This window comes from Peromyscus leucopus, chromosome 19 (genome assembly GCF_004664715.2).
Source record: "Peromyscus leucopus breed LL Stock chromosome 19, UCI_PerLeu_2.1, whole genome shotgun sequence".
Lineage (NCBI taxonomy): Eukaryota > Metazoa > Chordata > Mammalia > Rodentia > Cricetidae > Peromyscus > Peromyscus leucopus.
In genome coordinates this window covers 2,344,854-2,489,032 of record NC_051079.1, presented here as the reverse complement: position 1 = coordinate 2,489,032, position 144,179 = coordinate 2,344,854, and the positions used below count along the sequence as shown (strand labels likewise).

Here is a 144,179-nt window from a genome sequence, read left to right as displayed (position 1 = left end):
AACTGGTTGAGACAAGTTCAAACTAGAAACAGAGGTTAAAATTTATGGACTTATTTGAAACTTTTAGGCCCATAATAATTAGTAATTGGACAGGTGAGGAAAACTCAAACTGCATTTTTATTTCATAAAAGGACATAAAAGATTTAGATATATTAGTATTACCAATCAACATTGAAATCCAAATCATAGGAAAGCAGGTAATAGGTATCTAGGCTCATACCTTTGGATTAAAAGGTATGTTCAAACATTTTAAATAATTTTAAATAATTTTTGTTTAGAGAGAACCAGGTACAGAAAAACTGTTCTTAAAAAGAAGCCCCGGAGGGGTGGCTTGAGTGGCAGAGCCAGGAAGGCAGGTCCTCTAGGGCTGGTGGGAGCCACAGCATCAGGCTGTCCCGCCCACAGGGAACTGAAATCTGGCTCCGGGAACACCTTTCTGGAGTATGTGCTGTCGCTGTTTATCACAGCACAGGTGTGTGGGTTCATGCAGCTCCATGGTGGAAAGAAGATTCAAAGGCACCTTAAGAATGAATTTAGCCTCATAGGACTTAAGCACTTTCCCTTTGCCCAGGGCATTTTTATTTACTCTCTATTTACAGTTTAGCCAGTTAATTTCCATCTCTTCAAAGCAACCTGAAAGGAGCTACCAAAGATAAAATGCCAAGTGCAAATTCCTTGATTTCTCAGGTACCATGGTTTTCTGCGTTTCCTGAACCAAGTTTTGCATAGGCCTTTAATCCTTGGGAGACTCTCAGACAAGATTCACTAGGGCAATAGGAGAAACAACAGGTATAAGAGAAACAAAAGGTGTCGATTAAACAAAGGAAGGATTAGGGCGAGGTACTACTCTCTGGAGCCCCAGGCCAAGAGTAGCTCAGTAGGAATGCAGCCACAATGCAGTGCTGCTGATGCCAGAGAGCCCAGGAGTGAGGGAGGAAGAGGATAGGTCTCTAGGGGCCCATATGAGCACACTCTGCCCCCACCCATGTTTGAGCCAGGAAGTGACTTCCTGATGCCCTTAGTAAAGATGGTGCTGGAACATGTGATCACTCTCTGGAGCCTGACCATGTAGTCGTTTCTCCCATTCCTGGCAAAGATGGTTGGCAGACATGTGTTGTTATGCCCAGATCATGGGGACCTCCAAAAGACCACCATGGAGACCAGAACCCGTATGTAAAAGCAAAAAGCCTTTATTCAAGCTTGAGCTTGGTCTCTCTGTCTGTCTGATGTAGCAGTAAGAGCAGAGAGCCCTGAGCTCAGGTGGTGTGGGGTTTTTTCATAGCAGAGGTTGGGGTGAGAGGATTTCCAAGGTCCAGGACCCTGATTGGCTGACATTTGTCTAGGGATATCTTGGGAAAAGGGGAAATAGGTGTATGCTAGGCTCAGGGACATCTGGCTATCTTAGTTAATCTTATCTAATGGTTGGAATTATTTGGGATGTCAGGTACTTCCCCTTAGATGCTGATCCATCCCTGGGTAGATCCCTGGGTGGTGTCAGCTTATGGCTTTTCCTGGATCTGGGTGTTGCCTCTCAGTAAGCCTGTCACGGCAGCTGTGTGGTCAAGCTGTTTTGGGCCTCCCCGAAGCGGCTGATTAAAAATGGTGGCAGTCCAAAATGGAATAATGTTATATCTACCACCCCTTCCTCTCAGCAGCAGGCAGGGCCAGGGATCCCTAAGCACCAGAGGGTTCCCAACCCCTATCATATCATCGCTCAGCCTGCCTGTTGGCCTGGGGCTGGGCTCAGGGCTGCATGCCAGCAGCTGCCCAGAGAGGAGGGAGGAGAAAACTGGGGAACAGTGGTATTGAAGCCGGGCAGGAAAGAGGGAATCTCCGGGCTGTGGCATGGTAGAGCCTAAACCATGGATCGCCCGAGCCTTGGTAGCAGCGTCAGTGGCCAAGGGAGAAGAGTGGGAAACGGAGCAGACAGAGACAGAACAGTATGAGACACTGAGCGAAAGCACGAGGGAGTGGGTGGTAAGGGAGGGACTCAGCAGGCTACAGCTGGGACAGGAGAGCAAACAGGATGCGGATCGCTGGCAGAAGTTGTAAGGGGCGTTAGAGGTTTGGGGGCAGGCCCATTCTCCATGAGTGAGGTAGAAGGTCCAACAGACTGAACTCCAGCATCCCAGGGGGTCAGCGAGGACTGATGAGGGCACAGATGAGTCCGTGGGTCGTCATCCAAAGATCTAGGGGCCGTGGAATGAGTGGAGGCAAGCTGTTCCACACATGGTCGCGTGGGAGCAGATGCCTGAGGGCAGAGCCCGAGACACGTGTTCGTCCAGTACCAGGACTTTTGAATAGGCTGAAAGGTGAGAAACCACAGTTGAGGTGGGAAATGGCCGGAGGGAGGGCTTACTATCCTCCGATGGGAAGGCACAGGGTCCCAGCGTTTCTCAGGCTACAGGCAGGAGGAGAAAGTGCCAGGAATGCCTGCCAAGTCTCCTGGTGCCAGCGTTATGGAAGAACATGCAGGAGTGTTGTGAGATGGCGTGCGAGGCCTTGGCGGGTCTGAGTGGGGGAGACACACCATGCGGATGCGGCCGGTGGGGCACGGCGGACAGTTACACCATGCAGGCACCGCATCCACGGGGAACGTTTTATTAAAGGCGGAGGGAAGAGGGAATAGAGAGAAGAGGGAGGGAGGGAAAGAGAGAAAAAGAATAGAAAGGAAAGCAGAGGTTCACACAGCCTCGAGAAGAGCGAGCGAGAGAGAGGAAGAGAAGGGGCAGGTTTTTCCCCCTTAAAGGGGGCTTTACGTAAGATGACATCAGGATGCTGGGCGGGTCCCAACAGCAGGGACATCTCGGGGAGTCCAGAATGGACATGACCAGACTGACTGAGCTGGGCCATGTGGGGAGGGGAAGAGAGAAGGAAGAGAGAGGGACCAGGTCCAGTATTCAGGAGGCACAAAAGTGGAGGGTAATCAAAATGGTTGGATTATTCAGCAAGAGCCTCTGGGGGAAGGGCAGCCCAGTCCCTGGGCTGGAGAGTTCAGTAAGGGACATGGCATGCTGGTCCTACCCTGCAGCAGGGAGGGACTGAGAGATGCTGGGAGAACCCGGAGCCCAGGTCCACTTAGACATATTTTTTTGTTTTCCCGTGACAGGGTTTCTCTGTGTAACAGCTCTGGCTGTCCTGGAACTCGATATGTATATTTACATCCCTGCCTAAGTTTCCCCTCGCTCTTCTCCTCCCAGCCCCTCCCCCAGCCCCTCTGTTCCCACTCCTCAATCCACTCCTCTTCTGTTTCTGTTCAGGAAAGGGCAGGTCTTCCATGAGTATCAACAAGCATGGCATATCAAATTGCAGCAAGACTAAGCAGCTCCCCACGTATTAAGGCTGGCAAGGTGACCCAGGATGAGGAGTAGGTCCCAAAAGCCAGTTAAAGAATCAGAGACAGCCCCTGTTCCAATGTTAGGAGTCCCACTAGAGGACCAAGCTACACAGCTGTCACATATGTGCAGAGGGCCTCAGTCAGTCCACACAGGCTCCCTGGTTGTCGGTTCAGTCTCGGTGAGCTCCTGGGAGCCAGGCTAGTTATTATGTGAGTTTTCTTGTGGTGCTGGAATTTGCTCAATTTGCAGACCAGCTTGGCCTTGAACTCACAGATACCTGGCTGCCTCTGCCTCCAGACAAAGGCATATGCCACCACTGCCTGCTTGCTTTAATATGTTGAATCGACACCTCAGTTGTTTGTCTCAGGTTGGGAACTCAACTATGGTAAATGGCCTTTTTGATGTAAAACTGAAAATTCAATTTTCAAGTATTTTATTGAAAAACTCTGGGAGATTTGTTGTTGTGTCCTTATCTGACTTTGCTATCAGGGTGACCGGCTCTGTAAAAACAGTTTGGTAGCATTCCTTCTCTTTCTGTTTTATGGAATAGTATAGGGAGCATTGCTATTAGTTCTTTAATGATCTGGTAAAATTTAGCAGTGAATCCATCCAGATGTGAACTTTGGATTACTGTTTTAACTTCATCGCTTGTTACAGATCTATTTATATATTCACTTAGTTTAATTTCTGTAGGTTACATGTGTTAGCACTTAGACATTCACACAGCCTTCCCTCAGGGACTGGCCTCTTCAGCTGCCGAGATGCGACACTGTCCCTGCTGCTGCTGGAGTGGCGTGCCCAAAGCAAGTGCCTCTCTCCTCGCTCTCCTTCCCTCTGCTCTTGCTCTGTCATCTCTGACCTCCTAAGAAAAAACCTCTTTGCCCCACATTTTCTCCCTTTAAAATCCCTGTACTTGCAGTTAAAAAGCCCAATGGGCCTGTGGTGATTTGAAAGAAGATGGCCCCCAAAGGAGTGGCACCAATGGGAGGTGTGGCCCTGTGGGAGAAGGTGTGGTCTTGTTGGAGGAAGTGTGTCACTGTGGAGGCGGGCTTTGAGGTCTCATATGCTCAAGCCATGCCCAGTGAGACAGACCACTTCCTGTTGCCTTTGGGCCAGATCTCAGCTCCTTCTCCAGCACCATGTCTGCCTACATGCCACCATGTCATGCTATGATGATAATGGAATAAATCTCTGAAACTGTGAGCCACCCCAATTAAATGTTTTCTTCATACGAGTTGCTGTGGTCATGGTGTCTCTTCACAGCAATAGAAACCCTAACTAGAACAGGGACCTACTGCCTGGTCCAAGATCTCCAGTTCTGCAATGGTCTGCTCTCTCCTGTTGTGGATGGATGACCCTCCTTTCCACTGTCCTCCCAGGAGCCTCTCACTTCTCAGTCCTGGCCCTCAAGGATGCCTTCTTCTCCATCTCCCCCAACACCCAGCCACAAAAACATCTTTGCTTTCACCTAGATTGACCCTGACACCCACCTCTCTACCCAGCTCACCTAGACTGTCCTACTCCGTGGGTTCTGGGACATCCACACTTATTTGGCCAGGCTCCGGCCTCTCTGATCTGCTCTCTTTATCTCTCCCCAAATCTAAACTTATACAGTATGTAATGTAAATGACCTTTTCCTCTGCAGTCTGTCCACAAGTCAGCCAAATGGACACCTCTGCTCTTCTAAATTTCTTGTCCAGTCAGGGCTGCAGAGTCTCTTAAGGTCCACCTGTCCACCTCTCACATCATCTACTTGGAACTAACCTTTACCCCAACCCACACCTAATCCAGTGTCTTTAAGTCCCCTCTACCAAAGAGGAGATTTTATCTTTCCTAGGAATAGCTGGCTTCTTACGTTCCTGGATCCCCTATTTTCCCTTCCTTACCTGCCCCCTATATAAGGCGGCCCTTAGCCCCCCACATGAACCCCTTCTCACTCCCATTCCCTTTCAGAAGCTAGGCCTCCCCCAAGCCCCAACACTACACCTGCCATACCTAACCCACCCCTTCTCCCTCTGAGTAACAGGAAAAGAGAGATATGCCCTTGGGGTCCCAGGCTGCCAACGGGGACCTTCCTTTTACCTGAGGCATGCCTGTCAAAAACCACTTAGACTCACCACCCAGGGGTGGGCACCCTGCCTATGCACTTCAGCAGCTGCCAGGCTCCTCACTCGAGAATCCCAAACACCAACTTTTGGGCCACCTGCCACTGTCTTCTCCTCCCACAACTTGACCCACCTCTTAGCATATGAAGGCTTCCAAACTCTACCTTCCTCCGCGGCCCTTTCTCTCCAGGTGGCATTAGTGGAAGACACCACACTTACTTTCCAATCGTGTCCACCTCTCAATGTCTCAAATCTTCTTCCCTGACCAGACACTGACCATTCTTCCTCTCATGCTGGCATTGAAACCCTAGAGGAACTACTGCCCCATCCCTCACACATTCAAGAGGACACATTGTCTCAGGCCATCTATACCTAGTACACAGACCGCAGCTCCTCTTTACATGAGAAGGCCCAAAAATCAGGCTATGCCATAGTCAGATACTGAAGTGGCTGAGGCACAGGCCCTCCCTGCCCCCACCACCAACCAACAGGCTGAACTAATAGCTCTCACCTGTGCATTCCAATTGGCACAGGGCAACCCCTAACCATCTATACAGACTCAAAATATGCGTTTCCTATCCTGCCCCACGCTGCCAACTCAGACAAAATTATGATCATGCTAAAAGCCTCCCATCACCCCACGGTTATAAGTGTTGCTCACTGCTGGTCCCACCAGACTGACAATTCATCATCCCTAAGGGAAATAACTGAGGTGAAGAGGTGGCTAGAGCTGCAGCCCTCAGAAGTCCAGACCCATCTCACCCTCTTCAGGGCATCCTGCCACTGTAACCCCCACCCAACACATTCTGTCCCATCTGCACCAGCTCAGCCCCTGACACCCAACACATTCTGTCCCATCTGCACCAGCTCAGCCCCCCGACACCCAACACATTCTGTCCCATCTGCACCAGCTCAGCCCCCGACACCCAACACATTCTGTCCCATCTGCACCAGCTCAGCCCCTGACACCCAACACATTCTGTCCCATTTGCACCAGCTCTTTCATCCCAATAGCCAAGCCTTGTCTCACTTAGTCAAGGCCTACCTGCAGCCCACCTGAGGATTTGCATTTCTTAAGGGATATTACTGCCTCTTGTAAAACCCATCAAATGTCAGACTCCAACTCCAGTTATGGCAGCCCCCCATCCCTACCCACTAAGCCAGAGGCTCTCTCCCCAGAACTGACTGGCAACTTGACTTTACCCACGTGCCCATAGTCAAATGTGTTAGGTGCCTCCTGGTCTTGGTGGACACCTTCTGAGGATGGATAGAGACATTCCCTACTACCAACAAAAGGGCTCAGACAGTCTCTGACCTCCTCCTCTGGGAGATCATTTCCCACTTTGGAGTCCTCCCCTCCCTCCAGTCAAAGAACGGCCCTGAATTCACCTCCTATGTTTCCCAAACCCTATCTACAGCCCTCAACATCCTTTGGCATTTCCAGGTCCCATACCATCTCCAGACCTCGGGAAAGACAGAATGAACTAGTCAATCCTTAAACAACAGCCTTGTCAAACGGTCATAGAACTCCACCTCAGCTGGGCAAAGCTCCTCAGGCTGGGGCTCTCCCCAAGCGGCTTCTTTCCATCTTGCTGTTTGAGCTCGTGCACGGACGCCTCTTCTGACACATCTTTCACACAGACCTCCCCTCTCCCTCATCACCTACCCAGCCCCTTACTCTGTCGCCTCCGCTCCCTCCTACGGAACTTTGCTGACCACTGCCTACCCCAGCCCTGTGCCAACTCCTGCCTGTCTCCAGTCAACATCAGGGATCAGATCCTTCTCTTGCCTCCTGACCAATGTCCCTCATCCCTTCCTCTAAATGGCAGGGCCCCCTCAAGGTAATTCCTGTAACCCCCACAGCCACTGAGCTTGAGGGCCTCCCTCACTGGATTCACCCATCCCTCCTCAAGCCCTTTCCTCCCTGACTCAAGATAACTTCCCTTCCTACACACCAACCCGACAGCACTCTGCTCCCCCGAGTTTCAGAGGACACTGAGATCAACTGCCTTGTCCCCGGTTCCAGAAGAAGGAGGCTTCACCCTGGCAGCCATGCTGGACTCTACTGGATTGGACATAGACTTTTCTCCTTTCCCTCCATCTGCTTCTGTCCAGGGTAACTCTCACATACGGAGATTCGAGGTTCAAGAAACCCTCACTTATAATAAACAGTCCCTCCATATAGAGTCGGGAAATCGTTCCATTGCAGGCTGTCAGGAGCCAATTAGAAATACCATCACCCCTCTACCCACCCCTCCCGGATTCATTTTCTGACCTTCTTGTCTGCTTCCTCTATAACCAGACAAAAGGTTATTGTAGCAATTGGCCAGACAGATATGATGGCTGCTCATATTGGTCTTGCCAATATCACCACCCACTCTATTTATATCCTCACTCTGATTCCCCCTTCTATCGACAAAATGGAGCCCTTTTTCTATATCCAGGACCTATAGAATCCCAGGTGGGAGATGGGCAATGTCGGTTAACCCTACCATCTCTTCAACCCCCAACACACAGTGAGCACAATTAAAATCCAGAGAAAATATATCCCAATTACTCAACCCCTGGAGACTGAGGAAGTAGAAGAGGCTTCTCTATCAATCAACTGAGTATAGGAAAAAATAAATCCAACAGCTTCAAACAGACCCCCCAAAATGTAAGGAACAGCATGATGCTTCCAGCCCCTGGGCCCCTAAGAACCCCATATGGAAGTGGACACTTCCCTTCCTGACCCTTCTCGCTCTCCTGTTTCTACTAATCACACCCTGCTTTATCAATTTATTCTCTACATTCCCCTAAGGACAAATTAAAAAAGAATTGCTAATCAAACAATCAGCTATTGTTACAGGACTACCAATGGCTAGCCACAGCGCTCGAGGCTCATGACTACCAAATAATGCCCCGATGGCGACAACCAATAGCATCCTGAGGAAGTCTAGCCCCCAGACAGTAGGAAGCAGTCTAAAAGAACATGATGCCCCTACCTCCACCTCACTATCCCTCTTCCTATTTTTTTAATCTCTTATAATAAAGCAAAGAGAGGAATGCTAGCATTCAGGCATTACACTGGCCTGCCCTCGGGGACCCAGCTACAGTCATTGTCAGCCATCAAGATGTGACACTGTTCCTACTGTGCCACAAGGCATCACACACGCTCCTCTGCGCATGCACTGTGTCCCATCATAAAAAGCCACTGCCTTCTCTACCTGCTCTTTTTCCTTCCGCTCTCACTCAGAGACTGCCTCTGCAACCCCCCCACAAAAAACCTTTCACATAAGATCTATTGCACGGTGTGACTTTGTGGAACCCCTTGGCTCCAACCAGCCAAAATACTTTTCTGTCATTAAATCATTACAATATGTCTAGAAATCCAATCAGATTTTAACAAATTTTTTGGAATATAGGCTTTCAAAAGTATACCCTAATTGTGGTTGAAAGTTTTCCTGTGTCCTGGCCTGCCGGTGGTCAGGACAAATCTCTCCTACTCTTGTCCCGCAAGTAAACATACAGAGGTGTCTATTAACTAAAACTGCTCAGCCATTAGCTCAGACCTACTATTGACTAGCTCTTACACTTAAACTCAGTCCATTTCTGTTAATCTGTATGTCGCCATGTGTTCCCGTGGCTTTACCTCTGTGCTGTTACATGATGCTCCCTGGATGGCGGGCTGGCGTCTCCTGACTCAGCCTTCCTCTTCCCAAAATTCTCCTTGTCTGCTTATCCTGCCTATACTTCTTGCTTAGCTACTGGCCAATTAGCATTTTATTAAACCAGTGTACAAAAGCATTATTCCACAGCACCTAATGATTGTCTGAATTCACTGCTGTCTACTGTAATGTTTTTTCTTTTCTTTTTTTGAGACAGGGTTTCTCTGTGTAGCCCTGGCTGTCCTGGAACTCACTCTGTAGATCAGATTGACCTCAAATTCAGAGATCCACCTGCCTCTGCTTACTAAGTGCTGGGATTGAAGGTGTATGCCACTATCACTCAAGCACTACTGTTTGTGTGTGTGTGTGTGTGTGTGTGTGTGTGTGTGTGTGTGTGTGTGTGTGTGTGTGTGTGTTTTGAGATAGGATTTCTCTATGTAGCCCTGAGTGTCCTGAAATTTGCTTTGTAGACCAAGCTGGCCTCAAACGCATAGAAATCTGCTTTCTCCTGGGCCACTATGCCTAGCTCTGACTGTGTGTTTTAATTGGGGAACTGAAACCTTTTTCAGACTTACTACGAAAGCGATTTTCTGTTGTTTTTGTTGATGCTTGGAACTTTGCTAATTTCATGTATTTACCATTAGGGTGATTTATTTTTCCTGTGGTCTCATGGATATGTTTCTCTTTAGTTTGTAAGATTCCTTCAGGTATCTTCTGTAGTGCTGGTTTGAATTTCTGTGTTTAGTGTAAGGGTTTTCTTCAGTTATGAAGGACAGCCATGCAGGTACAGCAGTCTGGGTTAGCAGACACTGTCATAGAGAGGCTGGAATACATTGCTTCACTCTCTCTTTATAATTTCTTAGTACTTATAATTTATAAGTGTCTACAATACTTTGCTTTTCATTTCTGCTGCTTGGGGTTTGAAGAACTTCTTGAATTTTCAGGTTGATTCCTTTTGTTTTGAAAACATTTCCAAATAGCATCTACTACTGCTTCTGTCCATTCTCTAAGACCCCAATTATATGTAGTAGACTTTTCCAGGGTGCACTGTATTTCCTATTTCCTCCTCCAAACTCTTCACCTCACTCTAGGTGTTTCCTATTGACTGATGTTTCAATTCACTAGTTTTATCCTTCACGCATGGAATCAGTTGTTAAAGATATCATTCAGGACTCCTTGGTAGTCCTTCATCTTTGCCTAGGTCTCTCATTCTAGAAGATATTTATTTTCCTGCCATTCCTTGTTGTCATAGAAATATTTCTAAGCTTGAATCATACTAATCACTTGGGAACTTATCAAAAATATAAGTGCTCAGGTTACCCCTGAATCAGAATTCTCATGGGAGGGGCCTGAGAATCTGTACTTACCAAGCACCTTGGTGATTAGGCGATTAGACTTGTGGCCTCCATGCTAGCACCACCAGCTGGAAGTGTAAATAATGTAACGTTAGGGTCAAACCCAGACCTATTTAATCAGAAACTCTGAGGTGGGGATATAGCAATGTTTAATTCAACACATCTTTTAGGTGATCCTAGGCTAATGCCTGAATACCACTGTGCTAGTGTGTAATAACATCTTAGGACTGTTTTCATATTTGGCTGCACACTAGGACCATCTACAAACTTAAAACAATACAGCTGTCTGTTGGGGAATACTATTTTATGATGTGTTACTTCTGCTTATGTTGCATTTGTTTAACTCTGTGAAGCTGTGTTACTGTGCTTGTATAAAACACCTAATGGTCTAATAAAGAACTGGCCAATAGCAAGGTAAGGAGAAAGGATCGGTGGGGCTGGCAGGCAGAGAGAATATATAGAGGGAGACATCTGGGAGGGAAAGATCTAGGAGTTAGAGAAGGAGGACCCAGGGTCCAGCCACCCAGCTACAGAGAAGCCACAGAGCAAGAGTAAGATTTAAAGAAGAGAACGGGAAAAGCCTAGAGGTAAAAGGTAGATGGGATAATTCAAGTTAAGGAAAGCTGGAAAGAAACAAGCCAAGCTAAGGCCAAGCATTCATAATTAAGAATAAGCCTCCATGTGTGATTTATTTGGGAACTGGGTGGTGGGTCCCCCAAAAGAGCCAAAACCAACCAAGAAAAAACAACAATAGTTGTCTGGATCTTTCTCTTAAAATATTCTGATGTAAATGGTTTGGAGCAGCAAACATTTGACTGGAATGTCAAGGATGATGAAGGGAGGAGACACTGGAGAGCTGGCTCAGCAGTTAAGAGCACTGGTTGCTCTTCAGAGGACCCGGGTTTGATTTCCAGAACCAGCATGGTGGTTTCACAACCATTTATAAGTCTAATTCCAGAGGATCTGACACTTTCCTCTAGCCTCCAAGGGCAATGTATGCATATGGTGCACTTACATACAGGAGACAAAACACAATAAAAAAAAAAAAAAAAAGCCGGGCAGTGGTGGCACACGCCTTTAATCCCAGCACTCAGGAGGCAGAGACAGGCGGATCTCTGTGAGTTCGAGGCCAGCCTGGTCTACCAAGTGAGTTCCAGGAAAGGCGCAAAGCTACACAGAGAAACCCTGTCTTGAAAAACCAAAAAAAAAAAAAAAAAAAAAAAAAAAAGATGAAGCCAATGTAAGACATGACCTGCCATCTTACTAATTGGGCTTAGTAGGTGACAAGGTTGAGTGAATGAAATAAGTTTCTGCCATTAAAGTACCATTGTGTAAAATGCGTGTGTTGGTGAACGCCTTTGATCCTAGCACTTTGGAGGCGGAAGAAGGAGGATGAGGAATTCCAGGCCAGTTTCGGCCATGTAGTGCTCAAGGCCAAAACTCTGCACATTGAGGCTCCACAGAAGATTTGGTGTGAATAACGGAACTCAGAGACTTGAAAGACTCCTGATAAACTCCACTTACGTTCCAAACCCACGTCAAGGGCTTCTCTTACTCTCCCGCCCTAGGAGTTCTCTCCTAGTGCTCACACACACACCTAATGGGACAGAACAGATGGAGGCCCTGGACATACCACATTCTAACGTTAGCTTTTTAGGACCATGATGTCACTGTTATATCATTATGAAGTGAGAGGCTTGAACTAAAGTCTGACGTTCATCTCCTGACAGAGTGTCCTGTCTTTCCTCTGGCTCTCTAGGCTTCCTTAAGGTACAGCCTTAGTTCTAATTGTTTTTTTAAATATCTTAGGCAGTCAATCTGAATTTCTCTGGACTCTTAGGTGTCTTCTCTCACTGGGTACTTGGACCCAGTATTTCTTTTTATCTCTAAACATCAAGCATACATTTGATGACCTATTCGTCTCTGGACCATAACTTCTTGTTTTTGTCATTTGCTTCATTATAACAGTAGGTATACTGAAATCTCTTTTGACTCAATGAGTTTTCATGGCTGTATCAAAGACACCGCAGCGTTCTATTTTCCCTAGACATTTTCTTTTGTGGTTATCCATCTCATTTCCAGTGTAATTCTCTAGTAACAGCTCTCTTCTGACCTCTGCTGGCATGCCAGCAGACAACCATGTCATGAATTCTGTTAAACTTCGTGTTCATGTTTACTCAGGAATCACTCTAAGGAGTTAGCATACCAATGCTGAGATGTCTTATACATTGGTAGGTATGTTGAAAAGACACAGCCAAATGGAAGAATTTAGTTCACATGTTTAGTTTGGAAGTGACATTTTTCCACATTAAATTCATACTTATAAGGTGTCAGGAACAGTGAAATAGGATGTTTAGACATATGTTTCTTAAAATTATGCTCTTTTGGTGGTGGTGGTGGTGGTGGTGGTGGTGGTGGTGGTGGTCAGGAAGTTTTATATTCTTTTGTTTGTTTCTTCAAGACAGAGTTTCTCTGAGTAGTCCTGATTGCCCTAGAGCTCACTCTGTAGACCACACTGGCCTAGAACTCAGAGATCCACCTGCCTCTGTCTCCTTGGCCCCTTGGCAAATGTTAAATGAATGAAGTGGTTGTTAGTATTCTGACCTGCCCCTTGGGGCCGCCCTGCATCCTGATGTTGTGAGACCAAAATGAGCCATCTTAGAAATAAGACCAAAATGCTTTCACCCTAAAATTAAGGCCTAAGATTTCTCCTTTTGAGAACAGGCCAGAAGTTACTGAGACCAGTCAGTTCAGATTCCAGAAACCAGGAAGTGTAAAAATACAGAGTCACAAGGTAGTCAGGAGGTAATGGTTGCCGGACTATGGAATGTCCTCTCCCTGGCCCCCTAGGCAACTGCTTGACCATAGAATGTCCCAACCCTAGTTTCCATAGTGACTGTGTAATCACCAGATGCCCCCATCTGGGGGCAGCCAATGAAAAATGGTGGCGGGCTTCCACTCCCTTAGAAGTAATTTCTAGAAGTCCCTAGAAGCGAGCCAATCAGAATTGTACCCGTACTAGCACCCCTAAATGATGTAACCTTGTGACTTTTCCCTTTAAAAACTGAGCTTGCAGACAGGTGGGCGCTTCCTCCAGCCTCCACTGCATTGGATGTATTGGATGAAGTCCCTGCCTAGGCTTGTATTGCTTTTGGATATCCCAATATTAAACCTTGCTTTTGCATTCCGGCATGCTCGTCTTTGGTGGTCTCTCTGGGGGTCACGATCTGGGCACAACATTTGGGGGCTCGTCCGGGATCCCCAGAGACCCCCCGCCGGGACACCTAAGAGCTCCGGAGGTCCATCTGCACCGATCGGTAAGAGCGCTCCATTTTCTTGTCTTTGCTTTCCTTTTACTTTCATTTTCTTATCCGAAGCCGGCGGTTGAATCTGAAAGGCTCACCTTGGCGGACGCGCCTGTAAGGTGACGCTGGAGGAGTTGGAAGACGTTCCAACCCCTCATCAGGACGCGGGGGTCCTTACAGGTCCCCCCGTCATAGGAATTGTCCCTGTCCCATCTGTAGGTCTTTGGCATTATCGAGGCTCCCTCTCCGGACTCTCGTCTGCCTGGACCATCTGTAGGGCCCTTGTTCTTCCTTTTTGTCTGCCTATCTTGTTCGTCAGTGTTATTTGTTATACCTTCATAAATGTATAAATGTGTGAGAACTGTGGCCACATGTGTGAGTGTTTTATGCCTGAGCTTGTGTGTGCATTGGGACTTGTGGGCCGATTGCCAGCCGAAGGGATGGAGATCCCTTCGGTGGTTGAACTGGCACAGACTAACCTAACATTGCTTCCTTGCTCTCTCTGACCAGAGCACAGGCAGCAGGCAGCAGAAAGCTTGCAATGAGTGCAGGCAGCGGCTGCACAGCTGCTACTTCGGGGACCCAGGGCGCCGCTGAGAGGGCTAGGCGGCCCGTGAGCATCACGGAGCCTAGATGCAGCGGGTTCGGGCCCCAGCTCGCTCAAAAAGCTGTGGAGTAGAGGCTTGGCTGCATGGGAACTAGGCATGGCTTTGTGCTAGAGCGGGCTGTGAGCACTGTGGGGCCCAGATATGGCCGGCAGGTTCTGGAAGGGCTCCTGTGTGGAGCTCAGTGTGGGGGCTGGTGGAGAACTACCTGCCCCTCCAGGGTCACAGCTGAGGAGTGGCCTACCAGTCTGTGGGCCCAGCCAGGGCATGGAGTCACTTTCAGTCTGCCGTTATCCTGTACTTGAGGGTCTGAGGTTAACAGCAATCTTTTGTCTCCATGGTGCATGCTTTCCCCGCTTTCCCCGTCCTCCTCCTCCAAGCTGTTGGGTGGGGCTCCCAAGACCTGCCCTGGGGCTAAAACTCGATCAAGGTCTGGCTCCAAGAATGGAATGTCACCAACAGTTTCTTGTCTGTGGTACAGTGCTGATGCAAATTGAGAGTTATTCTTGTTATGGTGTATGCATGTATTTCTGTTCTTGTTTAAAATATTCTAACTTTACAATATATTCTAGAGTACTGAGGGAAATCACAAGAAAGACTTTGGTAAGAGTTTCTGTTTTAAAGGAAAAGAAAAAGCGCAATTTGTCTGGAGTAAATGTCTGAGGGATCAAAGGAACGGACTGAGGGTACATGGAAGGTTGTAGAAGGTCAGAGGGGATGTGATGTAAACTGTTTGTTAAGGTTTCTTATACCTGCAAATACTGAATTTAAAAGTTGATTCCGGTTGGTTTTCATCTTAAGAATGGCTAATGATTCTGCAAACTGCTTATGTGTGTATGTATACAGGTATGTGACTTGAAAATGTAAGCAAGCTTTAACTGTATGTATGTATGTGTGTAACTTGGATCCAACTGTGTGTATGTGTGCAAGTAATTATTGTTTAGAAAAACGAGCTTTAAACAGCAACCACGTGGCTCCCTCCATCTTGGCTGGTGATCTCATGGGCAGCCATGTGGCTGGCAGCCATCTTTTACTAAGGTTATAAAGATCTACTCGGGTTAACACCTAATACTTATATGTCTTTACCAAGTGTTCAACAGCAAGTTTCTAGAGAATTTAAATAGATGGCAACATATGTTTAATAAATAAGGTATGTGATTAATATTAAAGCTGCACATCAATGCTTTTATTCATAGGAATATACCTTGCTCTGGTAGCCAAACTTTACAACATAAAGGAATCATAGGAAACAGCTGAGGTTTGCAAATGTATGGCAGGACTAGAGTTCCAAAAAGAGTCTAGTTGCAGTGGTGGAAGACATTTGAGAGATATCAGTCTTTTAAGAACAGTTTTTATAGTTAAAAACCAATGGCTTAAAAAATGTTTCTTCTTACCCAAGGTACGTTCAGGCTTAAGAATGTTGTATAATGATATTTTGTTTTGGTTTCTTTACTGAACCTGTATTTGATGCTAGAAGAGCTTCAACTTAAAAGCATTGTTTTTAGGCTACTTTTGTAGACTGTTAGAGAACATAAATAGTCAGTCATAAGTAATCAAGTTTTTTAATTGTAGTCAGGGTAAGTAAGTACTGATGTAAGTTTACTCATTTACTCAGTCCCTTGCATATGTTTTTAGGGTTGAGCTTGAAACAAGTAATTAGAAACAAAGTTTGTCTATTCAGATATACCTGGACAGCCCTCATACTTCAGAGATCTGAAGAATATGGCATTTAAATGTTGATCTAAAAGCTTACTATATCAGACAGGCTTCCAGATCCTAGCAGTGACCCAAGGTCTCCAAAGAAGATTACGTACGAGGCACCACAATGTCTCTGCCTGAAATATGACAACGCTGACCACAGGGCAAGATGCCCCAAAGCAACGCCTGCCGCCAGGACCCAGCCCAGACTGTGGACAAGCAGTAGGACACTGGAATTGATTGCACCCTTTTGCGTGATCAAGGTCAGTCTTCCATGTCCCTATTCCACAGGAAAAATACTCTGCCTTATGGACCTGATGGCGGAAGAAGATTGATGCTGTTCTGACTGGTGCCTCCAACGCTGTAGAGACCTGGGTAGGGATTGGTCCCTGTAATTTATAGGATTGGAAGCTTCTTGGTCTGTACTCAGATATAGTTTATCCTTCTCAGATCTCTGACAGTACTGATGGCCAGGCTAGCTCTAACTTTGTCAGCATGGCAGCATCAACCAGATCCTTCTGCAAGGCCATAGCTAGCTTGTTAGCTCACTTTTAGGAAAATGTTCTAAGATATAAAAGTTTAAGTCATAAAGGTTCAGATATGAGTCTAAAAATGAGATAAGTTTCAGATTACTCTCCTGTTCTATGGTTCAGAGCTTAACATTTAGGAGTCCTGATGAGCTGGTAGAGCAATGACTACTTACTATTCAGTCACAAGCTCAACATTTTGGATTTGTTTTAGATGTCATATTTAAATGTAACTTGTTGGGACTCAAAGGTATGAGTCCACTTCTGCTGTTTTACAGATACCCATTACCTGCTTTGTTTATAATATGGATTTCAGTACAGATTGGTAATACTAATGTATCTAAAACTTTTATGTCATTTTGTAAGTAGGCCTCAAAGGATCAAAAGAGTCATAAAAACCTAGACCCACTTCACAGAGGTCAAAAGGACCCCAGATAAGTATTCCCAAAGATGGTATTTTTCCTCTCTCCTGGTCTTGGGACTACTGCTTTTCCCATTACTAAGGGTATGGACCTAAGGGTTCCAAATAAGTTCATAAATTTTAACTTCTGTTCCTAGTTTAAATTTGTCTCAACAGATTTCTACTCAGCTGGCAGTCACCTCCAGGTTTCAGTCGCTGACTCCACTTCTCCAGACGACCGACTGTGAGCTCCAGACTTGCTAAAAGCTGACGTGGACCAGCCCAGCTAATATGGTTCTTCCCTGTCCCTATGGAGTCAGGCAGCTACATGCTTCTGACAAATGCCCCCTTGCCCAGTCTTTGACTAGCTTTTCAGCCTTTTGGGGCCCCCGACATCGGCGCCCCAATGCCAGCTCGAAGCAGTTCCAGAAGAGAATACATCACCCATATTCCCTGTTCAGAAAAGGCTGAAATGCTGAGTCAAAAAGAAAACTCCCTGGCATAGAGACAAGATGGCTAACTATACATGGCCATTATTAGAGAGGGATACTTAGGAGCTAACTGTCCAAAACCCATGATTGGGTTCCATTAGGCACATGAGAAGGGGAAATGTGAGACTAAAATGAGCCATCTTAGAAATAAGACCAAAATGCTTTCACCCTAAAATTAAGGCCTAAGATTTCTCCTTTTGAGAACAGGCCAGAAGTTACTGAGACCAGTCAGTTCAGATTCCAGAAACCAGGAAGTGTAAAAATACAGAGTCACAAGGTAGTCAGGAGGTAATGGTTGCCGGACTATGGAATGTCCTCTCCCTGGCCCCCTAGGCAACTGCTTGACCATAGAATGTCCCAACCCTAGTTTCCATAGTGACTGTGTAATCACCAGATGCCCCCATCTGGGGGCAGCCAATGAGAAATGGTGGCGGGCTTCCACTCCCTTAGAAGTAATTTCTAGAAGTCCCTAGAAGCGAGCCAATCAGAATTGTACCCGTACTAGCACCCCTAAATGATGTAACCTTGTGACTTTTCCCTTTAAAAACTGAGCTTGCAGACAGGTGGGCGCTTCCTCCAGCCTCCACTGCATTGGATGTATTGGATGAAGTCCCTGCCTAGGCTTGTATTGCTTTTGGATATCCCAATATTAAACCTTGCTTTTGCATTCCGGCATGCTCGTCTTTGGTGGTCTCTCTGGGGGTCACGATCTGGGCACAACAATGTAAAAGCCTCCTTTTTAAAGGAAAAATCCCTCCCGTCTCTCTCCTCTGCCCTTCCTCCCGTCCAGCCATGAGGTGAGCACCCTCGCCCTCTCTCCTCCCCCATCTCTTTCTTTCTTTCTATCTGTCTATCTAAATAAACTCATTTCCATGTGCATGCAGTGCACGGGGTGTGAGTGCGGGCCACCACATCTGCCCAACATGTTTCTGTCACCCTCGGGACACCTTGGCCTGGCCAACCAGGGCCTCCCATGTGCTGTATCATTATATTAGTGCGGTGATGTCAGGAGGCTCTCCCACCGCTTTCTCCTGCCCACCAGCAGTCTGAGAAACTCTGGGACCCCTTACCGTCCACCACTCTCCCAACTGGAGGACTGCTGAGAGTCTTCACCCTATCAGGAAGATTCCTCCCTTCCCTTCTTGCCATTTCCCACAAGGGAGGGTTTGATCGCCCCTGACCGTGGTCTCCAGAAGCTCTGGTACCGGCGTCTCGGATGGCGACAGCTGTGCCCACTCACTCCCAGGCCACAGCCTTTGGTTGGATGGTCCACTGGCTATCTCGAGCTGTTATTGGTCCTCGCGGATCCTCCGGGGTGCTGGGGGTCAGTCACTGGACCCTGTACCTCACTGCGGGAAGATGCCCCTACGCTCTCCTGTCCCGTGCTCCTCCAGTCCCTGCTAATGCAGTCCAGCGTCACCTGTCACCAGGTTCCTTCCCGCAGCATGTGCACCCTTTAAAGTCGCCCCCCATCCCTCGGCTCTGCCGCTGCCCAGTCCCCTCACCCTTACTCCTCGCTCTGTTCTGTTCCGTTTCCTGCCCTCCTCTCTCCAGCGGCTGCAGCCAAGGCTGCATCACCATCTTTGATGTGGCCGGGGCCTGCCTCTCCCAAGACCCTGCCCCAACACAGTCTTCCGCTCTTTCATTTCAAACCTCTCGTGCTGACTCTGTCGCCGTGGAGTGTTTGGTAGCCCGTCGGGGTTGCCCACTTCATGCCAGGGTCTCACTCACCTGCGGCAGATCTGTCCCCCACACCCGTACAGGTTTGCTTTCTGATTCGCTCTCACACATTTGCCTTCCTGGTCACCAACAGCTTTACAGTTTGCTACCACGTGCCAGTCAGAGATGAGGCCAGCTTCATCCTAACAGCACACACTGGTTCTCCCTTTAAGATTTTAAAATTCCAGATTTTAATGCTAAATAGAATTCTGATACTTTTGGGTCACAAGCTCAGGATTTTAAATTTTCCTTGGTTGTCTTCTAAACTTAAACTTCTCATCAGGCCAAAGACATCTCTGTCCAAGCTGTACCTGGCTGGCTCTCTCTAAATAAAAATTGTATATACTTTTTAACGCAAATCTGTAATTTTGCTAGGACTCAAAGGTATGAGCCTAGATACTCATTACCTGTTTTTCTATGATTTGGATTTTCAGTACTAATTGATAATACTAATTTATGTAACACTTTTATGTCCTTTTATAAAATAAAAATTCATAGAAGCCTCAGAGGATCAAAAGAAGCCACTGGATCCACTTCACAGGGGTCAACCAAGGTCCAGACAAATGAGTTTCCTCACATGTCTGTTCCTGAGGATGAAATTTCTCTCCCTTCTGGTCTCCCTTTCCCAGTCACTAAGACCATGGGTCCAAAGGTTCCAAATAAATTGATGCATTTTAACTCTGGTCTCTGTATTTCAGCAGGCGGCAGACACACTGAATCGGCAGTTGTGGACACAGCCTGCAGCACTTTCCCTGCTACGGATGCCAGCAGAGACTCTTGTCTGTGATGTGGACCAGTCCAGCCACACATAATTGTTCCATCTCTACAGCTAGGTCAGATGACCACATATATCTCATAATACCCCACTGCCTGGGCTCCCCCCTTACCTTTGACCAGCCTTTTGACCTTCCTGGGCCCTCTGACCGACCATCTACACCCATTTCAGCTTGAAGCAGTTGTGGAGAAAAGTATGTCCTCCTGCACTCCCTGTTCTCAGGACGGGCTAGAGGGTTAAGTTAAAGGTGGAGCCCCGGCACAGGGGACCAAATGGCTACCTAATGCCCATTGATATACTGGACCTAATATTGCAGGAAGACGCTTGACCTTCTTTATGCAGAACAAGAGATATTATATAGCCCTGAGAAATTATTTCTATATAAATCATTCAGGATTATAATCTGGCTGTAACTAAAGATCAGTACTACAACTATAGGGCCTTAAAAATGGTAATAGATCCAGATATTACTGCCAATGGCTTAAAAAAATGTCTCTCCTTACTCAAGGTCTGTTCAGCCTTAAGAATGTGAGCCTCCTTGTCCTTGCTAACTTCATTAAGTAACTAACTGGGAAACCTGTATACCCAGATTTAATTTATATATGCTTGCAAAGTCAATTCAAATACATCTAACAGATTTTGTTCCCCTAGTCCTCAAACACCTTTAGAGATCTGAGAATATTGCATTTAATATAAAAGCTTGTTTATGACAGAGACATGTCAGCTCCTGGCAGCATCCTGTATCTTCTCCAAGAAGATAGATGGCCACAGAACTTCCATCTGGAAGTTTATGGCAAGGTCGGCCACACAGCAAAAAGCTGAGATCCTGTCCAGACTGAGTAAGTGGAACAACAGAGGATCAATTGCCCTGTACTGCAAAGTCAAGGTGGGTCAGTCTCCCCAAATTCCTACTCCACCCCCCAAAAAAATCTGTCAGATCTTCTGGGCTTAGCAGCTGAACAAGTGCTGCCTTTGGGGCTTCTGTCCCACAATAACCATGGAGAGACTTGGGATTGCTGCCTAGGTAGCCAGAAAGCTGTCTCACTTCTTAAATTTATCCTTCTCAGATCTGACGGTGTTTGATGACTAGGAGACTATGAGCACCTTGATAGCTCATTAACAAGTTTCCTGTTAAAATTACGGACAGCTCTCTTCTCCTCTCCCTCTTCTCCACGCACGTGTCTCTCCCACAGGCCTGCGCACTCTCTGTCCCTTTATCTCTAATAAACTCTTATAAGTGGATTCTGTCGTGTTTCGTGACACTTCCTTGCAGGGTAAGAACACAACACAGCTAAATAACTAACATTTTGGTGCCGAAACCGAGCAGGTGCTTCTGGGCGCCCTGCGCCTGGAAGCCGCGAACCGGGTAATCTGCTCCGTACGCGACAGACCGCTCTCCATTCGCCTGAACGCATCTAAATTGCATCCAACACCACTTTCTTCGATTGGTGAGTTCCCCCATTTTCCGGCCAGCATAAATGGTTTCCTGAATCTGTGAGAACAACCATTGATCGTCCAGCGCCTCACACATATTCTTGAGACGGGAGAACCTCCGACCACGGTCTTCATTGGCTACGGTCGGCCCCTATCGCAGGCCTAACTTTTCTAGCCGTCTCCCACGTCTGCAGCCTGAGATATTTCTTGCGTTGGGGCCACCGCCGTTGGTGCGTCCTGGGAGCCACGTGAGGTCGACGGGTTCATCCTCTCGACAGGGAGGCAAACGCCGTCCGGATTCTCAGAGATTCTTTTCCCTCACCGTGGAAGGGGACACTGCTTCTGGCTGATGAGTGGAGAAGCAGGCTGCACCCGGTATCTGCTCTTGACCCTGGGGACGCCTGAGGTCTTGGCTCCGGATCACGTTTATTTTTTTATTTATTTTTATTATTTTTCTGCCTCTCCGCTGCAGACATGGGAAACAAGGCTTCCAACCCTGTTAGTCCTTCCTCTCCGTTAGGCTGTCTTGTTGAAGCTTTAAAACCTCTCAGTTTAATGCCTTACATAAAGATTTCTAAGCTAACTCGTCTATGTTCAAAAAAGTGGCCAAAGTATGCTTTAGAAAATAACAAAAAATGGCCGCCTAGCGGCTCCTTGGATCCCGATATTTTACGGGAGCTATCCAATCACTGTCAGCGTTCAGGCAAATGGAAAGAGTTGCTTTCTTCTTTCTCAATGCTAAACCGTCTCTTCTCATTTCCTTCTCTCCTGCTCATATGCTCCTAGCTATACGTAAACCAGAGGATTCTTTGACTCCGGAATCTCTGACTCTAGATCTTGCTAAGGAACCAATAATTAAAATTCATGTTCCATCCTCTCTCTAACAGAACTCTCTCAGATAGAAAGTAAGCTGGGTTCTTATACGTCTAATTCTGCTTCCTTTATTAAACAGTTTCAATATATAACTCAATCTTATAGTCTCACCTTTCATGACTTCCTGAGGAGCTCAGGTGTGTATGAAACAGGCTAGGACTCATACAGACGAAATTCATCAAACTAACCTTTCACACCCCCCAGGAGCTGAAGCAGTTCCTGACCGAGAACCACATTGGGACTATTAACACCCAGGGTGGCTGTCTAGCCAGAAATAGGCTTATGACCTGTCTCCTGACAAGTCTCCGTAAGGCTGCCCTAAAACCAGTAAATGTTTCAGGATAAGGACGAAAATCAGTCTCTTGTTCCCCAGACCTCCGACTAAAACTTAAGCATCTGGAGAGCCCGAAAACAAAATTGCCAAGTGCTGGCACTCGCTGACTTCCAAAAGCTGCTGGGTCCCTGTTTTAAGTGAGAAAAAGGCCATGGGCTAGTGAATGCCCTGCCAGGCCATCAACAGCCTTGTTAAAAGTGCCGCCTAGAAAGACAAAGAGTCAGCTGACTGCCCCCAGGCACCAAGATGCATGGGTACACCAAGCTAAGATCTCCAACAGACCTAGGCTTGGCTACAGACATGGCAGGGAACCCAGAACGCAGCAGGGAAGCGATCCATTTCTTTCCTTCTGGACACCAGAGCCATTGACTCAGTCCTAGGAGTTTTGGGATGCCACCTCCTTTCTTGTCGGGTACAGAGGACAGCCTTACCTGCCTCATCAGACACCACCACTCAATTGTATTTTCAGAGGCATCCCTCTAACACACACATTCTTAGTGGTGCCAAGTTGCCCTGTACCTCTAATGGGGAGGGATCTCCTAGCTAAGGTGGAGCATACCAACCGGTCTTTAAAAACTATTCTTACCAAGATGTCACAGGAACTTCATCTCGACTGGGTAAGATTATTGCCTCTAGTTCTCAGGCTCAGGGCTCTTCCTAAAAAGCCTCTTTCAATCTCTCCGTTTGAACTAATGTATGGAAGGCCAGTTCTAACACCAGGTCTTTTTTCCAAGCCTCCAACTGTTCCAGATAGCCTGTTAACTCCTCTTTTATGTCACCTAAGGTCTATTCTATGGAGCTATGCAGACTGTTCACTGCCTCATTCGTGTGACAATCCTTGCCCATCTCCAATACACAATGGGGATCAGGTTCTTCTCTTTCCTCCAGGCCAGCGCCCTTTACCCCTTTCCCCTAAGTGGCAGGGACCCTTCAAAGTAATTCTTGTAACCCCCACAGCTGCTAAACTCGAGGGCTTTCCTCACTGGGTCCACCTGTCTCACCTAAAACCTTTTATCTCACCTCCATCCCAGAAAAATCTCTCTTCATATACAGTGAAACAAACAGGGCCTCTCACTCTCAAGCTCCAGAGGACATCAGGATCCACTGCCTTGTCACCAATTCCAGAGGAATAAGGTATCACCCCTTCCTTTCCCAACCAGGGCCACACAGAGCCGGAGGCAAAAAGGACCATCAAAAATACCCAGGCGGTAAGGAATAATGTAATACAACAATTTATCATTGTTCAATACTGAGCAACTGATCACCTCTGTTTCCTAAGTGCTAACCTAATAAGGGAAACAGGTGCCTTAAATAAACCACCTCTAATGAGGCTTGTCTCAGATAGAAATTAAGCAGAGTACTAAGACCAGATCTACCTCAGGTAAATGTCACATGCCTCTATCTGGGCAGGCCAGATCTACCTCAGGCAAATGCCAACTCCAAAATAAAATAATAACGATTCTTTCTCTCTAAGCTCTTTCTATGTCAACAGTATCTTGTCAAACAGAAGGTCCCCAGCAGCAGCACGGGAGGTCCCCAACCACAGCACGGATGGACAGCTGCAGAACGAGGAGACGACAGAACGTCATTCCAGGACCTCCACCATCATCTCCGGACTTCACAAGATACCCCTCATCCCCCCAAGAGCCAACCAACGCCCACTATTCAGCTGGAAGCAGTCTTTGAGAGAAACGTCACCCCCGTACCCAGTCAACCACAATTTTTTTCTTTTTTTAAAAGGAAAGAGTCGGGAATGAAGGGTTCACAACACGCCCTCACGGTTGCATATACCAGGCGGACACGTCTGCCTAGCCAGTTCCAGGTCAAGATAGCCATTTCCGGGTCAAGGCATCTCGCGTAACCAGGATCCATGACGTTACATGGCCACGTAAGCGCGCAACGTGACCATGTGATCTACGCACACGTGTGGAGTAGTGATGTGACCTGGCCACGCCCCCAGCTGGTTTTAAAGCAGAGCGCCATATTCCCGGTTCTCTCTCTTCTCTCCCTCTTCTCCACGCACGTGTCTCTCCCACAGGCCTGCGCACTCTCTATCCCTTTATCTCTAATAAACTCTTATAAGCGGGGGGGGGGGTGGGGGGGGGGGAATACGGACAGCTATGCCTCATTCACAGACTTCATGGTACAGGATAGACTGGTTTCAGATACAACTCAGGAGATTCAAAGTTTTAATAGTGATGAATGCAGTTTTGATAGAGCATTGACTACAAATAGTTCTTAAGAGTCCTTAAATTTCTATGGATCTTTTCCAGCTGTCTTACAGATACCTGCATGTTCCTGGGAGAAGTTCTGCTACTGTATCAAGAAATCTGGTCTGATAAAAATTTAACAGTCTCCAGAGCCCATTTGACCTCACCCATTTCCAAGGATATTTTGCAGTTTCCCTTCTCCTGCCTGGGCCAAGGGGTCCTTCAGGTATGCCAGCCTCTGCACCAGCACTGAGGATGCCAACTGGGATGGATGCACCCCCACCTCCAGAGAAACGGCAGATGTGATGGTTCCTGCACTCCTACTGAACACATCCTCCCTCAATTCACTGCTGGTACCACCTCTCCAGGCTCAGGCGGGCACCTGCCCAGCAACTTCGTTTTCCAAGACATCCCAATGAAGGGCATGTTCGCCCTCATGTCTCACTCATCCACACTGCCTCTTCTGTACAACCAGGGCACTTCTCCATCCCATCCTTCCAACAGTTATCACTCTTTCCCATGGCTAGCCCTGCTCATGAGCCAATGAGAACAATCTATTCTTTTCTCCTAGCAACTCACGGAACAGACACCTGAGATCTCCACGATGACAGCCAACCATGCTTCTTCACTTGTACCCCTGCCACGTGTGTGGCCCCAGACTCCCAACTCCCCTCCCAGCTTCTCAAGTGTGAAGCAGTTCCGAGAATTCGGCACCCTCATCCCCCCTCCACTTGCTGTCAATAACTCACCTTTTTGTATTAATCAAAACAGAGGTATGTTAGTGTTCTGACCTGCCCCTTGGGGCCACCCTGCATCCCGACGTAAAAGCCTCTTAAGGAAAACCTCCTCCCTTCTTCCTCCCTTTCCCGCCATGTGTGCGCCCTCATCCCCCCCCTTTCTTTCTTTCTATCCTATCTAAACTCATTTCCACGTGGATGCAGTGTCTAGGGTCTGAGTGACTGTCCTTGTGCCACAATCCGCTACCGCATCTTCCTGACATGTTTCCATCACCTGCAGGACACCTTGGCCCGGCCAGCCAGGGCCTCCCGTGCGGTATCATTACCGTGGTGTCCTTTGGTTTATGTAATATTATTTTTATAACTGAATGTCCTACATTATTAGGCATTCTTAAGAGCCATCTTTGCAGTCTTTGAGTTGAGTATCTAAGGATGCCCTGTGTGCTGACTGTGGTTTAGACTGAGTTCTGAGTTGAGTATCTAAGGATGCCCTGTGTGCTATGGTTTAGACTGAGTTCTGAGTTGAATATCTAAGGATGCCCTGTGTGCTGACTGTGGTTTAGACTGAGTTACTGGTAGATCTCCGAGCAGCAACCTTCCCAGATGGACTTTGAAAAAGTTTCTTCACTGCCTAAGTGGTTTAGAGAAACGTTTTTGTTTCACACACTGCCCTCATAACATTCTGTTCTACATACATTGAGGTACTCCTAATTAACTCATTTAAATAGCTGCTATAGAAAATCTTATGTTTCAAAAGGTTTAATCAGAAGACCTGTTTATCAAAGGCAGGAGTCACTCAAATGTTAAGTGATGGTCTATAGTTCTGCATATTCCCAGCATCTGAGTTAGTTCTTCAACTTTATAAAACTTCTATGCAACTGAAATACACAGAACTATATATAGTCAGTTGAGTGACATATTTATAAATACCACCTAACATTTATGTTAGACATAAATTATTTACAAATATATGAAGCCCAGTTCTATAAATTATCTTTAAAAAGAAAGTGTACAGGTGCTTGCATGTATGATGTCTGTGAACTGTGTGAGTGCTTGGTACCCACAGAGGCCAGGATTCAGATCCCCTGGAACTAGTTACAGATGGTTGTGGACTGTCATCTGGGTGCTGGGAACTGAGCCTAGGTCCTCTGGAAGAGCACTGTTAACTGATGAGCTCTCCCTCCAGTCCTCCATATGTTACCTTATTATATGTATACGAGTGTATTGACTGTGCTTATGTGCACCACGTGCCCGCCTGGTGCCCAAGCAGGCCAGCGGAGAGTGTCAAATCCCCTGGAACTGGAGTTATGGATGCTAGAGTGCTGGAACCAAACCCGAGTCCTCTGCAAGAGCAGGAAGTGCTCTTAAACTTCTAAAAGTCAGAGTGTGCTGTGTCATAAACTTCCACTTGCATTAAAATGCCTTTTAGCTCAAGTGATTTTAAAAGTGTTTATTGCATTACTTCAGGATAGGGATGGCTAACAGACACATTAGCATAGTGGCATCAGCTCATCCAACCTTACACAGGGTGATAAAATTTACACAACTTAATTACTAATGGGTTAGACAACTGCCACACTATCATTACACAGGCAACTGCCCTTAAAAAGCTGAATCTACTGGAGGCGGCCACCACACTTCTGTGGCACCCTGTCTAAATCCAGGTCTCTCAGACTCCTAGCCGGCGGACATGAGCTCTGCTGCTGGAAGGAGGCAGCCGTGGACTCTCACATATATGTGAGTTCTGGCCACTGAAAACCAATAGGGCTTTCTGTAAAACATTTTTGATTGATTTACCTGTGGTTCTTTGAGACAGAGTCTCCCTGTGTAGTCCTAGCTGTTCTGGAACTTGCTGTGTAGACCAGGCTCGTCTGCCTCTTCATGCCTCTAACTCCTTGCTGGGATTAAAAGTATGGATAACCACACCCAGCTCTGTAAAACTTTTTAAAGGGGACAAAACAAATAGCATGTGCTTTTTTTCTTTTCAGACAGAACATAAACATGATTCTAGATACTGTATGGTTTTTACAGCCACAAAGATAAGTATAACAGAGAGTTTGGAAGAGCAGAAGGTCAGAAAAGATATGGTCACCAGTGTGTGTGTGTGTGTGTGTGTGTGTGTGTGTGTGTGTGTGTGTGTGTGTGTGTGTTATAGAACTACAAGCAGCCTCTAGATTTTTTTTAAGGTAGGAGGGAAAAGCCAGTCATTTGTTTATTTAGTCTGCTGTCTGAGAGACCTATTTGTCATAATTTAACACTACTATTAAGTTCACAGGTTATTTAAGAATTAAAAGAGAAAATCCTATGTGACGAGCACTGGTCCTAGAATACAGCAACCAAAAAGATGGTTAGCTCTTGATACAGCAAACCACCGAAATGAAACACACACACACACACACACCCCAAAACCACCAAACACAGGATAAATAATTATTGAAGGAAAGGTGATGAATAGAAACTACCGTAGTGATGTAAAAGTTGAGAGCCAAACAATGTATCAGTATATTCCTGCATAAGACCTGGAACTCTGATTATCACGAAGGAAGACTTGGCTAAGTTAGAGGATTTTCACAACTCTGAGAAGATTTTTTTTGCAGGATGTTACGTAGATCTCACCAGTGTATTCTCTTCAGTATTTTGTATGCTGGTTTACATAAATATTGGCAAGATACAGGTTAAAGGAACATGTAGCAAAGACGCAGGTAAACCAGCTGCTATTAAAATAGGAGGCACAGAGTGACCCGGGTCACTCAACACCATTAGACCCAGGGGAATATACAGTTACTAAAAGACTCTAAGGCCAAACTACAAGTTACTTCGTAACATCAGTCAGTCCAGCAAAATTAGACAACGCATTTGAACACACAGGCAGAGATGCACCCAACAAATTCAGCTTGAAAACTACTAGAAAAAAAATCTGGTGAAAAGAACTGGACTATTATGATGAGATTAGAGGATATGATAAACTTAGTCTATTGGTGTTTGTGGTAATATTGAAAGGAATTTACTACAGAGTGGCATCTCACTTGATCTCAACAGAAGAAAAGATGTTGTACAGTTGAAGGACTACTGAAAAGTTAGCTCCCATTCCTTTCAAAAATAAACACTTGAATGTCAAAAACCAGTACGATCTACAGACGGTTAATGGACAAACTGGAAACCCACGGAAAGTACCAGGAGAACACTTGTACGTGTACACATCAGAAGAAACACACAGTAAGATCCGTAAGGAACAAATTATAGGCCACCGCGATCATACTTCAAAAGCTGTAGTTACCAAATAAAGTTATGGTGGTTTGAAAAAATGGCCACCGGTGGCTTATTAGGGTGTGGCACCATTGGGGCATGTGGCCTTGTTGGAGGGAGTGTGTCACTAGGGGCAGCCTTTGAGGTCTCAGATGCTCAAGCCAGGTCTAGTGTTGCATTCTCTTCCTGCTGCCTGCTGATCCGGATGTAGAACTCTCAGCTCCTCCAGCACCATGTCTGCCTGCACACCACCACGTTTCCCACCTTGGTGATAATGGATTAAACCTCTGAACTGTAAGCCAGCTCCAATGAAATGTTTTCCTTTATAAGAATTGCCATAGTCATGAGTCTCTTCACAGCAATAAAACCCTAACTAAGACAAAAGTAAATAATCCTTAAGTTAGAGTGCAAAATGAAACACCTTACTGCCTAAAGGAACAAAAGACAACAACATAAACACATGACATTTTAAATAGTTATTTGTATGGTAGGTAAATGTCACTTTAAACATTTTTAATAAAAAATTCATTTATAAATCAATTTATGGAAGATCAAAAAACCAAAGATCAATGTTTATTACAACTTTAACTATAAATAACTAACATAAAAAAAAAAAAAAAAAAAAAAGGTCTTCTGCTCTGCTTTTGCTCCAACATCTAGGTCCTCTGTTCCTTGCCTTTTGGAGAAAACACTGCAGTGTAAGGCTGCCGTCTTTTGGGACGAGGGCAAAGATCAAGATCTTCCTTGATATAACCTGAAAAACAAATTATAAATTTAGGGCAGGATAATATCAACATGCATTTCTTTTAGCACAGATGAGCATGTGGCTGTCTCCACTTGGGAAGTGAAGGCCAGAGGACCAGCAGTTCAAAGCTAGCCTGGCCTTCATGAGACCCTATCTTAAAACATAAAAACTCTCCCAAACAAAAACAACAGCATTTTTTTCCCAGTACCTATCCATTACATATTTAACTTGTTTAATGCCTAAGTACTTCTGATTTCTAGTTTTGTGATGCTGGTGAACAATTTCATGCTTCACATCCAAGTGTCCTCATTTATACCAAGAGAAAAGAGCAGCGAACACTGATAAAACTTTTGCTCTGTATCCACCACCTTAGACAGCTCTCACGATCATCCAAGCACTTCTACCACACTCTGCGCAGAGGAGGGTGAAAGCTGCGGGACACAAATCACTTGCTCAAGTTGACAAAACTGAAGAGTATGAGCCATGCCTGAGCTCTGTGTGACCCAGTAACAGGGTTCTCACGAGTTTCTCCATAGGTTTGTACATGGGGCCACATTGTTAAACTCAAACTCTACTATTATTATAAATTCCAGTGATTCCCCCCCCCCCCAAGTCTTTTGTGGTGAGATGCCTCTATTCCACTGGTGAGATGCCTCTATGTTCTCCATACCATTCAGATTCTCCCAAGGAATCTCTAATCATGTAATTTTCAATGGAGAACTGTGCTCTGGGCCAGGCTAGCAGAGCAAACACCCAGTGTAGGCAGCTCATCTGATTCTATGCAATGACCAGGAGAGATGATGTCAATGACTTTGTGTATTTCTTACAGTTAAGTATATGAAGTGCTCTGAAAGTGAGGAAGACCTCCTGGTGTGAATCACAACTAGACAATTAATGAGCTTGAAAATTATGTTAAGAGGAGGAAGCTGAACGGAAACTCTAGTTGGTCATCGTATCATTTGATATTTACTCACTATTATATCTTTCTCTGGGTAAAAGTTTTAGATATTTTAACTTAAAATATAGGCCTAAGACCAAAAGGCTACAAATAAATTAAATGCCATAGACTATTTAGTCAAATTATAATCTGAACATTATTATACTTGCCAGTTACATTTCAGAAAATGCATCCTTTTTCATGAAAATTCAGTGTACCCATATTTTCTAGCACTGTGCTACTGGTGTCAGTGAGGAACAAAAACCACTACTTGAAAACATTAAAAACTAGCTGTGATGATGCATATTAAATGTAAATGCCAAATCTGAAGGAACTGCTGCACGTCAACACTAACCTCTGTAAGGTTATTTACTTAAAAGTTGTCTGGACAGTTGTCTGAAACTGCTCCCTGTAATCTGAATGACAAAAGCTAGTAATGCACACGTCACATTAAGGAGATTATAAGCAGTGTCTAATCCCAAGTAAATTAACACAACAGTTGAAAGTCTTTCCACTCAGAAGTTCACTTGCTGCTGCACAAGATAAAGAATTATAGAGAAACGGCTAATATTCAGACTTAGGTCTATACAACATTAAAAAAAATTGAAAATACTGAAACCCTACCCCTTTCCAGACATGTCTGAGTAGAAGGAAAACCAACTTCCCAGAAATTCTCTGGAGTGCTGGGGGGAATGTAGCGGAACCGGTGTCGGGAGCAGGAAGCCAACTTCTTTTCTCTTTCTTCGGCTGGCATGTCTGCATAGTACTAAACAACAAGAGGTAAATGCTTTCCCTTGGGAATAATAAACAGCGTTATGTTTACTGACTACAAACCAGAAGCTAAAAAGCTACTCATTTAAACAGTCTAAGGAAATAATACTGATGATATTGTACTAATTAGTAAAACAATAATGATAATAAACAGTCAGTGCTGATACTCTGAAATGCTTGATTCATAAATGAGAAAAGGAGCGTGCATCACAATGTGGATCAACACAGCCTTTCCTAATTAATAGAGACTTGCACTAACAATCGCTGACTCTGGCACACTAACACTGAGCTATCCTGGGCCTGCTACTTGGTAAGCTGAGAAGACACTGGAAGGTACTGGCATGACTTAATTTCTATTCTAAAGGGTCATTAGGAAAAACTACAGAAGACCATCATTGTGTTTAGTAAGAGCTAAGAACAAAAACAAAGGGGAAATACGGAGGTGAGCAAGCCTGAGGACTGTCTTTTTGCTCACGTTCTAAAAGGTGAACTGTATCAAGAAAGGTAGAGTACTTCAGTGGTCCGAGGTAAGATGGCGTCTGGGTTGTACTGGGGGTTGGTAGTGGACATAGTGAATATAAAGGGGAATTTTCTGAAAGTAGAATCTGTGGGATTTGCTGAAAGATAAGTTATTGATACATGCAAAAAGCATAGTGAGTAACTAGAATCTTCTCTTCAAAAGAGAATTAGAAAAACAAAACAAAACCCAACCCCAGACATATAAGGACCAGTCCTGAAGTACGGGAATCGAATGTACAAAACACATTTGTCTGCACATGTGACAACTGTGGTTACGACCATACGCTTTCACCATACGCTTGGGACAGACTTTGGGATAAACTTACAGACGGTAAGCTACAGATTACATTTAAGTATATGGAGTAGTGCCTTTATTTATTTATTTTTACCATTTAAAAACTTTTTACAGTAAACAACTAGCAGAACTACATAAACAAAATGTCCAGTGACTGGACAGCAGGAAGGAACTACTGACTACTGAGAAGGAAAGCAGACCAACAAGTCTGTGCTATGGAAACTAAGTGCTTTTACTTGTACTGATGTGCTGGTTAGTGTTTTATCAAGGACACAAGGTAAATTGGTAAGAGTTCACATGGGAAGAGGAATCTCAACTGTGGCAATGTCTCCATCAGACTGCCTGTGGGCAACTCTGTGGGGCATTTTCTTGATTGATGACTGATGTGGGGGGCCCAGCACACTGCGTCAGACTTTGAAAAGACTGTGAGACTTTTAAAGTTATTTATGTTTTAGTGTGAGATCTTGGGGATGAGTAATAATGGAAGGGTTGTGTCTTAATAGTAATGTGGTTGTGCGGCAGTTGACAAGGGGTCATTATACTGTCCGGTTTGTTTGTACTCTAGCAAATAAAGCTTGCCTGGAGCTCAGAGTGCGGAGCCAGCCACTAGTTAACTACAAAAGCCAGGCAGTGGTGGCACACACCTTTAATCCTAGCACTTGGGATCTAATGCCTTTGATCCCAGCACTTGGGATCACACACCTTTAATCCCAACACTAGGGAGGTGGAGACAGGAAGTGATATGGCTGGGCAGAGAAAGGAACATAAGGTGGGAGGAGACAGGAGCTCACGCCTTTCAGCCTGTGAGTTGGAGAGGTGAGAGGTGGCTGTGGCTTGTTCCTTTGTCTCTCTGATCTTCCAGTATTTACCCTGACATCTGGCTCCGAGTTTTTATTATTAAGACCAATTAGGATTTGCACTACATCCCACTACACATTAAAAAAATGAATGCATTTAAAGAGAATTAGGGTTAGGCTTCAGACTCACTCTAAGCCAAGCTGGGGGCATTCCCTTTCATCTTATTCCTGTCTATTACTAATACATGCTGGTCTTAGCTGGTATGTTACTTATCCTTCTATCATTACTGGATCAAACAAGATTTTGGAATATAACTATAATCTGTATTTTTAAATCTCACACTTATGATCTATAAAATCATACTTCGAAAGAAGTGTTTACATTAGTACTTACAATTTCACATTCCTTACATGTGTGTCCAAGCAATTTTCTTCTCTCTTCTTTTTTCCGAACTACCTCAATATGAGGAAAATTCTGTATGGTACTTTCTCTGAAGGAAAAGGAATATAAAGTTAACCTATTTGCTACTAGAAAGATTTTTGGTTTAAAAATCTGAATTAAAACTGTAAGAACTCAGAAGAGAAATAATTCCCCCAAACACTCATTTGAGATGTTCTTCTGTGTATTATGAAAACAAAGGATTCTTTATAATATCTATGAAAGGCCTTCTATTGGTAAGTAGTCAGCACACAGAGAGTGCTTCACTGTGTCAGCACCCTTATCTGTCCTTCCTCGGCTGCTCTCTTTCATCCTCTTTCCCCTACGCTTCTGGCCCCTTCTCTGTCACCTGCCCCTCTGCTCTCCTGTCAGAGGTGGTCTACTCTTTCTCTTTCCCCTACCCCTTCTCTTAAGACTCTCTTCTTAATGGTTCCATTCTTAGTTTAATGATTTGCATATGTACATACAAATTTAAACCTAATTTTTTAGAAGACAACTACATGAAGAATTACAAAATTGCAAATATATGTTGTTTCTAATAGAAACACTCTCAGTGAACTTAAATACTCTGAAACATAGAAGATGGCTTTAAAATTATTATTCTTGGGGACATATCTACTCTGAGTATTTGAATCTGGTGTTCCTTTAATTGGAAAGCATTTTTCTTCACAACAAATTGTAACTGCTCCATTTCCAGCTATATTGGGTAACAGGCCCCTTCTGTGCTAACATTAAAAACTCAACTCTAGAGTAATGCATGAATTAAAAAAGGGACAGCATGAACGTGTGGATAAAACATACTGCTCTACGATATTTTTTTCAAAGAATTTATGAAATCTAGGCTTATGAAGAACCCATTTTGCCAAGAAGACTGGCACCCACGGCAGACTCAAAGAAAGCATCACGTAAAAGGTTGGTAAGCTTGTGTCCTGACTGGATCTGATGTGCACTACTGTCGACTCGACTCGACAGAATCTAGAGTCATTAGTTGACAGTCTCTATGCACACCTATGAAGGACTATCTAAATCAGGTTGCCTCTGGGCACGCCTTGAGTGTTGATTAGTTGGGGTGAAAGATCTACCTTAACTGTGGGGGATACCGTTCCATGGGCTGGAGGCCCAGACAGTGTAAAAAAGAGAGAGCTGAGCTCTCTCCTTCCTGAGGTACAGTCTGACAAGTGCCTCATGCACCTGCTGCTGTGACCCCCACCACGACGGAACAGATCTTAGTTCTCTAAGTCTTTTGCCAGGTACTTGTCACAGCGGTGAGAGAAACAAACAACGAGCACACCAGGTACTTGTCACAGCGGTGGGACAAGCAGTGGGCACACCTGGGTTTTCTAGAACTCTCATTAGGAGAAGCACAAGATCACAGAGACCTTCACCATCCTTCTAACTTTATCCACTTCCTGTTTCCTTAGCTACCCAGTAGCTTCAGAAATAAAACTATTCATATTTTAAAATTAGTGAATCTCTATTAAGAAACATTTAAAATACAAGCTATTATTCTGTAATATCTTATTAATCTAGGACTGTCTCAAAGATGCAGAACAAAGCTATTTATTTATTCATTATATCATTAGGTGTATTAGCATCCTGGTGATTAAAACAAGTGTTCACTGCTAGAGAACAAGCCACAGTAGGACACATAATGGCTAAAAAAAGAAGACAATCATTATTTACAATTGTGGTATTGTATTCCCCCAAATATTGTGCATGCTAATAAACTTATCTGGGGTTAGAGACAGAGCAGCCACAATATTAAACATAAAGGATAGGCAGTGGTAGCACACGCCTTTAATCCTAGCATTCCAGAGGCAGAAATTCATGTGTTCAAGGATACAGACAGACATGGTGACACATCACGCCTTTAATCCCAGGGAGTGGTGGTAGAAAGCAGAAAGGTATATAAAGTGTGAAGACCAGGAACTAGAAGCATTTGGCTGGTTAAGCATTTGGCCGGTTAAGCTTTTAGCTGGTTAAGCTTCAGGCTTTTGAGCAGCGCAGTTCAGCTGAGACCCATTCAAAATGAGGACTCAGAGGCCTCCAGTCTGAGGAAACAAGACCAACTGAGGATCCGGCCAGGTGAAGTAGCTGTGGCTTGTTCTATATCTCTGATCTTCCAGCATTTCACTCCAATACTTGGCTCCGGGTTTGATTTTATTAATAAGAACTTTTAAGATTCATGCTACATACAATTCAACTAATTTCCAGGATATACAATTAAATGAAAAGTACTGAAGCAGAAAAAGGCTATATAACATTATCACTTGCACGCATGCTCGCACACCGGTCTCATAGGCCACTGGAGGGGTTGGCTCTCCCGGAGCTGTGGTTCCAGGTGATTGTTGGGAACCACACTCAGCTCCTGTGAAGAGTGGTGAGTGCTCTCAACTGCTGAGACGTCTCGCTAGCCCTGGCTAAGAACACCCTCTACTACCAAGGACGCTGTCCACGTCAGGGAGCTGCTGGCTCTGCTGTACCAGGTGAAGACGGGACAAGGTCTGCAGTGACCTCACCTGCAGCTTCTCTTCCTGCTGTGCTGCCGGGTCGGACACTATCACACGGACACTTTCAGGGATAGATAATGTGGAGGTTTTAAGTGAATGACGTTCTCTGCATGTAGTAGGAAGGAATCCCGCATCATCACGTTCCACCTTGCCCCAGATGTGAATGACGTTTATCCAGGTTACCTCATCTGTATGTGCCACTCGCTTGCAGTCATTTCGCTATCGGACCAGCCCCTAGCACTCCTGGAATGCTCGTGTTCAAGTCACCCTCTTTATTTAGTAATGCGTCTCAAGCACAAAACAGTGATGCTGACAATGTGGACATGTGAGAAAAATGCTGTAAAATACTTCTCGAGGTAAAGGATAAAATGTTGTACGTAAGGAGTCAGCACTATTTGTGGTTTCAGGTAGCACTAGGGGCCTTCAATGCATTACGTGGTAAGAGGGACTGCTACCATAGAGAAGTCAAATGCAATGGACGTAAACACATGAGACGTTTAAATTCACGAACCTATGGTAACACTTAATAATAAATGCCTACTTACATTTGGGATTCGAGGGTACCGTTTCTTTGGAAAAGTGGCAAATAAAGGAAAAGAATCAAACATTTAATGACAAAATGTCAACTTAGTGCTTTTAGAGCACAGGAATCAATAAAAATTCATTTTGGACCGGGTGTGGTGGTTGGGCCTTTAATCTTAACACTCAGAAGACAGAGGCAGACAGATCTCTGTGAGTTTCAGACTAGCTTGATCTACCTAAGTGAGTTTGAGGCCAGTCAGAATTACACAATTACACAGTGAGATCTTGCCCTTAGAAAATAACTAATTAAAAATTTGCCCTTTGATTACTAAAGTTTTCTAACAGAAATGAAAGCTGGAGAGTAACTGGACTCTGGGTTGAGGAGATGGCCCAGCAGGTGAAGGCACCTGCTACCAAACCTGACCTGAGTTTGATCTCTGGAACCTGAACAGCAGGAAGGGAACCTACTCCTCCTCCAAGATGTCCTCTCATTCCCATATAGCAACTGTGGCATAATATAAAAATAAATGTAATTAAAAAAGAATAACTTAGGAAGTGACTCATTTTGAGAACTTCATAAAGAAAAAAAAGCATAGTTTTTTAGAATAAGGATAGGTCCTTATTTAGTTAATAATTTATTTATTTTATTTTACTTAATTATTTATTTATTCTTATTTTATGTTGTTTGGTGCTTTGCCTGCATGTATGCCTGTGTGAAGGTGTTGGATCCCCTGAAGCTGGAGATACAGACAGTTGTGAGCTGCCATGTAGGTGCTGGGAATTGAACCAGAGTCCTCTTGAAGAGTAGTCAGTGCTCTTAACTGCTGAGCCATCTCTCCAGCCCCACTAAATTTACTTAAAAACAAAACAAAACAAAAACCATATAGAACATAACTGAAAGTAACAGAATTTATAATCTTTGTGGAAAAGGCAGAAAGTAGTCTTGAAATTCAAAATAAGTGGAAATTTATTTTTTCAAAGGTTGAGAACATAGTTCAAATTTCCAAAGTTCAAAATAAAATAGACTAAAAATATAGTATTTGTTACAATAAAGCAAAGAAACCATTACTGCTGTTGAAAAATGAGTGGTACTGGTAAAAATTTCTTTCTCTGTAAAATGTATCTTCTTATTTGAGTCTCTTTGTTTACAAGTATAAAAGTAAATGGCACTGTGTGTGTAGGTGTGGGTGTATGCATGTGTATTTGAGTATGCTTGCCCATGAGGGCACATGCAGAGGTCAAAGGTGGACATCAGGATGCCTTCAACCGCTCCCCCCACTTATTATTTTGAGAATTACATACAATGTATTTTGATCATATCCAAGTAGCCCTGTTCCCTACTCACCCAGTAGAGCGTTCTCATTTTTTGAGACAGGGTCTCTACAGGTTTCTAACTGAACTGTATCTGTTAGACTGGCTGGCCAGCAAGTCCCCGGGACCCACCTGTCTCCACTGGCCAGTGCTGGGGAAATGATGTGCACTCTGTGACTGACTTTCATGAACTTAGGTCCTTCTGCCTGTTAGGCAAGGATTCTACCCACTGGGGCTATATTCCCAGGCTCTCTGCCCTATAGATGATTTTTATTTTATTTTATTTTTTTGACTTTACAAAGCCTGTGTAGCCCAGGCTGGTCTCAAATGTGCAACTGTTCTGCCTTGGTCTCCCAGTGCTGGTATTAGAGATGTAGCCACCTATTCTAAATTATTCTTTTATCATCTTCTTTTTAAACTAGGTAGCATGGATGGCTTCAGTCTCCTTGTAAATTACTTTATTTTTCATCAAAGCAATAATTAAATACCTTACAGACTGGCCAAGACAGCTCTGCTGTCCCTCCAATACATGGTGATACTGAGACTCGCTCACCTCTCTTTGTCTTGAGAATACGGCTCCACAAACGCTCTCTGCTTGACTTTATCTCGTTGATCACCATGTACTGTAAGTAAGACAAGAGTTCACAAGCTGTAGAACTTGGTAAGAAATAATCAGTTTGCTTAGAAAAAAAACTATAGGATGTACCAAACTTCCCTTCGTCTGGATTTTCACACTTGCATTCTGGTGAGCAATTCATTACACTTTTATTTTTCATCTACATTAAAGGTGATGATTATCTTACCTCAGAGTCACTAAACTAAAAACTACATTTCAGGAAGTATTTAATTGATTAATTTATTTATTTTGAGACAGTGGCCTTAAACTCAAGAGATCCACCTACCTCTGCCTCCACACCTGGCACATGAAGTACTAAGATTAACAGAAGGATCTAGATGTCTGTTATTACTTGGCAGGAGATATCAATAAACGTTTTTTAGTATATCTCACTTATTTGCCCTATTAATTTGTGTAATGCATCTTTAAGATAGGTTATGATTAGAAAAAAAGATTAAAGAATTTTATCAGAAAATTGATGACAAAATTGAAAAATTTGTATCACTTCAAACTTTGCAATTATTCCTTCGTTTCTCATGTACAGGGATGTACTCCGTGTTTTTCTTCCACCCACTCCCCTAACACCAACTTGATTTCTTTCACCAAAGAGCTTGTTTTACCTTGGAGGTTTATCTACGTTGTTTTGATGTATTTACTTGTTGATGGAGATGTAGGCTGTTTTCAGTTTTAAGTGACTACAGATAGCACTATTAGAAATATTTTTTCAGTGCTAAATCCTAACCCTATGAACAAAAATAAGCACAACTTCTTTGCATCTTCATTTTTCTCAGGACATATTTACACACTTGAGTCCAATGCCATGACAGGTATGTATTTATTCTGTACAAAACTGTCGACGCATCTATGAAATTGCTTTTCCCTCTTTTTCTTTGTTAACTCCTGTCACCAATGTGAGACTCCCACTGCTCCTCACCCTTTCTAATATTTGGTTGTCAGTGTTTTTAATCACCCCAGGGAATGTGAATTTAACACCTGATGCCCAATAACGTTGGATACTTTTTTCATGTGCTTATTGGTTATTCAGTTATCTTCTCTCTCTCTCTCTCTCTCTCTCTCTTTGGTTTTTCAAGACAGGGTTTCTCTGTATAGCAGCTCTAGCTGTTCTGGAACTGCTCTGTAGACCAGGCTGGCCTTGAACTCACAGAGATCTGCCTGGCTCTGCCTCCTGAGTGCAGGGATTAAAGTCGTGTGCCACCCTCCCCCCCAATATCTTTTCATTGAAGAACTTCTAGTCAAAAACATAATACAATCCAACTTGTATTTAAAATAAGGTCATTCTGGTATTCTGTAGGAAATATGGGAGGCATGCACAGCATAGGTGAAATAGCGATGCTTTGGATCAGGGACAGAGAGAACTAGAGTAATGTAAAGTATGCTCTGGAGAGTACCTCCAAGGCATCAGACGAGGCATGAAAGTGAGGTGAAAAATGAAGTCAAACACGACCCCCCACTTGCCATTCCAACCCTTGGTTCTTGGGCTAAATCTCATTCTGGAAGCGGCTCTGTGTATCCTTCCTGTTAAGGAAGACTCTTTACAGACAGCATCCACATGATGGGCAAGCCACTACCACCACAGCAAGTAATTCCTATCTATTTTCATTAAGGTTTTAACTTTTATACTTCTGTGATTTATTCTGACATTGTTAGGAATTTGACTCTCATGGAGTTTTGTTGTTATGACTTGTGTCTGTCACAAAATAATGATAATGTCTACAAATAATAGATGGCATTTAATTTTGATTGATAATAAAAAAAAAAAGTGAACTATGTAGAAACTGATTCTCATATTTCTGCTTTTAGCCACTGGGTAGATGGGTACTGGACAGATAATGAAACCTGGAGTGTCAGGAGAACATAAAATTGGTGTAGAAAAACAAAACTTTACCAGGCAGTTGGTGGCTCATGACTTTAATCTAGCACTAGAGAGGCAGAGGCAGGTGGGTCTCTGAGTTTGAAGCTAGACTGGTCTAGGACAGCCATATTGAATTCCAAGACAGCCAAGGCTACACAAAGAAACTCTGTCTGGAGAGTCAAAAAAAAAAAGAAAAGAAAAGAAAACCCAACATTTGTAAGTTGACTGTTTCTGGATCTAAACACTTACAAAGATGCCACAGAGGACTCTAGGGAGAGGAGTACAATGAGCATACAAAACATTTTCCCTTGGTTTCCAGGACAGCAAAACCTGTTTCTTTCCTACCTCCTTTCCACAGCACCGCATCAGTCTCCTTTGCTGCGTTTGCTAATCTGTGCTTTTTCTCTCTTTCCCTCTCTTACTTCTGTATTTCTATTGTGTTCCCTCATTTAATATGCATGTGTGTGCAAAAAGGTCTGTGGTGCCACAAGGACCGTGAGGACTTGGTTCTCTCCCTCTACCACATAGATCCCAAGGACTGAAAGTCAGGCTTGGCAATGGATGACTTTACCCACTGGGCCACCTCTGCTCTCTTTAAGACCCTTGCGCTGGAGAGCTAACTCACTAATAAAGGTTAGACTCACAACCCAAACCATACGCTGCTCCTCTATCCCAGAGGCGAGAGACCTGCAATGCTTTCCTGCTCTGCTTATTTTCAACACCTTGGTGATCTTATTCAGTGTCCTGGCTTTATAGAATGCCTACTTCCTGTTAACTTCCTGTCCTCAAATTATCTTCTTGCTTAAAGTCTACATACACTAACTGCTTACTAACAGACCCACTCAAATATCTAGCAAATAAAATCTATCAGAATGAGCTTTAGATATTGTTCCCCAAACTTACTTTTTCCCATGAAGGAAAATCAGTTAGAACTTTGGTGAAAACTAAAAGTTAAAATTTATGCCTATGACTGTTGGTAGGAAATACCTGGAACCTGGCTTAGACATTAATAGTTTAAGCTGATGAAACACAAAGGTATCTAACAATTATTCACAAGTGCAGGACTGGGATTCATTAGAAGTCAACCTAGAAATACAGATTTGGACTACTTTTCAGTAACAATTATAAAAGCTGTGAGCAAAAAATGCTTTGTGAAGGGGTAAAAGTCTTAAGAGAACTCTGGGAAATGGAGGTTCTAGAAACTAAATAGTTCAAAAAGTTAATGAGGAGAAATTTTGAGATGGTCATTGTTTAAATGTGATGTGTAGCAAGAATTTTACCTTGAAATTGCAATTATCTTCATATATATATATATATATTTGGTTGTGAGCCTAGCCTTTACCGGCTCAGCCATCTCTCCAGCCCGCAGTTATCTTCTTAGAGCTCCAGGCAGATGGAGTACCCTACACTAACACACTGCCTGTAGAACACTAGGTCTATTAAGGATGTCCTCTGAGAAGACAAAGTGCTCACAGCAGAATATGGGTCTAAATTTTCTGCAAATTATTGATGAAATTAACAATTATAAAATTAAACTTTCTCACATTTTTAATATATATAAACTTCTTTTTACATATATATAAAGTTTATATATACATGTATGTATGTATGTATGTAAAGAAATTTATACTACTGAACCAAAATTAATTTCTTAGTTCTAATGAATAGTTCAGTTGTGTAAAAGTTTGTATAAAGAGGTGCTCAATGGAAGGTACAGCTGAACACTCTCAACTTCTTTTTTGGACTATTTCCTTAGTTTGAAATTATTTCAAGTAAAAAAGTAACTGGAGAGATGGCCCAAGTTGTTAAGAGCACTGCTGTTCTTCCAGAGGACCCAGGTTTGATTCCCAGCACCAGCATGGTGGTTCACAACCTTCTGTAATTTCAGTTCCAGGGGACCCAACGCTATCATCTGGCATCTGTGAGCACAAGGTACATGCGTGGTGGACAGACACAGACACATAGGCAAAACAGCCACACACACAAAATTTTTAAAAATATCTGATAAGAAACATGAAACTTTTGTTACTATTTCTAATCAATTCTCTAATTAGCTTGATGCCTTGGTGAACTCAGTATAACAGAAAAGATACAATTACAGAGAAAACAGACTTACCGTTTGGTTTCTTTGCGGCAGCAGACAATTCTTCCTCATCTGGTACTTGGGGGAAGCCATCTGCCAAACAGGATTCATATTCTTCATGTGTTGTCTGGTCAAACATTTCTTCTAAGCTATCATCCATTTTTATGTCTCCATCTATAAAGAGAGGCACTGGCTCAGCAGCAAAGCAGGCTTTGGCCTCCGTGAAGCCCAGTGTGAACGCACACCTTAATATCAACAACCGCAAAGTACTGTAATCAATGAGGTCTTTGAGAGCTCTTATTTTAGAAAAGAGTTTTACATCTGGATTGTAGATTTCACCTGCAAGAGTGTTCCTTTAAATAAATGGGTATAGTGAGGTGCTTATGGAAGCACGTGTAAAAGTGACTCTAAGACTTTAGTTCATGACACTTGTCAAGACACATGTTACGTGGGTAACAAACCTTAATACACGTAACGGAGTGTTTAACGATACTTTAAAAAACACAAGCATAATGTAGACTTCAGATCCAGTTGTAAAAAAGAGTGTTTTCCTGACTATGGAGTAAGTTAGAGGCATCTATGGACATGCTAAAAAGATGATTCAAAGAATTTAGTTGTAAACTGTAATATTAAAAGAGCAGAACTCAGTGACTAAAAGTAGGTAACATACTATAATATATGTAATTAAGTATTGAGAGATCTTTAAGTCAAGTTCTTTCCATGTGGCTTAATCCTCACAAAGGGCACATGAGGTAATAAACTCCGAAGTCCCAGTAGTTACTGTTCAGTTAGGAAAGCTTTATGTGGTGACGTCAAGTGTTATCCTATGATGATAAAGCTAGTTTTTGTTGTTTTCATAAAATTGGATCTCTTACACATGTCAAAGACTTTCCCCTTCTATTAGCTCATGTATAACTTACAAAAATCAAAACAATTCTTGGGACTAGAGAGATGGCTCAGAGGTTAAGAGCACTCACTGCCCTTCCAGAGGTCCTGAGTTCAATTCCCAGCAACCACATGGTGGCTTACAACCATCTGTAATGAGATCTGGTGCCCTCTTCTGGCCTGCAGGGGTACATGCAGGCAGAACACTGTATACATAATAAATAAATCTTTAAAAAAAATATTAAAAAAAAAGATTTATTTATTATGTATACAGTGCTCTGCCTGTATGTATGCCTACACGCCAGAAGAGGGCATCAGATCTCATTACAGATGGTTGTGAGCCACCATGTGGTTGCTGGGAATTGAACTCAGGACCTCTGGAAGAGCAGCCAGTGCTCCTAACCGCTGAGCCATCTCTCCAGCCCCTAAATAAATCTTAAAAAAAAAAATTCTTATCAAGAAAACTGTGAGGAGCCCGGCGGTGGTGGCACGCCTTTAATCCCAGCACTCAGGAGGCAGAGCCAGGCGGATCTCTGTGAGTTCGAGGCCAGCCTGGGCTACCAAGTGAGTCCCAGGAAAGACGCAAAGCTACACAGAGAAACCCTGTCTCGAAAACCAAAAAAAAAAAAAAAAAAAAGAAAGAAAGAAAGAAAAGAAAACTGTGAGGACTAGAAAATACACCATAATATATAAACAGGTATATAAATAGCAGACATTAAACTCTGTATAAAATTTTACTTGCTTTCCTATTTTTCTAATGAAGCAGCAAATAGTTATTCTGTTTTAAAAATCACTGTTAGTGCTTGGTAACTTAAAATGGATGGAAACAATGAATTCACACCCTATCTACTACATCAACGTGCTAAATTCATTTTCACAAATTTAACTACATTACCCATTGTAAAGTCAATTTAGACACAGACTCAGACCAGAGCCAGCTAAAATTGCTCAGGATAAATAACTACCATGGTCTTTTTTTGTTTGTTTGTTTGTTTTTGTTTTTCGAGACAGGGTTTCTCTGTGTAGCTTTGGAGCCTGTCCTGGAACTTACTCTGTAGCCCAGGCTGGCCTCGACTCACAGACATCTGCCTGCCTCCCGAGTGCTGGGATTAAAGGCGTGCATCACCACCACCCGGCACTCTTAGAGTTTGCCTTTCTGACTCTGAACTACAGGATCTGTTGCTCATCTATCCCCACCCGGCTCTTTTTTTTTTGAGACAGGGTTTCTCTGTGTAATAGCTCTAGCTGTCCTAGAACTTGCTTTGTAAACCAGGCTGGCCTTAAACTCAGAGATCCATCTGCCTCTGTCTCCCGAGTGCTGGGATCAAAGGTGTGTGCCACCACCACCTGGCAGTCCTTAATCTTTAATCTGGAGAACTCTTACCTTGATTAATTTACATTTACATTCCATCATTACATTACATTATCATATTATATATTCACTAGTTTCCTCCTCATTAAATGTAAATTCCATGGTGTTTTTTGTTCTATTTATTCCAGTCCTAGAATATTTCCTACTATGTAATTTTTGATATTTACTGACTGATTACATATTTGTTCTTTTTTTCCCCCTGAGGAGCGACTTTATAAATAACCTTTAAGTGATGTCACACACCCCAAACACTCTGTATACTTGTTAGAGAACGCTAAGGTGCCGACTCACTGGTCTAACTTCTGAGTGAGAAATACTTGTTCAAAGGCAATACATACTATCTGATATTTCTATCACAGCACCTAGTAGGTCTAATGCACAAAAGGGGTACAGAGATATTAGCAGTAGTTGAGACTTTTATTGGTCTACTTCACTCTGCATTAAAGAGGTTTACTTTACTAAGGCAGATTCCTTTTTTTCTTCCCCCCTCAAATATAGCTTCAACAGAACGACTACTACAAATACTGTTCTTGCAATGTGATGTTGACAGCCATCTGCTTGGTGATACGGTTTGTTATTCGCTACTACTTAAGGAGAAGACTATTGAAATTTTCTATCTTAATGCATTTAGGACATTAAGAAAGAATGTGATTCAAAAGAAGTTATGCAAGACTAGATGTTTCAGGGGTTGGAGAGATGGCTCAGTGGTTAAGAGCACTCTCTTGCAGAAGACCTAGGTTCATTTCCCAGCACCCACATGGTGGTTCACAACCAACTGTAACTCCACTTTCAGGGGATCTTCTGATCTCCATGAGCACCAAGCACACATGTGGTACATATACATACATACGCAGGCAAAACACACATAAAAATAAAATAAAGCCGGGCAGCGGTGGCGCACCCCTTTAATCCTAGCACTCAGGGGCAGAGCCAGGTGGATCTCTGTGAGTTTGAGGCCAGCCTGGTCTACAGAGCGAGATCCAGGACAGGCACCAAAGCTACACGGAGAAACCTTGTCTCAAAAACCAAAAAAATAAAATAAAATAAAAAATAAATAAAATAAATAAACTTAATAAAATGGTTGGATGTTTCACTTTTTAGCCTAAGTAGGTAGACTGTGGAAAATTATGCAGAATGCACACACAGATGGAGTCTTCACAGCTTCTGACATATGACTCCTGAGCAATCCCTTTGCATTTAGTACTGTATATTCATGTGCAGGTCTTGACTCTTCTGTACAAAGTGGTGGTGAGTGACAAGCGCTTGCTTCCTAACTCTTTGTGCTAGATGCCTCTACAGGCAGGAATGCTGCTAAGACTGGTGCCCATCAGTCCTAGATGTCACCTTGTCTTTTGGAAAATCAAAGTTTTAGCAAAGAATAACAAAGTCTTCTTACTAAAAAGGGGTAGATGCTCCTATTCGACTAAGACCTCTTTTTGGTAGAGGCAGAATATGATAGATAAACTCATTATATGCACTTCCTTTTCTTAGTAATAATGTGTAAATCTATACCAAAACTTCTCTATAGATTCCCTTACTAAATTGCTTCAGAAATAATTGTAATTCTAAAAGTATATATACACTATATACTAAAAATTGTCTACATCAGAAAGATAAGCAAACATTTTTCCAAAAGAGACTAGATAGCCAATATTTTTGGTCTATGGGGCCACAAAGTCTCTACCGACTAACCAACTGTGCCCTTGCACAGAGCAAACAATCACAGGTAATGCATACAACAAAGGAAGCCATGTTCCAATAAAACTTTATTTACAAACTGGCTACTGGGTAGACCTTGCTGACTCCTGAAAGCAAACTGAATTCCTGAAATAAGGTTATTATGGCTAAAGCATTTCTTCTGAAATAACCAAACTGAACTTTCCTAAGGAAGAATATAACATTAACAGAGATGGAGTTGGGATGGTGATCTAAGTCTATAGTGTCAGAACTCAGGAGGCTGAGACAGAAAGACTGCAAGTTCAAGACCAGCCACCAAACCACCCCTACCATTACCAGAGAGAAAAAAATAAACTAATTTAAAATAAACAGATAATGAAAATTAGTACACTTAGACAATGGAATATTATTCAGTTCTTAAAAAAAATGAAATTATGAAAAGTGCAGGTAAATGGATGGAGCTACAAAATTATCATCTAGAGCAGTGGTTCTCAACCTTCCTAATGCTGCGAGCCCTTAATACAGTTCCTCATGGTGTGGTGACCCCAACCATAAAATTATTTCACTGCTACTCCACAACTGTAATTTTGCTACTGTTATGAACTGTATGTAAATATTTGATATGCGACTTCTATAAAAGGGTTGTTTGACCCCAAAAGGGTTGGAACCACAAGTTGAGAACTGCTTCTCTAGAATAAGGTAATGCAGACTCGCAAACACAAATATTCTGTTTTCTCTTCTATGCAGATGTTAGCTTTGCAGCCTTTGATATGCATGCTGCAATCCTATAACCGCGGAGGTTAGGTACAAAGGCCTGGCAGGGAGGAGAGGCTCTCCCAAGGAAAGGGAACTAGAACACACTGTCACGGAGAGACAGGGGTCAGGACTGGATGAGAGGATGCCATGGGAGGGGCTGAAGAGAGGAGGGAGGGAGGGAGTATGAGAATAACACTAACGGCTGTTTGAGGGGTCATATGGAACCTTGTTACTGTAGAAGCTTCTTAAACACACAATAATACGAAAGGAATCTAAATAGAATCACCAAATAATGGGGGAGTCACTGCCCCAAATAGACATCTTATGCCATGAAGCGAAACCTCCAGTGCCTGCCAAGAATTAATTACATGCAGTTGAGTTGTTGGCCAAAGGGGCTCCATGGAAACTCTCAAACATCTCAGGAGGCTATTGCCAAAGCTCTCCACAAAACTGATGGCAAAGCCCTATTCCTGTAAACAAGACTTATGTATTTCACTGGATATGGAGAAGTCAAGCTGGTGCCTAACTAGAGGCTTCACCCCGACCAGCTAGTATTCATGGTAATGGAAGGTAGTCTGCATACTACCAGAGGAAAAGGTAATCATCAACCCAGCTACAAACTGCCTTCAAGATATGCCGGCATAAACTCTGTTGGAGAAACCACCACTACTCTGATTGGATGTAAGGCCCACTCATGAGATGGAACCCATGCCTGACACTGCTAGGGTGGACAAGAAACTGAACAGACCGTGGGCCTAGGCGAAAATGGAACACAGGAATAAAATGACTCTTAGTTACATTCTGCAATACCTATGTCAGTACCTTGCTTACCCATCATCACAGAGCTTCTCGAAGTAAATGGGAACTAACACAGAGACCCACAATGGACAATATGCAGAGTGAGAGACTTTGGAGTACTCAGTGCTAAATGAGATGTCTTCATCAAACACCTACCCTCAGGGATCTGTGTGGAAGAGGAGGTGGAAAAAATATAAGAGCCAGAGCTGATGGAGGACTCTAAGGAGACAGTGTCTTTTAGACCCAACAGAACTGATGCACTTAGGAACCCACAGAGACTGTGGCAGTATGCACAGGACCTGTCTGCACAGGTTCGAGCCAGATGGGGTCCCAGTACCAAAAGGAGGAAATGACCGAGGCCCCCACACCTAACCAAGGAGCTATTTGCAGCTGATAACCACTTGCAGAGGAAAAATTAGTTTTCTCTAATGGAATCTCACTGGGTATATTAACCACATTTTGCAGGGCAGGCCCCGTGCCTGGCTATACTCAGCCAACATAAAACGAACTCAATGGCATTTTTGTAAAATTTTATGTCTTGCATAACTTTGTTTGGGGAATTTTTGTCTTATTGGTCTTTTGCTTGTATATTTTGGTTTCTGTTTTTGTGGGTTTTTTTCCTCTACAGAGAAAGAAAGAAGGCATGGAGTTGGGTGGGTGGGAGGACCTGGGAGGAGTTGGGGGAGGGAAAAGTGTGACTAGAATATACTGTATGAACAGTTTATAAAGTCACTGCACTTATCACTATGATCTGACCACACAGTTCGTTCCACATTTGGCTGAAGTAACCAAAATCAAAACAAATCTTACTTGGAGTTTCTTCTTCCTGCTCTTGTTTCTTCATCTTTAAAAGCACGCTTTCACTGACCAACGTACAGTCCATGTCCACTGTTTCTCCTAATCGTGAATGGCTGCTACCCTAAATAAATATTTAAAAAACCCAGGAGTTTAGCAGTTATTCCTTCATAGTCTTATATCTGCTTTTGACCACAAAAAGCATTAAAAACTCTAATCAAATTTTACTATTTTAAAGCACGAAGTTATTTACTTTTGTATCTCAGGAACAGAGCTACAGATTTTCTTGTCTCTAGAACACTTTAGCCCCACTCTATAAGCTCTTCCTGCCAATCCGAGGAAAAGGACTACCCCAGGAAAGACACACTGGTTTGTTTACCACTGCAGTCCTCTGTGCTTGACTCACCTTCTCCAATTTGCCGTGCAGTAATAAACTTTAATGCACATGAAAAGCAACTTTAATAATAACATGATTTCCTCATAGCTACATGGTGCTTTAATAAACTACATAATTTCTTAATGTGCCACCAAGTAGGAGAATTTAACAAACTATATGGAACCTGAACACAAAGCAAAATTGTATTTTCAGCACAAATGAAACAAAACAAAACAAAACACCACAGCCAGGTGTGGTGACACACACTTTAATCCCAGCTCTCGGGAGGCAGAAGCAGGCGGATCTCTGTGAGTTCGAGGCCAGCCTGCTCTACAGAGGCTTCCAGGACAGCCAGAGCTACATAGTGAGATGCTATCTCAACACACACAGACACAAATGTCTTGACAGCACTTTTTTTCTTCTTTTTTTAAAAAAGCTAATCCAGGTGGCTGGAGAGATGGCCTGGTGGTTAAAAGTACTGGCTGCTTTTGCAGAGGCGCCAGGTTCAAGTCCCAGCACTCAAATGGTGACTCACAACCATTTTTAACTCCAACTCCAGGGGATCTGACACTATCTTCTGACTTCTGCAGGCAATTTCAGGCAGAGATGGTGCACAAAAACACAAGTAGGCAAAACTCATATACATAATAAATAAATATAAAAAATAAAAAAATTAAAGCTCATCAAGACACATGATGGAACTTATAAGCATGGTGATATACACCTACAATCCCAGCATTTGTGAGGCTGAAGCCTGAGTATAGTTTGAGACCAGCCTGTATTGTATATTGAGATTCTATCTAAAAAACTAAGAACATATGATAGGTGATTTTTGATAAAAGTAAAATCACTTGGAATACGTAACTATAATTCTGTTATTTAAAAACAGTTACTGTCTGGGGCACACAAGATGACTCAGTGGGTAAATGCACAAGCCTGACAACCTGGTCTGATCCCCAGGACTCACATGGTAGATGGAGAAGACCAAATCCTGAAGGCTGTGCTCTGGCCTCTGCATGTATGGCGTGCACATGGTGTACACTAACGTGTATATGTACACATACGCAATAAATGAAATGTGTAAAGAAGTATTTCAAGGAGAGGAGACTGATAACTCACTAGAGTAAGAAACAAATGGGCTTTAGTTCAATTTTTTAACTTACCTTTGTATCTATTACAGTGACATCCATTTTATACTGAGAAAGGTCTGCTCCTGGATCTACACTCCACTGGATATTTTCAAAGGACACATCTTGGAAAAAGAGGAGGAGAAGCACAAATTAAAAACCCAATTTGAAAACATGTTTCAATTTAAAATGTTAGGGATCCACAGAATAGAAATATAAAGAATTCCCATAGCAAATTCTCAAAAATAAATATCCCAGGGAGCTGAATAAATAGCTCAGCATTTGAAAGCATTAAATGCTATAGCAGAGGACTTGGGTTTGGTTCTTGGCATCCACATGGTGGCTCATAACTGTCTGTAACTCCAGTTCAAGGGGACCTGATACCCCTTCTGACCTCTGCAGGCACGAGGCACACACACAGTGCAAATATACATACAGGCAAGACATTCATATACATAAAGATTTAAGAATCTAAAAAAAAAAAATTCAAAGTGGGTAAAGAATCTTACCACAGTTCAAATGTCCAATAAACATAAAAAAAATTACCAATACAACCAGCCATCAGAAAAATGAAAGACAAAGAATGAGATCATTCACATAGACTAAGATGGCTAGACGCAAAGTGAGTGAGTGAGTGTGTGTGTGTCTGTGTGTGTGTGTAACCTGAAACCCACACAATCACAGCGTCAGTGTGAAATGGCATAGATGTTTGGGAAACAGACTGCCTAAGAGCTGATATGAGGTCTAGCAATGTTAGTCTCAGATAAAGTGGGAAAAAGAAAAAGAAAACACCCATTTCCAAAAGAGTCTGTATACAAATGTTCATAGCAGGACTACTCATAAAGGTAACAAATGGCAGCAAATTTGTATTCACTGATGAATACATGACTGTATTATGATGGAATTTTCTCCAGCAATCAATAGGGATGGAGTACTGACACATCACACAACATGGCCGGGAACTGAACACGCTATGGTACTGCTGGGGAGACGGCTCAGCAGGGAGGTGCTTGCATGCAAGTGTGAGGACCTGAGTTTGAACACTGGAAACTATGAGAGTTCAAAGAAAGAGCCGACTGCACAAGCGTGCTGTGGCACATACATGTCCACATTCAAAACATATCACACACACAACAGTAATAGTAAAATAAGGTTATAAGAAAACATTACGCTAAGGGAAAGAAGTTACAAGTTACATAAACCATCTACAATATTTCAATCTACAGAGATAAACATTAGACACTGATAACTAGAGTTGGGAAGGATGAAAAGCCTTGGAAGCTGATAAACTCAGACTGTACAGATGGCTGTACAACTCTTTAAGTATACCACAACCAATGAACATTTTCATGAGGAGTGATTTGTATTTCACTAAAGTAATTGCTTAAAAGTTAAAACTGTAAAACTGTTTGGATTTTCAATGTATTATATGTAGATATAACACATGACAACTGCAAACTGTAGTTTCAGAACATGAAGCAACAGCTGGGTGGTGGTGGTGTATGTCTTTAATCTCAGCATTCAGAGGCAGGAGGATCTCTGTGAGATCGAGACCAGCGTGGTCTACAGAGTGAGTTCCAGGACAGCCGGGGCTAGACAGAGTAACCCTGTCTCAACCTCTCCATCCTCCCCTGAAAAGAGCATGAAGCAAAATGATACTAACTGCAAGTAGACTGTGGAAAGTTAATAGGTATTGTATGATCCTTGGAAGAATAATGAAAAAAAAAAAAATCAAAGACAAAAAGCTAAGAAAAAAGCAGGAATGACAAACAAAAAACCAAAACCAAACATTTTCACTTAGGGACTGAAACCTGTGTAAGGAAAACAACTAAATAGTGTGCTTATTCGGGGGAAATGGAAATAAGTCAATTATGAAAGAGTAACAATTTGCTAATGATAAAAAAAATACTGCATATGAAGCATAGAAGTGGTGAGTGGCTGAAAAACAAAAGGACATTTATACACAGATTAGGGCAAATTTAAGGCCTTGGGAGGCATCTCAGAAGTTAAAGTGCTCGCTGAGCAAGTGTGAGCCCTTAAATGTATGTACAAAGACCAGGCATGGATCCCTGGGCCGGCTGGCTGGCAGCCTGCGGAGAGTTCCAGGCCAATGAGAGGCTACCTAAAAATAAGGTGAACAGCATCTAAGTAACATCATACCAGGCATACACACACCTACATGTGCACCTGTATAGATGTGCATAGGCATGTGTACACACACACACACACACACACACACACACACACACACACACACACACACACTCATGAATAAGATTTAAACAAGAAGTTAAAATCTTATTAAATTTGTATCTGTATAATAAGCTCATAGACAAACATTTCAATGCAAAGAAAAAAGACAGTATCTAGGTATCTAAGAGGTAAAGAACAAGTTTTGAATGATGAATAATTACTACTACTACTACTACTACTACTACTACTACTACTGTTCCTTCAAGACAGGGTTTCTCTGTGTAGTCCTGGCTGTCTTTGAACTCAGAGATCTGCCTGCCTCTGGCTCCTGTGTGCTAAGATTAAAGGTGTGCGCCACCACAGCCCAGCGATGAATTATTTTTAAATATTCTGTACAGTTTAGGACTGTGGATGGAGCTTAGTGACAGGTTGCTTATCTAGCATGTTTAAGGCCCTGGGTTCAGTCCCTAGTATTGCCTCCCTCTAAAGTACTAAAACCCAAAACCAAACCAAAGTCCAGTGGGATGGTTAAAATACTTTTTAAAAGCTTTTGCAAAGAAATTAAGAAATAACTATATAAGTAAATCCACAAAACCATCTAAAAATACATATCACAGTATTTAAAATAAAAATTTAAAAAGCATAAGAGCAGAAAAGTCCAAGGTAAAATGAAAGGAGTGAGAATAATGCTATTAAACACAGATATATACAGGAAAAAAAGATGTATAAGGCATGTAAGTTTTTGTACAAGGCATGTAAACGTCACCCGATGAGGAGGAGCAGCAGCCTGTTGACAACGCACACACCTTGGTGGTCTGGCAGAGACTTTGCTTTAGCAGCTCTACAGGGATTTAACTGAAGAACTGATGCAGGCTCACATCCTCCATGGACTGATCTGCTTTTGACTCTGGCTGGCACCAGAGAACCAGTACCCTAAACGGAAATGATTATTAGTACCTAAGTGAAATCACAAACAATTTTAATCAAACTCTCTGAACACTGAACACAAACCTTCATGTCACTACGAAGACTCTCTGTCTCCAAACTCTCCTGTGAGCACAGAGGGGGTTTGAAGACAGGCCTTTCCTCTTTTATCTGCACTGGCGTTTTAGGGTCTGGAGAGACTTTACCAGAGGACTGCAGGACACACTGCTGTAAACAGGACGCCTCTGAAAAATCTCTGGCTAATATGCAGGCCCCACTCAAGGCTTTACGACCTGAGGAAGAGCCCTTTGGAACGGGCTTCAAAGCCTCATAAATAGGCACTTGTTTAAACTTGCTTTTACAAGTTTCATTTCCGTGGCTCTTCTCTTGACGTTGGGCAGCTGCAAACCGATCTGACAGGTCCAGGGGTTTATCCATCACATGGTCTCCATTCATGCAGAACTGATTCTCCATTGGGAAAGGCAGAGTGTTTTCCTTATCAACACAGGTTTGGGGACAGTTTACTGCATGCTCACTCTCTTCCTCAGTCTTCTTCCTTTTGGATGCTTTGCCTCCCAGTGATTTCAAAGGCACCAAATATTTATCAGTAATAATGTCTTTAATGTGATCAGTACTGCCCTGCTCATCTATGGATTCACTTACATTTTTATTCATAAGTATCTGCTTATTAGGAAATGATTGGCTAATGACCTTGTTCACTTCAGACCCAAGACTATGATGTGTGAAAAGAGCACTGTCCTCAGATTTTGACCTAGCTTTCTCTGATTTAGAAACAGAAGTGCTGCTAAAGGGAGCGGTCTTCAAAAGGTTTCTTTTCCCAATGTCTAAGAGAGAAGGGGAGAAACTTGTATTCAAACCCAAATGAGTTTTCACAGTAGAGGTAGCTCCAAAGACAGGTGACGAGACCCGAACAGTAAATTCTTGGGGAGGTGTCCTTGCCGCAGAGTCTGAAAATCTAAATAAAGAAAGAATGATGCAAGATTTTTTTTTAATGGAAAAACACGATAAAAATTAAAAGACCAGTAAACTAAAAAAACATTTCTTGATACAGAATAGTAAGGCATTACCTACCTATTAGAGGCAGATGATTACAACAAATTTAAGATACAGTCTTGGTTTCTTTTCATTTGATAGAACAGGAGATGAAAGTGGAAACAAGTCCACTGAGGACTCAAAAGCCTTTTGTTATTATTAAATCTTAGGAGTAATTCCAAGAAAAAAATTCTTAACTACAGAACTGAATATAGAGCTTGGTAAGTGCTCTTAATAGCTATATGATCTTAAATAAGATATTCAACCTTATGGAGCCACATTTTTGTTATCTGTTTAAAGAAGAACAGGGTAATAAAACTCACTTGACAAGTTATTATCGTGATAAACTAAGAGTAATTAAGATATCTTAAAAAAAAAAAATCAAGCAAGGGCCAGGTGGTGGTAGTGCATACATTTAATCCCAGCACTCAGGAGGCAGAGGTGAGTAGATCTTTGTGAGTTTGAGGCCAACCTGGTCTACACAGGGAGTTCCAGAAAAGCCAGAGCTACACAGAGAAACCCTGTCTGAAAAAACAAAACAAAACAAAAAACCCAAAAAACAAACAACCAAAAACAGAAACCACCCCAAAAAAAAGCAAGCAAAATGCTTTATCAACATAAGTATTGTTAAATATTATGAAATTAGAGAAAAACAAAACAACAACAAAATAAAAAACTGGCTAGAGAGATGGCTCTGTGGGTTAAAAGCACCAACAACTCTTGCAGAGGATCCAGGTTGGGTTTCCAGAACCTACATGGTGGTTCACAACCACCTCTAACTCCAGTCCAGGGGATCTGACACCTTCTGACCTCTGTTACCTCCTGGAATACATGGTGCACATAAACACATACAGGTTCACACACAAAACATAAAATGTGGGCTGGAGAGGTGGCTCAGAGGTTAAGAGCACTGACTGCTCTTGCAGAGGTCCTGAGTTCAATTCCCAGCAACCACATGGTGGCTCACAACCATCTGTAATGAGATCTGGTGCCCTCTTCTGGCCTGCAGGCATTCGTGCAGACAGAACACTGTATACATAATAAATAAATATATCTTTAAAAAAAAAACATAAAATGTATCTTTCACACCATTTAGTGTTTGGAGATACAGTAATGACTATGTCTTTAATGGGATAAAGCAAGACTGGGAGCTCTTAATGCTGCCTGATGATGCAGGAAAAGGATCTAGAAATAGTATCTGCAGCCACTTTGGGGGAATGCGGTATGGCTGAAATTAAGCCTTACAGTGTTTATGGAGCTACACACACACACACACAAAAACCCAAACAAACAAACACTGTGTGTCCCACACTACCTTAAGCTATCTTCACTACTTCCTGCAGACTCCCCCGAAGGCTGTCTTTTGTGATCTCCTTCAAGACACTGGTAGAGCTCATCCCCAAGAGGGCTCGCAGGACCTTGGTGTTCCTTCAATAGTAAAATATGCTTAAAGTTGATACAATGCAAATAAATCTCAAAAGCACAAGAAGTAAAAGAAACCAGAATGAAGAACTATATAATTAGGGAGTTGTATAATATTGTGAATGTATAATTATCCCTGTATTGTAGACTTTAAAGTGACTAATTGTTACCTAAATTTTATCACAATAAAAAAATATGAAAAGAAGATACTACCAATATTTTAATACTTTATATAATTTACTACTGCATAGAAATATTTCAATAACAAAATACATTAAGACGAAGGGTAGTAAACCTGGGTGAATTGAAAAGGATCCTTTAGAGGGCATTCTCAAGATTTAATGTGCATACAAGTCAGTCAGGAATCATTAAAGCACAAGGTCAGTAGCACTGAGATTCTGAGCCTATAACACATTCAAGAATGATAAAGATGTTGTTGACCTGTGAATCAGACTCTAAGAAAAGTCCTCTGGTATCTTCTCCTTTAATATATTTCATATTTGAACTTGCTAGATTTATGGAGGATAGTAAGCAACTAGAAACTATAAACATATTTAAATATTCAGAAGCTAAAATTACCCACTATCACTTTTTAGAGTGATTTTAAAAGGTTAAATTCCAAATGGAATGAAAATTAACTCAAGCTTTAGAAATTGAGCAACAGCGAAGAGACAGTTTTCTAAGAGCACACACACACTCTTACTGGCAGGAGCGGAGGAGGACTGTGTTAGACAGCGAAGAGACAGTTTTCTAAGAGCACACACACACTTACTGGCAGGAGCGGAGGAGGACTGTGTCAGAGCTGTCACTTGTTTGTCTCTGTAGTGCTGGTGGTCACACTCCGGGCTGTGACACAGTACACAAGTGCTCGGCCACTGAGCTAAATCCAACCCCCAGTCCTTCAAGTTGTATCAAAATGGAACTTAACCTAGCATTTGGGAAGCCCCGGGTTCTCATACCAGTACCATGAACAACGAGAGAAAACTCCGCGGTCTGGGGCTAGAGAAACGGCTCAGGGTTCAGAGCGCTGGCTCCTCCTGCAGAGGACTAGAATCTGATTCCCAGCACCCACGTCTGGCAGCTCACAAGTGCCTGCTCCTCACGCTAACACGTAGACGTACATATAAACAGAAATAGTGAATAGATCCTCTAAGCCTCAACTCAGTTCACATCCCGAGTCTGTGGCTGTGACTGCATGGAAAGGATAGTTCTGTTCTAAGCCTTTATCCAATGCTGACTGGATAAATAATAAAATTTATTTTTCTCTCCTCCCTTTCTTCAGGAGGACTCTCAGGAGCTCAGCCCAGTGCTTGGCTGTGGATCTCTGCATCTGCTTCCATCAGTTACTGGATAGAGTATCTCTGATGACAATTAGGGTAGTCATCAATCTGATTACAGTAGATGGCCAGTCCAGGCGCCTTCCCACTACTGCTAGGAGTCTTAGCTGGGGTCATCCTTGGGGATTCCTGGGGGTTTCCCTGGCACCAGGTTTCTCCCTAACCCCTGAAATGGTCCAGAGGGAGGAGCTTGGTCCTACCTCAACTTGATGTGCCATGCTTTGTTGATGCCCATGGGAGGCCTGCCCTTTCTGAATGGAGATAGAGGAGGAGTGGATGGGGTGGGGGGAGGTGGAGTTGGGAGGGAGGGAACCAGAGGAGAGGATGGAGGGGAAACTGTTCGGTATGTAAAATTGCTGGGGATGCTGTGAATGTGTTGCTCTGATTGATTGATAAATAAAACACTGATTGGCCAGTAGCCAGGCAGGAAGTATAGTGTAGGCGGGATAAGGAGAGAGGAGAATTCTGGGAAGTGGAAGGCTGAGTCAGGAGATGCTGTCAGCCGCCGCCATGAGGAGCAGAATGTAAAGTACCGGTAAGCCACAAGCCACGTGGCAACTTATAATTAATAGATTAATAGAAATGGGTTAATTTAAGGTGTAAGATCCAGCTAGCAAGAAGCCTGCCATGGCCATACAGTTTATAAGTAATATAAGTCTCTGTGTATTTACTTGGGTCTGAGTGGGACTGGAGAAAACTCCAGCTACATAAAATAAATGAAGAAAATGTTAATTAAATAAAATAAAATAAATGTTTTTTTCCTGCTCATTTTCATAGTCCCTCTGCCCCTGTCTCTTCAGCATATCCTACTAGCCTGTACCACTATAACTGGCTCCTGTTTAATTCTTCAGGAATGGATCCAAGAAGACACATCAATTATTAATAATTCATATAATTATCAAACTGATTACTTACAGATTCTTCTTGAACATTAATTCCAAGTGTTTCAGCAACAACAGTGTCTAAATTAAAAGGTGACTTATCAGTGGGATAACTGCTTGTTCCGCATATTTCTAGAGTAAGAAGAAAAAAATATTCATTATATAATTTTAGAGAGTAGATATAGTTAAAAAAACACAAAAATTAGAGAGAATAAAGGTATTAAAAAATCAAAGAATAGGGAAAAAAGGTACCCTTTTAAGATGACAGTGAACAAACTTTAAACTCTATTCAATAGGTCCAAAATATTTTCTATAGATAGCAATGCATTACAGATACTTAGCCTCCAAACTTGTAAAACTTAATTCACCTAAGTTTTCTACTTTTTCCATAATGAACTGAGTATAACAAGCAGGTTACATGCTTTCTTCTCAAGGAGCTTAGTGACTACACTTGAAAGGTGAAAACAGAATTTCTGTTTTCTAAGGGAAAAAAGAATTTGCAGAAGAATGTAAAAAACAATAAAGGTTTAAATTCAGGACCCTGAATCTCCTTTGGGAAATCAAGACAAACTACACAAACTAACACCTAAAGTGGTCCTTAAGGTAAAGGGAAGTGTGGCCACTTAATGAGGAGGGGGGCAGAAAGTAAGTTTCGGGTATCTTTAAGGATACAGATATATGGAATAAAATTGCATTTTTAATAGCTAGGAACTGAATTGTGGAAGACAGAAGTAGGCCATGAGCCCAAACCTGTGGATTAGGGCCAAATGATGCTCACAATTTCTCCTGTGAACAAGGAAGAGTCACGAGTTGTGAAAGGCCAGATGTAAACACTTGGGTAAGAAGAATAATTCTGACTATGACAAACTCAGCCAAGAAGCAAACTCTGACAGGAGAATGAAGCAGAAGTGCTCCAACAGTTCTGATGATGCTGGTGGCTGGAATTAGTACAGAGGGTAGAGAGATGTAAAACAGGCAGAGAGGCAGCAGAATCCATGGGAAACTTGAGGATGCTTAGAAATGAGGAAGCAGAAGTCTAAGACGACTCAGCTTTCTGACTGAGGAAACCTAAAGAGATGTGTACAGTGTCATCACTGAGACTCTGAATGTAAAGATAAAGATTAAGACTGATGAGAGAGCTTCCATTTTGGACATGCTGAAGATAAACTCTCAACAGCAAGCAGATCCACTACTCTGAATTCAGGAGCAAAGTCTTGAACAGAGATTCAGGTTGGGCTCTTATGAGCATATGAATAGGAGCAGACTACTGAGGATTTTACAGAAAGAGAAAGCACATTAGCAAGCTCTGTTTCAAGTGCCCCTCCCTGATAACAACAACTTTGATAGCTTTTTTCAAGAAGCAGTCTAGATCAGTAAGAGAGAGTGTGTGCAAACACGTTATCTTTCTCCGTATTGGGTCCTTCTCGTCTGTCCTCTTTGTATTCTTTTCTCTTTCCATCACAAGGAACATGGCAGGAGAATAGTCAATTCTAGAGTAGGCTGGAATAGATGAGCGTTAAGCAAAGGTACTGAGAACAGACTACTCCCTTAACCTTGAGGAGAAGCTATAGCTAAAGCAGCAAAGATTAAGAAGAGGATTTTTTTAATGGAAGATAATATATATGTACATGCCAACAAGAAAAGACCAGCAGAGTAGCTGGAGATACAATAAGATATAAGCAGACAGGCCTGGGATACGGCTCAGTAGCAAAGCCACTTGCCTCATGTGTGAAAGCTCTGGTTTCAGTCTCTAGCCCGGGGTAAGAGGGACACACAAACAAATAACAACCAGAACAAGAAACAAGACAAGAAGGCAATGATGGAGTAAGGCAGCCCCAGAAGAGAAAAAGGAGCAGTGAGCACCGAGTACCTGCCATATTCATGTGCTCTATTCCGAGCACCCTGGGCGGGGCTAGGAATCAGCCTACACACGTACAAACACAACTGTCCAAATAACTACAGAATCACAGCAACACAAGATCATCTGTGGCCTCTAGAATAGCAGTCTGCCACTAACAGGACATGAAACAGTTAATTAACATTGCTAATTCTTTCAGTTAGCCTATGGCTTTCACCTTCTCAATGACTTAGCAGTTATTTCATCTTCCTTGTGTATTCCTCATTTTCTCCTTTACATGATCATCTCATCAAGCATAGAAATTTGCTGCCAATCTTAAAAGTATAAGGCAATTTGACCCATTTTTCTTGCTAGCCACTGTCCCATTCTCTTTACTGAACAATACCCTAGAAGACTCACCAACTGACATGTATGCTTTCTGCTTTTTTTTTTTTTTTTTTTTTTTTTTTTTTTTTTTTTTTTACATGTGACTAGTTGCTTTCTGCTTTTTCAGCCTCCACTTTTTTAATGATAGTTTCAGATAATCACTGTTGTACCTTTCAAGTTTGGAATCATGCTACTAGTGTCCTAATGATCTCTATGTACCCACATTCCATGGTCAAGTCTAAGAGGCCATCACCTTTTCAGTACTATCCTCTATCAGCACTGTTCAGTACAGCTGCTCACTTCCTCCTCTTCTCTTCAGCTGGCTTAAAAGTCACTACTGTCAAGTCTCCTTTCCCACTGGAAGCTACATGGCTACTTTGTTAGTTCCTCTTCATTTTATCACCTTTACATCACAATAGAAACAGCTGCAACACTGTCAGGGTGTGTGAGAAAGAGAAAAGGGGGCTCTGGGGACAAAAATATCTTTCTTATTGTTTTTATGTATAAAGTACAAATAACACACAGAGTACTTTGTGTGTCTACAGTACTAAAATTCTATGGGGAAATAACTAGGCCTGGCCGTGGTGGCACACGCCTTTAATCCCAGCACTTGGGAGGCAGAGGCAGGCGGATCCCTGTGAGTCCTCGAGGCCAGCCTGGGCTACAGAGTGAGATCTAGGACAGGCACCAAAACTACACAGAGAAACCCTGTCTTGGAAAAAAGAAGGAAAGAAAGAGAGAGAGAAAGAGAGAGAAGAGAGAGAAAAGAGGGGGGGGGGGAGAGGGGGGGGGGAGAGAGAGAGGGAGAGAGAGAGAGAGAGAGAGAGAGAGAGAGAGAGAGAGAGAATGAGAATGAGAATTTTAAGCTTCTCCATACCCTGGAACCCTACTATCCCCATCTCTTCTGTGAAGAAACAGTTCTATTATTCCTGGTGCCCGATCACTCTTCCCTTCACGCATCCTGCACCAGCAGACTTCCACTAAGTCCACCCCCCCCCCCCCCCCCCCCCCACCCCCCAGCCAACCGCACCCCCCCCCCCCCCCCCTCGCACCAGAATCCAGACTTACATGCTACTAAGCTGCACTCCATGTGATCTCGCACACGGAAAGTGACTGACCTGCCCCACCCCCGTGCAACCCTATCCCCTCTCTCTCTCTCCCTTCTCCACCACTCTCTCCCCACCTGCTACTCTCTTTTTTCTTTTTTTTTTTCGTTTTCTGACTTCCTTGCTAACACAACGCAGCTAAATAACTAACATCCACAATGCTCCCAGCAAGCTCACTGAAGCTGTGCTCTGCTCAGGATGCTGCCCCTGGACACCACCTGCTCCCCTAGCCTCTGCCGAGTGTCATGTTACAGTGAGACTCTGCTGTCTTCTCACCTTGCGTTGTCTGCAGAGAACTTGACTTTGCCTGACATGAATTTATTTTCTTTCTCCCATAACCAGACTGAAAGCTCCAAAATGGCAAAGGCTTTCTTTGTTTAGTGCCTGACATAGAAGACTCTTAAATATTTGATGAATAAAGGAATAAATCACAATAAAGTCTTTCTTACTTAAATTATTAGCATTTTACATTACATGAATTAATACTAGCATAAGATTACTTTCTCAAACACACCTTTAAGGGCAGGTGGTGGCGGTGCACACCTTTAATCCCAGCACCGAGGAGGCAGAGGCAGATGGATCTCTGAGTTCAAGGCCAGCCTGGGCTACACAGAGAAACCCTGTCTCAAACAAACAAATAAAACCAAAACCCAAATCCAAACACCACACCAAATCAAACCAAAAACAACAATAATATCAAAAACACCATACCTTTAAAATACTGCCTAATTCTGACTGTTGGTCATTTTTGCCTACCAATAACCACAATCTTAAACTTACAACATCAGTATCTACTTACTAGAAAGTGGAGAGTGACTTTGAGTGCAAGTGTCAGCCACAAGAATTTCATGTTCCTCAGAGTTCTGTGGTGCAGGAGCTAAAGCCTTGGAAATTTTTCTTAATTCTAAGAAAAAGAGAGTTACATAATAAACAATGATAAAAGATACTATCAAGCTTCATTCTGCTAAGTCAAATAAACTTGTCTTTAATGCATCACAATCATCATTCTATTGACGCAATCCTAAGTCTTTAGTTTCACTGAGAAACAAAGTTACAGGCTAGGATAGTGGGAGAGGGAACTCAGAACAGGCTACTTTCTTGTGACCTAAGTTACCTAGGAAGTGACAGTTCAGCCACTTTTCTTATATAAGACAAAGCACTAAGTTTACTGAAAATGTTGCTGCACCATGTTTCTTTACAATCTGTCCTGAAAGGAAACTGAAACATGCTTTATTGGAAATATTTCTACTGCTTAAATATTTAGTTCAAAGATAACCAAAAGGCAAGGCAAAGGAATAAAGCTGTACTTTAATTATAACTTGAAAATTAAGAAGTGTTAGAAACTTTTAAGATAAGTAAATATGATAAAAAGAATAGCACTAATTAAGTCATGAAATCATTTAAAATTATTTTTACTTTCTAAGTGAAAAAATGAATAGAATAAGATTTAAAGAAATTGTTTTAAAGTATTTATATTATATGCTTGTTTTCTACAATTAGGAAATAAGCCAGAAGACTTTATGGATAAATGACTACTTATAAGATCGCTTGCAGGGGTTGGGGATTTAGCTCAGTGGTAGAGTGCTTGCCTAGCAAGCGCAAGGCCCTGGGTTCGGTCCTCAGCTCTGAAAAAAAAAAAAAAAAAAAAAAAAAAGATCGCTTGCAGTTGTTTTTCACAGGTTCATATAGATAGATTTAATCATGATCTAAATTATACAGATAGCTGTCTATCATGATTCAGATCTTGCCAAAACTTAAAGACCAATAAATATTCATTTAAGACATAAAGTCTTATATTTTAACTCCAATTAGATAAAGGATTTAAAAATATTTCTTCTGTTTTCCACTAGATGGTGATAAAAACTCACAAAATGAAGAAAACTGCCAAGTTTTACATTTTTCAAACAATAAAGATGTTAACTATTTTTTTATAATTTTAATTTTTATTAAAAATTTTCATATATTTTCTCCGCCCAAATCCTCCAAACCAATTCAACTTCACGTTCTGACTCTCAAAAACAAAACAACCAGGAAAATATTTTTTTATAAAACCCCAATCAAAACAGACTAACTTTAAAAAAAGCGCACACACACAAAACACCATGGAGCCCGTCTGTGTTGGCTAGATGACTGTTCCAGGGCCAGGGGCCTGCCTGCAGTGTGGTTGGTAAACCTAGTGACACTCCACTGAAGAAAACTGCTTCTCCTCTCCCAGCAGTTATCACTATAAACAGCTTCTTAGTTAGGGGTGGGACTTTGTGTCCACTTCCCATTCTCCGTGCTGGAGTTTTGTCTGTTTAAATCTCTGCAGGTCCTGTGTGCACTGCCAGTGTCTGAGCTCCTGTGTGTCAGTCCTGCCTCCGTGTCTGGAAGAAGCTGTTTGCTGGAGTCACCTACCACCTCTGAGTCTAACCATCTTCCGTCTCCTCTTCTGCACACATCCCTGAGCTGCCATGAGTCGGATTTGATAAAGGCATCCCATTTAGGGCTGAGTGCTTCACGGTCTTTCACGCTCTATGTTTTCAGTTGTACATCTCTTTGTTAATTACTATGTACTGCAAGAAGCTTCTCTGATGGGGACTGAACAGTGCTCTGCTCTACGGGTACAGCAATATGTCTGTAGGAGTAATTTTACTGCTCTATTCCTTTAGCAGAGTAACAGTAGTAGACTCTCCCTTAGGTCCATGACTTATCTAGTCTCAGGTTCTTGGCCACATTAGCAGCATCAGGTAGGGGTCCATCCCATGAAGTGGGCCTTGTATCCAATCAGAAAGCGGCTGGTCACTCCCATAACATTTGAGCCACTACTGCCAGTATACTTTGTAGGCAGGTGTCTGTTGTAGGTTATAGGCTTTGTAGCTGGGTGAAAGTGGTTACTTTTCTCCTCTTTTAGTGCATAAAACCTTCCAGAACCATGAATGATAGTCAAGAGGGGTGTAGCTTCTAGTTAGGCACCATCTCAATTTCATGCTCAATGATGTAAGTGGTGTCTTCAACAATGGGGCCTTACCATCAGGTTGTGGAGAGCAACCAACAGCCTTGGAAATAGCCTGTAATATTTGTGAGGTGGTGGTCTATGAGACACCTTTGGCCAACAATTCAACTAGATGTAACCCATTCCTGGCACTGCAAGTTTTACTTGGCTTAAGATGTCTAGTTGGGACATTGTCTCCCTCATTATATGGCGACTCCATTTAAATTCCTTTCACATATGTATGTATTTTGGGACTTCTGCAGTAGCAGGTTTCCATGTGGTTTTCCAAGGCCATTAGTGTTGACCTTTCCATACTCCTCCTTTACCTGGCCCTCTCATCACCCTCCCCACCTCCTTCTAGTCTAGTTTCCTTTGTCTCTTCATAAGACTCACACACTTCTACTTTCAGTTTAAGTGTAATAAGACTTACTTACACTTTCAAAGAATAAAGACCTAATTAATCTTTAAAATTTATTTTACAAATTTATATGCATGCATGTCTTACTTGCATATACCTATTTATACCACATGCCCATAGATGTCAGAATCAGATCCCTGAAACTAGAGTTATGGATGGGTATAAGTCACCATATAGGTGCTGGAAACTAACCCAGGTCTTATGCAAGAACAAGTACTCTTAACTACCAAACCATCTTTCCAGGATCCTAGATTTATTTATTTTTACTTCATGTACATGGGTGTTTTGTCTGTATGTATATCTGTGTATCACATATGTGCCTGATGTCTACAGAGACCAGATAAGGGCATTGGGTCTCATGGAACTGGAGTTAAGAGAGTTGTGTTATGCTATGTGCTTATTGGGAATTGAATCTGGGCCCTCTGAAAGAGCAGCCATTGTTATTAACTGCTAAGGCACCTCTCGAGCCACACAGATCTACATACTTTTTAAAAGCATGACTATCAACAATGTATTCACTCTATACAAATATCTTTACAACTTAGTAAACCTCCTTCTTCCAAATGTTTCAAATATTTTGGGTTAAGAATTAGACTTTGTCCTTAACTTAAAATGGGCAATAAAAAAAAATCAGTGTCATATCACATAAGCTACAAGTATAAGACCATTTGAAAAAGTAGTTTTTGAAGCATTTAGCCAAAATAGTAAACTGTGATGGAATTAGAAATAGTTTCCACAATCCAGGCATGGTGGAGCACGCCTTTAATCCCAGCACTTGGGAAGCAGAGGCAAGCAGATCAGAGTTCGAGGCCAACCTGGTCTATAGAACAAGTTCCAAGATAGCCACAGGCTACACAGAGAAACCCTGTCTCATAAACAAAAACAAACAAACAAATGAAAAAGGTACATTTAGCCAGGCACAGTGGCACAAGCCTTCAATGCCAGCAGTCTGGAGGTAGAGGGAAGTGCATCTCTGTGAGTTTGAAGCCAGCTTGGTCTACAAAGTAAGTTCCAGGACAGACAAGGGAACAGAGACTGTCTCAAAAAGAAAAGAAATAGGTTCAATAAAATATATACATTAAAAATTCCACGCAGAGGCTGGAGAGATGCATCAACAGTTAAGAGCATTTGCTGCTTGTGCAGTTTCTGGGTTTGGTTCCCAGCACCCACATGGCAGGCAGCTCACAACCTCTGGTCATTCCAGTTCCAGAGGATCCAACTCTATTCTGACCTCTGTGGGCTCCAGGCACACACATATATACCCAGACACAAACACACACGTAAGACTATGCACACATATTCAGATGAACTATTGCTCTATATATAATGCCAGCAGAAAAATACCTTATTAGTCATTTTACTAATGGAGGTTAACTTTCAGTGATATCTTTGATTATCTGAACAATGTCCAGCTTCCTTCCACCAAAACAGGATACATAAAACAGTAGGTGGGTACTTTACAAAACCAGCTAACTAAAACACAATTCTGATCCTTACCATTTGTACACACAGAGTGCTCCAATTTAGTATGTGTTTGTTCTATGTATCGGACATGGAGATTCTCCTTTCTTCGTAGCCGGTTAGTGCCAGAAAATGAAAAGGATGTTATTGGTGAATCTGGAATAATGTTTTCCTCACATTCAAGCTCAGCTACTTGATCCTGTTGACCATTTCTGGAGAAAAATGACAAATTGTAAATATTTACTAAAACATCTACTAAATAATGTGTATCTATAGTAGAATATAAATACAAAGATATGAGACGCTATCCCTTGCATCTAATGTTCCAAACCCAGAGACTAGAGAAGTATGCAGATAAGTCAGTACAAGGTGGGGAGTATCAACAGAACTCTTAACCTAACTGGAACATCTGGAACTGAAGGAGACAGTGCAGAAGCAGCATCAGAGGCCAAAGTGAAGGTGTTTCAAACGACCTAGGAAAGCTGGGTTTGGATTGAGTTGTATGACCTAATGACCTATGCCAAACCACTGTTGATCTTATTAACTAACGAACAGTACTATTCTGTCAGCCATTTAATTTTTAAAGACCAAACTAGTTATATTATGAAAATTAACTTGTCACTTGACTTCAAAGAACTACTTAAGAATTTTATAAACTACAATCAGCAGAGACTGACAGAAGGCCAGCAAGACGATTCAGTAGGTGAAGGTGCATGTTGTGTCCCCACAACACATGTAAGGATGGAGGGAGAGAAATGATTGTACAAAGTTGTCCTCTGGCCTTCACAGGTATATCATGTGTCATGTGCGTGCGCACGTGCGCGCGCACACACACATACACACAAATAATAATTTAAAATAAAATAAAAATAAATCTAGGACAAAGACAAATGTTTCCTAACAAATATTTATACTTTAATTTCCTGAATAAAGTCAGTATTATTTGTTATCTACAATTCTATAATATATGATAAAGGACAACCTTAGAGCTAATATCTAATTAATTTTTTCTAATTGATAAAAATGACTATATATATATATATATGTGATATGTATATAACACACAGGTGCCATTACATAATATATGTATATATCATGCTTTGATATGTTGATACTGTGAAATGATTTAATCAAGCTAACTAGTAAATTCGCTTTGTAAACCCATTTTATAAAGTACATTTAAAAAGCACCATATATTCTGTACACCAAACTACTCTTAAATATACAATGTGCTATTATTTTTAGCTACTTTTCTGTGCAATATATATCTAACATGTAATTCTTTAGTAACCGTTCTTATAGTCACTCTAGTTTTTAATTATTTTATACTTATTTATATCTATTAAAAATAATTGCTCATTTATATCATCATGCTTTATTAATTTCTACATCAGCAATATGTGACACTTGACCAAGGCTACAAGGAAAAGAGAGATGCAGCCAAGAATCTTCATGTATCAGCATGGATCTGATGAGCCACCATGTGCGTTGCACTGAGGCAAATTGAACTCAGGGAACCTCTGGAAGCAGGAAAGTGCAACAGCACAAGACTAAATGCTGGGGCCACTAAACGGCTGAGCCGGTAAAGGTGCTGTGTGTCGTGCTGTGTGTCGCTAAGCCTGACAGCCAGAATCTGATCCCTGGATCCACACAGCAGAAAGAACTGACACCCCAGTTATCCTACGATTACTACACACATGTATGTGTACACACACACACACACACACACACACACACACACACACACACACACACACACACAGTTTCTTTTCGATTGCTGTGATAAAACAGCATGATCAAGAGAGTTTATTTGGGGCTTACAGTTTCAGAGTTAGAGTCTAAGACCATCATGGTGGAGAGCATGGCATTAGCAGGCAGGCAGGCATAAAACAGAAGCTGAGAGCTCACATTGTGAGTGACACACCTCCTCCGACACGGCCAATCTTTTCCAGACAGCTCCATCAACTAGAGATGAGTACTCAAATCCAGGAGCCTTTGGGAACCACTCTCATTTAGACCACCACACACACAAATGTAATTTAAAATTTAAAAACAGGAATACATGTGTCAGAAGAGAGAATTTGTGCTTTGCCATCTACAGGGTGACACTATGTATAGGCAGCCTATGGCGGGCTTTTTAAGTCAAGAGTGTCTGGTCACACTGAGTAAGTTATCTAACCTTCCTGCGCTCAGCTTTCCTTATTGGCTGACTAGGTATGCTTCTGCACTTCCCTCTTTTCTTTTCATGGGAGGTTTGTAAAAAGGAAAGATATAGCCTAGTTCCACAAATGTAAGCAAGTATTAACCAAAAGTGCTATCTCAAAAAGGGTCCTAAGCAGCTAGGGAGAGGCCTCAGTGAGTAAACAGCTGCCATACAAATATGAGGACCTGAGTCTGGAGTCCTAGAACCCACATACATCTAAACACAGTACATGTGTTTGTAATCCCAGGGCTCCTAATATAATATTGGAGGCAAAGATAGATAAATCCCCAGGAATCCACAAGCAAGCTAGCCTGGTATAAGTGGCAGTTGACTAAGAGATCCTGCTTCAAATAGAAGGACAAATGCCTGAGGTGTGTATCATATGTTTGTATGTCCTCTGACAGCTACACACAAATAACTGCAGACACACAGCTGTTATGACACACAGGGTATCATATCAAAACACACACACACACACACACACACACACACACACACACACACGGAGGGGGGAATGAAAAAAGATTAAGAAAACATTAACAAAAATTTAAAAAGGAGCTGGGCTGTAAAGGAGCTGGGCTGTTGTGGTAGTGCACGTCTTTAATCCCAGCGGGGGGGGGGCGCAGAGGGAGGGGGATCTCTGTGAGTTCGAGGCCAGCCTGGGCTACAGAGTGAGTTCCAGGAAAGGCGCCAAAGCTACACAGAGAAACCCTGTATGGAGAAACAAAAACAACAAACAAAAATTTAAAAAAGAACAAAAGAAAGGTGTGTGTATGATAAAAGGTTTTTCCAATGAACTATTAAACCATGTCTCTGAAATCCTGTATTTATACTTAAAATAACAAATTTGCAAATAGAAGGCAGAGAAAAGATAAACTAATATGTAAGTTTGTTTTTACTTAATATTGTCCAAACATACATAAGTAAAAAGAAACAAAGATAAGGAGTTGGCAGTCTTGCTGTGTTTGGATCCTACCTGGGTAACTGAGCAAAACTTAAATGGACTCTGAAGAGTCCTCATGAAGGACAGCCGAGAAATTAGAGAGCAAGGTGGGCCAGGCAGTTGTTTTCTGAGGTACCAAAAGTGAAGTCAAGTAAACAAGAAGGGTCATGTTCCAGATGGTCCCAGAGGTGAAGCTGGGATCAACAACGTAATTCTAAACAAGCTTAGAAACACTTTAAACATTTCATCTTGTCAAATATAATTACTCTTGGGAAATAATGAACTTGCACAAAAACTATCCAAACAATGGTTAAAGACATCATACAACAAATTCATTTTTAGAGTCAATAAAATGAATCCTCTGAAATTCTATACAGCCTCCTTTGATCCAAGAGAGCTATGACCTCAAAGTCCAGCTTATTTAATTATTTGCTTTCTGTGAATGATAGAGATTGTTCTTCTTTTCTACTGAATAATTTCTTACTGCAGTTTCACTTAATAATTATCTTGCCACACAGGAAATCTGTAACATCAAATTCAGCTCCGGTGAGTTAGGGGAATTCAGGTGGTCATAAGTGAGTGACACTAGGGTGTATCCGAAGTCAGAGGAAATGATGCTGCCTTTGTGAGATGGTAACTGCTATCTTTACAAACTGCTATCCAAAAGGAGAACACGTTGAGAAGAGCAAGTTACTGAGAAAGTTGGCTCAAGGCGATCACAACTGCCTTAAATTTCAGAGAAGTACAGAGAACTGTAACAGATTTTTAAGATCCATTTCTTTCATGTGTATGAGTGCTCTGTCCGCAGGTGTGACTATGCCAGAAGGCGGCATGAGAGCCCACTACAGAGGGGTAGGAGCCACCAGGCGGTCGCTGCGTCCTCTGGAAGAACAGCCAGCGCTCCTAATCACGGGCCTCCACCGCTATCTCTACAGCCCCACCGACAGTTTGGAGTTGTCTGTGTGACTATTACAGTGTTTCTTATAAACCAAGAGCAGTGACTAATAGGAAAAGTCCATGTATTTCAGAACACTAAAAATAAATTCTATGTTAATTAGAATTAACATTTAAAAAACTATTTACTGTATGTATGTGTGTGTCAGAGTGTAAGCATGTATACTACATGCACGTAGGAAGCTGTGGAGGTCAGAAAAGAGCACTGGATCTCCTGGAACTGGAGTTACAGGTAAGTGAGCAGTTAGGAGTGCTGGGAACTGAACCTGGGTCCTCTGCAAGAGCAGTAAGCAGTCTTATCCACTGAGTGCTCTCTCCAGACTGAGAACTAATGTTTCTATCAAGTAAATGACAATTTAGTTTCAATATAATTAACACACTTTAGGCTTTTAGTCTATCACCCATTTAATTCTGTATAATCCCTTAACAGTATATTATCTATTGGTATTTAAAGATGTAGATAACAAGGCCAATACTTTCAAAGCTAATGTGTCATAAGCTACATGTGCTAAATCATGTTGTAGCTAATAGTATATGTCAACAATAACCTATCTGAAATCCTGGGAAGAAATATTCAGATGTATTTTTAATGAAAACACACAGCCACACAGATTACAACACACGCAGTAAGTAGACCGTAGGGGAGGTTGTCAGTGCTTCACCCCGGGGTGGGGTGAGGCTGGGAGTGGGGGTGGGATGGGTTGATGATACCACAAAGACACACACTAACCCTTAAGACTTGGGATGCGATGCGCTCACACTCTCGGGCTACCTTATGGTCTTGGATGCTGGTGCTTCGGATCAAGGCAAAGTTCTCCAGAGAACCGCACCCCACCCCTCCTGGATCCTTCGACCAACTCCTTTATGCTTGTTGTGAGTTAACCCAGAATAAATCCCTTTGATTATCAGACAGATTCCATGGAATTTCCTTATTAGTAGAGTCTGAGGCATCATCAGCAATAAATACCTTGACTATTCACATGGAGTAAGAAAATAAAGACTACAAATAACATTCTGGTAGTTGAAATAAACATAGGTTGTCAATTAGCACACGTAATAAACAAAACAACTTTGGGGCTCAGACCGCTTTTCATCACAGAAGATGAGTGAACAAGAATGTATGCATTTTTATACACTTACTATGGACTCAGTCTTTCCTAGTCTTGAGTTTTTACAGTTGCCTATTCATTATTTGTTTATTTATTTAATTACTGGTTTTTTTTGAGATAGGGTTTCTCTGTGCTGCCCTGGCTGTCCTGGAACTCACTTTGTAGATCAGACTGGCTTTGAACTCACAGAGATCCACCTGCCTCTGCCTCTTGAGAACTGGGATCAAAGGCTTGTGCCACCACTGCCGGCTTAGACTATTTAAATGTAACAGGATATTAAGAATTCTGTAACACTACAGGGACTACCCTGAACTCAACAGTCTTAAAAAAAATCACGGGGGGGGGGGGCAGTCATCTTGGTGTGCCTGCTGTCCCAACTAACCAGTAGGTAAGATAACTTCTTGAGACCACAATTTCAAAGCCATCTGGATAACAATTATAGTTACAAGACTCCACTTCAAAACTTAAATACAAACTCAAACCAAAAAGACACTAAATAAAAACAATCTAACTTTACTTATGGGATACTTTCTCAACTAAGGCTTCTTCTTCCCAGTTAATTCTAGCCTGTGTCAAGTTGACATGAAACTAGCCAGCCCAGTGGGAACTAAGAAGTAAGCCCTATCTCTAATCTGGACATTGTCAGACCACATTAGAAAAAAGTCTTTTTTTACATTTTGAGACAGTGCTGCACAGTGAAAAGAACCAAGGTTTTTAAGTCAGAAGATAGAGGTTTGGTTAATGCTCACACTACTCACTAGTGATAAAACTATAGGTGAGTCATTTGACTTTGTGAGCTTTGCATCTCTCATCTGTAAAATATGGATAATAAACTACTCTGCAGAATCACAGTTTGGATTAGGAATAATACAAAGCAGAAGAGCAGGAAGAATGAAGAATAAAAAGTAATTTTCATTCCTACAGAGAAGGAAAGAGCAGTAAAAACAGAAGAGGGAAGTGTTCACATGCTGAGAATTCTGCAAGAGGAAGTACTTACTCTAACGCCTCCAGAACACAGAAAAAGAAGCACATAATCTGAAATATTTATTTGAAACACAAAGTAATTAAATAATTTTTCTACTACTTATGCTATTTGAAGCTTTAAATGTTTTAAGATGCTGATAGACAGTCCCCTAAAACATAAACAAAATGCAGTGACTTTCTTTGTATTTCTTATTGTAGAGCACTTTGTAATAAAAAAAAAAATAAACTGTGACTATACTTTCAGTTTGTACACTAAGTATAATAAAAGAAAGGAAAATTGCTTTTGAGAGAAAATACTTACTTAATTTTCTGCTGCAGCTGCTCAGAAAGCTTTTTGTTTTCCTCCTGAAGAGTATTTTTTTCATTCACTTAAAAACAACATGGAAGAGAAAGCATATTGATATTCATGTCAGGTTCTTAAAATGTCAACATTTATAAAGAAATTAGGATTTTATTCCTTTTCTTTTTTGAGACAAAGTTTCACTCTGTAGCCCAGGCTGTTTTGGAAATTACAGGCCAGGATAGCCTCAAAACAAACAAACAAAACCAACAGAAATCCTCCTGCCTCAACCCCTTAAAAAGGGATTGCTGGGATGTGGGGCATGATACCCAGCCAAAAATGAGGATTTCTAAGCCTAAATCATGTTATGCAAGGTCAGTGCTACTGTGCAAAACTAGCACGCTCCTGGGTAGTGATTACTGCATTTCATATTGTGCCAATTCCATGTTAACTCATTAACTGATAATTTTATATAACGCTTGTGGGCAGAATATTAAGGAGTACAGTCTAATTATTCACACTTATGACAAGAAAGAATTCCATCTGGGCTATTCATTCCTATTTTCAAATTATGTTAGACACTGACCTTGAAATAAATTTAATAACAAAAATATTTCCTACTGTTCCCACAGTCTAGGTTTGATAATAATAATAATAATAATAATAATGCTGAATATTAATAAAATACTTATAAGCACAATTGTAAAATCAATCTTTCTTCTTTATCATATCTTTCCATGAATAATTTAAATATATCCCACTCTAAGTTGTACCTATTGGAATCTATCTCTACTAAATCTTCCCATCCTTATTTAATTTATAAAGCTGAACGGCAACTGTAGAATGTAATTTCCACTGCAGACAGCCCCAGGATCCTATCAGTGATCTGTATGTTACTACGGGTTAAGCAAGCATTACTAAAAAAGCAAGCATTACTATACTAGGAGGACAAGATCTAAGAAATGTCACAGCAAAAAAGCCTCCACCAATAAAAGTTCATCATAGTCTAGAAATTGATTAAGAAGGTAGCCACTTATAAATCCAAATGTTTTTTTGTTTTTTCTTTTGGTTTTTCGAGACAGGGTTTCTCTGTGTAGTTTTGGTGCCTGTCCTGGCCTCAAACTCTCAGAGATCTGCCTGTCTCTGCCTCCGAGTACTGGGATTAAAGGCATGTGCCACCACCGCCCAACCCAAATGTATTTTCTTAGAGTGAGTAAATGACCTTCTGAGTAGAATCTGGAACTTACAGGACTAGGGGGGGACAAACAGATCTCCTTGGGAAATAGAATAGAATGTTATGAATGGATTGGGGGCAGGGCTGGAACAAGAGGATCAAGTGGAGAGTGAAGGGAATCCAGGGAGAGACAGCTAAACTAAGGGTCCTTTGAAGGTAGTATGGAGACAGTAAAAGCTTCCTAAAATATATTCATATATGAAGGTAATCTAAATGGAATCACCAAATGGAGGAGACACAACACCAAATGGACATCTCCTGTCACCAAATGAAGCTTCCAGTACCAGAATTGGGTTACATTTAATTGAGTTGTTGGCCAACAGAAACCCCAAAACAACCCAGGCTTTTGCCAAGATTGTATAGATTGTTCTCCACAAACTGGGAGCAAGGCCCAGTGCTGAAGATAACATCTACGCAACTCACTGAACATGGAAAGTAGGGCTGCTGCCTACACTGAGCCTTCATCTTTGGCACAGGAGGGTATTCTGCATGCTACCAAAGGAGAAACCTAAAAACCAACCCAGCCACAAATCCTTTGATCTACAATGGTGTCCTGCCTGTAAGATACGCTAGTGTAATGGTGGCACAAAGCTCGTGGGTATAACTAACCAATAACTGATCTGACTTAAGGCCTACTCCATGAGATTAAACTCATACCCAACACTGCTTGGGTGACCGAGAACCTGAGACTAGACAGCCCAGAGACCTAGGGTAAAACCAGATACTACTGTTCTAAAAAAAACCAAAAACAAACAAACCATAGAAATAAAATGACTCCTAATGACGACATTCTGCTATACTCATAGATCAGTGCCTTGCTCAGCCATTATCAGAGAAGTTTCTTCCTGTAACAGATGGGAACAAATACAGAGACCCACAGCCAAGAGAGTAAGAGACCTTGGAACACTCAGCCCTAAATGGGATGTCTCCATCAAATCCCTCCCCTAAGGGATCAGGAGACCCTATGGAAGAGGACCCAGAAAAGAGTGTGTGAGCCAGAGGGAATGGAGGACACCAAGTAAACAAGGCCCTCTACGTCAAAATGATTGATGCACATATGAACTCAGAGACTGAGACAGCATGCACAGGACCTGTATGGGTCTGTACGAGACAGAGTATTAGAGCTGAAAGAAGTAGACATGAGCCCCCATCCCTCACCCAGAAGCAATTCCAACTGATAACCACTTGCAAACGAAAATTTAGTTTCCTCCAAGGGAGTCTCACAGGGAAACAAGCTTTAAGGGTAGGCTGCATGCCCAGCAGTAAATGACCAACAGAAAAAAAACTCAATGGCATCTTTGGAGGTTCCTTGTCTCATAATGTCATGTTAGGGCTCTTCCTTGCTTTTTTAATTTTCATCTACTAACTCGGACTTCCTTATACAGATGAGTATTCTTTTTCACATACTTGGGACTCGGTGTTTCAGATTTTAGTTTCTTGGCTTTTGAAGTATTTGCAGACAGTCAATCCAAAGTCTAAAAACAAAATTTTTTTCAAAGTCTTAAAATAGCCCTAAATGTAAATTTAATTAATTGTTTTTTAAAAAATTACTTTATTTTTATATATTTTTCTTCTCTCGTTTTACCCTACAGATAGAGCCTCTGAATATATAGTGTAGGTTCCACTTTAGTGTTTTTATGGGATTCCAGCATGTGCAGATGAGTGGGAATGTTTCTTGTGCCTTCTCTTGGGCTCTTTTCCTTCTGTTTGTTTTGTCCTATTCTGCTATGTTAGTTTTTGTTTCATGTGGTAATATTTTGAACAAATAAAATTTGCCTGAAGATCAGAGGACAGAACAAGTCACTAGATTAGACATCGAGGCCAGACAGTGGTGGCACCCATCTTTAATCCTAGCACTTGGAAGCAGAGATCCATCTGGATTTTTGTGAGTTCAAGGCCACACTGTGCTACATGAGATTAATCCAGTCTAAAAGAACCAGGCAGTGAGTGGTGGCACACACCTTTAATTCCAGCACTTGGGATCACACACCTTTAGTCCCAGCACTAGGAAGGTTGAGACAGGAAGTGATGTGGCTGGGCAGAGAAAGGAATATAAGGCGGGACACAGGAGCTCTTGCTTTTACAGGCTGAGGAGTTGGTGAGGTAAGAGGTGGTGGCTGTGGCTGCTCTGCTTCTCTGACCTTTCAGCTTTCACCCTGATATCTGGCTCTGGGTTTTTATTAAGACCAATTAGGATTCGTGCAACAGTTTCACGTTATTATATTATTATCTTAAAGAAGTCTGTTTTCTAATGAGAGACAGAAGGGGGGATGGATCAGGATTGGAGGGGGGTGGGGAGGATCTGGGAGAAATAGAGGGAGGGAAAACTGTAATCAGGGTATATTATGTGAGGGGAAAACTATCTTTTTTTTTCAATGAAAGAAAAAAAAAATCACATTTTACCTGAAGCAAAACTTATCCCAATCCCTGTGAAGTCATTCTGTAACATGACTTTTTTTTCATATATACTAGCAATATACAGAGGGGAGTCGTGGGACAAAATGTATAAAATTCAGCCTTTTAGTTCTGACCTTTGCAGTAGGTCTTAAATACTATGCCAGATGTCAATTTTAACATTCTCCATTATCAATCCTGCTTCTTTTATTTAGAAATAGACTGGACTGATTGGCTCTTTCATACAATGGGCCAATACTTAATTTCTTCAAGATATACATTTGTGGAGAATGTATCCAGTAAATTTGGCTTTTTAATTTTGAAAAATGAATACAGAAATGGGAGCTGGAGAGATGGCTCAGTGTTAAAATGCTTGCTGTACAAACACGAAAACCTGGGATCACGTCGCCAGCATCCACATAAAAAGCTGCTATGGTGGCACATGTCTGTAATCTTAGTACTAGGGTGTGGGGGAGGCAGGCAAAGTCGGGGTGATTTCCCAGGGCTTGCTGGCCAGCCAGCCTAGCTAAGATCGTGAACCCCAGGTTCAGTGAGAGATACTATCTCAAAAAATAATGTGAAAAGCAACACTGACTTCTGTCTTCCACATGTGTACTTAGGGCACATGAGCCTGCAATCACATATGCATGCATAAGTCACATATAGTCACAGAGAGATAAATGAACTGAGCCAATCATTATGTCATAAGGAGAATTAGTACAAAAAGGAAGACTGAGTATAATTAGTGATGAAAATCTTTTGATGCTAAACTAAGAAATCAGGATTTCTGATGGCTGGTGATAAATTCCAATATTACCTGTGGGATGGCCTCTGTATGTCTGTGAGGGATTACACTGATCATGTTGAGGCAGAGTGGAGAAAGGGCTGAGCACCAGCACGCATGCGTTCAGTGCCCTCTTCCTGACTGTGGGCACAGCTGGTTAGTTACCTGAGCGCTTGCCACTGGGACTTCCCTGTTGTGATGGATGGGAACGGTGAGCCAAGGCACGCCCTTCCCTCCTGTTTCTCTTGTTAGAGCATTTTATCATAGTGATAAGAACAGAAACGAAGACAGGATTATGTTCAGGACTACCAGGAAACTGGGAACAGTGACTCTAATCTGTAACTCCAGAATTGAGAGACTGAGGCAGGAGGATTGCCATGACTTCAAGATCAGCCTGGGCAGAATGAGACCTTATCTCAGAAAACCAAACCAAATAAAACCAAGATTACCAACTAGCATTTTTCAGAAACATATAATAGAAAGACTAAACTGTTCGTATGTAGTAGTACAGCATAAGCAAAATGAAAACAAAGTATGGACAAAATGACTTCTGATGACAATTAAAAGAAATCAGTACCTTGAGCCAGGCATGTCAGAATATTATCTATAATTCCAATATTGAAGAGGCTGAGGTAGGAGGATTATAAATTCAAGGACAGGCCAGTGTGGGCTACAATGGAAGACCCTATCTTGAAAAGAAGAGAGGGGAGAGCAGGGGAGGGGGGAAAAGAGTATCTGAACTGATAGAGAGGTATAAAGACAAATAGACGGTCATATAGAACCAGTAGGATGTGGCAACTCAGTTTTTTCAGAGTGACCAAAGGCAAAAATGACTTTAATAGAGCAAGAGATAAAAATTTAACAAAAAACTATAATGAATGGGTAGGAAGGGGAAAACGAAAATAATATACTCACTATTATACATGAAAATCAAAATAGTACACACCTTTGTGAACATATTACATTGTTGTATTTAACTTTACTATGCATCCAACTGCATGCAATCAAGATAAAAGAAACAAATATGGATATGCCCAGAAACATGCTTCTGGTCTTACAACTTAAGAGATTTTTAAAGGACAATTATAAACAATACACAGATAACTTTTGTGCCTATTTCCTACTAAAACAATAAGATTAAATCTATAAAAGAAGACACAAAGTTTTAAAAGTTTGAAAAATGACTATAATTACAGCCAATTCCCTAGTAAGTTTAACAGCAGGACAGTAAAAAGGAAGGGAACTCACTCAGCTCTGTGATAAGCTTGAGATTCTGCTGCCGGATGTTCTCAAACTCCTGCTGCTTTTTGTGCATATGCTCTTCCGTTACTGCACAGCGGTCACACAGTCCTGCTCTTAACCTGTGAACAGAAACAAAGCAGTTTTCATCTACTAACTCGGACTTCCTTATACAGATGAGTATCCTTTTTCACATACTTGGGACTCGGTGTTTCAGATTTTAGTTTCTTGGCTTTTGAAGTATTTGCAGATAGTCAATCCAAAGTCTAAAAACAAAACTTTTTTCAAAGTCTTAAAATAGCCCTAAATGTAAAGTTTTTGGACTGCTGGCATGACATTGGAAAGTTCTGAGATCTCAGAGCATTCTGAATTCTGGAATTTTTAAGAACTGATTTGTATTTTCTAATTGTGCATACAGATGTGTCTGTGTGTCTGTCTGTGTATGTGAGCACAGGTGTTCCAGGAGGCTGAGGTGTCAGCTCCTCCAGGAGCCGGAGTTGCAGGGGTTGAGAGTTGTCTGATGTGGACGTGGGAATCAAATTCAGGTCCTGTGCAAGAGCAGTGTGTGCTCTGAACTGCCAGCCCGTCTCTCCAGCTGCAAGCGTGGAGCTGGGGATGACCAAAGGAAGCAGTATCTGACAGGGTTTCAACATGCAGCCCTGGCTGGTCTGGGAACACTCTATGTAGACCAGGCTGATCTCAAACTCACGGGATCTTGGCTCAGCTCCCAGTGCTGGAATTAAAGGCTGTGCTACCACATCTGGCTAAAAAGGTGGTGGCGCACGCCTTTAATCCCAGCACTTGGGAGGCAGAGCCAGGCGGATCTCTGTGAGTTCAAGGCCAGCCTGGTCTACAGAGCGAGATCCAAGAAAGGCTCAAAGCTACACAGAGAAACCCTGTCTTGAAAACAAAACAAAACAAAAGCTTCTTACTTTGCTTATTTGGTTTTGAGATAGGCCCATTCTGTAATGTTGTCAAGGCTGACCTAAAGCTGACTATGTAGCCCACGCTGGTCTTGAACTTCTAATCTCCTTCCTCTTTTTCTTTTTCTTGGGTAGGTGGGTAGACTGGGGTAGACTGTCCTTTCTGACGCGTCTATTCAGTAAAGGTAACTCCGTTCCCCAGCGTCTCCCAATACTCTACTCAGTGGTCAGTGGCATTTTAGCAACTCTGTATCTGCTTTGCTCAGTATGACACAAGACACATGTAGTGAATGTCTGACATTATTTTTGTTCAATTAATACAAAGGGGAAAAGTCACCTTACATTTTCTGTCAACATTTAAAGAAAAACATGGCAATAAATTATTATATAACAAGATCATAAAATGTCTTCTAGTAAACTTGTAAATACCAAAGAGAAAAGTACATATATTAAAAAAAAGTGTGCAGAGAATATAAAATATATTCTAAAATGTTAAAATGTTATCTTATAGGCAATGATATGAGAATTCTTAGTGTGCGCGCACGCATGCACACACACACACACACACACACACACACACACACACACACACACAAAATCAAGTTTCTCTAATCTTACCAGTTATATAATCAGAAAAAAAATGTAGTTGAAAATGAAATAACCACTAGGCGGTGGTGGCGCACGCCTTTAATCCCAGCACTCGGGAGGGAGGCAGAGCCAGGCGGATCTCTGTGAGTTCGAAGCCAGCCTGGTCTATACAGCAAGATCAGGCAAACAAAACTACACAGAGAAACCCTGTCTCGAAAAAAACAAACAAAAAAACAAAAGCAAAGAAAACAAAACTAAGGAATGAACACACTATACCATGCTCTAGAAAAAGCAAGGGAATTGATTCAAAGAAATGATCTACTCATTAGCAAAATTCAAGAATGAAATCTGGTAACAGAAAAGAATGATGTATTATCAGTCTTAACAACATTTCTGTTTTAAAGGTTAGGTTAAGGGAAGCAGAAGGTAGAAGAAAACCAGTGATTCCAAGAAGGATAAACACAGGGTTAAAACAGAGTGTCTTTCTGTAATATACCAGAGAGCCTTTTTCATGTTTTTTGAAGTGAAGGATTATAAAACAAAGATTTGGAAAATATGTATTGTAGTTCAAAGGTAAAATAGAACTAAAGTAACTCTTTAAAACATTAAAGAGAAAGCTGAGTGATGGTGGCACATACATTTAATCCCAGCACTCTAGAGGCAGAGACAGGTGGATCTGAGTTCCAGGACAGCCAGGGCTATACAGAGAAACCCTGTCTTGAAAAACAAACAAACAAAACCATGAAAGGGTTAAGTAATGTCACTGTTTAGTCATAAAGTGAATCGATATCCTCTAGCTTGTCATATCTAGTTTTTCTCTGCAACTGCCCTGCCTCTCTTAAGTGGTCAACTCTTGATTGTTTACAGATTTTAGTTCTTGTATTTAAATTGATATACTGAAATTTACCACATTAACAAACATGCTCAATTATTATACCCCCCAATGATTTAAAATTGATTCATTTTATTCAATAAGGTTTCAATGAACACTACTGTAATCTACTCAGAGACCAATATAATGTCATTTATTTTGTGTAACTCAGTTTACTAGAATGGCAGACAATAAAAGAGTATACAGAAAAGTAATTTGATTCGCATTTTGACAGTGGCAACACAGAAGACCACCAAGACGACCTAGTTTCAGAAGTTAGAGAAAGTCTCCTCAAGAACACAATGCTCAAACTCTCCTATGACTATAAGAACCAGCAAGACAAACAAGGATTTGTCTGTCTCAAACACTTGGTCCAGTATTTGAGAAACAGCTGCAAAATCTTCAGTCTTCTTCTAGTTACCTGTGTCATAGTTTTCCTCTTAACTACACTGCCAAGATGATTTAAAACCCCAAACAGACAGTGAGTTGAGTCCAACCTGGACATCAAACCAAGATTCTGTCGCAAACCAACCAACCAACTATAAACCGCAGGCTCTCTCTTTGGCTAAGCTAGCTGGCCACTGAGCTCCCAGGGTCCACTGCACCACCTCTGGGAGTGAGGGGGAGGCTGGGGCTACAGCAATGTGCGCTACACCTGACTTTTCAGTGAGTGCTAGAGATCAAACTGAGATCCTCATGCTTAGGACCGAATCCGCAGTCTCATCTGTGGTTTTAAAAACGCACTCTAGGGCTGGCAAGCTAGCACAGAGGGTTAGAAAGCTCTTGCTCTGCAGACCTGAGCTGGATCCCCAGGACTCACAGTAAGACAGCGCTGACTCTTCAAAGTTGTCCTTTGACCTCTACTTGCGAACCACCAAACACACAAATCATGTATACACATATACACAACAATAAAAAATGTTTAATGCCCATCAACTGAAGAAAGGATGAAAAAATGTGGTACATATACACAATGGAGTACTACTCAGCAGAGAAAAACAATGAAAGCATGAAATTTGCAGGCAAATGGATGGAACTAGAAAAAATCATCCTGAGTGAGGTAACCCAAATCCAGAAAGACAGTCATGGTATGTACTCACTCATAGGTGGATTCTAGATATAAAATAAAGAACAATCAGACCACAACCCATAGAACCATAGAGGCTATATATATAGCATGGAGGTCCCTAGGACGACTGTGGCTTATAATAAATTTCAGTTTTACTCAATTATTGAAAAAAAAAAAATAGCCAAGTGAATGGAAACACATGAACTATGAACCAAAGGCTGAGGGCCCCCAGCTGGATCAGGCCCTCTGAATAGGTGAGACAGTTGATTGATTGCTTGATCAGTCTGGGAGGCAACTAGGCAGTGGGACCAAGTCCTGTGCTCACTGCATGAGTTGGCTGTTTGAAACCTGGAGCTTATGCAGGGACACTTGGCTCAGTCTGGGAGGAAGGGACTGGACCTGCCTGGACTGAGTCTACCAGGTTGATCGCAGTCCTCGGGGGAGGATTGCCCTGGAGGAGGTGGGAATGGGGGGTGGGAGGGGGAGAATAGGAGAACCTGTGGCTGATATGTAGAACTGAATGGTATTGTAAAATAAAATAAAATAAAATTTTAAAAAAGGTGAAAAAAAAAACAAAAAACCAACCAACCAAAACAAAACACCCGCAACAAAAACAACAAACATAAGAACCGAGAGCCAGGTGCCCCTTTCCCAGCAGCCCTTGTACTGGCTTGCCTCTGTGGACACCAGGACCCAAGATGCATCACTTGTGCCACTGAAGAAAAACTCAGGGAAATTAAACTTGGAAGTTGGTGCTGGATTTCACTCTCACAGGCTCTACTGGAGTCTTTCAGAGATTATGAATGGTGTTACAAATACATTACACGTGAAAGGATAGCATTGTAGGTCTTAACATGGTGCTGGCAGCCTATGTACTTTTTAGTTACTGCATTTCACACTCCTCATGGACTGGTGTCAAAGGACTGGCTTGTGTAATTTTTTTTTTTTTTTTTTTGAGACAGGGCTCTGGAACTCGCTTTGTAGACCAGGCTGGCCTCGAACTCACAGAGATACAACCTACCTCTGCCTCCCCAAGTGCTGGGATTAAAGGCGTGCAACATCACCACCTGGCTCGTGTAATTTTTAAACCATTCTATCTTAAGACTATATAGCAAGTATCAAAGCTGATGCTTTGAAATGTTCACAAGGCTGAGTTGGTGGAACACTACCACAAAGCCTGGATCAGTCCCCAATACCACACAAACTGGATGCAGTGGTACATACTTGCAATTTCAGCACTTGGGAGGTAGAGATAGGAGGATCAGAAGTTCAAAGCCATCTTCAGTTATATAGCAAGTTCTAAGACAGCCTGTAATACATGAAACTTTGTCTTGAAGAGGAAAAAAAAAGAAAGAAAACAAATTTTCATAAAACAGATGTGACTTTTTAATACCCTCAACAAAATATCAATTGTTACACTTTAAAGCTTGTTCTAGGAAGCTGAAAAGATAGCTGTGGTTAAAAATAGCTGCTGCTCTTGAAGAGGACTGGAGTTTAGTTCCCTGCAGCCACATCAGACAGCCCACAACTGCCTGTTTCCACCTGCAGTGAATCTGACAGTCTCTCTGACCTTCACAGGCACCTTCATTCATGGGCACACACACGCAGACATACATACACACATACATGAACGCATAAAGAAAAGAACCTGCTTACATATCATTCTTACATGTGACAGAAATAAAGTGAAATTTAAAGGCAAAACTTTACTAAGATTACATTTGAAGATAGTATTCAGTAACAATTAAAAAAAGAACTTCTAGCCGGGTGGTGGTGGCTACGTAATAGGCAATGTTGAAGACAACATTTCTGAATGTCAGTTTTGGTAATGTAAGTCAAGCATAAACACTCTGAGATGTAATTAATTTACATTCACATTCATAAAATCAAGGCCTACAAAAGTATCACAAACCACAGAAACTATGGAGAATAAGGACTGCTTCAGAGTTGATCTAATTACGTATTAACTATGAGAGCCTGGAGAGTCTCTCCCTTCTTTGCCAGCTGCTTCCTCCCATGGAAATAGACCCATCATGTGTCTCAGGGTTTCAATCTGAAAACTAACTGCCAGGTGCCTGAGAATAAAGTTAATCCTCAATGCAAATGGAGAATCACTTAAAATGAACCACGACACTGGGCACAAATAACACAGAAGACTGTAATCCAAGCATTGAGAAAGTTGAGGCAGCAGGACTGAGTTTGAAGACAGCCTCGGATACACCTGTCTCAAAGATAAAAAGGCAGGCAGGCAACATTTTAACTGAAAAACATCAATGAAGCACAACCCACATGAAATTAATGACCAGAGTGGTCAGAGGTTGGCAAGCTTACAAGAAAGTAGTCTAGTTCTAAAGAAATTACAGAATTAACAACTAGATATCTTAATTGAATAAGGAAAGTAATTCAGAAAACAGTTTCATGGGAAGTAGATATACTGACATGTCTTAAAAAGGGTGTAAAATAGGAAAACTCACTTAAGAAAGAAGCACAAGCTGGGTACAGTGGCACACACCTTTAATACCAAAACTTAGGAGGCAGAGGCAGGCAGATCTCTTTGAGTTCAAGGCTGGTATGGTCTACATAGTGAGTTCCAAGACAGCCAGAGTTTACATACTGGGACCCTGTTTCAACAACACCGGTGAGTAAATAACAAATAAATAAACAGAAGTAGTACAGGATATAAAAGCTGGCTACACTGGAAGACCAATTAAACTGCAAAGTAAAACATGCTTAAAGACACTGGGAACAGAGGATCTTCAAGGGCTTAGATAAGGAACATGAGGAAGAAATGGAGAGTCAATTGTACCAAGTCAGTTCCAGCAAAACAAAAAAACAAAGCTCACATTCTGAAATTGTCTCCTCACACCCATGACATTCAGGTTTTCTCTCAATAGTGCTGACTCAGAAAGGCCACCCTTTGAAAATCCTTCTTATAGTCACTCAAATATACCATTTAACTACGTTTTCTTCATAGCACTTTGTATATGAAATTCTCTTATTGTTAGTTGTATGAGTTACTTCCAGAATTTGACAGTTAAATATAAGGTCCATGATACACTAAGGAGAGTATTACTCCAAGTCCTAGAGCAAACCTACGGTATAATAAGAACAGAAATACTCATTACTAAATCTTCAAGACACACTGTGAAACTGGAATTAAGATACATATATGTGATCCCAAAGCATGTAGATTCTTTTCCACAAAATACTGCCTCTTCAAGTAAATGGATATCCTCAAAGCCAGCAGCTACAGAGGACACTCGGCTCTGGTTTGCGAATGTGCAGAATACTAGACTACTCTGGAGTGATAAGATGGCACAGCAGGTAGAGGCTCTTGCTGTCAAGCCTGATAACATGAACTGGATTTCCTGGGACCCTACGGTTGTTCTCTGACCTCCACAAGCACATCAAGGCGCACACGTGCACACAAATAAATAAAATAAGAAATTATTCCACCACTGGAAAAAAAAAAAGATGCTAGTTCAAATCAGTTAGCCTTTTTTAACATATATGAAAACAGAAAGCACCCAATTCTGGAAGCATTTTTATTCCTGGGTATTGATCTTATCTGAGTGGAAAAGAAAAGGTCTATGTATGAAGGCTGATTAAGTTATCTCAAGAATATTCAGAAAGAAGAATCCCTATAAAAGAAAAGAAATCAGAGTTGAAAAGATTGCAGAAATAGAATTTATTAATTTCTATATACTTGGAAATAAAAGGTAATGTAAGCATTGAATGAAAAGTCTCTGTTGTGTCTTTCAAGTGTTCCCCTTATATCTAAGGTTAAAGACACCATTTATAGGTTAAGCTACGATTGCTAAAAATAATGGGAAAAGATACACAAAACCTGGGAGTATGTCCACAGTGTTGAGAAGGACTTATTCAATGATGACAGAAGGCTAAGAGAGGAAAAAGTCACTTCCTACCCCAGAAACGATTAAAAGTAAACCTAACAGACTTCCAACAAGAGGAAAATAATTTCTTATTCAAGTATCAAACTTACCTATCTTCTAAAATTTTAATGGTTTCCTGAAGGACTTTCTGTTGGTCTCTCAGCTGCTGATTTTTGGTGAAGAATTCTTCTAGTCTTTGTGCATCTCTAAAGTTAAGAAATAAACAAAAATTCCACAGAAAATTAAAAGGATACTTGTGACATTACTCCAAAGTTTGGTCTCAAAAACAAAAATAGTTCAGACAGTAAAGTGCTTGTTCACATCCCTAGCAATCAAGGCAGCTTGCACCTGTAAACACAGCACTCAGGAGGCAGAGAGAGAATTTCTGGGGCTTGTTGGCCAGCCAGCCTAGCAAAATCAGTGAGACCCTGTCTGAAAACTGCAGTGAAAAGCAAATGAAAACACCCAACATCAGCCTCTGGCCTCCATACACATGTGCATACACGTATGTTCACACACACCACCTTGTCTCAAAGAAAACAGTAATGGCTGATTAGGGCAGACATTATGCTTATTGTTTACTTAGTAAAATAATGCCTATTTTTTCTGTTAAATAATGGCAGACTTCTAAGTTTATCAGGCTGACTAATTGGCCATTATAACAATTATTCCTTTTGTTATGGAATAGATATAAAGTAGATAAACACAAATTCCTTGTCCCACTATGCAAGGACCTAGCTTACGTTGGAGAAGGAAAAATAACTACCCTTTAGTTTTCTGGTTACTAGGGAATTTATATGTAGCTGCTCATTTGTGCTTCTAAACCGTCACTGCAATCTACCTGGAATCCAGACCTTAAAGAAGGCGCTAAGAAGACCAAATGACTGGGAGCTATAAATCAAAGTGAAACATTGTTATCACCTACTGAGTAACCAGCTGTTTCAATTCTTTAATATTCACAAGTATTACAGGTAATTTTGAGAAATTCATAGTCAACACTAATTTACACAGTCAAGAAGCATCTTTATGTGGCTGTTTAGTTATGGGTGAGGAGTAATACTTTTATAAAAAGTATGTTTACAATAAGCAAATCTAGACCAATTCTAAGAATGCATAATTTAATTTGCAGGGAAATTACTTTGATTCAAGAGAAGATAAAAAGCTACTTTATAACTTTAAAACTATTATTAAAATAGTATTTTAGAAAACAAAATTAATATGCTTAAGGAAGAATACCTTTTAATAAAACTAAGTTCTTTCAAAAACATGTAGTGAAAGTAATTTAAAATGTATAATCAAATAGTAAGCACAATGATTTCTGGGCTTTAGTACTGCTTCTTAAAAGTGATCTGACTCTTAAGGAAGGCATTTGAATCAGTGGTTGTTAATTCAGAATTTACAATATTAGTAACAGTAACACTGATCCAAGAAGTAACATAAAAGATTTCATCCTGTAATTACTAATCAACTCTGAAACATTAAACCTATTAGAAAAAGCCAAACACTAAAGCTGAAGAGATGGCTCAGTGGTTGAGAGCACTGGCTGCTCTTCTAGAGGACCCAGGTTCAATTCCTAGCACTAAAATGACTGCTCACAACCATCTGTAACCTTCTTCTGGCTTTCATGTGCACTAGGCACACACATGGTACATAAGCATATATGCAGGCAAAACACCCCCAAACAGACAATGATAATAATAATTCTTTTTTAAAAGCTGAAAGTGAACAAGACCTCTGAGATTGTTGAGTATATTATACAAGGGAGAACTGTAGAATGACTCCAATCCACAGTCCTCTAGATATTTCATTTGATTTTCACTAAGTCACCATGATACTACTGACAGTATTCATATTCTGGTTGACAATGTTCATAAAGGACATCAACACAAATTTTAAAACTCAAGTAACTAAAAAAATGTGGCATCGAAGAAAAGTTTATTTACTCTTAAATAAAATAGTTATTCCCATTATATTTCTTTCTTCTTCTTCTTTTTTTTTTTTTTTTTTTTTTTTTGGTTTCTCGAGACAGGGTTTCTCTGTGTAGCTTTGGAGCCTGTCCTGAAACTCACTCTGTAGCCCAGGCTAGCCTTGAACTCACAGAGATCCACCTGACTCTTCCATTATATTTCAAACAGATATAAAAATGAATTTTACTTATTAAGGAAATAATTGTATTTTTGTCTCATACAATAAAATGCAATTCATCATTTAACTTTTGAGTAATCTATATCACAGGGAGAACTTACACATAAAATTTTTGAGGAAACATGTAATTCATACACACACATAATGAATAAATATAAGGCTATGCTATCAGTATTAAAGTATATTAAAAAGCTGGGCAGTTTATGAAAGTCTATTATCCACAAAAATAAAATTTGTGCCACACAAAGAATATCATGCTCCAGGAGCTACATTAGTAATGACTCTTTACTGGCTACTGTAAGAATATCATGCTCCAGGAGCTACATTAGCAATGACTCTTTACTGGCTACTGTAAGAATATCATGCTCCAGGAGCTACATTAGTAGTGACTCTTTACTGGCTACTGTAAGAATATCATGCTCCAGGAGCTACATTAGCATGACTCTTTACTGGCTACTGTAAGAATATCATGCTCCAGGAGCTACATTAGCAATGACTCTTTACTGGCTACTGTAAGAATATCATGCTCCAGGAGCTACATTAGCAATGACTCTTTACTGGCTACTGTAAGAATATCATGCTCCAGGAGCTACATTAGCAATGACTCTTTACTGGCTACTGTAAGAATATCATGCTCCAGGAGCTACATTAGCAATGACTCTTTACTGGCTACTGTAAGAACTGGTGACAGTCAAACTGTAGCAACATTTTCAGTTGCCTACTCAACAGCCATTTTTCTAGTTTATTTCTTGCTAAGATCAGTCTTCATTTCTTCAATATTTAGTAGTTTTGGGGAGAGAAATTGATCTTTTCTAATGATTCATTTTGAAAACTATTTCAGACTTACAAATACATTGTAATTACAGAACAGTAACAACCAATCGTCAAAATAAAAAAATTAACACTAATAACAGTGGTAAGTGGTAACTAATTAACAAACCCCATTTAAATTTTACCAACTGTTCCTTTAATGTAATTTCTCTGGTCCAGGACCCTATAATGTATTTGTCACGTCTCCTCCAATCTGGAAAAGTCTCTGTCGTGTCTTTCACGTGTTCACATCATTGCAAAATACTGTACAGTTAGTCTTTTGACTATGTTGACCATGCTTCCCCAGCATAAAACTGCTTTGCTAATATGAGAGAAGCAATATTGTACCCTTTTTATCTCACCACATCGAGATACTTAAGGTAAATACATCTCATATTATTAGTGATATTAACTTTGATCATTTGATTTAAGTTGTAATGATCCCCCAGCCTTTAAATTTAGTTTTATGAATTTTTTTTTTTTTTTTTTTTTTTTGGTTTTGGGACAGGATTTCTCTGTGTAGCTTTGTGCCTTTCCTGGATCTCGCTCTGTAGACCAGGCTGGCCTCGAACTCACAAGGATCCACTTGCCTCTGCCTCCCGAGTGCTGGGATTAAAGGCATGCGCCACCACCGCCCGGCTTAGTTTTATAAAATTTGTAGATACAGTTTCTATTTTAAATTCACATATTTTATAGGTAATGAGTGTTCTGTCTGCATGTAAGTTATGTGCACCATGTGTGTGCCTGATCCCCACAGAAGTCAGAAGAGGATGTCAGATCCCTTGGAACTGGAGTTATAGGCTATTGTGAGCAGCCATGCTGGGAACCAAACCTGGGTCCTACAGAAGAGCAGTCAGTTCTTAGTCACTAAGGCACCATTCTATCCGCAAACACTGTTTCTTACCATACTGTATCATACTTTTTTAAAGGCTCAATTGGTGGTTATTACCTTTAACAATTGTTGTAAAGCTTTCCAAATAATGACTTTTTTTCTATGTCTACTATTCTTTCTACATTTACTAACTGGAATTCCACTAATAAAGAGTTATCCCCTTATCTTAAGGGAAATATAATTTGTGGTTGTGGTAACATTTTGGGTATGATCGAACAAAGCTTACCTGAAGATCAGAAGGCTAAGCCAGTCACTAGTTAGCCATAGAGGCCAGGTAGTGGTGGCACACACCTTTAAACCCAGCACTAGGGAGGCTGAGAAGTAATATGGCTGGGCGGAGAAAGGAATACGAGGCAGGAAGAGACTGGCACTCAGTCTTTTCCGCTGAGGAGTTGGTGAGGTGAGAGGTGTCTGTGGCTTGTTCCTGTCTTTCTGAACTTTTAACTTTCACCTTGATATCTGGCTCTGGGTTTCTATTAAGACCAATTAGGATTTGTACTACAGTGGTGGTTTTAATGTAACTGATCTCCATAAGCCCATAGGGAGTGGCACTATCAGGAGGTGTGGCCTTGTTGGAGTAGGTGAGGCATTGTTGGAGGAAGTGTGTCTCAGTTCACTTCCAGCTGCCTGATGTAGAACTCTCAGCTCCTTCTCCAGCCTCATGTCTGCCTAAACATTGCCATGTTCCACTGTGATGATAATAGACTAAACTATGAAACTGTAAACTAGATCTAATTAAATGTTTTCCTTTATAAGAGTTGCTATGGTCATGGTATCTCTTCACAATAGAAAATATAACAAAGATATAATTTATCTTTATTTATTTGTTCAAGTTGTCTTAGATTTACTGTTGAGTTTTTTTCACTTTATTTGCCTCTTTATTTTTATTTTTTTGGGACAAGGTTTGATGTAGCTCAGGCTGGCCTCATATTTACTCTGAAGTCAAGGATTACCAACTGCCTCCATCTCCAAGTGCTGATATTATAAGTAAGTATCATAATGCTTGGATTTTATTTGGTTCTAGGAATCAACCTCAGGTCTTTGCACATGCTAAGCAAGTCCTCTACCATGTGAGTTACATGACCACTCTTTTATTATCTTTTAACATACTACCTTTTTCACTATGTCCTTCTTTTCTGACATCACAAAATGTCCCAGCTCATCTTGCATGTTATAAGCCTCAAGTGGCTGTTACCATTTCTTCAAAGAACATAGATTCCTTTAGAAATTATTCTTGAATTTACTTATGTGTATGAGGATTTTGCCTACATATACACCTGTGCATCACTTGTATGCCTAGTGTTCTGAAGCCTTAGAGGACATCAGATCCCCTGGGACTGGAATTATAGACAGTTGTGAGCCACCATTTGGGTGCTAGGAATCAAACCAGGTCCTCTGGAAGAGCAACGAAGTGTCCTTAAACATCAAGACGTTTCTCCAGCCCACACAGACTACTCTACTAGAAGACATTGTTTAGAAATCAAGACCGGAGCTAGATACAGATGTGCTTGCTCATGATTACTGAGGTGTCACTACTTTTAGAACTTTTCAAGAGATCACACATAGAACCTATACATATGTCCTCACCCATATTAACAAAAACATCAACTTCTGTACTATTTATCTGTCAAAATATTCTATTTAGTGCCTACTGATAATTCCAATTCTGTACCCAACAACACATCTCATTCAATTCTCCCCCTTTCTGGGGTTTTAACTCCCTTCTCCTAAAAGTGACAATCCTAGCACTCATTGTCAATAATATACTTACTTATTCGAACCATTCTGGAATACCAATAACACAGATTAAGCACTGTCAAATCTATTAATTTAAACCAGTCATGTAAATTCTGTGTAGCTATTTAGGAAATGATGGTAACATTTGGTCAGTAAGTTAGAGCAAGTCGGCTGAATGTTCTGGCAAATGTGGATAATTAATAAAAAGGGATACAAGTTCTCCAAGAGATGATTACAATGGCATGGCCATTGTGCCATTTTGCCAGATCTAAGAGGGAAAGGGAAACATGAACAATGGTAGAGAAGAAAGAAAAGATAATCTGAGTCTTCAGTGATTTCTAAGTCACTGATTCAGTAGTGCTAAAATGTCCCTTTTAGGTGCCTTGTACTAGAAAGAACATAATTTCCTTAATATGAAAGTAATTTCTGGTTGGTTGGTTGTTTGCTAGTAAGAAAATATATTGCAGTAAGCAATACATTCTAACTATGTACTCTGAAAAAGCCCACTAACTTCTATTAATAAGCATCTCTCAATTGTGAGAGCTGAACACTATTTTATTACAGAAACAGAGAAATGGCTTATTCTATGATTAAGGTAATTTAAAACAACATCCTTAAAAAGGAGCACATGGACCAGGCATCACGGTGTACACATAATCCTAGCACTCAGGAGGCAGATGCAGAAGCAGGTGGATCTCTGGGTTCGAGGTCAGCATGGTCTACATAGATTTCAAAGCCAGTTGCAAATACATACATACATATATACACATATACATACATATGTATATATATTACACATATATGTATAGTAGGTACATGTACACACACACACACACACACACACACACACACACACACACACACGAGTCATTTGCCAATATGTTTGTATGTGCACCAATGTAGGTATCTGGTGTCTGTGGAAGTCAGAAGAGGACATAGATATTCCTGCAAATGGAGTTAAGGTTGTATACCACCACATAGGTGTTGGGAATTGAATCCTGGGCCATTCCTCCAGTCCCATGTTTAAAGTTTTTTGTATTCTTCCTATTTCTGAATCTACCTCTGCTATCAAATATTACTTTCTAAGTGTAAAGGAAAAATTCTGTTTTTTTGAAATAAATATAAATGGTAAGTAATCTTAGATTTCAGTTATAGTCTGGAAATATTAGAAACATGAGGCTCATAAGTACATGGGTATATACTGTAAAGCAAATATAAAATCACTTGTCATAATGACATTATTTTTGGTATGTGTATTGACATTCTATTATGCCATCTATTTCATATTTTCAAATGTGCAAACTCTAAATAACCATGAGTAAAACCTATTCCAAACTTCAAAATCACATATGATTTATAGTTTAACAATCAAAGCAATTCAGAGGGCCTTCTGGTCATTCTAAACTTCTTAGAAGTAGTATCAGAATACCCATTAGCATTCATTCATTCATATACGTGTGCATTCACACACATACACACACTGTGTGGTTGTGTGGTCTTTAGAGACAGAATCTCATGTAGCTCACACGTGCCTCTAACTCCTGCTCTTCCTGTCTCAACGTCCCAAGTGCTAGGATTAGAGGTGCAGCACTGGTCTTGTTTTTAGGACACATCTTCACGTAGCTCAGACTATGTAAATGAGATGGGTCTAGAACTCCTGATCCTCCTACATCATCTCCCAAGTGCTGAGACGACAGGAATACCCCTCTCTGGGTAAGAGGACTTTTATGTTGCGTAGGCTGGCCTCGAACTTACTATGTAGCAGAAACTATTCTTGAACTCATGATCCTCTTGCCCCTATTCTCAAGTGCTGAGATCAAAGGTGTCTGCCACCATGTCTGGCTTCCATTTCTTTCAAGTGTAGAAATCTCACAATTATTCTTCTCCCCTTTTGTAATAATTTGAATTCCAAGAATTAATATACCAAAGAATGACACAAACAGTTCTCATTGTATGAAATATTTTATGAAAAGATGATTTTATATTAAAAATATACATATGCATGTTAACTAAGCTTGTACTTAGAAACCAGTTATCTTTTACTTTAAAACAAAAAAATAAAATAAAATAAAATCATGATTAATTAGCCCAAAGCTAATTCCTTTTTAAGTAAGACATGAAGTTTTTCAAAAAAAAAAAAAAAGGAGACTGGCTATTAATATCAATTACTTATTAATAAATAAGACATTGGCATTACATACTGATACTTACAAAATTCGTTCCTTTTTCAGTTTGGTTACTTTTATTTGTAAACCTGCAAAGTAACAAAGAAAAAAAAGCATAGTATTTTTGTTACACATTGTACCAATTCTAAAGCAGTTATCTAAGTTCATAGTGTAGCACTTGCTACACTATTAAGCCAATTTAAAGTGGCTTCTGAATAATGATCCAGAACTTATTTGATGTACAGTGTATTCCCCTTACTAGCACCCTCAGGCTACAAAAATAAATCTGCAACATTATTGCTTTTAGTCTATTATATGACAGCCAAGTAGATTAAAAGTGAGTTATTTCCTTTCTAATAGTGAGGGCAAACATATAATTAGCATTTCACTATAAACGCAGGTCTGTGTTCTGACACAGCTTATGTATTTGCTAACAAAAATAGTGCTTATGTAGGCTCAAGTCTCTGAGGATTAAGCTAGATTGTGGCAGGAAGTCCTGGATTAGAAACAAAATTGCTTACAGAAAAGTACTTAATAAAGGGCACTAAGATTTTTAACTCTAGACAAGCTCTTTTCAATTTTAATTAAGTCCGATATAAAACAAAACGGCAAAGGGAAATATTATCAAGTAATATAGAGTATTTCTAATTCATGGCAGTAACCAATGAAAGAAAACCACCAAATAAGCACAAAACATAGTCTACAACATTACTAGCAACTTAATATAAATGCAAACCAAAAGAATTCATTACTAATTATGTGCTGATTAATTATATGCTAATTAATTACTGATAGTGCTGAGCATTGGTTAAAAAAAATAACTATACTTTTCTAGTATAGTCTTTGGAAAACAACTTAGCAATATATCCAAAGCTGTTCTCAATAGTATCTGATTTCTTGGGTTCTAATCTATGTAGAAACTCCTAATCAGAAATATTCAAACCAGGCGGTGGTGGCGCACGCCTTTAATCCCAGCACCCAGGAGGCAGAGGCAGGCAGATCTCTGTGAGTTTGAGGCCAGCCTGGTCTACAGAGCGAGATCCAGGACAGGCTCCAAAGCTACACAGAGAAACCCTGTCTCCCCCCCCCCCAAAAAAAAAACAAAAAAGTCAAACTAGCTGAGTTTTTCTAGTTGAATATGGCTTTTCTCTTTCTCCTCTGCAAATCTGATTAAGATAGGAGAGTAAAAGGACTTTCTGTTTATTTTGATTCCTAATTAACTATTCTGTAATTTCTTTAACTACAAAGATTATACTTTAAAATAAAATGCCTAGAAATTGTTAATATTCTCTAAGAATTTTTTTAAAAGTTTGGTTTCCCAGACTAGAGAAATGGCTTAGGCACTCTTCAGAGGACCAGGGTTTGATTCCCAGCCCCCACATGGCGGCTACAACCACTGTAACTCCAGCTCCGGGGGATCTGACACTGTCTTCTGACCACATGGGCAACAGGCATGCAAACGACACATGTGCATACATGCATGCCAAACACTCATACATGCAAAATAAATCTTGGGAAAAATTAAAGTTTTGAGGGGCTAGAGAGATGGCTCAGTGTTTAAGAGTCACTGGCTGCTCTTCCAGAGAATCCAGGTTCCATTCCAAGCAACACATGGCTGTTCCTAACTTCCTATAATGCCAGTCTTAGGGGATTTGACATACTCTTCTAGTTTCTAAGAGCAGCACACAGAATATACATTAAGGCAAAACAATCATATACATAAAAATAAAATGTACATAATAAAACTTAAAACAAATCAGCGTCTCTCTATATTGCTCAGGATGGCCTAAAACTCACTATGTAGCCCAGACTGGTCTCAAACTCACAATCTTCCTCTCTCAGCCCACTAAATGCTGAGAATTTAAGTGTGTGCCACCACGTCCAGCTAAGATTATCTTGTATCAGACAAAATTAGTCCTGAAGAAATAGTTATTAGTGGAATGATTTCTGAATAATAAAAGATTATTTACTACCTGCCTTAGATAGTTTATAGACACTAGTACACTACATACTTGTAGCACATAATGTGTCTAGAAACACTAATGCACTTACTTCTAAGAACAGGCTTCTTCATAGTATCTGTAATTACTACAATCTTAGACAACATAATCTAGATAAGGGAGAATTTTTTAAAAAATATCCTCGTATTTCTTTTTTTTTTTTTTTTTTTTTTTTTGGTTTTTCGAGACAGGGTTTCTCTGTGTAGCTTTGCGCCTTTCCTGGAACTCACTTGGTAGCCCAGGCTGGCCTCGAACTCACAGAGATCCGCCTTGCTCTGCCTCCCGAGTGCTGGGATTGAAGGCGTGCGCCACCAACGCCCGGCTTATCCTCGTATTTCTTAATCCTTGTCAAGACAGACACTGATGGGGAAGTCAGTCTACTCTCCTCATTGTCCCCAGTGATGCCAGGAAATCCAAATAAGCAAAATGAGGGTTCTGAAGAATTGGGCGGTAGTGTTACAGTTTCACTCTCTCAAGTTTGGCCTCTAAGAAATGGTTAACTAATATGACACATTTTACCCTTGGCTCTACAACCTATTATTCAGTTAAATAAAGTATTATTAATAAGGGAGTGTAAAAAGTCATATAGACATTACAGTAGCTTTGACTATAGCAGCTACACATAAGGAACAATCAAATGCTCTTCAACTTAAGTAACATCTAACAACAATTTACTTCAGAGACAGAGAGAATAGCAAGTCTGAGGTCACCTTATGCCACACAACAAGACTCTCTCTTAAGCAATTAACTATTGACACATGCAGTTTGGACAGGTCTCAAAGGGCATCGTGTTGAGTAAAATTCACCAATTTCAAAAGGTTATTTTTTTATGACTCTACTTATGTAACGTTCTTGAAATGAAAAAAGTTAGAGATGAAGAATAGACCATTAATATCGAGAAACTGGAGAGGAAGGAAGGGATGGGAGGGTAAGCGGCACAGAATCTACACGTTACGAAACTGTACAGAACTCAACACACAAGTCTAGGTTTCACACATACACAAGTGTGCATACAGAATTTGTGTGATCTGAATAAGGCTAGTAAATTAAACCAATAAAAACTCCTTAGTTGTGATAAAATATAGTATATATAAAGTATAACCAGGTACGGTGGCTCACACCGTAATCCCAGCACTGGCAGGCTGAGGCTGGAGGACTGCCATGAGTCTAAGACCAAGCTAGGCTGTAGAGTGATTTCCTATCTCAAAAACAAGCCAGCAAAACTATACAATATACTTCCAGTGGGAAAACCTAGGAAAAGGGACACAGGATCTCTGCACTCTTTCTTACAGTTACATGTGATTTAAAATAATAAGAAAAATGTGATTTGCGTTTAAAAGATGTGCAAAACAATACAAAGGAAGCCTTGTATTATAACTGGTAAAAGTAAACTGCTGTGCTTTTAATTAACACAGTAATAATAACAATCCTTCACAGCTGCCAAGTTCCTAACCCGAGTAGTTTCTTTCTCTTGGGTAATGATGACAAACTCAAGAGACCCTGGAAGGACTCCGCAAAGCATCATTCTTGCAGAAATAAGAACTTATACCCCACTAGAATAAAGGCTAGAGTCAGCAGTTTTTTGTTTCTTCTTCCCAAAATGTGGGGATTTTTACTTGCTGACAGATTTTCTTGTTTTAAATTTGGCTGACTTCTAAAACTCAGGTCTACTTTTGCAAATGAAAAGTAGCCAAAGATGAAATGGATTCCTGCCATGAAATAGATTCTTTATTTTTTAGAAAAGAAACAATGAAGTGGAAAATCCACATAAACTTCAAAAGAAAATTCTTGGGAAATATGGAAAGACTACTCTTTTATCTTGTAAGCATTCAACACCTGTGAGCATCTGTTCTGTCATGTAGATCAGCTCAGAACAGGTTTGTGTGTGTGTGTGTGTGTGTGTGTGTGTGTGTGTGTGTGTGTGTGTGTGCATTCAAATTTTAGCATTCGCTATTCATCAAGTCATTAGGTGTCTACAATTAGAACCCCTATAAAGTGTGCTTTAATCCTGCTCCACACCCATCGGAAGGAATGAGGCCATACAACAATGCAGCTCCTGTTTGAACAGGTAGTCTGTTCAACACAGTATTTGGGATCATAACACTAGCAACCCGAGAACCTACTGAGGAAACAGTGTTCAAAAGACTAAGCACTAGGACGTCAATTAATCATACACCTATTCATTCTATGAATTTCGGAGGAAATCAAACAATCAAGGGCAAGCATATGTTGTTATATTACACCAAACAAGTTTAAGAGTTCATAAATGAGGCAAGAGTTCAATTTGTGATGTATAAACAAAAATCAATGCTATTAATTCTTGTTTTAATTTTTTATCCAGATAAAAACCACATATAATACCTATTGTCACTTTAGTTGCTTATGTTTTTTAAACAGAAATGATTAAACTAGTACCACTTTTCTTGACAAATAACAGCTTCACCTATAGATCAAATAATATGATTTACCAAAAAAAATCCTATTTCTCTAACTATACAATAAATTATTTCTATTCTAAACTAAAAACTTCTATTTATGAAATCAGCTATATTTAATGTATGTGTACTTTGCTTAATATTTAATTATCTCAAAACAGATAAACTAATCATTGTGAATTTCACTGAATTTATAGTAGTTATGAATGCAAACAATAAAATAATATGTGACAGCTACTTAGAGAGCTCTTAATGAACAGGCCTTGGCACTATGAAACAACACTGTTGATTCTGTAGTCTTTTTTTTTTTTTTTTTTTTTTTTGGTTTTTCGAGACAGGGTTTCTCTGTGTAGCTTTGCGCCTTTCCTGGAACTCACTTGGTAGCCCAGGTTGGCCTCGAACTCACAGAGATCTGCCTGGCTCTGCCTCCCGAGTGCTGGGATTAAAGGTGTGTGCCACCACCGCCCGGCGATTCCGTAGTCTTAATGTAAATGTTTTGTGTAATGCTGATGAAACATTTGAGAGTAAGCAGAACAAAAAACTGGGAACAATCAAAATCACTCAATGTGCAGTTGTATTGCCATGTTAGAGCCTACAATTTGTTCCATTTCTTTAAATCAGCTGCAATTCTGTCCCCCAAACTGCCTAGTTTTTTATGAAAATGGTCCAGATTTATGAGATACAGGAATTATATTAACTGAGATGTGATAGCAGAAGCTAGTGTGGACAGTGAACACTATAAAATGACATGAAAAACAAATATTCTAAATTCTACTTTATTACCTATGCTTTTTTAAAAAAAAGATTTATTTATTATGTATACAGTATTCTGCCTACATGCATGCTTGCAGGCCAGAAGGGGGCGCCAGATCTCATTACAGATGGCCGTGAGCCACCATGTGGGTGCTGGGAATTGAACTCAGGACCTCAGGAAGAACAACCGGTGCTTTTAACCACTGAGCCATCATCTCTCCAGCCCAACCTATGCTTTTAATAATAAACCCGATGCTAAGTTTAAAAAAAAATCCTACCCAAATATACTCTTAGGACTTTTGAAATTTAAAGAATTCTGAAACTCCTATTAAAACATGAAAATTCTGTTAAAACCTGTTATTCTGAATTCAAAGCATAAAGTTGTCTATTCTCAATGACAATTAGACACTAGAATGAACAATGAAGGATACAGTCATGGTAAAAAGATTAAAAACTCAGAGACAAATACCACCAGATCACCCCCTGCAAACAGCGCACCTTGCAAATTGCTGATTTTCAACATAAGATGGGAGCCCATTTATTCTTAGCTTTAAAAGAAATGCATGTAGCTTATTCTATTATGATCAGTGCATCCAGTTTTGTATGTGGCATATCATCGATATTGCTTTATTATGTTCTGGTCAAATGAAACAAACAAGAAACCCCAAATGCATATACAGCAGGGGATACAGATGCACGTCATTTCTTAGGGATAGATTTCCTTGGCTGTCTATGTAAAAATTATGCATCTCAAGTACTGTTTGCTCTTCCTAATATTTCTCCTTTGTCTTTTACTGACATGGAGCTTTAAAAAGTAATGAGTCAATTTTGATTCCTATATATACTTCAGAACCTGCGATGTCCAGACACGTCTGTGTTTGATGTCCTGCAAACAGCTTCTTGCATTGTTTTTTCTAAGGAGATCCCCCACCTTTTTACAAAGTAAGCACCCCCTAGGCAGGTCTTTGATGTTATTACATAGTCACAGGATCCAGTTTTATATGGAACTATGTGAAGCACACTGACAAAAGACCAATAATTTAAAAAGTCCTCTTTTATTTGGGAAATTTCCAGTAACCCAAACTAAATTTTTAAATAATATCAGTGTTTACCATGCTAAGCATGGTGATCCCATCATGCCTGTGATCCCAAGACTAGCAGGCTGAGGCAGGAAGACCTTGAGTCTGAGGCCTGCCTGGGTTACACAGCAATTTCTAGACCAGCTGGGCTCCATAGTGAAACTCTGTCTTAACAATGAACAAACAAAAACCACACCTTCAAGAATCCATAAGCAGGAAACAAGCCTGATTCTTCTTATCCCCTACCGTCTTAATGCTTTTTATAATACACTAATGTTCCTGGGACCATGAAGCCTATTAAAGAACAGCAATAAGGACCACACAACATCATTATCTACTATAAACAAAGGTGAGTGATCTACTATGTAGTATTTGTCAAATTTAAGAACAAATATGTCACTTTGCTCAAGGAATATATTATTTTCTTAATGCTACTTCATCATAAAATAGAGATCTCCTTAAGACCCTGTTTACAGAAGAACAAAAAGAAACCTGTCAAAATATATTCCCTGTTAAATAAGACAAAAAGTAAAACTTTCAATGGTATGTTAATCAACTTTCTATCACTATAATAAAACACTTGGCCAGATGGTGGTGGCACATGCCTTTTATCCCAGCACTCAGGAGGCAGAGGCAGGTGGATCTCTGAGTTTGAGGCCAGCCTGGGCTACAGAGTGATTTCCAGGACAAGTAGGGCGACACAGAAACCTTGTCTTGAAAAAACAAAACAAAACACTTGAAATTAGAAAGAACAAAGATTAGACTGGCAAGATGGATCAACAAGTACAGGTTCTTGTTGCCAAGTCTCACGACCAGGGCTCAATCCCTTGAATTCACATGGGGGAGGGAGAGAATCATCTCCCAAACATGTCCTCTGACCTCAACTAATCTGTCTGCCTTATATGTAAATATCTCCAAGACAGGATAGGAAAAAGGCCAACCACTGCAGTGGCATGGCTGTGTACCTGTAAAACCGGCACTTCAGGAAGCAGAGGCAGGAGGAGCAGGAATTCAGTCACCCTCAACTATACAGCAAGGTCAAGGTCAGCTGCTCTAACTGCCCACCCCCACACAAACCAACAACCTCAGAAAATAATTAACAAAGTATATAAATAAATCACAGACAAAGAGATACAAACTAACTTTAAACAGCCCTTGGAACAAAGAGGCAGTTCAAATACATCATCATACACTATCTCAAAATTTTTGTAAAGAAAACTCTATTTGACACAATATGAAAATAAAATGCTTAGGAGACAAAGGACTGGTACGCTAAAAATCATAAAATCTTTTTGAAAAAAGCATTATAGAAGGCACTAAGACATGCCAAAATGTTTCATGTTCATGGTCAGCCTGGGCAATATAAGGGAATTTGGACCAGATCCTGTCTTTAAGAAAAGAACAGGGGAACCGGGCAGTGGTGGCGCACACTTTTGATCCCAGCACTTGCGAGGCAGAGGTAGGAGGATCTCCGAGTTCAAGGCTAATCTGGTCTACAGAGTGAGTTCCAGGACAGGCAGGGCTACACGAGAAACCCTGTCTTGAACTCCCCACCCCCACCCCCCCGAAAGAGCTAATCCTAAAGTAAAGCTGGTGAGACTCTCCTCAGCATATACAACCGTGAACCTGAACACATCTGCTTTCCTGGCACTATATCTTACCTACAAGCCTAACCGACGCCCAGCACATTACCACTTAGAAATACATCCAGCTGTCTATAACTCTTTGGGGGGAAATCAAGCTCTCATATCCAATTTCTCTAGTCTTCCTCACCCTCCTGCCGCCTGCATTGCCTGGATGATCTTCCCAAACACCATACACTGCATTAAAATTCTGTCCCACAGCAAATCCTCAAAATACATTTTGTGATTAAGTATCTCTATGTACACTTGGACTTGAAAGGTTACTTTGAGGTTCATAGGTCAGAATCTACTGAGGCTATTATAAGGTTTTGAAAGAAACTAAATTTACCTTGGGAATGATTCAATATAGCCCCCAAATTAAAAGTTAGAATTGATTCACGTGCATCACATTTTAACGCACTACAGTGTAATGTTAAATCTGTGGGCGCTGTAACATAAAGTACGTGGTTGTAGTAGGCAATCAAGAAATACTCATAGGGCTGGGAGTGTAACTCAGTGGAGAGTACTCACTCAACATATGTGAGGCCTTGGCTTCCCTCCTCAGCATCACCACAAAAAAACGAATTTGTAATAGCAAACATTTCTCATATATGAGGAAAATCTAAATAAAGATCTGAGAAAAACCTTAAACTCTGATCCTCTTGCCTCTCCCTCCCAAGAGCTTACAGGTGAGTGCCATTACATCTTCTTATGTGGTACTGGGGGATCAAACCCAAAGCTCTGTACAAGCCAGGCAAGCATTCCAACAGCGCTACATCTCCAGTCCCCAAGGTATCTTTAACACAAATACTGATGTGCTCATCCTAATTACCACAACCCGCACAGTCGCTGCACTCCATCTAAGTCTTCTGAGCTCTGAGCTCACTGGATGTGCATGACTGTTGCCATGACCATCTCGGGCAGCTACGGAACTTTGAAAGGAAACTGCCATCACTTTTGTATGTGAGTTTCAGTCACAGACAACTCCTGAAAGGTTTGTCAGATTATTTAAATGGCACTTTTACATCTAGAGATAATCCTGCAAATAATGGTAGAAAATAGATTAAAAGGTTATGTAACAGTTGAGATCACAAAGCCATCAGGAAAATGAAATTAGAATTCAAATCTAAGTCTTCAGTCAATAAATTCTACTGTTTTTTAGCACCTTAAAGCATATTTCCATGAGTAACTAATGATAAGTTATATACAAACTGTTCTCAGGGCTGGAGAGATGACTTAGCAATTAAGAGCATTTATCGCTCTTGCAGAGAACCAAGGTTCAGTTCCCAGCACCCACATTGTGGCTCACAGCCTATAACTGTAGTTCCATGGGATCTGATATCCTCTTTTGACCTCCATGGGCTCCTGAGCACATATTGTACATATATACTCATGCAGGCTCACACACATACATATAGATTTCAAAAATAGTAAAACAAAACAAAACTATATTCTGCAATAGTTGTAGTTACACAAAGTAACTACGACATCAATAAAGCATTACAATAGTAAATGCCCTTTAACGGTGGAACATTTGCCCCTAAGGTTATTTCTATCTACAAATACATAAAATAATCAAAGCTAGTTCCTACTACTATAGTCTCAAGCATTTAAGAAAGGCTGTACCTTGTACTTCCTTATCATGATATTCTTTTAGTTTTGTCCAGAGTTCCTTGAAGTCACTGGACACATCTGCAGAGTTGGGGCTTCCACAGCTGCTTCCCGAAATGCTCATCTTCTTACCAGGCTTCACACTTCCGTTTGCTGATGTTTCCTGGCCTTTCTTGTTGTCTTACATAGGTGTGAAGTTGTCTTTGGATTACTGAAATGCCTGAAGTGACAAATTGCAACGTGTCATATTTTGCATTTCCATTGACATAATTTGAAATCAGGATGAAATCAGAAGCCCGGCTGTTTTCAAGTTTTCTTTATCTATTTACAAGCACTCTTTCAGAGAATTTGACGGAAGTTGGGTAAGAGTGAGGAAAGAAGATAACGGTGGGAGCGGGGTGTGGTTGGGAGACAGAGGCAGGCGGAGCTCTGAGTTCAAAGCCAGTCTGTCTACTTAGCGAGTTCCAGGAAGAGCCAGGGCTACATAGTGAGACCCTGTGACTAAAAAAAAAAAAAAGAGAGAGAGAGAAAAAACTATGATTTCAGTTACCTGGCCTTCATATAGGGCAAATCTCCAGGCAGGTTTTGTTTTTCCATCTAAGAAGGAGTAATTACCTAAATTATGCTGAAGTTAAAAGGACTCTAATAATATTGAAAGGTTTATGATCATTCACAGTCAGTATCCATTTACCCTTATAAAACTTACTGGCCAGCTGTGCTGGCTTATGTCTATAATCCCAGCACTCCAGAGGTGGAGGCTTCCCAAAGTCAAGGTCAGCCTGGGCTATATAACAAGATCCTATCTTTAAAAGAGAGAGGGGGGAAGGAAGAGGGAGGGAGAAAGGGAGAGAGGGAGGGAGGGGAGTAGGGGCCTGCAAGACAGATCAGCAGGTAAAAACACCACCAAGCCTGACAGTTTGATCCCTGGAAGGGGAAGGAGGGGAAGAACTGACTCCAACAAGGTGGCTTCTGACCTCTACATGTGCACTGTGGTATGGGCACATATGTTCACTCACAAGGTCAATAAATAAATGTAGTAGTGATAAATATGCAAGGAATGAGAATGTAGATAAGAAACGGAGTGCTTGGTGAGCACATGCAAGGCCCTGGGTTCAATCCCTAGCACTGAAAAAAAACAATCATTCTTTAATTTTTGGAGAGCTGTGCAGTGCAGCACTATACTGAACCAGATACTAGGAAACATTCTGAAATATTCCCGATTTTACAAGCATTTACATACACAATGTTATAAAACCAGGCAGATGGTTGAATATAAAAGCACAGAACGATCTACGTATATTTCTGAGAACAAGTCAGTAAGATACACATACGGCAAAGCTCTAAGATACTCTATTTAGAGGTACAGAGCTATAGGGTAAAGGTACTTTGTGACTCTTTCATAGTAACGATTAATGATTAACTTTACAACTCATGTAGCCCCTAAAAAGAAGTAACAGACTATTAAGAAACTCAAGTGGTTTAATACGTATTTTAAACTGGGTTCTTACTTGAAACCATTAATTAGCTACCATTACGAAAGGAACCTGAATCTCAGCACTGGGGAGGCTGAGGAGAAGAGCTGCAAGTTTCAGGCTGACCTAGGCTAGCACAGCAGGACCTTCTCAAGAAAAATGATGGAAGGAGGCAGAGGAGGAAGGAGGGGGGGAGGGAGCAGGACACATAAGATGTCTGGAGATGTGGCTCAGTTGGTAAAGCATGTATCTAGCATTCACAAAGGCTCTGGGCTCTATTCCCAGCATCCATAAATTGAGCCTCCTAGTCAATGCCTATATCCTAGCACTTAGATGAAGGCAGGAGGATCAGGAGTTCGAGGCCATCCTCTCCTCTCCAGCTACACAGAGTTTGAAGCTAGCCTGGGATGCACAGACTCTGCACAAAAACAACTTCCGGGCTAGAGAAATGCCTCAGTGTTTAAAAAGCACTGGCCCCTTTTTCAGAGACCCCCAAGTTCAAGACCTAGCACCCACATAACAGCTTACAACCTTCTGCAACTTCAGATCTAGCAGATCTGACACCCTCTTCTAACCTCCATGGACACCAGGCATGGATGTGGTACATACAGTTAGGCAAAACAAAAACTAAAACTTTCAAAGGAGCAATAATGCGTTCAACCTGGCAACACTGCATAATGACATGTGTGTATGAAGAAACCCATTACTTTGGCCAGATGTGACTCACACCTTTAATCCCAGCACTCAGGAGGCAGAGGTGGGCAGATCTCTTGAGTTCCAAGACAGCCTGGTCTACAAAGTAAGTTCCAGGCCAGCCAGGGCTACACAGAGAAACTTTATCTTAAAAAACAAAAACTAAAACTAAACAAAACAAAAAGAAACCCATTACTTTGTATTCTAACCTAAAATTAAAAAAGACAAGACCCTGTGAGTTTGAGGCCAGCCTAGTCTACAGATCAAGTTCCAGGATAGCCAAAGCTACACAGAGAAATCCTGTCTTGAAAAAAACAAAAACAAAACAAAAAGAATGTATGCAACCACTTGGTTACCTATATAGCACTACAGAGAATATACATATTTACTAAGTGTTACAAAAATTGCAGCTAGGCTTTCTAAAAGAATCAGGAAAAGATGAACATACATAGATTTCAAATAATCTTATTAATTTTCTTGGGTGCACTAAGTTATTGTTAAATCTCTTGCATGCAATAGTGATGTGACCATTTAAACTTTTTAAAAATTTGTATTTCTTATGGTGCTGGGAAAGAATCCAGGGCTTCAGGCATGCTAGGGGAGAATTCTAGCACTGAGATACATTTCCAGCCTCATTTTTCTTTTTCCATTAAAAGGCTATGTCTGTTACAGGAATATTATGAGATAAACTAACATTCTCTGGAATTGGCTTGAAAATGGGTGTGGTGGAGAGATGAAACAACAGCAGCTTACTCTGGCAATTACTGAAGCTGAGTAATGGATGTGTATATGAAGGATTAATAATGCTAATCTCTCTCGTGAATATTCATTTCATATTAATTTTTAAAAGTGAGATGAAGAGCGTTAATATAGTTCTGCTTCACAAGCCTGTAACTACTTAGCCATAAAAGATACATTATGGCCAATAAGAGACTGCACTTAGCTATGTACAGTAGTATATGAGTTATAATTTTACTGTAATTTTAGGGAATTATCAGAACTCTACAAAGAGGTGTAATTATCAACTCCAATACAGATAGGACTTGACTATTTCAGGGCTAGGATTTGAGCCCAAAACTATATTTCTCTGCAGCAAGAAATAAAGTATGGCGGGCAGTCTTGGCGAACACCTTTAATCCCAGCACTCAGGAAGCAGAGGCAGGCGGGCCACCCTGGTCTACAGAGCAAATTCTGAGAGCCAGGCCAGGGCTACTCAGAGAAACCCTGTTGAAAGAAAGAGAGGAGGGGAGAGAGGACAGAGACGGGAGACAGGAAGGAAAGGAAGGAAGGACGGGCAGAAAGAAAAGAAGGAAAAAGAAAGAAAGGTTTAAAGATTTAATAACTTTAATGGAAAACTTAAAACTAAAATGAGAGTAAAATAAGTATCCTTTAGGAAAATCCTCAATGAAGAGGTAGTTAAACTAATCCAGGGCTTTTGTTGTTTTGAAACAGGGTCTACTTAGCCCTGGCTGGCCGGGAACTCCCTATGTAGACCAGGCTGGCCTCGAACTCAGGGATCTGCTCGCGTCTGCGTGCGCTGCCACCGCGGCCGCTCAAGCTGTTTAAGACAGCTACTACCTAAAACACCAGCAGTAAGTACCAAGTTTGCAAATCTCGGCTCACAGCATCCTTCCGTCTACCGTGCTCGCCCAGCACTTTGGCGCCAATCTTTCGGCTGGGCACCGTTATTCGCTGCGCACCGCGCCCTTCTCTCCTGTCTCCGGGCACAAAGGCGCGCGCCGGGCAGCGCGAGCCTCCCTCCGGCGCCCCGAGGATGCTCGGGGAGACCGGGCTGTCACTCCACACCGGGGACAAGCGCCGCGGCTCTCACGCCCCCCCGGCCTCCGTCCGCCTCGCTCCAGACGCCCCCCGGCCTCCCCGCTCGCCCCGGGTCACACGGAGGACGCTCCCGGGAGGGGGGCAGGCGAAAAGCGCGCGCCGCGCAGAGGGCGCGGAGGGCGCATGCGCGGGGCGGGCTCTGCGCGGAGGGGCGCGCCTTCGGGGCGAGCGGGAGCCCGAAAGCCGGCGGCGGCGGGGAGCGCGAGCCCGGCGCGCGTCCTCCGAGCCGGCCCGGGCCCAGCCCCCTCGGCGGGCGCCTCACGCCTCTCGGCCGCCACAGCCCCCTGAGAGCGCGGCTCCGGCCGGAAGTGGCCGCCCCGAGTGCGCTCGCCGGGCGCGGGGAAGGGGCGCCCCGTACTCACAGCTCCGAGCCTCCCTGGAAAGCCCGCGGGAGCCCAAGGCGGACGGCAGATGTCCTCCGGGGAGGTCCTGCCGCTCGCTGCTCCCGTCTTGTCGCCGGGCGGCCGAGCCCACGCCGGGGACGGCCACAGCCTCCCGAGGAAGGCCGGAGGGCGCCCGGCCCCGCCCGGCCCCGGGCCCCGCGGCGTCACGTGACGTCACGCGGGAGCTCCCGCGGCGCCACGCCCCTTGGCCCCGGCGGCGGCGGCGGCGGAGCCGGCTGGAGGTCCGGCCGGGACCGAGGGTGGGTGCTGCAGCGCCGAGCTGCCCCAGGGGCCCGCGGCCCGGCCAGCTCCGGCAGCGACCGTGGAGTCGGTGGAGAACTTGACCGCGAGCCCGTGCGTCGGAGCAGAGTTAGCCCTGACTGTGTCTGACGCCAGCACGGCCCGTGGCAGGCGTGGACGGATGTGGGATGCACAGGCTCACTCTTGGTTTTCAGCCTTCATTGCCTACGGTTTAGTGATGGCATCCGAGAGGACTGGGTGGGAACGCCACATTGCAAAACGATCTGCTCAAGTTAAATGATGAGTTTCTGGCAAGTGCGAAGTAAGAAATTAGAAGTGTCTAGAATTAATTGTTAACAGGCTGTTAAAACTTTGTGTGTTTTTGCTGTTGAAACGAATGTTGAGTGCCCCAGGCGGGCTTCAAACTCACTCTGCATGATATTGAACTCCTGATTCTACCGTTTCCATCTTCAGAGTACTGTCGTTATAATAATATAGTCATGAGACAGCCTCCACATCAGGTCAGGTTGTTTGTTTGTTTGTTTACTTTTAGGCTGTGCTAGGCATCCAACCCAGGGCTCTGCGCATGCTAAGTAAGCACTCTACCAACGGAACCACATTCTTAGCTTTTCACTAATTATTTTAAAATTAGGATGTCCTGTGGCTTGTTTTAAGATTCAAAGTCAGTAGGGGAAGGACCAATTTGAATACAAACAGCAGATTCTACAGTGAAGCAAACAGATAGAATTACAGTCTCTTTTTAAACCAGCCCAATAGTTTTCTGTGATACTTAGGTGTTCTAGAAGACCTAGGAATAATACAGGTTTTAAAAGTTGAGTAGTGCTGGACATGGTGACCAAGCCTGTAATCCCAGCCAGAGAAGCAAAAGCAACAGTAAGCCTGGCCAGTTTGAGGCCAGCCTAGAAGGCAGTTTTCCACTCATCTCAGATCTGAGTGGATAATACTTGATTCACTCACTGGGATTGCACATTCCAGGATAATTTTGTCCTATCTTACCACGGCCATACAAATGTTGGAATCTTTTAAGGGGCTGCTAGCATTCATTACTGTTACAGTAACTTCCCAGTTTTATTTTTTTTTTAAGATCTTATTTTATGTGTATGAGTGTTTGCCTGCATATATGTATGTATACCATATGCGTGCCTGGTACCTGGAGAGGCCAGAAGAGGGCTTTGGATCCCCTGGACCTGGAGTTATAGATGGTTGTGAGCCACCATGTAGAAACTGGGCACAGAACCAGGTCCCAGCAAGAGCAGCCAGTGCTGTTAACTGCTGAGTCGTCTCTCCAGCCCTGTTTCCCCATTTGACAAGATTAATCAAAGAATGAAAAATGGATTGTATTTTCCCTCCAGCAGACACTACCACAAAGTTATGTACCCAGTCCTACTATGCTATTTTTAGCACAACAGATAGTTCGTAATTGTCAGAGTGAAACTTACATAGTTTCTAATAGAAATAGAAGTATAGGTGGTCACACCTAAATCCCAGCCCTTCTGAGGTCAGGAGGCTGAAACAGGACAGTTGCTGTGAGCCTAACACCAACCTAGACTACATAGCCAGACCTTTCCTAACCAAACCAAAGCGAAACACCTCTCTATGTATGTAATCCATTGATATAAATCAGAATCCATGAAACCATCTCTTCTCCCTTAAACATTCTATCAAATCTATCACCAAATCCTGTGTTGTACCTACAGAATCATCTAAATCCATCACTTCACTTTCATCATCGACTCCATAATCTACCATAATCTCTTATTTTGTTTTGTTGCTGAGACAGGTCACATGCAACCTAGGCTGGCCTTGGACTTGCTGTGTAGATAATGTTGGCCTTAAACTCTGACAGTCCTACTTGTAATATCCAAATGAAACTCCAATTTACCAAACTCCAAAAGGCAGTTCAAATATCCATAGATGAGCTCAACCTGGAATGTAGGAGGATTTCATTCCAGGTAAAAGCCAACATTCCTCAGGAACTTGTGCAGCTGATTCCCCTCTACCAAGAGCAGTCATTTCCCTTACCTCTGGCAAAAGGGACTCATGACTACCTGTGGCACCTATTAGCCTATCAAAGCTCATGCTGGCCTCCGGGCTCCCCCAGTAAGTAACCTGGTATACATTTCAAAGTCCATGCTAGCATATTAGCCCTTCTCACCTCCCCTTCCCTAACCTCCCTCCACCCTGCTCTTCTCACTGTGTTCTCCTGCTCTGCTCCTGCTTCTCCCTGTTTTCTCATTCTCTGTCCCCTGCGGTTCTCTCCTGTCCTGCAGACAGCCATGGCCTTGTCCAGTCTGCGGGCTGTGTTCAGTCTACTTCTGCTCTCTGCTCTGGACTCGTGGACATGCCTGTGGCGTTCTCTCTCATGTCTACAGTAAAAACCTTCCCTTGGCCGTACCATGGAGCCGTTGTGTCGTCGGGTTCCACACTACCCACCTACAAAGTCATGGGATCGCAGGCATGCACTAACCGCCACAGTCTCTTACCTAAACTACCAGTTTATCTTCCATCCCACCTGCCCTGTCAACTTATCTGGGCCTTTCTGTTCTCTGATATTTGGGAAAAATTGGGCATCTTTTCCCATGGTGCATATATTTTCTGTTTATGTTACTAAGCAATTTTTAAGATACATAGTCTAGTTAGTAAGATGCAGATTTAGACAGTGTGGTATTGTGTTCCATTTGTTTTTATAATTTATTGAGTCAGAACAGAAGCACTAGATACAAAGGTAGAAAATGGTGCACTCACACTTTAATCCTAGCACTCCAGAGATAGAAATCCTCTGGATCTTGTGAGTTCAAGCAATTGAAATAGCAAGCATTGACACACGCTTTAATCCAGAAAGCCAGCTTTAATCCAGAGTGTGTAGAAAGCAAAAAATATATAAGCTGAGGAAGAAACTAGAAGCATTTGCTGGTTAAGATTTTGCTGGTTAAGATGTGCTGGTTAAGTTCAGGTTTTAGCAGTAATTCAGCTGAGACATTCGATGAGATCAGAGCTCAGTCTGAGGAACAAGACCAGCTGAGGATCGGCGAGGTGAGATAGCTGTGGCTTGTTCTGTCTCTCTGATCTACCAGCATGACCAATAACTTGCTCGGTTTGATTTTATTAATAAGAACTTTTAAGAATCCTGATACACAGAACTGAATTTGAATTCTGCTCTCACTATGACCACTATCACATTCTCCCTGCCTATAAAATGAGTATAGTTGTGCAAGCTTCTCGGGGTATAAGGATTAAATGAATCTGTGAAAGCCAGCTAAGATAGTATTCACATATATAAGATATGCTCAATAAAAGCTAGCTATTATTAGCATTTCAGAGCTAAGAGACAAATATTGTGATACATTTAAAAGTAATTTTAAGTAACTGAAGAATGGAAGTAAAGGCCTAATTTCCAAAAACAAAAGTAAATATTTTAAATTTAAAGTTTAAATTGAGCATTGTGGTACATGCCTTAAATCCCAGCACTCAGGAGGCAGAGACAGGCAGATTTCTGAGTTCCAGGCCAGTGGGGTCTACATAGTAAGTTAAATTTAAATTAAAATACCTAGTTTTTAAAAAAAAGTGATTTGTGGGCGGTGGTGGCGCCTTTAATCCTAGCACTCAGGAGGCAGAGGCAGGCGGATCTCTGTGAGTTTGAGGCCAACCTGGTCTACAGAGCGAGATTCAGGAAAGGCGCAAAGCTACACAGAGAAACCCTATCTTGAAAAACAAAACAAAACAAAAAAAGTGTTTTAAATTACTCCGGTCCTTTAAAATGGTTACTTCCAGACCACCTTTGCACAGCAGCTGTGAATTTAAATCTGATAATGTCACCTTGCTGCTTAGATCCCTTCGGGGCTTCCTGTTGCTCTCTCAAGGAAGCCCAGTAAGGCCTCCAGCTTTGATTTTCTGTTCCTCTGGCCTCTCTAGCCAGCTGTTAGAGGTGCTTCTGACCTTCTGTGTCGGCCCCACCCAGACTCCTTCCCTCACCTCCTCACCAGTCATCTTTTCAGTTTATCGCAGTAGACGACAGCTAGTTCCTTCTCCAGCACGTGTTCCTGTCTTACACTTTGTGGTATACAGCTTTAATTACTTAGTTTTTCTCTCCTTTAAGCTTGGAAGTTCCTTCCTCTCGGTAACCATGACGTATTCACTTTTTTTTTTTTTTTTTGTTTTTTTTCTGGGGTGATTTCTTTTTGTCTTGTTTTGTTTTGTTTTTTAAAACAGTCCTGGAACTCACTCTGTAGATCAGCCTGGCCTTGAACTCACAGAGATCCGCCTGGCTCTGCCTCCCGAGTGCTGGGATTAAAGGCGTGTGCCACCACTGCCCGGCTCCTTGTTCACTATTAATATCCCCAATATAACCTAAGTATGACTCTGGCTGATAAGGAATTGGTCATCCCTTGATGGATTTCCATTTTTCTTATATTTTGTTTACACTGAAAAATCTTAGGCCAGGTGTGGTAGAACAGGCTTGAAATCCTAGCATTCAGATAATGGAGGTGAGGGCGTTCAAGACTAGCTTCAGCGGCACCTGAAGTCCCAGGCCTGCCTGGCCTACATGAGACCATGTTGTCTCAAAACAAACAAAAACAAAGAACAAAAGAAAACTTAGGTTTTCTTTCCTTCAGTTTTTCATTTTTTTCCAATTGTTTTTTGAGGCAGGGTTTACTATGCAGCCCAGGCCTATAATTCACTGTAGCTGGAAGATGCCATGAGCTCTTGTCATTGGCTTCTACCTCTCAAGTTCTGGGATCACAAGAGTGTGCCACCACATCCTTCTTTTTATGAGATTTTATAATGTTCACTTTAGTCATGGAAATGGTGATCATAATTGTAGATATTTGCCCCCAAAAAAGAATTCTAAGAGCTACCATGGGAATAAATTATGAAGTTCCAAACATTTCCTGAGAAAGCATACTTAGAGAAGCAGTTATTTGGAGTCTTCATAATACTGCTTTTTTCATAACTTATAATTTAGAAATTTTATATATTTATATATTTTTCCCTCACACTAGTGTGAAAGTGATATGTGTTGAGTAGAAACCAAACTTCAAAGTTTTGACTTCTGATCTTTCCCTAGGCTAGTGATAACTCAACATGATCTGTTGTAATTCTGGGCATCCCCAGTGACCCGAAACTCCCAGACGTTACTGGTCATGGAGGAGACAAAGCTGTTCAGTACCGTGTGCATAAGCTCAGATGTCCTCCTAGGTTTTTCGTGTTGTTGTTTTCTGTTTTGGTGAGGGTATGTGTGGAGCCTTCTGCATGCTCAGCAAGCGCTCCACCACTGAGCTTCGTTCCCGGCCCTGTTAAATGTTGTTTTGACTTGAAATATTTTCAGTTCTGGGTTTACGGGAACACAGCCCTATTGTAAGACAAGGAACGTCTCTTCTTGTATGTTGTACAGTGGTGGCAGAGGAAGGCTGCTTCTGTCACGTTCGGGGCCCTGCACCCCACCCCAGAGCTGCCCAGTCAGGCCCACAAACGTGCTGCCTCCGCCTGCCTTCCACCCGTTAGATGCCTGTTAGTGTGTTGATTGTGTGCTTGGAGTTTATTCGCTGGAGAAGCACTCTGTGAGTTGAGACTGGCTACATGATAGAGAGAAAGCTAAAGAAAATGTAAAAAAAAAAAGACTTGTGTGAGGAAATGGTTAAAATGGTAAATTCTGTGCTGTGTGTATTTAGTCAATTGCATTTCTTGTGTTTTGTAGGAGTTTTTAGAATGTAGGGCCTCGTGTAGCTTTCTAAGCCACTTAGCTCTCACCATTTTAAAAATACAATTCTTGATTCTACAGTAAATGCTCAACTCCCACAGTTGGATAACTGGGTAATGTGAGGGAAAGTCATAGGTCAGGGTAGGCTAATGACATTGACATGACGTGGTTTAACCCTCCTGGAAGGCGTTGGTTAATCTTAAAATAGCCCCTGTTCAGCTCTCCTGTTTCCTTTGCTCTCTTCCAAATCCTCAGTGTGTTCTTCAAGCCTTTCATACAGTATTTTCATCTTCGACTGAAAAGCTAGTCCAGATTAAATAGAACAACTGAGCTAAGAGAGTGTGATATTCCTACATTTCTTTCTCAATTCTGTGATTTGGACAATGCCATAAGGCAGGTTTGGGGAAAAAAATGCAGTTGCTTCTCACCACCTGCCTTTTGTCCCTTAGGGTGCAGAGGCTGAAAACATGCCGTCTCTAGCCCCTCCGCTGTGCTGGACGACACACAGGACTGGGTCCACTGGGGCTCGCTTCTCACCGCCTTCCTTGCATGCACCCTAGGTCACCAGTAACTCCTGCAGCAGTAACCTCCACTAGTTTTTAGTATCCGATATCCTTCGTCCCTCCGGACAGGAGAGACGGTCCTTTAAAATCACCTGATTGCATGTGCCTCCTCAAAACGGGCCAGGGTCTTGCTCCCACCCCATGTGATCAGACAAGTCACCTACATGTCTACAGATATCACCTCCTAAATAGTGATTTGCTTAGTGCTTTCTTCCCATTCATACTTTTCTTTTCCGCCCAGTTTAGGCCATTTCTTACCTCTCTGCGCACTTGCCTAAGATCTGAGCCATTATTTATTTTTTTTATTTTACCACTCTGCTTACAACCCTGCACTGACTACTCCATTGCCTGAGGATTAAAATGCAACCCTTCTTACGGGTCACAGAAACTTGAGTCCTCTCCATTCTGCCTTACACCTTGACCTTCTCCTTTGTGAACAGGAAAGAACTTTTATTCTTTTCTCCTGTTTTGACTTGGTTTATCCAATATCCCCCCCCCCATGCTTCCAGCTAACATTTCTTTCCACTCCCCTTCCTGTCTTCTTCCACAAAGGCCCCTCATTGGCCCATACCTCAATACTCATCTTTATCAGCACGCTAATGCTATTAAATTTTAATTCTTTTCATAAATTTCTAAATACCAGAGGATGCTTTCTCCAGTCGTCTGGTACCCTAGTTCTTGCCAGAGAGTCTTAGCATTGTGCTATCTGATAGCACCACAGATATGAATTTAAATTTTCTAATAGCCACATTAAAAACCAAAAACAAAATGTGAAGTTGGGCATGGTGAATCATGCTTGTAATTCTAGCACTCAATAGGTGGAGGCAGGTGGCTCTCTATGAGTTCAGGGTTAGCCTGGACGTAGTAAGTTCCAGACTAACCAGAGCTACATAGAGAGACCTGTCTAGAAACAAAAGAAAACATAAAAACAAAAAGATGGGATTAACAATGTATTTTACTTAACCCAATTTGTCTAAAATAATTGCCTTAACATGTAGTTAGTTAAAAAGTAATGAGAAGCCAAGGATATAGTTTGTGGGTAAAAATAATTGTCCTGCATGCCTGATAACCTAATTCTGATCCTCAGAACCTACATAAAAATCCAGATGTGGTAGCCCACATCTGTAATCCCAGAACTACGGGGAGTGAGAGGCAGAGACAAGCTTTAGAACCAGATAGCCTGGGAACACAGCAGCAAAACCAAGAGAAACCCTGTCTAAAAACAAGATAGAAAGGCAAGGACCAGCTCCTGAAAGTTAACTTTTCACCCTGTACAGGTGCCTGTGCTCACGCCTTATACACACACACACACACACACACACATACACACACAGACAGACAGACAGACACACACCCCATACACACACACACACACACACACAGTGACAGACAAAACAACAAAAACACACAACACACACACACACAAACACACACATACACACACACAAACACAAAACACACAACACACTCACACACACACTCACACACACACACACACACATACATATATACACACACACACACACACACACCCCATATACACACAAAAGCCCGCGGTTTTTGTATTTTTCTTTATCCTAAGGGTGTCTTCTTTTTCCCTAAGGCGGCATCTCACGCTAACTCGTGCCAGCCCCAGAATCGCAGACTCCTCCTGCCGGTGTCACCGTCCCTGCTTCACACCGCGTTTTTGACGACAAGTGGGTCTCTGACCTAAATGGCACCCCTCAGTTCAGACGAGCCACGTTTCCTGTGCTCGAGGCCATGGAACTACTGTTTTAGATACCACTATTTAGAATGAACAAATTACTGTTAAAGGAAGAAATGATAGTTTGTGGTTCATATAAAGAACCAGGATGGAACTAGGAGCAGGGTGCAGTATTTGAATCTCATTGTCCCCTGTTTGTGTCTGGAACTCCCCATGTTTCTTTAGCCCCTCCTCCTCCTCATATTGTCCTCCTCTTCCATCCCATTAAGTGAGAACCTGTATCTCCTGGCTCAAAACTTAAGGCAGGGATTAAATCCATTATGGCAATTTACAAAAAAAAAAAAAAAAAAGTATCTCTAGCATAAACATATAATACTGGAAAATTGGAGTGAGCTGTCATGCTTATAGTCAGCATTATTTTAAGCACAAACTGAAAAGGGAATAGGATTTTCAAGACATAAGTATGTTAATTGAAAATATTGGACCAAGTTAAATGAACACTTGATATAATTTTTTTAAGAATTGTTTATAGTTGTTGGTAAGTGGTATTCATGGATGGGCATGTACACCATCTATGTAGATGGACATATACACCATCACTAGATCCTACTCCAAGTGCCAAAATACTTGGTTTATGATTTGAGTTGAAAGTGCCAAAGTTGATTATGCTGAGTAAAAATATCTCTCTTTGCTGGGCCTGGTGGCACACGCCTTTAATCCCACACTTAGGAGGCAAGGGTAGGTGGATCTCTGTGAGTTCAAGGCCAGCCTGGTCTGCATAGGACAGCCAGAGTTACATAGACCCTGTCTTGAAAAAAACAAAACAAAAGAATGTTCTACTCAGGCTTAGCAATTTTATAATTATTTTAAAAGATATATTTAGCATCCATGGGTCATGTCAGCATCAATGTTTTTATGTTGATAGTGCCTTAGATATTCTTGGAAGTACTTACAGCAGGCATTAAAGATTATCAGGGCATGGTAGTTTCCACTTGTAAATCTGTAATCTCAGTACTTAGAAGGCTGCGGCATGATTGCTGCAAATTGGGGACCAGCTTGGCTATATGGGAAGTTCCAGCTAGCCTCAGCTACATAACAGAATATTTCTCAAAAGTATTTACCCCATAGCTAAGGAATGTAGGTCATTAAGAGACCTACATTAGGTCTATTAATGCTAAGTTAGCATGCACAAGCTCCTGGGTTTGATCCCTTATGCCAGCACTGCAAACATGTAAACACAAAAGATTAACACTTCAATGAGAAAGAATAGCCTCATCTAGTCTGGCCAATTTCCAACCTAGATCAGCAAGTTTTATTATTTATTTATAGACTTGGACTCTATGTGAACCAGGCTAGCCTTTAATCCCCCTCTTTCAGCAAGTATTACACCTGTGTGCCATCATACCTGGCTAGAAGCTTTATTTAGTTTGGTTAAATAAGTGGCTATAGCTGTACTGGAGTAAATGCCCTTCTTTTCCTCTGTTTTAAGACAAGATCTTTCTCTATAGCCTGTGCTGACTTCATGGCAATCCTCCTGCTTCAACCTTCCAAGCATTGGGATCACATGCATGAGCTACCACACCTGCTGCATATTTGTTTATATTTTAATTTAACCTAACTTGTTTTAATTTGGTGTGTGTATTGTTGTGGTATGTGTGATAAATGTACATGTTGGTGTGGATATGTGCATGTGTGCATATGCCTGTGGAGGCCAGGTCAACATCAGGTGTTTTCCTTAGCTCTGCTTCCTCTTAGTGAGTGAGTCAGTGAGTCAGTCAGTCAGTGAGTCAGTCAGTCAGTTTATTGAGACAGAGGTCTCACTATGCAGCCTTGGCTGGCCTGGCATTTGCTATGTAGATCACATTGGCTTTGAACTCAGAGATCTGCCTGCCTCTGCCTCCCAACTTCTTGAATTGAAGGGTGTCATCACTCCTGGCCTCCCTCTTATTTTTTGAGACATGGTCTCTCACTGGGCCTGGAGCTTACTGACTGAGTTAGGCTGACTGGCTGGTAAACCCCGGATGTCCACTTGTCTCCACCCACTGGTGTTTTTAAGGTACCTATGCTTGGACAGCAAGTACTTTTTGGATCAAGCCATCCCTTAGTTGTTACTGTTTTTGTTGTTGTTGTTGCTTTGTTTTTTGCATTTATTTGTTTATTTTACTGGGTTTGGGGACCCAGCACACGTGGGGACACAGGAGCTGGTTCTTCCTTTCTACCATGTGGTCCTGGGATGGAACTCGGGTCATCAGTGTTGACAGCAGACACCTTTCCCAGCTGACTCATCTCACCAGCCCCTCATTTGTTTTTAGAGATGCATCGAGCTTACTTCATGTTAGTGATGGCAATGTCTTACTGGGTGTGTGATGTTTCTCAATAAAGAAACTCTGTATGCTTGATAAAGACGGTTCTTACGCAGTTTATTCCTAGTTATAGATGTGGTAATGGTTTAAGAATGTTAGTTTCTTATTTTCAAAATGATATGTCATGGACAGGGACATCTATTTATAATGTAGTCATATTTAGGCAATATTTAATCTCCATGGCCACTTTATAGGTCTTACACTGCCTTTCTAACAGTGGCACTTAGGAGAACCTCAGGACTTAAATGCCAAAGAGATGCCAGGAAAATGTAAAAGCAGTTGCCAAGACTATAAAATTGAAAAGGTTCTTTTATTTTAAGAAACTTGAAAATTGGCCGGGCAGTGGTGGCGCACACCTTTAATCCCAGCACTCGGGAGGCAGAGCCAGGTGGATCTCTGTGAGTTCAAGGGCAGCCTGGTCTACAGAGCAAGATCCAGGACAGGCACCAAAATGAGTCTTTCTACTTTTATCTAGTCAATATACTGTATTGTTGTGTGTGTGTATGTGTGTGTGTGTGTGTGTGTGTGTGTGTGACAATCATGTAAGAAAGTAAGAATAGTACTTATTTACAGTTATATAAATACAAAATATTCTGAAGGGCAACTGTAAGAGCAAGTCACTGACACTTAGAGTCTATTTGTTAAAACATTCCTCAGTAGATTTATAAAAATAAACACAGGTAATCATCTCTGTTGTAGTTTGCTTTCTATTGCTGAGATAAAACACTAACAGAAAGCAACTTGGGACGAGAGGGTTTGTTTGGCTTCTGCATCTCAGTCACAGTCCATCATTGAGGGAAGCCGAGGTAGGAACTCAAGCAGGAACCGTGGAAGAAGCTGCTATGGCTTGCTTCCCCTGGCTTGCTCAGCCACATTCCTTAGAGAACTTAGGACCCGGGGTGGAACTGCACACACTGGGCTGGGTCCTTCAATTAGCAATCAAGAAAATGCCGACTGACATGCCCACAGGCCAGTTAGCAAAGACTTTGAGTTTTAGTTAGTACTTTCCCAGTTTTTTTTTTGAGTTAGGATCAAGGGTATAAAAATTCATAGTGAAATCATGCTTTAACACATCATACCCTGGTGACTTTCTTTGTGAGCTGTTTGGGACACTGATGTTGTAATGGACAGGTTGTGTAAGATCACCATGTGGCTGGCTTACCAGTCATAGTCCTGGTTAATATTTGTTGTTCTAGTTTAATTGTTAATGGGACTCCCTTTTACTCAAAAAAAACCTTGGAATGGGTCTTAAATCACAGGTCATAAGTTTTAAAGAATTTTAAATGTAAACTAATAAAAAAGAGAAGACAGATGATTTTGTGATCAGGAATATTTCCTTCTCATCCATACACAGTCAACCCTACAGTCATATCTAAACTATCTGTAGATTATTGCATGTGTAATATAAGCAATGAAGTGTTGTGTTTTTGATTTATTAATAGTACACTGAAGCTGGGCGGTGGTGGCGCACGCCTTTAATTCCAGCACTCGGGAGGCAGAGCTAGGCGGATCTCTGTGAGTTCGAGGCCAGCCTGGGCTACCAAGTGAGTTCCAGGAGAGGCACAAAGCTACACAGAGAAACCCTGTCTCAAAAAAAACAAAACAAAACAACAACAACAACAAAAAATAGTACCCTGAGCCTGGTGTTGTGGTTTGTGCCTATGATCTCAGCACATGGGAGGTGGAAGTAGGGACTCAGAAGTTCAGGCTGATCTGCTGCTGCTGCAGTAGAGTTTGAGACCAATCTGAGCTACATGAGACCCTGAATCAGATAAAATCCCCAGATAAAAAATAATAATAATACTCAGAATTGCTATGAGTTGAGAAGTGGTTTAATGTTGGTAGGAAATTAATTCAAGAACAATGTTAAAATACAAATGTTGTGTGTGTGTGTGTGTGTGTGTGTGTGTGTGTACATAGAATTGTTTGCCTTGGTTTTCTGAGAGTGGGACTTGCTTTGTAGCCCCAGCTGGCCTAATCCTTGTTATATGCCTAGTCTTTCCTCAAACTTGTTCACTCCTGCTCCAGCCTATAGAATGCAGTATACATCTTCTTTTTTGAACCTCAAAGTAAGACTTAAAGGTAGAGCAGGTACAAAGCTTTAATTTTTTTACTGAGGTTGAAAACTAACTGCTAACTACTACTAGTGTAACTAATAGGTAAGTCAACCTAAGCAAGACTCCAGTCTCAGCTGTCTGTAAATGCCATGTTTGTATATAGATGCTGTCTTCTCATACACCATGCAGTTTTTTGATGCTAGAATCAATATGAAAGCTTAAAAATTTCCTTTTTCTTTTTTCTTTTCTTTTCTTTTTATTTATTTATTTATTTATTTTGTGGTTTTTCAAGACAGGGTTTCTCTGTGTGGCTTTGGCACCTTTCCTGGATCTTGCTCTGTAGCCCAGGCTAGCCTCAAACTCACAGAGTGTACCACCACTGCCCAGCCTAAATTTTTCTTTTTTAAAAACTATTTAATTGTCTTTATTTTTCTGTTTTGTATTTATTTTTGTACCAGGCTGATCTCAAACTTACAATTCTGTCTCAACCTCTTAAGTACTGGAGTATAGTGGTGGGCATTCACCCACCCAGCTCAGGTTTTTAATTTTGTTTTTTGCTTTTTTGTGACCAGGTTTCTCTGTGCAGCTCTGACTGGCCTCGAACTCACATAGATCTGCCTGCCTCTGCCTCCTGAGTGCCAGGTCTGCCTGAGTCACCGTCACTGCCTGCCTAGAAAATATTTTTTGAAAAAATAATAAAGTTCCTGAATTTTAGCCAAAAAATTATTACATAAAAGTTAACTTATATCCCCAATATATCTTTCTATTTACTCCAGAAAGCTCTAAATTGGCAAGAGATCATGAGAGGTTTTAGTTAGTTAGTTCAGGACGGTCTTTCTATGTGGTCCAGGCTGACCCTGAACTTGACATTTTCCTGCCTCTGTCTCCTGGAGTTACAGATATGTGCTGCCACACCTGATGAAAAAGACTTAAACTTGATGCAACTTGCCAGGCGTAGGGGCGCACACCTTTAAGCCCAGCACTCAGGAGGCAGAGGCAGGCGGATCTATGTGAGTTGGAGGACAATCAGAGCTACACAGAGAAACCCTGTCTCGAAAAACAAACAAGCAAACAAAGTTTGATGTAACTTAGTCTCCAACTAAGAAAAAAAATAGATGTTTCAGCCAGTGTTGGAGTTAAGTACCTACCATAATCCACCTTCATTCATTATTATTGAAATTTTGGGTGTGAAACTACCCAGCCTTTAACAGCTGAGCTATTTCTCCAGCCCTAGTATTGAAATTTATTTCATGATTTCATAGAAATGTGAAATGTACTTTGATAAAGTTTTCCCAGTTTATTATATTTAAACTTTTAAAATATATATTTTTATTAATTCTATGAGAATTTCATAATTCATACAATATATTTTGGTGATATTCATCCCCAACTTCTTCCCCTAAATCCTAAATATAGGGTCTCATGTAGCTCAGGCTGGCCTGGAACCGTGTAGCTGAAAATGACCGTAAACTCCTAATCCTCAAGTCTCTGTTCCCCAAGAGTTGGATTATGGATGTACATTACAGTACTGGGTTCTATTTTTTAGACTTTTTTGCATTAATAATTTATTTCTTAGGAATTTTGTTCTACGCAGACTTTTATTTGCCTTACATATATATGTATACATTTGAAAGATGAATATAAGTCAACTTCTGATGGACTTAGAAAACATATTTACAATAGCTTTTCCATGCCTGTGTTGTCGGTTTTTTCAAGTCCTAAATTTTTTTTAATTCTAATTTTTTTTTATTCCTTATGTGCATTGGTGTTTTGCCTGCATGCATGTCTATGTGATTATGTTGGGTCCCTTGGAACTGGAGCCACACACAGTTGTGAATCACCATGTGGATGCTGGGAATTGAACCTGGGTCCTCTGGAAGAGCAGCCAGTGTTCTTAACCGCTGAGCCATCTCTCCAGCTCCCCTCAAGTCCTAAATTTAAAGATTTATTTATTTTGATTTTTTATGTGTAGGAGGGTTTTGCCTCAAAGTCTATCTGTGCATCAAGGGCTTGTCTGGTCCCTGCAGAGACCAGAGGAGGGCATCAGATCCGAGAGCTGGAGTTAGAAAGCTGGTGAGCCTCCACGTGGGTGCTGGGAACTGAGCCCAACCCCTCTGCAAGAACAGTAAGTGATCTTAGCCACTGAGCCATCTCTCTCCAGCTCTCGTGCACTAAATTTAAATTAATAGATCAAGGCAGATATGGTGGCTTATACCTGTACTCAGCACTTAGGAGGCTAAGGCAGGAGGGTTACCACAAGTTCAAGATCAGTCGGGGCTGCTGAGTAAGACCCTATCTCAAAAACCAAAACGAGGACATTTAATTCATTGAGTTAGGCATGGAGGCACACATCTAATCCTAGGACAAGTGGTGTTGAAGCAGGAGGAGTATGAATTCAGAGCCAGCCTTGGCTATGTATGAAGACTGTCTACAACAAACAACAAACACCAAAACTAAAATCAAAACAAAATCACAACAAGCCATAGATCCAAGGGCCTTATTTCATTATTTCAGAAAAGGCCAGAAAAGGAAGTGCTCCCCCCCAAAAAAAGATCATATCTCATAATCAAAGATGGCATATGCCTATTATCCTCAGGAAGAGTTATAAGCTGGGAGATGGGACCAGAGCTTAAAGCTATCTCTAATTATCTACATGTTTCCTAGACTGGTCTTATTTTCCCAACAGAAGGTATTATTATGCCTGAAGAGGCTGTTCTAAGAATGAAAAACATAGTCTGAGATTGTAGAGTGCACAGCCCTAAATGGGATATCTACATCACACCCTCTCCCAAGCTCAAGGATCATCATAGGATAGGGATAGAAAGATTGTGAGGGCCGGAGGTGTTGGCTGAATGAAACAGTTCTCTGGACACAGCAGGGCATTTGCACACATGACTCACTCAGTTGTAACAACATGGACAAGTCCTGTGCAGGCTCAGGTAGACACAAGTCTAAGCACAGGGAAGGGAGGTGAGCAGAGTCCTTCCCACTTCCATGTGTGGAGCTCCTGGAAGGGGGAGAGTCAGTTTTCTTTGAAGGTGTGACCTGATAGGTTGACCAGTCTTGGGGATAGCCTCACTTCTGAGTATCTGGGCAGCACAAACTGGATATGGTGGGTTTAATAATAATAATAAAGGACATGAAGTTGGATGGGTAGAGAGGTGGGAATGGATCTGGTAAGAACTGGGAGAGGGGAGTGAAAATAACCAAAATACATTGTATAGGATTTTCAAAGAATTAATACAAGTATTTTTTTAAAATCACCTATTCCAATTACAAAATTGTATAGAAATGAGAAACCAATTTATTCATTAATTTCAGAAGTTAGTGTTTGTTTGAAATTATTTAATAATGGTGATTCATGTCCAAGGAAGGTAATGTTGAGGTATTTTTACCTTTGGTAATATGTAATAGTAAATACCAGAGTGTGTTTTTTCCCTCCATTTGAAAGTGCATCTGGGTTTTTTGTTGTTGTTTTGGTTTGGTTTTTTGGTTTCTTCAAGACCACCCTTGCTGTTCTGGAACTCATAGAGATCTTACTCCTCTGCCTCCTAAGTGCTGGGATTAAAGGCATGCGCCATCACTTCCCAATATTATTATGGGTTTGTTCAGCAGTGTGTGTCCTCACCTCTTACCTGCTGTACATTAGGGTTAACTTTCCTGTTTTATCCTAATTCAGTTCATTGGCTACTTTAGCACTCGAGTTCCTTTTTTAATCCCAGCATAATTATTCTAATAGAATTCAAGCTAATGAAAGATACACTCTTTGTTAGATTTCTGTGTCTCTTTCTTATTTGCACCTGTGTCTCCTTGACTTTTGTTCTGGTTTTTACTGGATCACGTCTCATGCTGTAGCTCAGGTTGGCCTCCAGCCTGTAGCAGTCCGTCTGCATCCCCTCCCAAGTCCTAGGATCACCGACATGAACTACCATGCCAGGCATCGCCTTCAGGTTCTGGAAACCATGCTTATGCATTGCATGCATGCATATGGCGTCGTTGCCACTGAAGCACCATGAGCTGGTGAGTTTTTCAGTTTCTCTTCTGCTTGAACTTGCATACATATTCTTCAGAGTCAAGCTCTTATATCATGTTAGAGGTTATATTTAATTACTTCTGGTAACCAGACCTTCTTGGAAACACTCCCAAATAAACTTGTCCTGTTCAAAATCCCGTGTTTCGCTAGAATGGAAAGTGTTACTTAAGGTCCAATGTAGTCAATTTATTTTTACTATAATTTTACCAATGTAAACTTAGTAAAATCTTTGGATCAATACTGGGAATAGAGTGCATCCTAACTGGTCATTTCTCTGCTCTTTGGCCCTTTAAGATCAGCAGCCAAATTCAGGAAACGAGTTGTAGTTTATTAGAAGATGCCTTTCTCACAGAAGGTCAAGTTTCAGTGCATCTCAGGTTTTGTGGGAATGGATTGAATACATGAAATAAAAATAAGCTAAAGTTCCTTACTTCCCATTTGAAATCCTCTGCTACTAGCTCAGAAAATCCATATTAGGTGTAAAGTATATCAGAATTTATCGATAAACTAAAGAAAAAGCAGTTTGATAATGTTTTTCCTATAATATAATAGATTGGACACTTCTCGGGCCTTGCTTGGCCCAGCCACTTCAGTGGCAACCAGATTTAGACAGGTGAACTTGAAAGCTCCTCCCCTAGCCTTTTGGCCTGTGGTTTCTTTGAAACTAGTGGAAAACTCTACACAATCTGAAATTGTAGGAAATTTAGAGCCTGCAAGGGCCCTTAGCTGGAAGTCAGAGCTGGTACATATGTGCTCTTTGCTTCTGTCCTCTGACAGGGAAATCTGGGGTGGTTTCATGGCTCTTAAGAATATATTGGCTTTGGGGCACTATTTGGTTGAAGTTGAGGATGAATTTAAAAGCGCAGTCTTGGGGCTGGAAAGATGGCTTGATCAGTTCCCAGCACTCACATCAGGTGTCTTACAACCACCTATGACTCCAGTTCTTAGCCTCTATGGTCACCCAAACACATGTGGCATACATTCACACAGGCACACACATTTAAAAAAATCTTTAAAAATGCAGAAGTATAGTTTGAATTGGCTGTTCCCTGGTTCCTCTCTCTCTCTCTCTCTCTCTCTCTCTCTTTTTTTTTTTTTTTGTTTTTTTTTTTCAAGACAGGGTTTCTCTGTGTAGCTTTGCGCCTTTTCTAGAACTCGCTTTGTAGACCAGGCTGGCCTTGAACTCACAGAGATCCATCCGCCTGCCTCTGCCTCCCGAGTGCTGGGATTAAAGGCGTGTGCCACCACCGCCCAGCAGTCCTCTCATTCTTGATTGGGATGACCTCCAAATACAGAATTACACATTGGCCAGAGGACCAGGCTCTGCTCGCCATGAAGGACATTAACTAAGGGGAAAGAGGGACACACAAGATTTCTATTTCACTAGTTTTTTTTTTTTTTTTTTTTTTTTTTTTTTTTTTTTTTTTTTTTTAGTAATGAATGGACATTAAAAATTTTAGAAGTTCATGTTTGACATGGTGGCATACACCTTTAATCCTGCTTGGGAAGCAGGGACAGGAGGATCTTGGTGATTTCAAGACCAGCCTGGTCTATATAGCAAGTCCAAGAAAGCCTGGGCTACAGAGAGAGACACTGTCTCAAACTGCACACACACACACACACACACACACACACACACACACACACACACATACACACAGAGTCTCAAAAACTGTAGAAGTGTACACACATAGATGGATTCAGACTAATTGTACAGAGTTGTTTTTAAGGTGTGGTGTGACCTAAGATTTGTTGAACATGTGTGTTTGAGGTTTTTCTGGTAGTGTTCATGGCTTTGCATGGAGGTATTCATTATAGTAATACATAAGGTCGAAAATGCATTTTTTCCTGCTTATTTTTAAGGCTGTCTTTAAATACAATAAACTGTAAGATTCTTAATATTCTAGTTCATTTTTTATTCACAGCAAGTTTGTTAGTCTTGAATTATCCAAAGTAGCTAGTTTGTGTATGTGTGTATGTGTGTGTGTGTGTGGGGGGGGAGTTCAATTAAGTGAAAATTAAAGAATCCCATTTCAAAATGTAGAGTTGGGCTTGAAATTTTAGCCATATATTTTTATGCAAAACACGCATTTGGTTCTCCAACAGCTTTTTCTTCAAAACCATAAACATAAGAAAGTGTTCAGTCTCAGGTTTGTCTCTGAGCAGTAAGCCCTGCATTTAAACAGCATCATTTACAGTTTTACAATATGCAGCAGAGTAGCAGGAACATCATGATGTACTCTGAATGTATATTGTACCCAAAAATTAACTGAAAAGAGAAAATTCAACTAAATAAAAGTTTTGACTCATATTACCTCAAACTTGGAAAATACAGTTAATGTGGAATAAAAATGAACGCTGGTTCGCTGACTCAGCACATTCCACTGCATCGGCAGGCACTGCAGGGCTCCTGGGGTAGTTTATGCAGAACTGCCTAGAAGCAGGACTGAGAAGCATCTAAGGTGCCCTCCATCAAAGTGGGACTCTCCTGGACACCCTCTGCCTGCTTTACTAACATACTGAAAGTGTTACGTTCTCTGTTTGACCATAACCATGACCTGGGGACAATGAAAAGGTCTGCTCTGTCCCAGGCAAGGTCCTGCCAAGGTAACCGACAGGAAAGTACTCAGTCCAACTCTTTAGGTTTTTAAAAGTTCCTTAATAAATTCAAACGTCAGCTGTTAGGTTAAATTCCCCAGAGGTGGGTGGGCTCAGTTGTTCTCGTGATGACTGGCAGAAGTGCTAAAGGAAACCCAAAGGCTGCTTGCCTTCTAAGTGACAAACTCCTCACACAAGTTAATTGGCTCCATGAAGAGACGGGGAAGAACTGTTTTAGTGTAAGTGAAAGGGAGATCCACGTCTTCTGTAACATACAAAGCTTTCAGACCTAACAGACATGACACAGCCTGTCCTCATTCCTTTCTGCTCAGCTCAGCAGTGCCTTTGAGCCCAATAGTTAATCAGTTACCAGGTCCCACAACCTTTGTTTTTCTCACTCTTCAGTCTTGCTGTGAATTGTCCCTCTCAGGTGCTTAGGATCACCAAGCAGGACAATACCTTTTTTCTTTTGCCTTAAAGAAACAATTACTATTTTATTCTCAATTAGATTTACTATATGAAATTGTTAGCATGTAGCAACAGCCTGTAAAACATAATAGTATATATTATCAAAGAAATAGATGGCTGAAGATGATTCATTAATATGTGAGATATACTTAGCAGAATTATTCAACTCAACTTTTTAAATGACAATAGTTATAACTAACTTACAAAAAAAGTATAGCAAAGTGTCCAGTGTACCAAATAGCTTTACCTCAACAAATAGATGAACATAGATGCAAGTTCATAAAACAATACTCAACCAGCTTTACAGAAAAGTATAATAGTGCAGGTATTTAATGCTGCCATATTAAAATATATATCTTAAACATTTAATTTAATCTTTCAAAGATGCATTTAAAATGGAAAAATATAAAAAATATGAACTTACCCTTCAATTTATTTAGGTACTGTTTGCCCCTGGTCAAAAGCAGATGGTCTTTCCCTGCTCACTTTACCTGAAGCTATGAACTTAGATGTCAGATCAGTGGACGCCACCTCTCTGGACCACATCAGAGTTAGCTGGACACCACTGCGATGTGGCAGAGTTCTGCTGCCTCTAAGCTCTATACCGTGTGCAATGGATAACCTAATATGCCTTTCATTGAACTTGCCGGGCAGGTTTTCTACCGTCTGTGGAACATGGAATCAAACCAGAATATGTTGGCATAACAGGCCGGTCAAACTGGTTCTTCTGTAGATCCAGAACCTGTTGGACCAGTCTGCATCAAAGGCTAGCCCAACATGCTGCAGCGGCTCAGCTCTGCTAAGCTTGTATTGGGTGAGTTATCCCCACCTCCAGTCAACTCCCAACAAACTACTGAGAATGTTGTAGCCTCCAGCAAAATAATTCAGAGTTCTAGTGGGAGGAGTAGCTGTGTGCCAGGTACACCAGGAGTCCATTGTTAGGAGCTTCTCCTGGTGCACACATGCAGCAGGCAGCCTGTTATCCGCAGGGGTGGGTAATCTGTTTCAAAACGTACCCTGGGGCCATGTGCCAACCAACGCCTCTAGATACAGATTATCCACAGTGGAGAAGAATCCCATCATGACAGCCCTTTCCTGCTTGTCCAGCTAGGTTCATTTTAGTTTAGCCTTGAGGAGTGAGATTACTATTCTCCACAAGGGTAGTTGCCCTGGGAGCTAGAAGGAAGCATTACCAGAGGGGAGCAACAGGGTAGGTTGACCAAACATTTGCCTGGGTGTATTGTCTTCCTTGTTTTCAGTGAACCTCACAGCATTCCAAAGTCTAGAACTGGAAGGCCTACTTCCCCACAAGAGAGAACTTAGAGAAGGTTTGACTTCAGATACCCAACAGTTTAACACAGCTCATTGAAGTCTGTGTCCTAGGAAGTGTGCCAATTTTAGGTTGATGTGGAACAAGGCACTGTTGAGGAGAGACGGGAATGATGTCAAGGTCTCCTGTTAAACATGACCAGTAAGCTTTTGGAAGAAGGAAGCAAGCCACACAAAACTGCATTTTGATAGAAATCGTATTTCACTTTATTTTTAGGGAGATGAAGTAGAGCTCTTACCTCACAGCACTTCTGTGTTTAGAAACAGTTTTTCCTACTGAGGCAGCCATTCTCGAACTTCTGTGCATAAGAATCGTCCATCGGAAGGACTGCTTAAGAACACCGCTGGACCTTACCTCGACACTCGACTACTCGAATAGGTCGGGGTGCTGCCCAGGCCCTGCCGCACAGCTCTAGTGCTCACAGGCCCAGACTCCATGCTCTGCCCCTCCCCGTCCCCTCTCTTCTCTTCCCCTCTGGTGTCCCCACACTTCTTCTCTCTTTGAAGCAGGGTCTCACGTAGCCCAGGCTGGCTTCATTCTTGTTATGTAGTGGAGGATGGCTAAGTTTCTGTCCTCCTGCCTCTGCTTCCCGAGTGTGGGGAGTACAGCTGTGCTCTGCTGTCCTGGACAAAAATTTAAAAAGAATTTTTTTTTTTTAAGTTTCTGGGATGAAAATTCCACTGAAATAACCCAGGCTGTCCTGATACCCACTATCCAGCATGCACTGGCCTTGAACCCCAAGCGCTGAGATTTCAGGCATGAGCCACCATTAGTAAAGTAACAAAGTTACTGTATTCATTTTCCAATCTTCAGTGTCTGGAACACTAACTGACATTTAAAAATGCTTAATAAATGCTTTCTAAGTGACTGTCTATTCAGAGACAGCATTACTAGATTCCGAGGAAACCACAGTGAGTAACTATTATGTGAATCAAACTGCATTAAGTACTATAATTATAACAAGAAGGTGGAATCCAGAAAAGAGAGCAGGTATGACCGAGAGTAGTGAAAATGTCACAAAAGACTGTTTAGAACAGGGCTTCTTTTAAAAATTTTTATTTGTGTGTTTCTTGTGTGTGTGTGTGTGTGTGTGTGTGTGTGTGTGTGTGTGTGTGTGTGTGTATCAGAGCAGGATGCTATGTGTCTTGCCTGGCTTGTCCTTCTGTCTTGTTCCTTTGAGATAGGGCCTCTCACTGGAACCTGGAGCTAGGCTGGTGGCCAGCAAGTCCAGGTGATGATCTTCATGCCTCTGCCCTGGACAGTGCTTGGATTATAGACGCATGCACGATGTGCCCGGCCTCTTGTGTGGGTACAGGGATCTGCACCATGGTCTCATGCACAGCAAGTGCTCACACCTACTGAGCTGTCTCCAGCTTCAAGTTGGGTTTCGTAAACGTTGTCTACTCACAGCCCCTTTTTAACTGAGAAATATTTACATGAGCTTGGGTACCTTGATATATATAGTAGGTATACCAACCAAATATTTACTGATAATAGATCATAAACAAATTCACTTTAAAACAATTTTTGATATATGTATAATTTTATCACTTATTAAAGAGGAGAGAAAATTTGTATTCTAAGGAAGTAGGTGTGCTTGTTTGTTTTACATAAAGTGTTTATCTTGACTGAATATTTAATTCTGCAAGATGTAGAACATTAGAAACATTTTTCATAGTTGATTCATATTACTGAGAACACTGCTTCACATAAATTCATTGTAAAGAAAAACATCAGATATACATAGTATAGAATGGCTGAAACTAGTTTAGGCCATTGCAGAAATTGTTGGAAATTCTGTCCTAATCACAAACCCAATTCATTTAACATTTCTTTCTCTGTCTCTCTCTCTCTTTTCATACAATATATTTTGATCATATTTCCCCCTCTCCAACTCCTCTCAGGTCCTCCTCACCCAACTTTGTTCTCTTTCAAAAGAGAAAAAAAAAATCAAAAAATAATAAAACAAAAAATGCCCAAACAAATGCAACAAAAACCCTACAGAAAAACCATGGAGTTCATTTTGTGTTGGCCAACTACTCCTGGGTGTAGGACCTGCCCTGCAGTGCGGCTGATATACCCAGTGAACTTCACTGGAGAAAACTGATTTCCCCCTTGTTGGGGGTCAGTTGCAGATGGCTTCCTGGTTAGGAGTGGGACCCAATGTCCACTTCCCCTCTCACTGCTGGGGCCTCATCTGGCTGAACCTTCGCAAGTCTTGGGTGTGACTGCCGCAGTCTCTGATTCCTGTGTCCATCGGTCCTGTTGTCTGGAAGACACTGGCTTTTGGGGGTCAGCCATCCCCTCTGGCTCTTACAGTCTTTCCACCTCCTATTCTGCACAGATCCCTGATGGGAGGACTTTGGTGGAGACGTCTCATTTAGACTGAGTGCTCCAAAGTCTCTCACTTTCTGCACATTGTCCAGTTTCAGGTCTCCGTCGGTTCCCATTTACTGCAGGAAGTTTCCCTGATGAGGGTTGACTGGTGTACTGTGTATGTATGGTGTAGCAATATGCCATTAGGAGTATTTTTATTGCTATTCAAACAGTAATTTTAAAAAACAAACATTTTCATGCACCAAGGATGGATCCTGATCCTACTGCCAGGGGCCTCCTTAAGAAGTTCAAGCTACACAACTGTCTCGATTATGCAGAGGGCCTAGTCCCATAGAGGCTCCACAGCTGTTGGTCTAAAGTTCATGAGTTCCCACTAGTTTGGTTTGGTTGTCTCTGTAGGTTTCTCCATCATGATCTTGATGCCCCTTGCTCATAGAATCCCTCTTCCCTCTCTTCGACTGGACTCCTGGAGCTCGGCCTGGTGCTTGGCTGTGGATCTCTGCATCTGCTTTCATCAGTTACTGGATGAAGGCTCTATGATGATAGTTAGGGTACTCACCAATCTGATTACTGGAGTAAGCCAGTTCAGGCATCCTCTCCACTATTGCTAGTAGTCTGAGCTGATGCATGAGCTGCTTTTTTGGAGCCCATTACCTATGGTGGGATGCCTTGTATAGCCTTGATGCAGGGGGAGGGGCTTGGACCTGCCTCAGCTGAATGTACCAGGCTCTGATGGCTCTCCATGGGAGGCCTTACTTTGTCAGAGGAGGGAATGAGGGGTAGACTTGGGGAGGGGGAAGGCTGGGGGCCTGGAGAAGGGAAAAGAGGGGATCTGTGGTTGGTATGTAAAATGAATAAAAGCTTTCTTAATAATAAAAAAATTAAAAAAAACCAAACATTCTTATATAGTATAATCCAAAGCTATAATAATTTGATAACTACATACTAAGAAATGTGGTGATATTTTGTATATGCTCTAACAAATAAAGCATGCCTGAAGTTTAGAGGGCAGAGTCATTCACTAGTTAGCAATAGAGGCCAGGCAGTGGTGGCACACACCATAAATCCCAGAACTTGGGAGGCAGAGGCAGATGGATCTCTGTGAGTTCAAGGCCACCATGAGCTACACAAGTTTGGTCCAGTCTAAAAGAGAAACAGAGCCAGGCAGTGATGGCATACACCTTTGATCCCAGCACTTGGGATCTCACACCTTTAATCCCAGCACTAGGGAGGTGGAGACAGGAAGTGATATGGCTGGGCGGAGAGAGGAATATAAGGCAGGAGGAGACTGGAGCTGAGCCCCTTTAGACTCAGGGTTTCATAAGAACTAGTGGCTGACTGCTCTGCTTCTCTGATCTTTCAGCTTTCATTCTGATATCTGATTCCAGGTTGTAGCCAGAAGGTTTCTCTGGTCCTGCCTGGCTCTGTGGTCCTGAAGCCACTTATAAAATAATCATTCAGAGGCTTAATATTATTTACAAACTGTATGGCCTATGGGTCAGGCTTCTTATTAGCTAGCTCAAGAAACTTCTGGCTACACCGAGTTTTTAATTAATAAGACCAATTGAGGTGGGGGGCGGGAGGAGGGAGGACAGGGGAGTCCATGGCTGATATGTAAAATTAAATTATAAAATAAAAAAGTACAATAAGAAAGACCAATTGGAATTTATGGTACAAGGAGATGATTGGGAAAATATGAAACGTCTTTGTTTCTCTTAATTGAAATAAATCTTTATAAAAAAGAAAACTTCGTATGTACATTTAAAAAATACATTTCATAACATCCAGTGGTCTGTAAGCTGAGCCCAGGATGTAGCAGGAAGCATTCCTTAGTGTGGTATGGCAGAGTATGCAGGGAAGGTGTGCGTGCTGTGTATTTAGAGACAGAGCTGCAGTGAGGTTGCATGGCAAGACACCCGCCAGGAACACCTCAGACTCACCACACATTTGATTCTGAATTCGTTTTCAGTCATTGCTACTGTTATCAAAATTTTTGTGACTGGACATATTTAGTTATCAACCGCATCTGGAACTAGGACTGAACTTAAGAAGCTGGAGTTGGGAAATTCTCTCTCTCTCTCTCTCTCTCTCTCTCCATCCATCCATCTATCCATCATGACTAAACATGGCTATCTGTGGGGCAACGCAGAGGTGGAGGTACACTGAGAAGAATTCTTTTGACTTGGTACCATGAAAAAGTGTTAAGTATCTGGAGGAACCCTTTCTCAGAACTTGGCAATAAGGTTATTTTCTAGAGGAAGAGTCAGAGGCTCTTTTAGAGTTTGGGGCTGAATTGTTTTGTTGCAACTATCAAATGCAGATTTAGCCAGGCCTATCTTCTAGTCCCAGCAGTCAGGAGGCCCTGGCATGAGGATGGCAAATTCAAGGTTGGCCTAGTATGATCCTTCCTCAAAAACAAACAACAGAAATGAAACAAACCAACAAAAACCCAAACCAAACAAAGAAGAGACTTAGTAGGTGGTGGTGGTGGGGTGTCTTCCCACCTTAATTAACCTAATCCTTTATAGGTGTGACCAGAAGCTTGTCTCCCAGTTCACTCTAGAGCCCTAGTTAACACTGGAGCTATGCTCCCGGGCCTCCAGTGCTATCAGCCAAATACACAGCACTGCTTTCTACTGTACCCAGCTTCAGGTATTTTATTATTGTGACAGAAAACTAATACAGAGACCAAGATCGATTTTTTTACCAAGGGAATTTTTAAGGAGGTTATGCCATTTTCATAAACACAACAATGTGATTGATGAGTAGATTTATTAACCTATGGTGACACTGGAATTCCAATGAGTAGTTTGTTATCCAGTTAATTTTAATAGGTGGAATTTGAGACACAGAAGTATTTTTTTTTTTTTTTGCTTTGTTTCCTTTCCTGTTTCTCACCTAGAAAACTGTCTTTCATATTGAAATGTGGCCATTCAATATCTATTTCTTTTTTCTGTATACACCCGAATACCCATCAAAGCTCAGTTTTCAGAAGCATTGTCAAAGGACAGAGCATAGTTTGGCATAGCCAGTAAGTATTTAAATTACTGAAATATCTCTTATACCAAATTTTGATTTACTAAATTCAGAGTAATTATAATAAGTAATATTGAATTTCATTTTGAAAGCTTCTTTTTAATTACATTTCTACTTTGTAAGTCAAACCAAAACAACTAGCTTAATTGTTTTGTACAGTGTAGTAAAGCTAAGCTACTGCATATATCTGGGAATCTTTTTAAACTGATTCAAAGTTAATAGAAAATGGGGTTAATGTTCATGGATCATAAACGCGGAAGGCAATCAAACGATACAAGTCCTGACTTGCATGTCCAGGGAAAGTATGCACAAACATTCGTGTCTGCCAATTTTCCCAAGGAGACATTTGCAACACGCTACTCAATAGTTGAACTTGATCACCATGAAATTAAGAGCACGCTTAATCCGAACAAACTCAAATGAAGAGCTTGTCCTATCTTAGGTTATAAATGGGTTAGCTGGTTATTCATCATCATATGGTGACTTTGACAGATATATCCCAATATCTATTCATCACAAGACACTGTTGTAAGTCTTTGGGGTAAGCGAACAATGAAACGTGTGAGGGCAAAGGCAGATGAGGCTCTAAGGAAGCATTTTACAGAAGGATGTTTTAAAGGATGAGCTACTTCAGTGTCAATTCTCCACAAAACATTGCTCAGACGTGGGTGCAGGTACCAGTGATGGCGAGAAATGTGTTTCTTCTGAAACACTAGGGCACCTGGGGAGGCTAGTCCAGGGGAGCAAGGCCGGTGGGGGTCTCAGCATCAGCACTGGAACTCCAGGGGCTCCAGAGCATACATTACAGTGAGTTTATTCTACCTGGAGGCAAGGGAACTGGAATTCCACACCCCACAACCAGCCTTGGTTAACTGAAAGGTTGAAAACTGGGCGTTCTCAGCACTCACACCTGAAGTGGCCCTAGCAACCCAAGGTAACGTTTTGAAGTCGGTTGCAGGCTCAGCAACATTAGGAGTGATGCCAAGATAGAGTTACAAGGACAGATTGACCCACCACCTGACGCAAAGGCAGAAGAAAAGTATATGAAACCATGGCTCCCAAGTCATTGCACATTGGTCAGTAAAGTACAGAGGGTAGCAAGTAATTCCACCATCTCCCCAGTTTACTCTCTGGAGAGCTTTCAAGCGGCATCAAGGCGTGGGTAGCATAGGTTGAGTTAGTGGTCTACGGAGAATGACATCTTGGATAAAAATATGTCCCCAAAACTCACTTTAGATAAATAAAGCCAAGTGGACTAGAGATAAAAGAGGAGAAAAAAAAAAAGATATCCTGTGTGCTAACACTAATCTGAAGGAGCCTGACTGGCCCTCCCTCCTACCATCAGGCAAATAGGCTTTTTATCTGCCAGGTACCGAGGTGACTTGATAATACAGTCACTTAATCTTTAATATAAATGCTATGTGTGAAGCAGAAGTTGATAGTGAGAGGAGATTAGTACAAGTCTATCACTGTCCCATAATTATATCTGGAGATTCTAGAGCCCATCTCTCAATGACTAATAGAGACTCAGAGAACAAAAAGGGTATACAAAGCTTATCACTGTCAACTACCAGATATGGTTGAACTTGTAGATCATTCTACTTTAAAACAGCAGAATGTACATTCTTTTAAAACACACCTGGAGCATTTATAAAGTTACGTTCTGCTCTGGATCATAAATACATATACTTATGGATGTGTGTGTGTGTGTGTGTGTGTGTGTGTGTGTGTGTGTGTGATATCCAAAACAGATATCACATGTACAGTTGAACAAAACATAATCCTTTGAAGAATTTGTGATCACAATAATGTTGTTTTAAAATTTAAAACTATCTAAAATATTCTATCAAGTATTTGAGTTTTACTTTGGAAATACAAAATGGACAAGTTAAGAAGCAGAACTCTGTGATAGTGTACCCCTACAACCCTGAAGCAGTGGCTGTCTTCTAGGCTAGCCTTGGCTATATGGTGAGTTCAGAGACAGGCAGGGAATATAGTTATTATTTCAATAAAGAGAAAATGCCTCCGAGAGAGAGAGAGAGAGAGAGAGAGAGAGAGAGAGAGAGAGAGAGAGAAACACCTGCCTAGCTGTTTTTCTGTATAGAATTCCAGTAGGTTTTGAGGTCTTGTGAAGATTTTGTTAGTACTAGTTCATAATGTCTCAGTTCTACATCAGATAATTCTTGTTAGCATTAATGATAAATTTAGAAGATTTCATGATGTTACTTCAAATCAATATAGAAATAACATCCTAGCTAAGAAAAGCATCATTCACACATGAGTCAAATGATTTAATTTTAAATGAAAGAATTTGGGCTCTGTTGACACACACTTGGAGATGTGATAGTCATGCCAGCGGCCGCCCCATGTACAGTATCCTTAATACTAGGTAACTGGTATATGAATCAAAACTTAATAAAGTAACTATATAAAAATCGCAATATTAGCTGGGAGTGGTGGCACACACCTTTAATCCTAGCACTTGGGAGGCAGAGGCAGGTGGATCCCTGTGAGTTCTAGGCCAGCCTGGTCTATAATAGCAAGCTTCAGGGCAGCAAAAGCTGCATAATGAGACCTTGTCTCAATAAACAAACAAACTAAAAACAGCAACACTATAAAGCTGTGACTACAGTGTTGGAGTTGTGACAGTTAGGCTTCATTGTAAACATGACTAGGTTTAGAATAATCATGGAAACACATCTCTGGGTATGCCTCTAGAAAGGAGGGAAGACCCACCCTGAACGTGTGTGGCACCATCGTATGGACTGGGCTGCTGGACTGAATATGAAGTAGAAAGTGAGCTGGCACCAGCATGGTGGGAATCAGCTCCATGGTGGGAGCGGCTGGGACATCTTCTTATCTTGCACCTTGGCAGAACAGGAAACAGCTGACAGGAACTGGGGCCACAAGATCCACCTCCCAGTGGTTGACTTCCTCCCATAATACTCCATCTGAAAGTTCTACAGTCTTCCAGAGCAGTGCTCCTAGCTGGAGACCAAGTGTTTAATCACATGAGCCCGTGGGGACATTTCACCATTCAAACTACAATAACACACTTACTGATCCCTCCTGGAAAGTGTGTGAAGTACCCTGAAGGTACCCGGAGCTTGGAGAAAGAGCAGTACTGTTACTCATTGTGTTGAGTGAAGCACTGTCATCTCCAGGCGAGTGGTAGTGTGTGTGACCAAGACACCCAAATCCATCTCTTATCACTACATAAGTGTCTTCCCTGGGTGAGCGGCAGTGTGTGTGTGTGTCTCCTTTTTGTGTGATGTGCATTGTATGAACTTGAAATAAAATTCCTGTAGTCACAAATGAGTTAGCTAGCTCGAGCCACTTGGTGGTGGGGAGGTGTATCTTGAGTTAAGAGGGGTATTGGGATGGAGGTAATTCATTGTGGCCAAATGAGAAATTAGAGTCAAGAACCAGGGAGCCTCCTTATTCATGTTCTCCATTCTGAACACCTCATTAATTTCTGCATATGTCTCCAAGTCTGCTTCATTCTTTTTCTTTGAAAATGTCAGCTAAAATATCATAGACTTGAAGATGTAGATAATAATGGCATGAAGCACATTACATAGCAGTATAATTCCACTGGTATCAGTGAGGTCACTACAGACTCTTGAGTGAGGAGGCAATGGGATAATGGGGTGGTGGAATGTCAGGGTGATGTTCTTATGGTCACCTCTAACTTTGGTCCCTGTTTCTGTGGTTTGGGAGGTTGTATCGCAGTGATGTAATTGATGCTGACTTCTGGGTTACAGACAATCCTGAAAATTTACCTTTGTCCTCATTCAAATAATCCTTATGCTGGCCTAGGCAGCATATATCTTTAATCCCAGCACTTAGGAGGCAGAGGCAGGAAGATCTCTGAGTTCCTGGCCAGCCTGGTCTATATAGTGAGTTCCAGGACAGCCAAGGCTACATGGTGAGACCCTGTCTCAAAAAAATAAAAAAAATCCTTCCACTTTCAGACATGTTTCTCCTCCTGTCCTCATGAGGGTAGCACCCCCTGTTCCCGGTGTTTTGAAGAACGACTCTATTGCCTAGTTTGTCTCCCGGACTTCTGACAGCTGTCCTTTGGATATTACATCCTGTCTTGACTTAAAAAGGGAAGGGTCCCTTTCATAACACAGACAGGATGAATAAATCAGAAATTGATTTTCCACATTTTTGGAAGCTAGAAAACGAGATTAAAGAATTGGCTGGGTTGTCTTCTGAGGGCCTTGAAGGAAGGCCATGTTCAGGCCTGGGTATTGCAAGCCTTCCTTAAAGGTGACTGTCTTCACCTTTCCCTTTTACATCCTCTCCCTGTGTGTGCCTGTGTCTAAATTCCCTCATCTTAGAACTCCAGTCATACTTGATAGGACTCATTCTAATGTTTTTAACTTAATTTCTTCTCAAATTGTCCATCTGCAAATGTAGATTCATTCTGAAGCACTGAGGATCACAACCTCAACCTAAGAATTTGGGAGAGGGACACCATTCAGCTTCAGGGCTTGCATTTTTGTTCATATAATTTTACCATTTGCTGCTTTAATTTTCAGCATTCATGGTAAGGAAGTCCTCCTGTAGCAACTCAGTTTAGTTTAGCCTTAGTTGATGGGTCTTAATTTCAAATCCCCGAGAGGGAGAAGCAGCCTGATGAGCAGAGTATGTATATTGGCTGCAGAGCACTCACTTTCGGCCAGGGATCAGGATTTTACTAAAATACTCAGGGCCAATATTGTTGATAAGAAACAGTTTGCAGGGAGCAAGAGGAGTGGGAGGTGGTTCTTTAGCCTGAGCACTGTCTACCTTTCCAAGTCTAGTGTGAATTAAAATTTCCCTACGGTGGAAAAGAAGAGCACTGTTTGCCCATTTTAATGGCCCAAGTTAGTACCGACAGGAGAATACACTGGAGAACCTCCTGCTCAGAAAGGTTGTGATTGTTCAAGACTTGAAAGAAAAGGAACTTAAAATGGTTACTTTATATCTGTCTTTGATGTTGGAGTAATTGGTGCGCTTGAACTTCTAATGTGGAGATACCGGACTACAAAGCAAGATGAGCCTGTGGATACATAGCACTAGATCTTTTGTTTACAAAGCCCTGCGTGGTCTGGGAGTGATGGAGTTCGCGGCCTGAGCACGTGACACGTGCATCCTGCCTTGCTTCTGTGTGCTACTATCAGCCTTAGTGATTGGTTTTCTGGGTTTGGTTTGGTTGTTTTTCCACTAAGAACTTTTTCCTTTATATTGCCTCTTTTGCAAAGTTCACAGAGACAAATTCCAAATAGCTTTATTTTACATGACAGCAATAATAATTAGATCTATCAAGGAAAAGAAACCTCAGCCATCTTTATAAAAGTTAATACCCTACACTTCTTTTTCTCACTTGATACTTGTATTATCATACGTCTATTTGTGTGTGTGTGTGTGTGTGTGTGTGTGTGTGTGTGTGTGAGAGAGAGAGAGAGAGAGAGAGAGAGAGAGAGAGAGAGAGAGAGAGAGAGATTAGGAATGTCTACACCGTGGGTGTCATGAGCAGTGTCATTGATGCCAGAGAAATCCTTGTTGGCTGGAAACATGTGGAGATGACATTTTCTAAGTAGCAGTATGCCATTGCTTCTGACTTGGAAGGCACTGGCATTAAATATGTTTTCCCCAGATATGGCTGTTGAATTTCAAATTTAAGAAGGTCTGAATTCATAGTGCATAGTTTAGCTGGGTACTACTGTCAGAGTTACTTGGGCATAAGATTAACAGAGATGGCTCAATTAAAACTGAGCTTTCAGTTAGTTCATTCAACATTAAAATAGAGAGATGGATGTCATAATAAAAAAAAAAAAAAAAAAGATTATTACAAGGAGGCCAGGTGGTGGTGGTACATGCCCTTTTAATCCTAGCACTTGGGAGCCAGAGGCAGGCAGATCTCTGAGTTTGAGGCCAGCCTGGTCTACCAAGCAAGTTCTAGGACAGCCAGGGGCTACACAGAGAAACCCTGTCTCAAAAAACCAACCAAACAAACAAACAAAAAACCAAAAGAGAGAAAGAAAATTTATTACAAGGATTAAGTGGGATATTTGTATTGTGCTTAGTAAGGTCTGATACAATTAATGCTTTAAAGTAGTAATAATAATTAATACTCAGATAAATCATTATTTTCCATTTAGGCTGAGGAATAAAGTTGTATACATTAAAGGAACTTATAGACCAATGGAACATGGAACTCAGAAGGGACTTGGGTACATTGAAAAGATGTTTCTTTATGGAAACAGAATTTCAGCTAGACAAGAGGAATATATTTAGGAAATATATTGATGAATATAATTACTGACAAAATATTGTGTACCTTAAAATTATGAGGATAGTAAAATTTAAGCATTTTACAACCAAAAAAATCTATGTGTGAGATATTAGTGTGTGTGTTAAATTATTTGATTCAGACATTCCACAATATATACAAATTTCTAGACATCACATTGTCTAAGCAAAATATATGAATTTATTTCAAGTTACAGTGTATTCTTCTGGCACCTAAGGCTCAGGGAACATTGTTGAAGAGGGCCTCGAAAGATTGTAGGAGCCAGAGGATCAGGGAGTTTGCTATGAGGTTGTGTCTCCTAGTAACATCAGAAGCTACACCATAAAGTCTCATCAATGTGACTGCTCAAATGTGAGCTGAACAAGGATGATGATAGCATGCCAAGATGGACAAGAAGAAGCCCACGAGGCCTCAACCCTACACAAAGAACTACAGGCAACTAAGCAGTGCTTAGATCAGGAGAAATAGTCCTTCCCCAGGGAAGAACACACTAATCAATTATCCAATAATAAATGATCAGCCCTGAAAACATGCATACAAGTAACATGATACAGGTTTTATATATATATATAACCTGCTCCATCTGTATATGTGTATATACATACATATATACACATAAGAGTATATGTATCTTTTCATATATGTATTCAATTAATGAAAGAAGTGGCCATGAATTTCAAGAAGAGGAAGGAGAAGTGTAAGGGAGGGTTTGGAGGTCAGGAAGGGAAGGAAGGTAGGCCATAGTTACATTATAATCTCAAAAATTAAAGTAGAAAAATAAATCATGTCAGCAAAAATTTGCCTTATATTGGAAAAGCACTTGGTACTTGAAAATTATTAGAATTTCCATCAAAAGCTATGTGATTCTTTTTGAAATAATGTCATTCTGAACTTTGGAGTTTAAGAGCTTTACATTTGCAGGGCATGGTGGTGCATGTCTTTAAACCCAGCCAGGAGGCAGAGACAGGAGGATCTCTTAAGTTCCAGGACAGCAAGGGCTACACAGAGATGCTCTGGTTTGTGTGTGTGTGTGTGTGTGTGTGTGTGTGTGTGTGTGTGTGTGTATGTGTGTGTGTGTGTGTGTGTGTGTGTGTGTGTGTTTATGTTGGGGGGCACAACTTTACATCTCCAGAAAAGTATTGCAAGCAAAATACCCATAACTGTTAAGTGTAGACATTCCTTACCCTGTTCTTAGTTCTGTCCAAGTGATCGTCATATCCAAATGATGAAGCATATTCAAGCTAGGTGACTGGTTTGTGTTATAGCTCTGGAGGCTTGATTAGATGTGAGGTGCAAACTTAGGAAATATGCTCAGAATTGAAGCAAAGAAAAGGAATAGGTTGTTCACTTAGTATCCAAGTAGGTTATTCACTTAGTATCCAAGGTCAGACTGACTCTAGGCCTCTGCACCTGGGAGGAGGGAAGCTGGAGGAGCTGAAAAGATCTGTGGAAGCCCTCAGAGACAGCCCGTCCTTCACAAAGGCAGCCTGGGGGGGGGGACACACGGGGACACGGGGACACGGGGGACGGGGACGACTACCGAACCTCCGATGTTTCAGCCATTGCTCTCTCTATAAACCTTTTGACTGTGAACCTTTACTTGCCTATTTAGATCGTGTATACACGTATCTCTGTTGATAGACAACGTGAATGTATAGTGAAGTTTATTACTGAAATTACAGTTATTTCTAACAGTTTTGAAAGCAGTTTCAAACCATTTTGTCTGGATTATTTCATATTGAATTGTATTGTTATTGGTTTTATTTACTTATTTTGTCTTTTAGAGACAGGCTTTCTCTGTGTAGCCCTGACTCTCCTGGAACTTGCTCTGTAGCCCAGGCTGGCCTCGAACTCACAGAGATTCACCTGCCTCTGCCTCCTGAGTGCTGGGATTAAAGGTGTGCACGGCCACTGCCCAGCTTTGTTTTAAATGAACATGCACGTTCTGGTTAGGGTTTCTATTGCTTTGTTAGAACACCACAACCAAAAACCACTGGAGAGGAAAAGGTTTGCTTCAGCTCACACTTTCGCATCACAGTCCATCTTTAAAGGAGTCAGGAGCTGAAGCCGAAGCCATGGAGGAACTCTACTTACTGGCTTGCTCTTTACGGCTTGCTCAACCTGCTTTCTTATAAGCTCCAGGACCACGGGCCCTCTCACATCAATCTTTAATCAAGAAAATGTGCCACAGACCTGCCTACAGGCCGGTTTCAGTAAAGGCGTTTTCTTAGTTAAGATTCCCTAGTTCAGGGCCGAGCAGTTAAGAGCACTGGCTCTTCTAGAGGATGCACCTTCAGTTCCCAGCACCCACATGGCCGCTCACGGCTGTCTGTAACTCCAGCTCCAGGGGGTCTGGCACTGATACACAGACATGCATGCAGGCAAAACATCAGTGTACCTAAAATTTAAAAAAAAAATCATTAAAAAAATGCTGGGTATGGTAGTGCATGCCTTTAATCCCAGTACAGTTCTAGGACAGTCAAGGCTATATAAAGAAATCTTGTCTCAGAAAACCAAAAAAGAAAAAGAGAAGAAAAACGATTTCCTGTTCCCAGGTAAGTCTACCTAGGTTTGTGCCACGCTGACAAAACCCAGGCAGCACAATGAGGCTGGTGAGAGACTGTGCCGTTTGCTTGCCTGGTTCCCCTCCTTTTTATTTTGAGACAGGGTCTCTCTGTGTAGCCCTGGCTGTCCTAGACTCACTCTGTAGACCGGGCTGGCCTCGAACTCAGATCCGACTGCCTCTGTCTCTCAAGTGCTGGGATTAAAGGCATTGTTACTATTATCTTCAATTTGTCTTTCTCTTTTAAAACCATCTGTGGGAATCCAGCAATCTATGAATGCCCATAGTTTAACACACAGGAATCCAGCACTCTGTGCTGAAACCCAGTGGCCAACAAAGGCATTCTCTTTATTCTTTCCATTCAAAAGGCCTGGCTTCTTCTCAGGTCACTTATGTGGGACATGACTTTCCAGGGTGAGTAGTCACAGTCGAGTCTCTCAGTAGCAGAGAACATACACATGTAAAATGCCTTTCATTGCCATTTTCCACCACCAACCCCGGCCAGCCTTAAAACTCACCTCTTGCAGCAACTTTTAAAACTGGGAGCAAACAGCACTTCCCATGGTGCCTGCTTCTATTGCAAGGTGACCTTGGCACTTAGGCTGTCATTGAAGATGTTTGAAAGGTACAGAGAACTGCCTGGAACGTGTTCACTCCCCCTAGCCATTATAAAATGCAAATTAAGGCCACAGTGAGCTATTAACTGACTAAAGCTAAAAAGTTAGGACACTGCCAACACCTGACAAGATGCAGATCACATGCATGTTGGTCGGAATGTAAAATGGTTTAGCTACTCCAGAAAACATTTTGGCAGTTTTTGTAAAAGTTAAACAGAGGCTTAACATATAATCTAGCAGTTGCACTCCCGGTATTTGCCCATAGGAGCACTTATATTCAGACAAAACCTGTGCAAGTGTACAAGTCAGTCTTACCTGTAATAGTTCCAAACTGTAAACACCAAGCTGTCTTACAGTGTCTTAATACTAAGCAGACACTGATATATTCATAGAAGGAAAAACTACCTAGCAATAAGAAGGAATGTGCTATTGATTGGTGCATGAAGTACCTTGAGTGGATATCAAGGGCAGTATGCTGAGTAAACATACCTGCTTTAGCTGGGCATGGTGGCACTCTTAATCCCAGCACTTAGGAGGCAGAGGCAGGTGAATCTCTGAGTTTGAGGCCAGCCTGTTCTACATTGTGAATTCAAGAACAGTCAGGGCTACACAAAGAAACCTTGTCTCAAAAACAAAAACAAAAAACAAAAAAATTGTCTTAGAACATTTTGTGTCACTTACTATCATGAAATACCTGAAGCTAAGTAACTTTATATAGAAAAAAAGTTTATTTAGCTCACAATTCTACAGACTCAGGGACCACATGTAGCCTTTTTTGCTCTCAGTCTGAGGCGGCACAGAGCCACACAGGGTAAGGGTCAAGAAACATTCATGTCCGTTTTCTCTGCTTTTTATAAAGTTACCAGTATTCAAACAGGGGTTCTACTTTGATGACGTTGTCTAATCCTGACCTTCTCCCCGACATTCCTACCTCTAAACAACATAGTTGGATTGTTTCTATCCTTTTATTTCATTTACTCACTTGTTTGCTTGGTTTTTTGGTTACTTGGTTAGGTTTTTTAGACAAGGTCTCTCTGTGTAGCATTGGCTGTCCTGGAACACATGAAGAGCAGATTGGCCTTGAACTCACAGACATCTGCTTGCCTGCCTCCCTGGCTGCTGGGATTAAAGGTGTACTCCACCACA

At 41.6% G+C, this 144,179-nt stretch overlaps 2 protein-coding genes across 3 annotated transcripts; one reads left to right on the top strand and one right to left on the bottom strand.

Annotated features, from left to right (window-relative positions):
- Window positions 1-29,260: 29,260 nt before the first annotated feature.
- Rbbp8 (RB binding protein 8, endonuclease) lies at window positions 29,261-127,510 on the bottom strand. Of its 2 annotated transcripts, XM_037196952.1 has the most exons (19): window positions 127,271-127,510; window positions 102,729-102,933; window positions 93,260-93,302; window positions 85,575-85,670; window positions 78,130-78,242; window positions 72,491-72,557; window positions 66,033-66,208; window positions 61,943-62,047; window positions 57,848-57,945; window positions 55,489-55,601; window positions 53,208-54,096; window positions 53,003-53,129; window positions 50,040-50,128; window positions 48,516-48,624; window positions 42,251-42,391; window positions 38,199-38,268; window positions 33,258-33,354; window positions 31,106-31,247; window positions 29,261-29,553 (listed from the first exon to the last, which is right to left on the bottom strand). In XM_037196952.1, the coding sequence occupies exons 2-19, from the start codon at window positions 102,835-102,837 to the stop codon at window positions 29,456-29,458; spliced, it is 2,682 nt and encodes an 893-aa protein (XP_037052847.1). In that variant the 5' UTR covers window positions 102,838-102,933; window positions 127,271-127,510; the 3' UTR covers window positions 29,261-29,455. The 2 variants fall into 2 exon arrangements, with proteins under 2 accessions (XP_037052847.1, XP_037052848.1); XM_037196953.1 differs by lacking the exons at window positions 93,260-93,302; window positions 127,271-127,510 and having other exon boundaries at window positions 29,279-29,553; window positions 102,729-102,805.
- On the top strand, window positions 102,849-108,498 carry LOC119086242 (translation initiation factor IF-2-like). The gene is made up of 2 exons (XM_037196954.1): window positions 102,849-102,932; window positions 107,079-108,498. Exons 1-2 carry the CDS (start codon window positions 102,930-102,932, stop codon window positions 107,442-107,444), a joined length of 369 nt encoding a protein of 122 aa, XP_037052849.1. The 5' UTR covers window positions 102,849-102,929; the 3' UTR covers window positions 107,445-108,498.
- Window positions 127,511-144,179: the final 16,669 nt, after the last annotated feature.

What these genes read in the sequence shown, in the direction of transcription:
- Rbbp8 (XM_037196952.1), bottom strand. Translation starts at nt 102,837, where the DNA reads ATGAGCATTTCGGGAAGCAGCTGTGGAAGCCCCAACTCTGCAGATGTG. An exon ending in AGTAGTGAAGATAGCTTAAG is followed by an intron (nt 54,097 to 55,488) that starts GTAGTGTGGGAC and finishes TTCTTTATTTAG; the next exon opens with ATTTTCAGACTCTGCGGCAA. An exon ending in TCACTGTAATAGATACAAAG is followed by an intron (nt 48,625 to 50,039) that starts GTAAGTTAAAAA and finishes ATATTTATTTAG; the next exon opens with GGTAGCAGCCATTCACGATT.